We start from the raw sequence: 144,179 nt of genomic DNA, 5'->3' as shown, positions 1-144,179 counted from the left end.
TTCACACTATATTGGTAAGTGAAACAAAAGGTAACTAAATAGACATAGTTTTACACACATTTAGAATGTTTCATATACATATATATTTATATGTATCTCCAAAAGGATATATGCCCAAATGTATACTGCAGTAACTAGTAATTCTTATTTTCCTTTTCTAATGTTTCTATAATGAATAAGTATTATTTATGTAATTTTTTTCTTTTAAGTTTTAAAAATATTCCTTATAGAGCTTTCTGATTTTAAAATACTGGTGAGTAGTTAAATAATACTAACCTGTGAAAAACAAAGGCATGAGAATCTCAACTCTTTTCTCCAGCATTATATTTACCACCAAGAGACCCCCCTGGAACCCCTACAGCTGACATGTAGCAAGCTATAAAGAACTGAATGCAGCACTATTACAAAACAAGCTCAGGAAACCCAAGGTATCTATTCTGATTTTGTGTCCTAAGATGTACGGGGTTATAAAACATACTGGCTCAGATTACAAACTAAGCATGACAAGTCCGTCTGGTACAATCCAACAAATGAATTTACATGGAATGAGAAATTTACACATTTCATTTCCCAGGGTAGAATGAATTACAGAGGCAAAGAACTCAATAGGGTTAAGCCCTTTTCTACCACTCTGCTATATGCTTCTGAATTATGCATTTCTTACATGATTTCCTTATTACTATATTAAAACAAAACTAGTATTTTTAAAGGTGAATAGGAGGAGCAGTGAGAAAGAGTATATTTTAACAGTGTCAAACTTTTTGTATATTTTTCAGGTGTACTTGGAGATGCAAGACCTCCCCTTTCTCTCTTTCCCTCCCTCCGTCCCTCAGAAGATCATTATAGCTGATAACAATGGTTTTTCTCTCCTGGGTAGTGTAGATGACACATTTTTCCTGTAGCTTGTCTTCCTGTAATGTGCAGGAATTCCTGCACTTTCTGGGTGCCCTTCCTGTTAACTTACATTTCAGATTTCCTCAAAAGGCATTCTACTGCTTTAATATTTGAAAAATGTCAGCTCAACCCCAGACAGCTAATATAAACAAGCTGAAAAGCATACCACCTAAAGTTACTACTGTGGAAAACAAAATTTCTTTTTAAGAAATTCTTTCTCGGAATCTCACTGTTGGTAAGGCTGGAAAGAAATAACCCAGTCCTTCCAGCTCCCAGGGAGTCTGTAATTCTTTTGCCTCTGCTGTGCCTTAAATTAGAGGTCTGTAAAACCGAATTATAGTGATCTAGAAGGTTCGTAAAGGTTCTTGAATTGAACATGTTGTTAAATTCTTCAATACTATGAGATTGTATCTACCTTTCACTTTTCCTCCCATTTTATTTGGTCAGAGTATTAAACAAGAAGTTTGGTACTGCAAAAAGTGTTCTGGCCATTTGAGAATAGCATAGCTGAATTAGGCCAATTCCACATTTAAAGTCCAGGCCAAGGCTCCTTTGCCATTTCTAAAATGATCACCCACTTCTTTCTACCAATAAATTTTCTTTTGGACAAAAACCCCATGTTCGTACCAGATGCACTTTTTAAACAGATTCCAATTAAGAAAACTCATCTGGGTCATTGGGAATTGATCTGAAGGACTACCAGTATCTGATCCTTTATAGGCACATCCATATGTGAAGAGTGCTGTCCTAAAATTTCCTTTAGCTTCCCAACTGGAAAACGTTCTCAATTGAGAGGGAGCTACCTTAAGAATGACCCCAAAAGTATGCAAAAAGGAGAATGATTTAGTTTAGATCCTAAGGTCCAAATATAAGATCATAGTAAACCATACCTTCTTCAGTACACTTTCCTGACTGTCCCCCAAATAGAAAGATCGCTTCAATCTCTAGATTCCAATAGCACCATTTCTCTTCGATACCTATCCTGTTAACTTGAATTATAATGATTTCCATACATACTTGCTTACCCCAACCAGAAGGTAAGTTCCCTGAAGGAAAGGACTTCATTTTAAATATTTTGTGTGTCACCCAAATCTCTTATGCCCACACACACACACATATTTATATATGCACATATATACACACACATATATGTATGTAAACATACATATCATAATATATGTATACATACATTAAACTGAATTAAATGAATGAGCAAATGTTTCCCAAATACAAAGTAACTAGATGCCATCTCTTTAATCCACCAAAGCACGGACTGCCTCTTGTAAACTGCTACTTTTCTGCTCAATTAGATTTTAGGTTTTCCCTATTAAAGGAACGTTTCTACTTCATAATGCCAATTTCTAAGTTCTTCAACACTATTAACTTTTCAGATTTTCATTCTCCCCTAATACTCGAAGAAAAGCAGAGTCCTACTGTGAATTCTTGAAAATATAACTTCCTTCTTGGGTTGCTGAGATATTATGACTCCCATCAGGTAAAATTAAAAAGTGGTACAACTACTCCAAAAAAAAAAAAAAAGCAGCAAAAAGCTTATTAGACACTTTAATTTCACCAGGTCTTACTCAGATAGTGGCACAGGTCGCCTAATTCACTAGTACGTAACTCATCTCTTCATTCCATACATTCTCATACCGCATGTGCTTTCTCTATGGTAAAGAAGGAATTGTCCTGAAACAAGTGACTTAGGGTCCCACAGGCATCTGACAGCACTCCCTCAGTTCTCTTATGCCATGTCAGGAGTTTTTTTAATCCCCTCCCCAGGATGACATTAAGCCTGCAAAATACAACTGTGTTTCAAAAATTAAGAAAAAGAAAAAAGAAAAAAAAAACCATAAAGAAAACAACCATAATCCTGAACTTCTGACCTAGTATAGCCGACTAAATATATGCAATTATGCACTTAAAAGATTTCATTATGGTTGTCAATGAAACAGTGCAGTCTCCTCACATTGTTGTAATGCTTAAAAGTACTGTTTCCCCCCTCAATATTTTCCCCCCCGAGATGCAAAGCATCTCTCAAATGGGCAGACATAAAACATTAGGTCCTCACTGCTGCTTCTAAATACTGTGAGCCAATAAGGAATTGGCGTAAAGTGCAAAATCTCCGAAGAGCAAGACTTCTTGTCTGCTTTTTTGTAATATGGTCTTATTCACCCTTCACCTTTACTTCCTTTAAAAATCAAAAGTTGCCTAATGTTCAAAGTGATATCAATGGAAATTTAGCTAAATACCGGCGCTGCAACGGTTTATTCCCAAAAGAATATAAGATTACATTAATCTCCTAGTAGTTTAACTCAAGTTTTACCTTTCATCTTCACCTACATACTTTCAGAAAGTTTGTATTCCTGTTGCACACAAAATTACTTATAATACGTGTGCATACTAAAGAATTTTACAATTATATAAAGCATTGCATATTTAGACGCTACCAACCTGCTCTATCTCTCCTGACTGTGCAAAAGGCAAAAAGAGCTCAGTAATCCTAGCAGAAGAATGCAAATAACGTCAATGCACAGCTGAACTGCAAGCCCTGCCTTACAGGAACTCTCTGTGTCTGCAAAAAAAGACACATACTAAACAGGAAATGCAACTGAGCTGTGGAAAACCTCAAACTTAAAAATGCAATCGCCAGGCGAAAATTGCATCCATGCATTCATAAATGCATGCACAACCCTTTGCATTTTTGCAGGTAATGCAAATAGGCTCTTACCTTTCGACTGAGACATTTTCCCCTTTCCTTTGATGGGGGAGGGGAGCACAAAAGACTTTGCCTTGCTTCTCTTCTGTAGCTAGTTTTGCAACAAAGATGCAAGCTGCAGGCGTGCAATCTTCATGCAAGTGGAGTTTCTCTTGACCGATGCAGCAGATAGACTTTCAGGGAATCAAGATGGAAATGCACACCTTGCAAAACAGACTGGAAAGTGATTTTTTCCCCAGTTGCAACGTTAGGGAAGGCTGTGCTGCAGCTACATGATGGGCCAGGGCTGGCAGCTAAAAGCTCCAAACTTGGAACTGAGTATCTTAGTGCGCAGACGTCCTTCCTGCGAAGAGCGCGGGGGCCGCTGGGTAATGTAGTTCCTTGCGGAGGCTACGCGGCTCAGATTTAAGGAAACGTGGTCGCCCGGGTCGCCGAGCGAGTTGGCTGGGTGCAACAAAGATTGAACCCAAATGAACAAGTCAGGTACACACTCAGTAGTAAGTGACAGGCGCAAAACAGCAAAGCCAAGGGGAGGGGGCAATTTTGTTCTCGCAAAGCCCCTAAAACAACAGCTGAAGAACATTAGGTTAGCTAAAGAAGCCTTGGCTCGCCTAGAAGGTCTGTTTGGGTGTTTAGTGTGTTGATTTTGCAGCTCAGCACCTGTTGTACTGTTCCTGCATGTAGACGTTTTACCCTCACTTCTCCATTTTTTAAAAACACTTTTCTCTCATGCAGAATTTGTTGGCGATTTGGCTGGGCTGGAGGCAAAGTTACCTTTGCGCTGCAGAGAAGATGCAAAGTTGTATTTATTAAAAAACGACCCAGGTCAGTTATTTTGAAGGAACCTGAAATTCAGTACGGGGTAGGTGTGAGGCCTGGAGATTGGGGACTTCTCGTTTCTTACAGGGTTACAGAGGAAGTTCTGCTTTTTATATGTCAAAGCTAACTTTTTGAGAATTAAGGTATTTAGATGCTTTTGCTCACCTAGGGGGGAGGAGATGCCCAGGCCTAGGGGAGAAAGTGGGTGGTAATCGTACGTGTACAAAATCAAATATCTTGAATTTGTTCCATAAAATTAACAGGTATTTGTTGAGCGCCCAGGATGTGCCAGGCACGTTTCTAGGGCCTTGAGTTGTTTATTTGTCCAGTATGTACTGCTCACAGCTAGGGGGTGGGCGGCATCATGGTGGAGAACAGCATCACTCCTTTCACAAGGAAGCCAGAGATGCATAGAGTAATTCTGAGCAAGAAATGGAGAGGAGTGAGCAGGGCATGGGCGGAAGTGAGCTAAGACTTCTACTTCACTGAGTAGACAGACTCACAAATGTTCTTGTAAGGTAGAGAGGGAGAAATTGAGGAATTCAGGGCAGTGTGAGCAAAGCACAGTAGCAGGAGTAAGGACAGCCTTTTCAGGGTACCCTAAGGATACCATGTTGCCTTGTATGCAGCAGTGTTGGAGGGTGGGGCAAACATACAGGTGAGGACTCCATAGGGTCTTAAAAGGCAGGCTAGGGGTTTGGACTTTATTCCCCTGGGAATTGGGAAGTGGTGAAAGGATTTTGAAAAGGGGTGTAACCTATCAAAGCATTGTTGAAAGTAAATTTGCCCTCAGGGATCAAGGTGGGTTGGAACTCGGAGAGGCTAGAGATAGGTCTGGTCAGCATTGAAAGACAAAAAGAAGCACTTGAAAGATTTGGCTAGATTTGGTGCCTGCTAATGAAAACCATTGGAATTTTATTAAGAAATCTAGGAAGCCAGGGCTATCTGAGTAATGGATGAATCAGACGAAAGAAGGCCACCATGTTTCAGCTGCAAATCAGCAAATCAACTCTTAAATATGTAATAGGTCACGATACTAACATTAATTTACTTAAGTTGATCCCCCTTACTGACACTGGGAATTAATCAAGGCAACCTCATGTCCATATTAGCTTCTGCCCCTAAAAGGAAGGCATTTCTATCCCATGAACACAGGTACAAGGACTTTCTACCTCTTTTTTTTTTTTTTTTTGAGACAGAATCTTGTTCTCACTCTGTTGCTTGGGCTGGAGTACAGTGGCATCAGCCTAACTCACAGCAACCTCAAATTCCTGGGCTCAAGCGATCCTCCTGCCTCCACCTCCCAGAGTGCTAGGATTACAGGCGTGAGCCACCACGCCTGGCCTTCTACATTTCTTTGGCTGTCCTTCTGGTCTACTCCATGTTGTTCCTTCCTCCCTGGCTTGTGCATGCAAGCTCAGAGCCTCCTTGAACCAGCATTTTTTTTTCTAAGTCTCATTTAACCAGGAGACATGTGTGGAGATCCGTTTCAATGCATCTAGCTCACTTTCCCAGTCATTGATGGAGCACCTGCTATGTGCCAGGCCCTGGGCATAGCTACTGAAGCTTCATATAGACTGGCTTAGCCCAAGCAGGGCCTGAACAGCCGCCCAGAGCTTGCTTCTATTTGCATGTTGTGTGGTCAGCTGCATTGCTCTTAAATAGCCCCAGACTCCCTCTATATGGAAGAATTCTGAGAGCTGTGAAACTTGGCTGGTGCATTTTGCTACTGTCATTAGTGCTTGTACTTTCTCTGCATAGGCATGCACAGTCCACAGTTGGCAAATGGATTATGTTCTGAAAGTCAATCTGTAATTCATTTTCCCACAGAAACAACAATATGTTCAATAGCTAATACACACATACAAGCACACACACATACACGAAACACCTTTAATCCATAGATTCGCTGAATCATATTTTTAAAATTAGCAAAACGTAGCATTTGTTTTCTTTCTGGGAAAAATATATATCCTAAATTTCAAGTAGGAAATTAGGATGACAGGAAACTCAACCTCTCTATGAAGTCTTAGCTTCTAGAAGAGAAAGTTCTTCTTCCTGCCTTGGTGTTCAAAGGTTTCCTCCTCCCACATTCCTGGGTGGAGGAAGAGGCTGTGCCTCTTTCTTGCCTTTGTGGCATCATTGGCCCTAGGTGGAAAAATCCCTCCCCTCATGGTATAAGAAGGCAAGAGTGAACTCTGGCACAACTGTTCTTTTATATTCACGTCAAGTGTTTATCTTGAAGCAGGGTGTGGTGGCTCACTCCTGTAATCCCAGCACTTTGGGAGGCTGAGGCGGGAGGATCACTTAAGGCCAGGAGTTTGAGGCTGCAATGAACTATGGTGACACCACTGCACTCTAGCCAGGATGACAGAGTGACACCATATCTCAAAAGGAAAAAAAAAGTGTTTCTTTTGAGGTGGCCTGTGCTTCGGCTTTGAATCCCCATCTTTGTAATTTCCTGGATTTCAGGTATTTCTAAAATGCAAGTCTGATGTATTTTCCTCTCAGCTTCTAATTATCCTCAAGATCAATGCCCAACTCTGTAGCATGGTTCCTCAAGAGCTGGGCCCTGCCTTCTCTCCAGCTTCATTTCTCACCATATGTTGACAAGATAGCCAGGAGAACTCAGGTTTTCTCCCTCCTTGCTTCTAGATACATGCTCCATCTGCCTTGTAAGTCTTTTCCATTCTCTACCTGGCTGGTTCTGATTTGTCCTTGAAGACTCGGTTGGCATTTCCTTTGGGCTGTCCTCTGTAACATATCACCCTAGATTCCAATGATGGAGTTAATACCAGGTGAAACCAGAGCACCTGGGAAAAGCCTTGTGCTGTCAGGTTAGAGGTGTAAGATTCTTGGAGGAAGGTCCCCTAGGTTAGGTAGCATTAGGTTAGGTCATACTGGCTTTTTGAATGGATTATTCTTGAGGTATATGTGGGATGGGGGAGGTGGTGGGAGTAGAGTGTCACATATATTCCATAGACCAAGAACAGTACCTGTGACCTAATATCTAAATAGCAGTGATTCTCAAATGGGGGCAATTTTACTTCCCAAGGTACATTTGGCAATGTCTGGAGACATTTTTGGTTGTCAGAATGGGGGAAGAGAGGGTGATACTGGCATCGAATGGGTAGAGACCAGGCCTGCTGGTCTATGCTATAGTGCACAGGAAGCCCTCCACAACAAGGAATTATCTGGTCCAAATGTCAATAGTGCTGAGTTTGAGAAACTCTGCTGTATACTATGAAAAGTTACTGAACACTCTATTTTTAAGTTAATTCAAAGCAAATGAGATATAGTGGTGTAACTATTTTGACATGAGAAAAACACTAGGATCTAGGAGATTTGGATTCTAGTCCTGGCGGTAGAAAAAGTTGGCTGTGTCTCCTAAGGCAAGTTGCTTTACCTTTCTGGGCCTGTTTGTTCCACTGTAAAATAAGGAGCTCAGACTAAGGCCCCTTCCAGTTCTAGCATTCTATGGCTCTAAACTCAACTCACATGTCTGATTAAAACCACTAATGATTTAAAGAAAGAAGAGAATTGTAATCACACATTCTATTTTTTACACTGGCTAAAACATCTTCCTGATCCCTTGCTTTGGCAAGACATGGATAGCTATCATAATAACATCGCTTAAGGGATGAGACAAGAAATACTCATATTACCATTTGAAATAATGCCTTCCAGGTAGCAGTACTAATCTGCACATGACATTTATGAATGTTTTCCAACAGTGTCTATTAGATGTCAGAAACAAGGGAAAGGAAAGCACCAAAGTTAAAGCTACGAGTTCGAGTGTGAATGCCTACTTTTCTAGATTGTAGAAAATTGTGGTATGTATAAGTATGTTATTCATTTAGGGGACTGCATGGGTAAGTCGTGGTTGTACTATATCTTTAAATACAAGTCTTTTAACTGCATTAAAGGATCATGATGAACTATAATTGCTAGGAGAAATTTTAGAAATCCCAATATAGATTCAGCTTAGCTTTTGGTGCCCTCCCCTTAACTGGCTATGCCTGTTTAGCCTTATATCCCACTCATCCACTATAGGATTCTTTTGTTTAAGCAATCTCATCAAAACAGGATTATGTATTTTACTAAGCCGTGAATTTACATGGCACCACTGCTATATGTTAACTCATACTATTGTTCTATGTCTTAGATTTTTTCTGGCCTCCAGTCTTTGTTTTCTAAATTCCATACTTCATTTAAAGTTAAAGGTCTTCTCTTCCATGAAGATGTCCTTGATCACATCCCTCCGTTCCAAAAAGAGCATCCCCACCCTTTAAACTCTGATGGCATCTGTTGGTTCTTATGGGTCATATATCTAACACTATCTCTCAATAACATTGCTGAAGTACAAACCTTGCCTCTTCTGCAACATGGTGTGTTGGGGTCTCACTCTTGCTCAGGCTGGTCTTCAACTCCTGACCTCAAGCAATCTTCCTGCCTCGGCCTCCCAGAGTGCTAGGATTACAGGCATGAGCCACTGAGCCTGGCCAAAAGAAAAATTTCTAATTAATTATGGTGTCTGATTAAAAACATTTTGGCTAATACTCCTATTAATATTCTAGATTTTCAAATTACTGTCAACAAGCCTTTATAATCAACAGTGCCTGACATATCTTATGGAAATGCCAACAATCTGTCTAGAGACCTCATTGGATTACATTCCCATTGAATAAAAAATGTATAAACTGAATGTTCATCATTTCTGAGCAATTAAGGAGCCATTTAGAGCTTCAGTGTGATTCTGTTTCAACCTTTTCCCCAAAACCATATTGAGTCTTGGACAGGCATGTTACCATCAACCAACTGACAAAAAGATGTAAGTTCTAGGAAAGTAAGAATAGAAATTATTTCAGCCTAGCATTAACCTTATAAGGGTGTCAGTGTATTATCTGTGTGGTATGTTAAAAGCATTGGTGAGTAGTGAACTCCAAATTATTAGATTGAGCAATACAGGGCACAAAAAAGATTTCAAATCCTGTTAAGAGAGAAAAATAGAATGGCATCTAATCTAACATGCAGCATATACTTTTCCTCTTCCTTTCACCCTAATCAATAAATCTCTCTCTCTCTTTCCATATACAGTTACCCCTCAGTATCCTTGGGGGATTGGTTCCAGGACCTCCCTTGTAAACCAAAATCCATGGATGCTCAAGTCCCTGATATAAAATAGTGCAGTATTAGCATATAACCTATGCACATCCTCCCATATATTTTAAATCATCTCTAGATTACTTATAACACCTAATATAATGTAAATGCTATGTAAATAGTTATTATACTGTATTGTTTAGGGCAGAGGTCCCCAAGCTTTTTGGCACCAGGCACCAGTTTCATGGAAGACAATTTTTCCATGGATCAGAGGCCACACCTCCTGCAGTGTGGCTGGGTTGCTAAGAGGCCACAGACTGGTACCAGTTCATGGGCCGGAGGTTGGGGACCACAGGTTTAGGGAACAATGACAAGAAAAAAAAGTCTCTACATGTTCATACAGATGTCATTTTTTTTTTCAAATATTTTTCATCTACAGTTAGTTGAATCCATGGATATGGAGAGCCAACTGTATAAATATGGAAACATACATACACATATACACATACTACATATTAATATATACACATACACACATATATATGTGTATGTTTTTCTCTTTCATACAACACTCATTTTCTGCCTGGCTCTGGTCCTGCCCTGTCTAGCTTTACAAAATCTGAAGAAATCAGAGCTTAATTGAAAGCCAAACAAATGGTTGTGCTCTCTATGTGAGGTTCAAGTTACACCCAAATTTGGAACTCATTTGTAACACACCTAATTAATTCCATATTTAATTAATTGCTGGCTTATATTATACAGGGTGATTTAAAAGGAATTGCACATTGACCACCCCGACCCCTAGTTCCTCGCTTTACAACTTCTTCCAGAGAGGATACCTCCTAAACCTCATGTTTATACTGTACCTTCTTTTTCAGCCTTAAGAATTGAAGAATCTCATCATGGCTGCTATTTCAGTTTTCAAAGGTAATATGCCACAGAGAGATCACAGGTGACTGATGCATGCCCAAGTGACATGGGGGGTGCATATCGAACATTTATTAAATTACAGAGAAAGCTGGGAGAATTCCTTTACAATGGAGGATCTCAAATTGCGGCCCTTGCTCCAAATCCACCAGCTGGCTGTTATTACAAATAAAGTTTTATTGGAATACAGCTATGCCTGTTCATTTATGTATTGGCTATGGATGCTGTTGGAGTACAACATAGTTCAGTGTTTGTAACAGATAGTGTCTGCCCCCCAAAATCTAAAATACTTACTATCTGGCCCTTTACAGAATATGTATGTAGAACCTGCACTACAACTTGGTCTTGACTACATGTTTTTATAAACCTCACTTACTGATTAATGCATTTCCAAAAGTGTTCAATTCTTTTGGAATCACTGTACTTGAACTAACTGTTTCTAATACTAAAGTCATAATGCCACAATTAAACTGTAAAATCCTTGAGGATACCTTATAGACCCTGGAGATTAGATTTTGTGAAGCACAACATTGAGTGTATAGCAAGCCTGTGATAAATATTTCCAGATAGATTAATTAAATTGAGCATTTATCATAAGAATAAATTGTATAACATAATAAAAAATTATCTTTCAATTTTCCTTGAGTATATCTGAGTTTGAACTTATTTTACTTTTCCTAGCTATCTCTCAGGATGTTCAGGTCCTAGTATGTTTAAGTAGTAGGTCTATGTACTTAGAAAAGGATTAGGAAAAATCAAAATATGAAATAAGCTTGAGTAACACCAGCTATAAAAGACATTCACAAATCTGCTTTTTATCCCAGGGATCAAAAGAAAAAAAAAAAGGGGGAGAAACACATCAGTTTATTGTATCTCATTTTAAAAAGTAATAAGACTTTTTTAATTAAGACCTGTAGTTGGGATAGGTACAGTATGGGTTATAAAAATGAAAAAGTATGATTCCTGGTCTGAGAAGCTTAAAATCCTATGAGTAATGTCAGTAACATTTTTTGTAATATTTTTCAGTTTACAGGCTCTGTCCACACACACTGTATCATTTTATCCTGACAATGACACTGTGAAATGCATTGTTCCAACATCCCAGTTTGTCATCATCGCCTCATGTTGTTGCTTTCCTTTTATAAGGTGGAAAAACATGCTACAAATGTAAAAACTTGTCTTCTGATTCCTAGAGTCTTTATCCAATCTAGTCTTAAGCTCGATAATTTCTGATTCCTAGAGTCTTTATCCAATCTAGTCTTAAGCTCGATAATTTCTAATAAGCACCCTAGAAATGTGCTTTTTTCAGGCTAAGAGTAATCTAGTAACATTTTGCCTCATTTTATTTTAGTTACTAATGGGACAAGCTCAGACCAGTACTTATAAAATCCATAATAAATCTGTATATCTCCTTTACACTCTGAACCTTGGCCAATACACTGTACTATTTGAGGATGAGTTAGAAACACTGATATAGGACAAAGTGTTGTGCCCTTCAGGGCACCTTGATCTGTTTACATTGATATTAATAGATGGTTCTGGGCTGCAGTCACAGACCTGAATAATTCAGGTCATAGTGAACTGCTGAACTTTTTTAAGAACTATAAAATATTCTGGGAAATTTTTTAAGTAGATGACATATGCAAGTTATAGAAAAAGTTTAAAAGTCCACAGAAAATTAAGAAGTTGTCTGAATTCCAGTGCAGAAATAGTCAACATAATAAATAAATGTGTTTCTAAATTGCTCCATTTGGATGAGTGTCCAAAGAGATGTTTCATAATGAGCAACATACAGAAGGTCAGTAGAAAATAATCCTGATTTTTCATACTTACTCTCTTGAGATTGGTAGACTAATAATTATATTTGTGGGCCAAAGTCAAAGAAATAATGTGTTCTATATGTTTTTAATTAATATATCACATAATTGAATAGTACTTTATAAGTGTTATATAGTTATATGTTATTATAAAGTATCTATTTGAGAATATAATGAACATCTAAGGGGAATTTTATAGATTGGGCTTCCTACCATCCAAAAAGGTTATGGTTAACCTCTTTATGGTGCAATGGCATGAGCTACATACTCCACACTTGTTCATGACTCCGTATCCTACAGTAAAAAGAGTAAAACCAGAGATGTTCGGTTGTTCTCTCCTGCCACTGGAATTCTTTGGAAGTCTGTCCTAGAACTCTTTCCAGCAACCTTACTTTACTGACAGATGAAAAATGAAGAGAATCTAGAAACTCTGCATGTTTGCTAAAAACAACTGGAGATTTCTATTTTATAGGTCCTTATTTATCCTCTTGTTTCTGTTTTTTTAACCTAAATAAATATCAAAATGAATTTATTAAACATTTTTGGGGCATGTTGCCATATCGGATGCTACTATATATAAAGAAACTGTGTGGAGTATGGTAACACCATCTGGCACTGTGAATAAATTTTGGAATGCTTGTGGAAATTTCAAAGAAAAATGTAGGAAATTTTGTGCATAATTTTCTTAAATTTATTTCCGTGAAATCCAGGATTCAGGAAGCTCATTATACAGGTTTTTAGTAGACATTTGGATGATTTTTAAAAAATACTCAGTCTTTTATGAAAAAATATAATGCCTGGCTTTTAACTTTTAATAACTCATTAAATTTTTTGAATAACAGGAGCTTCTTTTGTTTTGTTTTGTTTTTTTTTCTGAGACAGAGTCTCGCTCTGTTGCCCGGGCTAGAGTGAGTGCCATGGCGTCAGCCTAGCTTACAGCAACCTCAAACTCCTGGGCTTAAGCGATCCTACTGCCTCAGCCTCCCGAGTAGCTGGGACTACAGGCATGCGCCACCATGCCCGGCTAATTTTTTCTATATAGATTTTTAGCTGTCCAAATCATTTCTTTCTATTTTTAGTAGAGACGGGATCTCACTCTTGCTCAGGCTGGTCTCGAAGTCCTGACCTTGAGCGATCCACCCACCTCGGCCTCCCAGAGTGCTAGGATTACAGGCATGAGCCACCACTCCTGGCCTTAACAGGAGCTTCTAATAGTAGTTATTTAAAATATGCTATGTAAAAAAAAACTTTAAAGGATTTATGAACATCATAATACAGGCATACCTCAGAGATATTGTGGGTTTGGTACCAGGCCACTACAATAAAGCAAATATTGCAATGAAGTGAGTCACACAAACTTTTTGGTTTGTGTGCATATAAAAGTTATATTTATGCTAAAGTCTATTAAGTGTACACATTATGTCTAAAAAAGTATATACTTTAACTTAAAAATACTGTACTGCTAAAAAAATGGAAATGATCATCTGAGCCCTTAGTGAATTCTAATGTTTTTGCCGGTGGAGGGTCTTGCCTCATTGTTGATGGCTGCTGGCTGGTCAAGTGGTGGTTGCTGAAGGTTGGGAGAACTGTGGCAATTTCTTAAAATAAGATAAGAATGAAGTTTGCCATATCAGTTGACTCTTTCCTTCATGAAATATTTCTCTACAGCATGGGATGCTGTTTGATAACATTTTACCAATGGTAAAACTTCTTTCAAAATTGGAGTCAGTCCTCTCAAGCCCTGCTGCTGCTTTACCGACTAAGTTTATGTGATATTCTAAATCCTTTGTTGTCATTTCAACATTGTTCACAGCGTCTTCACCAGGAGTAGACTTTATCTCAAGAAACCACTCCCTTTATTCATCCATAAGAAGCTCCTCCTCATCCATGCAAGTTTCATCATGAGATTGCAGCAATTCAGTCACATCTTCAGGCTCTACTTCTAATTCTAGTTTTCTTGCTGTTTCAACATCATCTGCAGTTATTTACTCTACTGAAGTCTTGAACCTGTCAGAGTCATCCAAGAGGTTTGGAATCAACTGCTTTTAAACTCCTCTAATGTCGATATTTTGACCTCTTTCCGTGAATCATGGATGTTTTTAATGGCATCTAGAATGGTGAATCTTTTCCAGAAGTTTTTCAATTCACTTTACCCAGATCCATCAGAGGAATCACTACCTGTGGCAGCCATTGCCTTACAAAATGTATTTCTTAAGTGATAAGACTTGAAGCCAGGCGTGATGGCATGCACCCATAGCCCTAACTACTCAGAAGCCTGAGGCAGGAGGATCGCTTGAGCTTGGGAGTTTGAGGATGCAGTGAGCTGTGGTCATACCACTGCATTCCAGCCTGGTCAACAGAGCAAGACTTTGTCTCAAAAAAAAAAAAAAAAAAAAGATACAATAACAAGACTTAGAAGTCAAAATTACTCCTCCATCCATGGGCTACAGAGTGGATGTTGTGTTAGCTGGTGCCAGGGGGACAACATTCATCTCCTTATACATTGCCATCAGAGGTCTTAGCAGGTGCATTGTCAGCAAGCAATACTATTTTAAAAGGAATCTTTTTTTTTTTTAGAGCAGTAGTTCTCAACAGTGGGCTTAAAATAATCAATAAACCATGATGTAGGCCGGGCGTGGTGGCTCACGCCTGTAATCCTAGCACTCTGGGAGGCTGGGATGGGAGGATAGCTTGAGCTCAGGAGTTTGAGACCAGCCTGAGCAATAGCGAGACCCTGTCTCTATTAAATAAAAAAATAATACTAATTAATATATTAAAAAATAAATATAAAAGAAAAGAAACCATGATGTAAACAGATGTACTAGCATCTGGTCTTTGTTCTTCTATTTATAGCTCATAGGCGGAGTAGATTTAGCATTATTCTTAAGGGCTCTAGGATTTTCAGAATGGTAATTGAGCATTGGCTTCAACTTAAGTCACCAGCTGTATTAGCCCCTAACAAGAGAGTACTTTGAGGCTTTGAAGTCAGGCATTGACTGACTTATCTATGAAATTCTTAGAATGTTTTGTCTACATTGAAAATCTGTTGTTTTAGTGTGGCAAACTTCATCAGTTTTCTTAGCTAGATCTTATGGATAACTTGCTGCAGCTTCTACATCAGTACTTGATGTTTCACCTTGCTCCTTTATGTTACCGAGTTGGCTTCTTTCCTTAAACTTGCTGAACAAACCTTTGCTACCTTCACATTTTTCCTCTGCAACTTCCTCACCTTTCTTAGCCTTCATAGAATTGAAGAGAATTAGGGCCTTGCTCTAGGTTCAGGTTTAGCTTAAGGGAATGTTGTGGCTGGTTTGATCTTCTGTCTAGACCACTCAAACTTTCTCTGTATCAGCAGTAAGGGTGTTTCACTTTCATATCATTTGTGTGTTTGCTGGAGTAGCACTTTTAATTTCCTTCTAGAACTTTTCCTTTGCATTCACAACTTGGCTGTTTGGCTCAAGAGGCCTTGTTTTGTCTGTCTCAATGTTTGATATGCCTTCTTCACTAAACTTAATCATCTCTGGCTTTTGATTTAAAGCGAGAGATGTGTGACTTCTTTTCACTTGAACACTTAGAGGTCTTTGTAGGGTTATTAGTTGGCCAAGTCTCAATATTGTTGTGACTCAGGGAATAGGATGGCCCAAGGTGAAAGACAGACATGAGGAACAGCTGGTCAGTGAAGCAGTCAGAACACACATAACATTTATTCATTAAGTTCATTGTCTTATGTGGATATGGTTTGTGGTGCCCCAGAACAATTACAATAGTGACATCAAACATGACAGATCACCATAACAGATATAATATTAATGAAAAAGTTTGAAATATTGTGAGAATTACCAATATTACCATAATGTGACACAGAGACATGCAGTGAGCACATGCTGTTGGAAAAATGGCACTGATAGACTTACATGATGCAGGGTTGCCACAAACCTTCAATTTGTAATAAACACAGTATCAGTGAACTGCACAACAGTGAACCACAATAAAAGGAGGTATACCTGTATTCACTCTTACCCCTTTGTAATGAGGTAGCGTGGCAAACCAAAGTGCTTTCCAGTTTGAGGCTAGGGAAACTGAACTATGTCATGTCTACAATATATGTTTGATTCTTTCTTTTTTTTTTGAGAGAGAGATGGGGTCTCATTTTGTCACCCAGGCTGAAGGATAGTGACACAATCATAGCTTACTGAAGCCTCAAACTTTTGGGTTCGTGTCATCCTCTTGTCTCAGCCTTCCAAGTAGCTAGGACTAGAGGTGCGTCCCATCACACCCAACTAAATTTTTTATTTTTTTTAGAGATGGGGTCTTGCTATGTTGCCCAGGCTGGTCTTGAACTCCTGGCCTCAAGTGATCCTCCCACCTTGGCCTCTCAAGGTGCTGTATGTTTGATTCTTACAGAATCAAGAAAGGAAGCAGAGTACTACTAATTTTAGGCTCCAGTTTTATGTTTTGAAGAATTTGGTAGAGATAGTAAAGTGTCAAATACTGAGAATATACCCTTGGAAGATGCTGTTTTCCTGTACCACATTCCATAGAAGCAGGTAGATTCACACTACTCCAGCACTTGCTTCCATAACCAATTTTGATTTCCATTATCTTCTTCCAGTTGTTCACGGGTGTAATTTGACTATGCTATACCTGTATAGTTTGGCCATAGTTGGGAGGAGATTGAAGCACAGGGTCTAGAGCCAGACTGCCTGGGTTGGAATTCCAACTCCCTAATGGCTAGTTCTGTGACCAGTGAAGGGCAGGGAACCTGCAGCCTTAAGGCCACATGTGGACTTCTAGGTCCTCAAGTGCAGCCTTTTGAGTAAATCCAAATTTTACAGAACAAATCCTTTTATTAAAAGCAGTGCAGCAAAAAAAGATGAAGCTTTTCTTTGCCTCCTTTGCTGCTTAAAAAAGAACAATCTTGAAATCAGAAGGTCACAGTTTCCCCTCCCTGGCCTGGCTACCTCATGGGGTGCTTGAGAACATTAAGTGAATGAATACACTTAAAGCACTAAGAAGAGTGCCTGGTATATATGTGCCCAAGGACTGTGAGCTATGGAGGCTTTTTGTTATTATTATTGCTATTAAATTTCCAGGCATTGGCTTCTTTCTTGAGAAAGCTGTGACATTAGAGGAATGTTACCACCGACATGAGGAAATATGAATAGAAATGCTTAATCTAATGGAAGGGAAAGGAAGAAGTAATATTTTTTTTTGTTGTGGCAAATAAAAACACTGTTGGATGCTTATTAAAAGGAAATGAAGGCCATCTGGAGAAAACAATTCCATTCCACAGTATGGGATGGATTTAAAGGACAGCTGAAAAGCCAGGGCGTAAATTATATAGGCCTTTGGCCATATAATGGTATGGATTAACAAAGTGAACAGCAGGGGGCGCAGTGGTGGTTAATGAGAGGTGGAGAGAGTTGTCCAGCGTCAATGATCAGTGTTTATGACATGGTTTTACTTGTTAAAGAAGTCTACTGACGACATTATTTTGGTTCTTTCCAATCACTTGAGTGCATTAGGACTTTAATAGTCTACATCCGTCCATTTTGTTTATCTCTGTATTTCTTACATTCATTACCTTTGTATTCATTTTTTCCTTGTAGCCGTTACTAATGGTTAATGAATAAATAGTAGAGGGATTTAAGCATGTATTGGGGGTATTTTATTATTATTTAAAATAGAGAAGTTCTTAGTAAAGATTTATTGAGTCTATGTTTAAAATAATAATTGTTTAATACCTATCCAAAAGACCCACATTATTTTTTTTTTTGTAATTAGACAGGGGTAAGAGGAAAGAACCAGAAAACAAAAGGAAAATTAGATAATCTTTTTTAGCTGAAATATTTTACTTTCCATCTTAATGAGTTAAAAGACATACACAGAAAATAAGTATTCTTCCTTTTTCAATGTTAAAAGAAGACTAGATGTGAAAATTATCCTGTATGACAAAAGTATAGATAGAATTATATTGGAGTTTTAATGTAGTCAAAAAAATTTAAAGTCCAACCTATAGGTACCATGTACTATTGCTTTCTTTCCATAATATTATTGCCATTTTCTGTAATAATGATTATTACAGATTCTAAAGCTAAATTTTTGACTTGACTAAAGATATATGCATTTAATCTTTTAATTTTTTTTTTTTTTTTATTTCAGCTCATCATGGGGGTACATAAGTTCAGGTCATATACATTGTCCATGTCCCGCCCATCCCCCCGAGTCAGAGTCCCAAGCGCGTCCGTTCTCATTCTCCAGACAGTGCGCCTGGCACTCATCATGTAGTCATACCTCCATCCCCTCACCCCTAATCTTTTAATTTAATTTAATCTTTAATTTAACTTTAATAAACTATTTTAGGAATTCGTGATCAATGCTAGTTCTGAGTAGACAATAAGTGAAGAAAATATTTTTTAAGATTTCATTATCACAGTGGCTGAGATTCCTTCAAAGAAAAAAAGTTTCTGCAGCAAGAACTGAGCAAATATCTACCAGTGTGCCTTCCAAAAAATGGATTGAGCCTTGTGTCTTAAAAACAGCACTTTAAAAATAAGTCATGAGGGGGATGAAGAGCTGAGAAGTAACCTTCCTCTCTTGTGGATGATATTCCAGTTTTCTCTTTAATCAATTTTGTATAATGCTTTGGAAGGAGAATAACAAGTAATATGAAATTATTTTTCAAGATGCTATATGTACACACTCTTAGTTCTATTTCTGTATTCCTTGGAACAGACAGTTTATGTGATGCGCTTGTTATACTCCAAGAACAAAGACCAATTTCCCTGAAGGTTATGAGCACTCTTGAATTTTACAAATGCAAAAAAGAAATTTATTTCATGTTGTCACATTTAGATAATGAAATGTGCTAGATTTACAGAGTCCCCATGATGAGTCTCAGGAAGTATGCCCACTGTGTCTATTAATTTTATTCTGAGATTCAGAAAGTGGATGTAGGCAGCTCTTAACAAGCATTGACAAGTAGTAATTAACAGTGAGTGCTGGGGAAGATGGAGGGCAGAAAGAATTTGGGCATCTGCTTCTGAACACGAGTATCTTTCATTCTTAGAAAAACAGGTATTCAATTGATCTGTTTATGATCTTTGGTCTAGGTTTCAGGATTGGAACATGAATCTGTGAGTGACTGAAGTGAACCACCTGTTTTATTCAAATGGAACTGAAGAAAAGGTCGAGTAAGGACAATGTAGTAATTCTTTTGGCATCTCATAGCCATTTTGCTTGTTTTGTTTTACTTTGGGGAGATGTGTAAGGCTGAGAGTAGAAATGCTTTACATGTTGGCCCTCATATAATTCTACCATGATCATAGCATGCTGTTCCAGCAGACAGTAGCAAAGTAGGAGATTCCAAAGTTCAAACATAGCCCTGTATCCTTTGCCCCTTTGTTTGTCCCTTGAAGGTTTAGATGGTGGTGTTTGCTCTTTAATTGTACTGGTGGTGGTGTTCCATAGAACTATTTCCCTCCCAACATATGTAGAAACAGTGTTCATGTTTAAAATGTTCAGAGCTACCTGTCAAATAATCAAATGCAGAAATCCATATATTGCCAAGAAGCACAGATATTTTATAGCCTTCCTTCTTTTTCATGAAATCTAACCTGAATGAACAGAACACAAAGATTGGTTGATTACTCTCTCTACAAATTTCCCCTTGAAGTTCCCCATTTTTGGGGGCACATTCCTGCCTAAACTTGTTTCTATCACATTCCACACACAGGGCAGAGTTCTGCATGTGTAAACACTCTACCCTTGCCCTGTACCATGTTATGTAACGACCATAAATGCTCTCATGTGCTTCAGTATAAACTATGCTGAGGAAGGGAAAAGTGCAAAATGCCTGGATATAATTTCTACCAAAAAGAAAACCTTGTGGGCACCCTCTGAGTATTTAGGCATAGGCAGAAAGACATTTTTGCTCATTTTACTAAAGCTTGTGACCAGGTAATAAGATCACAGAGGAAGAAGATCAAGGCAGGAAAGAGTTTGAGTTTATGAACGTTTGTCTATTAGTCCTGAATGCAGAAAATTAAGGCTGGTTTTAAAGATTTTAATAAAGTGCTTTATTAGCTAATAGTTGGCATGCCACTCTCAGATTCCACCTGTGAAGAGCCCAACATGCTCAGTCAGGCATATCCAACTGTTGGAGTTGTCTCCTTCAATGACTAATTTTGATTAGGAAAAAAAAAAGGAGGGGAGAATAAAAATGCAAGGACTGAAACTGAGACTTTTAAAAGAGTGCTTTAAAGTTAGCAAGTGTGAAGTTTTAGTTATTACTTCACAGATAGTGCAAACAGATGAAAGAGAAAAGGATAGCTGCAGAGATCTGGCAGTCAGCCTCTTGAGTTCTGCCACTATTTTTAATGGTGTCTTCACTCATTCATTTATTCACTCATTTGCTCACTCATTCATTTAATCTGCTTTGGTAGGAAGGTGGAGCGTGGCGATAAGAATGAGTTTGGGCATCTCACTTGATGATCTTCTTCCTGAGTTTACTTATCTGTTATGGATAGGAAGAATCTTGATTGTAAAATCAATTTCAGATAGTTGTCTTTAGATGGGTGGTGATCATGACAATCACTTTTCTTGAACTCCTGACCTTGAGCAATCCTCCCGCCTCGGCCTCCCAGAGTGCTAGGATTACAGGCGTGAGCCACCACGCCCGGCCTTCACTTTTCTTAAAGTTGCATTCTAACCTCCTTTTTTCATACATACTTTGGAAATCCAAGACGCTATTAGCACCCATGATGTTGTAGCTTAACTGAGCTTTCAGTTAAAAAAAAAAAAAAAAAAAGATAGCTGGTGCAAAATAAAACCATACCAATTAGGATAGCCACTATTAAAAAAAACAGAAAATAACAAGTGTTAGTGAAGATATAGAGCAATTGGGTCTTTTTTCTACTGTTGGGGAGAATGTAAAAGGGTGTAGCCATTATAGGAAACAGTGTGAAGTTTCCTCCAAGGAACCAAGGTTAAAAATAGAATCACCATGTGATCCAGCAATCCCACTTCTGGATGTGTATCTAAAAGAACTGAAAACAAGATCTGGAAGAGATATTTGCACACCATATTTGTTGCCCCATTATTCATAATAGCCAAGAGGTGGAAGCAAACTAAATATTCACCTACAGATAAATGGATGAAGAATATGGTATATACATACAGTGGAATATTATTCAGCCTTAAAAAGGAATGAAATCCTGTCACATGTCTCAACATGGATGAACCCTGAGAACATTACGTTAAGTGAAATAAACCAGTCACACAAAGACGAATACTGCATGATTCCACTTACATAAGATATCTAAATACAGAAACTCGGGTGTGGTAGGAGGGAAAAAAAACAAAAATAATAAAAAAAAAAAGATAAGTACTCAAATTTGTAGAAATAGAAAGTAGAATTGTTGTTTCTGGGGACTAGATGTAGGAGATAAAAGGGACTTTTATTGTTCAGTAGGTGTAGAGTTTCAGTTCTGCAACATGAAAAACTTCTCGAGATCTATTGTACAACAATATACATATATTATAGTTTACACTATTGTACTGTAAACATAAAAATGGGTAAGGTGGTAAACTTTATGTTATGTGATTTGTACCACAATAAAAAGGAAAGAAAGGATAGCTGTGGAGTGAGTGAGCGTCCCAGTAAAACCCCAGTTGTCATCTTAAGGCTAATTAGCTCTATAAATGTTTTTAAATGTATAATTGCTAATCAATACTTTGCTAGATTTATGAATGTATGCCTCTTTTTGGTAAATGGCCTCATATTTTTTTGGAAGTAGGCTGGGTAGAAATGATCAATGAATGAAGAATAAGCATCCTCATAATTTCTCTATTCAATTACAGTGATCTCCATCTCAATTCATTTCAGCAAACCTAGCCTTCTCATTCTCTTTCCTAGCTCTCAGGCAGAGTTGCTCAGCCTCAGCGTTACTGACACTTTGTACCAGATAGTTCTTTGCATCCCTGGCCTGCCTGGCCTCTATCTGCTGGATGCCAGTAGCAGCCCTTGAGTTGTGACAACCAAAAATGTCTTCAGATATTGCCAAATATCTTGTTGGGGGCAAAATCATCCTCAAGTGAGAACCACAGCTCTAGGGTGAAGACGTTTTCTACGATAGTCCCAGTTTACATGTGTTTTCCCAAGTGTATACAACATCCCTTGTCATTCTCATCATCATCATAATTTGACAATGAATTAAGTGGTCACCCACCATATCTCAGTAAATAGCAACTCCATGCTTCCAGTTGCTCCAGCTAAAACTTAGAGACATTCCTAACTCCTCTCATTCTCTCATACTCCCATTTAACCATTAGCAAACCCTGTTGAAACTACCTTTAAACTGTATTCAGCACTTCTCTCCATGTTGCCTGATCTTACACTGATCCAAGCAACCTTTTCTTACCCAGAAGAATATATTTCCCTCTTTAGACTGTTCTCAAACAGCTGCCAAGGTTATTATGTTTAATAAGTCATTAGGATCATACCACTCCTCTGGTCAAAACTCTCCAATGCCTTCCCATTCCACTCAGAATAAAAACCAAAATTATTACAGTATCCTAAAAGTAGCCTTACAGGGCTCACTGTTCTAGTCACACTGGCATCTTTGCTATCCCTTGAAAATGTGGCATGCTTCCATTTCAGGGCTTTCCTCTGCCTACAACCTCTCCCTCCCATATAGCTTGCTCCCTCAGTTTTCAAGTGTCTTCTAATGTCAGCTTCACAGTGAGGCTTTCTTTGACCACCCTATTTAAAATTGCACCCTCTACTCTCCTCCCCTATTTCTTTTTTACCGTAGCCCTCACCACCATCTGACATACTAAAATTTTACTCATTCATTTATTTACTTACTTGCTTATTTATTGTATGTCTCTGAATTATTTAGTAGTATGCAAATTCCATAACGGCAGGATTTTTCAGTATATTATTCACTGTGTTATACTCAGTGCTTATAGCAGTTCCTAGAAAACACATAGTAGCAACTCAGTAAATGCTTATTGAGTTTTTCTTTGCATCAATAATGAATTTATGGAATACTTACTGTCTTCTAGACACTAGGCTAGATATTGAGTGTACAAAAGTGAGTGCAATATGGCCTGTGCCTTCAAAGACCTTATGATCTAGCCAAGGACACAAGCTTGTGAATAAATAAGTGCAGTATAGTAAAATGCATGCCATAAAGACACGAATGCATGGTGGTAGAACAGAGGAATAGAAGAGATTGTGAAGCTCAAAGGCTTGCACTGCATTGAGGAGAAAGTGGAGGATGTGAAAGGATGCCACTTCAGGTGCCTTTTCTTGCCACCTATTAACTGCACAGTTGCTGCAATGCAAATGTAAATGGCAATGTAAATCCATGTTCCAGTGGCTCATCATCTTGTGCACCCACACCTGCGGTGTGGAATTCAAACACTTCAGCATGGTATGTTAGACTTGTCATAATCTGGCTTCATGTCCAGATTTGTCCATTGCCCTTCTCCTCCAAAGAACTTTTCCCTCTAACTAGACCAGTGGGAACAAGATATGTTTTCAACACTTCCAGCTTTTCCTTGCTCCTGGAATGCCTCCCCGCCAAATAGTCTATCTGACATGGTGCAAGGTTTAGCTGAAATGGAATAACTTCTGTTAAAGCCTTCCTTGATGTCACCTTCCATCTGGGTGAATTATCACACAAAAGGCCAGAGGCAGCTTGTGATGGTTCATTTTATGCATAAACTTGAGTGGGCTAAAAGATGCCCAGATATCTGGTAAATATTATTTCTGGATGTATCTCTGAGAGTATTTCCAGAGGAGATTAGCATTTGAATTGGTAGACTGAGTAAAGAATATCTGTCCTCAGCAATGTGAGCGGGCACTATGCAATCCCTTGAATAGAACAGAAAGGGGAAGGAAGAGAGAATTTGTTCTCTGCTTGAGCTGGGACATCAGTACTCCTGGTTCTCAGGCCTTTGGGCTTTGGCAAGAACTATACTACTAGCTTTTCTAGGCCTTTAGTTTGCAGATGGCAGATTGTGGGACTTCTCAGACTCCATAATTGCATGAGCCAATCCCTCATAATAAATTTCTTTCTACATATCTGTACATTTAGCCCATTGGTTCTGTTTCTCTGGAGAACCCTGACCAATATACAACTGCATCAGATGACTTGGAAATGTGTGCATTTCTAAAAAGAATGAGCCTACTAATAAGGCTCAAAAAGTGGTCCAAAGAACAAATACCGTCAAGGAAGACTGTGTGTGAACTTTGAGTAATTGTAGTCTGAGATCCACATTGCTAAAGTAAAGAAGTGACAAACCTGTGATAGATCCCTGTAAAACAAGGAGACAGGACAGTCCCTGAGCCTGGACAATGAGAGAAGAGGAAGAGGGGTACCAGATCAAAACATTTTCTTTATCTGCCTAAAGTTTAACCTGAGAAAGATTGGAATTCAGTTCTGGACCATACTTTGCTTATGACTACATATTAATTGTATTTGTTATGTATATGTTTAAATTAAATGTGTAGTAAACTATATAAAGTTTTATGATTTATAACTATTAATCTCTATTATCATGATAAAGGTTAGGGTTGAAAATGCCCATTCAAGTATTTTTAAACATAAATACCACCAGATAGACCAATGTGATGGTTACAATCAAGGCTCAAGTGACCAGAGTCAGGTCAATTGAATCAGCAGCATACTTTATAGAATAGTATCTCTATGTGACTTACTACTCTTGGAATATTTATTCAAAAATTAATAATTCAGTACTCAATTGAATTCAACTGATACTCAGTAATTGAAGGCCTAGAAGTCAGGCACTGTACTAATCTTACCACATTCTCAAGAACCCTCTGAAATAAATTATATTAATATTTTCTACACTAATGGAGCTGTAGGTTTAGAGAGGTTTAAGTACTTTTATTAGTCAGCGCATGAAGGACTCAAGATCTGAACCCAGTTTTTTCCAAAGTCAAAGCTCATTCTTAATTTCTAAGCACTTCTGTCTCTGTGCTATGTGTCTAGATAATTTCCTTTCAGAGGCAGTCACATCTGAATCGAGGATAATCTTTTGCACTAAATTTATGCATATTTTAATGGCAATTTATGTATCATGAATTGTGATTAGTCACGGAAATTATCTAGTCAATTTGTAATTGTTATACCTTAAACTCATTGAGATTAATAAATTAACTAATAATAAAATAATGTTGATAGCTTGGGCAGGTGTACTGCAGGCTTGATATTTAATTACATAATGTACCCTTGCGAAAAACAGAACAGTTGTAAGACCAGTGTCAGCAATTTGTGAAGGAAGATTCCAAGAAGCAGCTCACAAGACTGAAAATTCCCCTGGATGTTACAGATTTCATTTTAAGTGAAAATGCAAAGCAATTAAATTTTTTAAACTGAATTCCTTAATTATATACAATTTCTCTGCTTATTTATTTTTTATTTAAAAGTTAAGAACCTTGATTTCTTGCAACTGTGCGAAAGTATTAATGAAAATGGAAAAATACTGGAAGATGATAGGCAAAGGAAAATATTTTTAGTCTAAGGAAATAGAAATAGGATGAATTTTTCCATTTTTAAAAAATTTTTATTTCATTTTCGTGGTTTCCATTTTTAAAAGAAACAGGTGTAAAATAAGTAAAACTGTTCTGAGATAATGTGATATATTTAATATGCATATATATTTAATGCATAAAAGAACATAGTGAGTTATATTCTAATTTACTATTTATGAGATGTTATACAAGTTATTATATACACATAAAATATATTTCTATGTAGAAATTAAAAATCATAATTAGAAATTTGAAGTCTGAGATAATATATTTAAAATGCTTTCCCCTAACTCTTTTATTAATTTTAAAATAGGCATTTTCTAGCCTGTTTTAGGTAGGACCATAATTTAGATGTGTCTTGGGTTATACTTATGCCAAAAGCAAACTTGTTTTTAGTCCCACCATCATAGCATTCTTTATTTTTTTTGCCCCCTTGCAACACCACCACCCCTTCTCTCATTACAAACCCTGTTCAACCCACTTTTTAACTTGGGTCTTCAATGCTTTTACCTTTTAGGAATCTCCCCATTCCTAACCAAGAAGAAAAACTGAGGAAGAGGAGGGGAAGAGGGAGGGAGAGGAGGGAGACAGACAGAGGAAGGGAAAGACCACAAATCCATGAATTACTTCTATAGCAAAACTCGGTTACAAGTTTTCCCAATCCTCTCTACCTTCAGTATGATCCATTGAGGGAAACCTGTTGTGGGTTGAATTGTGTCTCCCAAAAGATGTATTCAAATCCTAACATTTGGTGTCTTTGAATGTGACCTTATTCGGAAATAGAGTCTTTGTAGGTGTAATCAACTTAAGGCAAGATCATGCTGGAGGAGGTGGGCCTTAATCCAATGACCAGTGTTCTTTTAAGATGACAGAAATTTGGGCACACAAAAGACACACAGAGAATGCCATGTGACAATGGAGGCAGAAATTATAGTGATGCATCTATAAGCCAAAGCATGCCAAGCGTTGCTGGCGGCCACCAGAAAATAGAAGAGGGAAGAAATGTGTTATCTGATAATCCTGGTAGGTAACAGGAGGACCCTCAAGTCACCAACAGGTGTTCACTGAAGAAAGCAGCCCAAACCATGAAGGATTCTGCTGTATCCCCTTTCCATGTGTATGCATGAGGCCATGATAGGATAAGTTCTAATAATGTGTAAAGGAACTTGAGGAATCCAACCTACATAAAACTAGTGCAGATCCAGGGATCTCTGAACTCTTTCTGGTCAGAGGAACCAAAGAAGGGGCTCAGGACAACCAGAGTCTCTAGAGAGGGAGGAGGGAATCGCAGAAAGGAGAGAATGAGAGAGAAAGGATTCCCAAAGTCTGTACAGACACTCTGGCAAGTCTCTGGCTCTCCATGAACAGAACAAGCTGAGGATCTCAGTCTGAACTGAGATCTGAGGTGCCACACACACAGGTTTAGTTGAGTCGAACCAAGTTAACGGCCTACTAAAATATAAATATCAGCACTCTGGAGGAAAATAGCAGAATCCATAATGTCCAGGATACGATGCAAAATTACTCTATATTTATAATAGCAAAACCTAACAAGAAACATCTAAAGCTTACATAAGAAAAACTATAAAACATTTCTGGAAGACACATTTAAATTTGAATAAATGTAAATATCCATGTTCTTAGGAATATTCAACATCATAAAGAACATTTCCCTTCCTTAATTTATAAATGTAATGCAATCTCAATAAAAATTCTATTGTGTTTTCTTCTGGAAGTAGACGTATGGCTTGTAAAATGCATTTGGGAGAATTAAGCAAGAAGACAAAGGAAAGCAATGGGAAGAGGTCACATTGCCAAATATTACAATGTACTTCAAAGTAGTGATTCTCAACTGGGGGCTATTTTGCCACCCAGGGGACATTCAGCAGTGTTTGGAGACATTTTTGGTTGTCATAGCCAGGGGTGAGAGTAGAGGTAGAGATAGGGGGCACTATTGGATTTAGTGGGTAGAGGCCAGGGATCATGCTAAACATCTTACATTGCACAGAACAGCCCCCAGCAACAAAGAATTATCTGCTCCAAAATGTCAACAGCACTGAGGATGAGAATCTAGATTCTAGGCTCTAAAGCTTCTCTAATTAAACCTTCTTGGTATTGGTACGTAAGTAGACAGGCCAGTGGAACAGAATAGAAAATCCAGGATTAGATCCAGTTGTATGTTTAATTTAGTATACAATAACTGCACATTGCAAATTAGTAGGGGAAAGATTGACTTTTAAACATAGAATATAGTGCTGTGTGGACAGCCATATTTTAAAAAGTTAGAAGTTGGCCCCATTCCTTAAACCATACTTGAGGATAAATTAAAAATAGATCAGGTATTTAAATGCAAAAAAAGGAACATAATATTCATACAGAAACTTTTATTCAACTTATATGGACAACTTTGTAAATTCCTACGAATAATAACCATCTCCATGTCAAGAAATAGAACATTGCTCTCACCACAGAAGCCTTTCCCCCAGGAGTACTTTCCTGATTACAACCTCTTCTCTGTTTCCATAGGTATTCACTATCCTGATATTCTGACTTTTATGGAAATCTCTTCCTTGGTTTTCTTTATTCTTAAGAATCTAAAGAGAACTGTTGACAGTTCTTAAGCTCTTTTCTGTATTTTTCATATTTTTCTCTCTCTGTGCTGAAATTCCAATTACTTCAATCTTCCCGTTAACTAATTCTTCTACTTTGTTTTATCTATTTCCTAACATATCTGCTGAGTTTTTAACATCAGCTATAACATTTTTCATTTTGAGACATTCTATTTGGTTCTTTTTAAAATCTGCAAGGCCATTCTTTTAGTTTCCTGCTGCCTGCAAATATTTCCAATCAATTTATTGCTATTTATTACTTTAAACTCATTCAGAATATTTGTTCTATAATCTGTATCTGGTAATTTGTGAGGCTGTTTCTCCATCTCTGTTTCTGCTGGTTCTCATTCATGTTGCCTTGTTACCTTGTGTCTTGGTTATTGTTGATGGAGTGCTGGTCATTGACCTTAAAAAACCCTGTGGGGATTCTCCAATGCCTACAATGATGGTGGCCTCTTCCTAAGAGATTTGTCATTGTTTTGTGCAAATACTTGAATGTGCTACCAGTTGACTACCACCTCAAACCAAGTTCAAGGCTTGGGATTCCCTGGCCCATCTCAGCTATGCTGCATATCTGAAGATCTGTTAGGCTGTGACTTATGTTGTCCAGTACAGTAGTTTTATCCATATCCCATTTTCTTTTCTTCCATGCGAAGGCAACCCTAAGGTTGGAGTATTGGGTAGGTCAATTGTAACTTAACTCTACCCTAAGAGTATATCCTTTGTGAATCCTGGTTAATATAGGGAGGGAGAGTTCTTCCTAAGACACACTACTTTAGATATGCTTTGATCTTGACTTCTTCCTCTCTATCCCTCTACTTAAGGCCTTGGGCTGAAGCCCAGCTCTAACATAAAACTTGGCTGCTAAATTTTTTTTTTTTTTTTTTTGAGACAGAGTCTTACTCTGTTGCCCGGGCTAGAGTGCTGTGGCATCAGCCTAGCTCACAGTAACCTCAAACTCCTGGGCTCAAGCGATCCTCCTGCCTCAGCCTCCCAGGTAGCTGGGACTATGAGCATGCACCACCATGCCTGGCTAATTTTTTTCTATTTTTAGTTGTTTGGCTAATATCTTTCTATTTTTTATAGTAGAGACAGGGTCTCGCTCTTGCGCAGGCCGGTCTCAAACTCCTAAGCTCAAGTAATCCTCCCGCCTCAGCCTCCCAGAGTGCTAGGATTACAGGCATGAGCCACCATGCCCGACCTAAATTTTTTTTAAATAAAAAATATATAAAAATTCAGAGAAGAAAATCAACTTTATTGCCATCATCTACAATGAACTACTGTTTATATCCTCTCATATTTGTTTTGCTATTTTTTAAAATTATGCATGCTCTTTTGAAGTAATTTATATAAGAAATGTAAAAATATGAACACTTAAATACTTGTGTTGTCAACATTAAACACCATTCTAGCACCACTAATCCATATGCAACTCTTTTTGCATACATATGAATAAAAGATTGGTGATGGATGGAATGACAGAAAGAGAGAAAGATAAAAATACTTTTGTAAAAGTGATAACTATAAATGGTAGTGCAACTAAAATGTTAAATTTTCTTGAATTTAGTATAAGAAAAATAAAAGGAAGTGAAATTGAGGAAATTGTTGAACTTCATCTGTCTCTTTACCACAAAAGAACTCATTTAGCAAAATGTCTGTAAGGTTAATTACAAAAAAAAAAAAAAAGGTACAGTAGCCTGAGCAACACAATGATATCCTGTCTTTATGAAAAATAAAAAAAAAATTAGCCAGGCACAGTGGCATGTGCTTAGTCCCAGCTACTTGGGAGGTTGAGGCAGGAGGATCGCTTCAGCCCAGGAGTTTGAGGCTGCAGTGAGCTGATTACGCCACTGTGTTCCAGTCTGGGTGACAAAGTGAGATCCTGTCTCAAAAAATAAAAATAAAAGAAGGCACAGGTATAAACATTAAAAACATTGATATTGGAGTTATTATGTGTTTTAAAAAATATCGCATGCTTCAGTTGTAGACTGTCTTCTGTGAAAGACTGGAATGGTCTTCCTTCTGCCTTCCCTGTTTTGAGTTACACCATTTTTGCATTATCCAGGTTACTGCGTTTACATTCACTTCTTTGACTACAATTCTCATTTGCTCTATGTTCGGATGAATTCAAAGTTAACACAGTACTTTCACTTCTTGCTTGTTTCTGAATTCTTTTTTTCGACATGAATTTTGTTGTCAAGCATTCAGAAAGGCTCATGGGGACTAATTCCCTAAGTAATCTCATGCTATTAATAGAATGACATAGTAACTGCAGTAGAATATTCCTGGAAACACCTTCTTTCCATAAGAGCTTTGTAGGTTAATAATTTTCAAACTTCCATTTGTATAGAAATTTTCTGGGGACTTGCTCAAAATGTAGATTCAGTAGGTCTGGGATTGGGTCTGAGATTCTGTATTACTTTTTGTTTTAGAGACAGGGCCTAGCTCTGTCACCCAGGCTAGAGTGCAATGGCACCATCATAGCTTACTGCAGCCTGGGCTCAAGGGATCCTCCTACCTCAGCCTCCCAAGTAGCTGGGACTACAGACGCGCACCACTGTGAGATTCTGCATTTCTAACAAGCTTCCAGGTAATGTCCATGCTACTGATCTGTGGACCCCACTTTGAGTAGCATGTTTGTGTACTTTGCTTCATCATCTTTGGACCCTGAATGGTGCTCTAGAGAAGCCTAACACCAGCTTTATTTCTCCCCTCTTCGAGGTGATATGCTTTTTTCTGCCTGGATGTCTGGAGAATTCTTCTGTCATTGAGATTCAGTCATCACATTGGGTTTGAGCATTCCCTATCAGACTTTCCTGGAAAAAAACTGTGTTCTTTTAAATTTAGAGATGAAGTTTCTTTCTATATTTACAGGATATTCTCTTGAATTCTATTTTTAAATACATCTTCTGTACCATCCAGTGGGGTCTCTATTTCAGGGAGAGAAATTTTTATTTATTTATTCATTTAAGAGATGGGCATCTCACTAGGTTATCCAACCTGATCTTGAGCTCCTGCCTCAAGTGATCCTCCAGCATCAGCTTCCTGATTAACTGGGACTACAGGTGCTTATGCCACCATGCCTGGCAAAAAATTATTTTTATTGGATTATCCTGGTCTGTGTTCTGGATCTCTTGGCTTCATCTATTGCTTTATTCTCTTTGTATTCCTTTTTTTTTTTTTTCTTTTGAGAGAGAGTCTCTCTCTTTTGCCTGGGCTATCATGTCGTGACATCATCAAGCTCACTGCAACCTCAAATTCCTGGGCTCACACGATCCTCCTGCCTCAGCCTCCCAAAGTGCTAGGAGTATAGATGTGAGCCACCACATCCAGCCTATTCTCTTTGTACTCTTTATATGCATTCACTCGCATTATCCAAAACCTTTCCTCTATGTCAGTAATTCAATTCTTAATAGTATCTATTCTGTTAATTGTTATTTCTAATTTTTTATTTAGTTGTGTAATTATGTAGTTTTGAACTTTTTGATATTTTTCTTTAGGTGAATATTATCTTTTTTTATTCCATTCTTGATCTATGATTCCTCTAAGGTGGTGCTGTCCCTCTTTCATGCTATATTCCCTCTTTCCCCCATAGGATACTTACAAGGTTACCAAGCCAATGCTTTTGCTAAGATTTGAGTGGCTTTGTCTGGACTTTGTGTTTGCTCTGCTATAGTATAGGAGACATCCTGACTCTTTTTCCACAGTACGTGATATCTGTTTATCCACCTTTTGTGTCATTTCCCTCCATTTGCATGGCCTTGGAACCTTTATCCATCAGAGAGAGTGAGCCTCCTTGTTCATTTCTCTATATCACCTTCTCACCCCCAACAATAGTTTTTACTAGTCATCAGTATGAGAAAAAAAAAAAAAGTAAGTGAGCCAGCTCAGTTTGATTGCCTATAGATTTGAAAGAGCATTTTTTTCAACATGGTTTTTGGCAGTAGGGGGTGGAGTGGGAGAGGTCTAGGAGAAGGATTTACAGCCAAGTACTTCTCTGTTTCCCTCTACAGACACTTCCCTTTCTTTCTTTGTTGACTCTTTCACTGTTTGATTGCAGTTGCTCATGTTTTTTTCTTCTTGGTGATCCTTTTAAAATGTAAGGCAGGTGATATCACTTCATTGTGTAAAATTCTCCAGTGGCCCCCCCATCTCTTTGAGAGTGAAAGTCAAAGACTTTATACCCCTTTACCTCCTCAACCTTGTCCACTTCTCTGCCCTAGCTCACTGCGCTGTGGCCGGCTGCCCTCCTTGTTATTACTCAAAGATATTACTCAAAGACCCCTGCCTCAGGGTCTTTGACCTGGAACATTCTCCCCTCCCCCAGACCCACCCTGCATCTTGGGGCTTGCTTCTTCTCCCCTTTAAAGTCTTTGCTCAAACACCACTTTCCTCAGCGACCTCCTCTGACGGAGCTATTTAAAACTGCAGCCCTCAACCTTTCTCTGCTTGTTGTTGTTATTTTTCTCCATAGCACCTATCACTTCTAAAACACCACGTCATTTATGTCTTCATTTCATTTCCTGTCTGCCTCTCCTGCTCCGCTCCCTGCTCCCTCCCAAGGTAAGCTTCAGGAGCACAGAGAATTTTCTGGCAAAAATAGTTATCTGGCACATAGTTAGTATTTCATATATGTTGGTTGAATTTATTTGTTTGTTTGTTTATTTTGCTCATCATGATGTTAAGGAGAGAAATTCCTTGAGGACATTTCTATTGGAACCTTCTCCCTTCTTGCTTAATCTCAACAGCCCATTTAATGTACGTTGATAAAGCCCAGTCTTGTTCCTAGAAAACCTGTTCCAGTGTGCAGTAAGCTGTAATCAAGAGTCCTTCTATTAATCCAAACTGTATCGTTAACCTTAGCCAGCTCGATTTCTTTGTTCAGTGGAGTAATATAGAAATGCACACATAAAGAAAATATCCTTCACTTCTCTGTATTGCAAGCTCCGTTTTGGTGGTGAAGATAGATTGGGAGGTTAATAAAAAGGGGGAAAAAAGGGCAATTGGAACTTTATTTTGACTCCCTTACTGTGACTCTTTTATTTGCCCTTTCATCTTATATTTTCCCCCATGGTGACAAGAGCCATATCATTAGTTAATCTTCAGGAAATGGGCAATTTCTGCAAGTTACAGAACTGTGAGCCGTGAGAAGGTGGTTTCCTTCAAACTCCACAACTTGTTTTTCTTGAGCCTCTGCATCAAGAGGCACTTCAGGTAGTAACTAAATCTCCGCTAGCCCCTTCATGGATTCCAGAAGTTTTTGGTAAGTGACATATTAATATTGAACATTTATACCACAATATATGTAGTTTAATGATACATAAATCCTTCATTCAAGTCTATCATAATCTTAACTTCAAAACATCTCAGCTATATTCATTATGTTATTATGAATTCTTCCCAGTTAGCTGTGAAGAAGAGTCTTGCCAACTTGGTCAATAGACTAAATATGAATAATAATTATCACAATTATGTCTCAGGCATTGTGCCAAGTGATTAACATGCTACATCTTATTTCATCCTTACAGTAATCTAATGATTTAGGTAAATTAAAATGAACATATATAAATATTAATATAAAATACAAATATAAAATGTCTAAGATTTTATTTACTTATTAATTAATGAGGAAACCAAAAAAATGTTAGAATTGAGTCACAGGGAAATTCAAAGAACTACATATGTATAGGCAATTAAGAATGCTGAAACTAATTTGCAAATAAATGTAAAACAAGCTAATAATCCAGAGGCAATGATCAATTGTATCTCAGTGAGCACAATTTGCATTTCTATAGATAAGAATCATTTGTATTACTATCAGTATTTTATATTGTACAAAGTAATAAAATATTAATAGCTCAAAGACAATGAAGGATGCACATAACTGAAAAGGTTGTTTTAGACAGGACACCTAGTATTCTGTTCATTTCCAAGTCCTTCACTGTTATTCCAACTTTATAGATTTTTAGGACTCAATACACAGAAATAAAAGATTAGATTAATATATATATAAGATCTTTAATTTTTGGAAAACAAAAGATGAACTTTAAATAAAGCAAATAATCTCAGAATATTTGAGAAATAATCTCAGAATATCTGAGAAATAAGCTCAGAGCTCAACAAAATATTACAGATCAGTCTTCACATTTTATAGATGGAAGAATCTGAGGTTAAATAATTTGCCTATAAAGCTTACTGCTGGCAGGGGCAAGAAGAGAACAGAGAAACTCAGGCTTTCTCCAAGAGTATTATTAAAATAAACAGAAACAAAAAATGAAATAGATGTTTGTTGAACAAATGAATGATTTCAATTGAATTGTATCAAGATACTTCTGGCAAACCTTAAGTTCCCTATCCTTATTTATGAACAGGATGGAAGGTACAGATGGAATGGTGTATCCCAGTTTGAAACTATCATACTCTAAAGGGAGGTACTTGACTCAGAAACATAGTCGTTACATTTGCCAAGACCTGGACTTAATAACTATGAAACTTTGAATATGGGCTGGCCCAGCTCTACTCTGAGAGCACTGCTGTGAAGGCCACATTTTTTGGAGACCACCTAGGCAGAGGTAGGATGATCTACCTGGTGATTTATGATACCTGAAAGCAATATGGTTGATAGCTTTATATGGATTAGATGCTCAAAATTATCTTGGGATCATAAGTTTCCTATCAAGCCAGGGCCATCACCAACACCTCCCAAAAAACACAGCAATGGCTTACCCAGGTGCATTGGCTCTTTTCAGTTACCACCATGGGTTGACCATGGGCCATAGAGGAACTCATTGCACTGTAGAGGCTAACAAGCAAATGTAGCCACATGGCTGCTCTCTTCCAACCAAACACACTAGGCAATCAGTTCCCTTGGCTCTCAGCTTTGGGAGCTCGTGGTATCTGGCTCCAGCACATCCTGACAAACACTCTTACAACTACCTACAGAGGGCAGTGCTATTCTAGGCTATGCCAAAACATGGTTCTCGTATAGCTAAGTCCTTGTTCCTAACTGAACTATTGAGTAGTTTGTGCTCTCTGCTCTGGACGTGCTTTGATACTTGAATGCACAGGTGGGACAGGAAACCTGTCTGTTTTTCAATAAATTAGACTCTTAGTTTCACAGCATAGTTTACCTTCCATAGTGGAGGATGGCATGACCAAGTATAAAATGTAATTTCTATGCAAAGTGTTGAAATTAATTTCAGGCATTATTTATAAATTATTCTTGTGTTGATAGGATATGAAATAATAACCTACCAAATCAAAAATTTTAGAAAAAATTCAGCAGGAAGAGTTATGTATGTATAGAAGAAGTGTGGGCATGTGTTAATACAACTGTTTATACAGCAGTCATGTGGTTTATGGAATCCAGATAAAAGTCAAATGATGGATTTCTCCAAAGATTTTACATTTGCTATGTGAAATTAATATATAATGGGGTAAGCTAGGATGCATCTAATGGCAATTAATATATATTTTATTCTATATATCTATAACATGTAATATATATATTGAAATTATTATGCAGCTTGTATTAAACTAGTTTGGATCTAATGTGTTATCTAAAGTTGTATATAGTTTTAAAAAACAAGTTTGTTTAGCCCTTCTACTATATTTGTTTGTTTTCCAATTGAGAATTTTATTGGCTTGCCACTTATAGAGTCTACACTTTGAATATACTATTATCACATTCAGTGCTCCCAACTGCACAATAATAATATCTATAATAATGTACATTTTAAAGATAAGGATATTGAATAGTAAGTTACCTGCCCTTGGTAACATAGCCACAAAGTGGTAGAACTAGAATTAAAATCCAGGAGTTTGTAGAACACACCCTCTTAACCATTTTGTTAAAACTAGATAAAACTTGAATGGATACATATATTTAATGTGCATTTCTTATTAAAACCAATTTATTATGTTTATTGAAAAAATAATTTTCCCAACTGAAAACCTTTCGTAAGGTATAAGATCTTATCTCCTGTAAAGAACACCTCTGTTCTATTAGGTTGTGTTTCCTTTTTTTTTCCTTTTCCTTTTTTCTTTTTGAGACAAGAGTCTCACTCTGTCGCCCAGGCTGAAGTACAGTGCCGTCATCATAGCTCACTGCAACCTCAAACTCCTGGGCTCAATTGATCCTCCTGCCTCAGCCTCTGAGTAGCTAGGACTACAGGTGTGTGCCACCACACCCAGCTAATTTTTCTATTTTTTGTAGAGATGGGGTCTTGCTCTTGCTCAGGCTGGTCTCAAACTCCTGGCCTCAAGTGATCCTCCTGCCTTGGCCTCCCAAAGTGCTAGGATTACAGGTGGGAGCCACTGCACCCGGCCCACCCTACATTTTAAAATATATTTAATAACATAATCATTTTCCTGTGGTTAAAGAAACATAAAAACACTTTGTTGTATAATTTTCTGTCTATGTTGTATCACAACATACACAACTATTAATAATTTCTGAACATTATATTTGTTTTTCTATTTTCATTTTTTTTTTTTTTTGAGACAGGGTCTTACTCTGTTGCCCAGGCTAGAGTGCCATGGCATCAGCTTAGCTCACAGCAACCTCCTGGGCTCAAGCAATTGATTCTTCTGCCTCAGCCTCCCAAGTAGCTGAGACTACAGGCATGTGCCACTGCATCACCACGTCCAGCTAATTTTTCTATTTTCAGTAGATATGGGGGTCTTGCTCTTGCTCAGGCTGGTCTTGAACTCCTGACCTCAAGCGATCTTCCCACCTTGGCCTCCAGAGTGCTAGGATTACAGGCGTGAGCCCCTGTGCCCAGCCTGTTTTTCTAGTTTAAATTGCAAATAAAGAGTATGATGAGTATATATAAACTCACATCTAAGACTACATTACAGTTACTGACCCTTACTCCCCTCTCCGTCTTATACCCGGTACACAGAATAGACTGCTAGAAGTTGAATTACTAGTTCTAAGGGTATGTACATTGCTGAATTGTTTGTTCCTCCTAATTCATATACTGGAGACCTAATCCCCAATGTGACTTTATCTAGAGGTAGGATCATTAGGAGGTGAGGTCACAAGGGTGGGACCCTAATCCAGCAGGACTGTGATCTTACAAGATTATAAGAAGAGGAAGATATTTCTCTCTCGCCCCTGTGCCCCCGCCCTGTGAAAACACAGCAAGAAGGCAACCCCCTAACAAGCCAGAAAGAGAGACTTCGGAAATGAAATCAGCTAGCACCTTAATCTTGGACTTACAGAGCTGTGAGAAATAAATTTCTGTTGTTTGAGCCACTTAGCCTATGGTATTTTATTATGAGAGCAGAAGCAGACTAATAAAACCATTTTTAAAATTATCAACACATGCTGATATATTACTTTACAGAAGGATGTTACCAATAACACTACTTTAGCAGTATGTAAGACATCCTATTGCCCTGTACCCTCACCAACATTTAAAAAAAATTCTTTAACTTTGTTCTGAGATAGATATATCCTAAAAGTTTTTAAAAGTTCATTCTTTTAAAATTTTGTTTCATCAAAATATTCTTAGCTTTCATGGCACTGCCCCCTGAATGTTCCACGATATTTTGAAGTTCCCAGTGTAGCAGTATTTCATAGCGAGAAATGTGTCCACTCAAGAATCCCAAAACAAAACAAATAAAAACGTAAGAAAATTTAAAACTTTCCAGAATTTTATCATCTCCATTTTTATATTCATGGAAAGGAAAAACTGAGAATTAACAACTTGAGATGATTCCAAGGCTATGTAATAACAGGATCAGCAATCAAAGACTATGATATAGCCTCTCCAATTTAAAACATTCACCTGTTTTGGACAGAAAGATGCCATTTTTGTTACAAAATAGTAATACAGAAAAATTGCCATAGAAACAGAAAATATACTCTACCTTAGTAACTTTAAATAAGGCCCTCACTAGCAGAATACTCTCCTTTTCCTGTAAGCACCCTAAATTCTTATACGTTTCATGGATATTCTCTCTCCTTCAGCTGGCAATAGAAACAAATGACCTTTCTATATTAAGTGACTAAGAGATAGGCTGAAGTTAAGAACTAAATTTCACTTCCCCATCTAGTTTTATACTAAGAACATTGTACTATGTTCTTCCACAAAATGCAAATATTTGTAGCATAAATTAGTTTACTATTAAATAGTAACAAATTTGCCAATTAATGCCACTGACAATTATCTTCAGGACAAATTCACCATGTTGTGACTTTATGTCTGACTCACTTTTCCATTCTTACTCCATTCTTAACTCATCTGTTCCATTCAGTATTACTTTACAGTACATCGTGGACTGTTTTCCTAACTGGGCCCTGAGTTGGCACCCAGTGCAAAGAGATGAAAATATCTTTCACGTCATTCTGTCTTGCCTCATAACATTCTCAAACTGTTTTCCGCATTTTAACATTTCAAGGGCAGTTCTTTCCTACTGGGTCTTCTTAAAGGGGTGTCCACAGAGTTGATAATAGAACAAAGAGAAAATTAAATTCACCTATGTTGACCAAGCAGGCAAACAAAGGATATTTCTAAAGTCAATCTTAATGGACATTTGTTTTGTTTTACTGAAAACCCGTCCTCAACGCAGAAAGTTTTGCTTATGGGCTTTGAGTTTGCATCTTAATGTTATTTTTATAGCATCAATGTTGGTTTTCATCTACCATAAATAGAAAAAAAAAGCCACCACAAAAACAAACCACTGAGTTGAGGAATTGGAATGATAATTTAAGCAAAATGATGAGTGGGTAGGGTATGGAATAAAAATGTCAGCTCTTCATATAGAAAAATGTTCTATTTCAGAAAAAAAAATTACCTCTGTGGTTCAAGAAAAAAGTCACTTCAGTGATACCTTTTCTATTCAATATAGAAGTGCAGGTATAACAATTCTAATTATTCTTAAATGTCTAATCTAGGCTGGAAATTGTACAGAAAAATGTAATTAAATGTGTATAATTTACTTGGAATGAAATTAGGTTCAAATTTAATTCTTCCTCTGTGTCCATTGTAGTGTGGAAAATGTGTTTTTTAAAGTCTTATAGAAGAAGGATATTTCCTTATATTAAAATCAAATAAAACTGAATGTGTGCTGAAAAATAATATACTTTCAATGGAGACTTTCAGAAAAGACTTGTGTGTAATTTAAAGAACATTTTGATTCCCATATAAAATTAGATGGTGTTTCTCTTCTTTCTGTTGACCAAAATGTAGACCCTGTGATAAATGGAATCAGAGGATACCATAGGAGAGCGATGGCAATTCCAGGTCACTACACTTCAGCCATGATCTAGAGAAGTGAACGTATGGTATTTCCCCTCAAAGGGAACCTTCTCTAATAATAGACAAATGTGACATAAAAATACTAACTCAGCTTATCAAGACTGTCCAAAATAATATGTATCTTGACAAATTTTAGACAAATTAGGCATTATGAAGCCCGATCTAAAAGAAAAATAACAGTATTGTGTGATTACTTTGTGTCAGGCTATATGCTAAGTGTGTGACTTGTATTACTTCATTTAGTTCTCCTAACAGCCCTATGAAATACTTACTAATAGTATCATTCTACAGATGAAGAAACTGAAACATGTTAGTTTGTTTTCCCAAGGTTACACAGCCAAGAGGTGTTGGAACTATGATTTGCATCTGCATCTTAAAAGCCAATTTAGTGTTTCTGACCCTGTGCAACGTCCTCTAGGATAACACAGTAAGTAAGCATTCTTGTGATAGAGGAGTTAGAATGTTTCTTTGGCTACTATATTATTAAAATGTTATGACATTTTATAAACAAACTGGATACAAATCAATTTTTAGCATTCCCTGTAAAGCAGCATTAAGGTATAAATTTGATATTTTGAAACCAGTACATACTTAAGTTTTCATCATGCTTGATTTGATAACTGAAAAATCCTGGTAAGTGGCCTCAGTTTCCCTAAAGTAGCTATGAATGAAGCGGCCTAGGCCTCTCATTGTCTTTGAGCTGTTTTACAGCTTTGCAAGTTGTGAAAAAGTTGGGGTGAGACAGATTATTTTCATCTGTAGAAATGCAAATGAATTTTGTTCAGAGGAATACATCTGATCATTGCCCTGTGCATACTGACCAATTTTACACCCATCTGTAAATTTACTTCAGCTTTCCTGACTGTGTGTGTGTGTGCGCTGTTTGAATTCTCCTTTGAACCGGTCATGACTCCTTACTAATTCCCCGTTATTTAAAGAGCTAAGTAAAAACATTTACCATATGTTTATTTTGTATTTGTGTACGACTCATGATTTCACCAATTAAAAAAAAAATCTCCTTTAACTCTTCTTTTATTCCTTTCACTCTTCTTTTATTCCTTTCTTCCATTTGGACACCTATTACAGAGGTTGACAAACCACAGTCCAGGGGCCAAATCCAGCCCCAATCTGTTTTTGTATAGCCCACTGGCTAAGAATAATGTGTACATTTTTAGTGGTTAAAGAAAAAAAAAAAAAAGAAAAACAATATTTTGTGGCACGTGAAAATGATACAAAATTCAAAACTTTAGTGTCTGTAAATAAAGCTTAATTGGAACGCAGCCATGCTCATTAGTTTACATGTTGTCGAGGGCTGTTTTACTGTTCAAACGGCAGGGTTGAGTGGTTGCTACAGAGATCAGGTCTAATCTTCATATCCTTTGCTTCCTCTCTTTTCATCTATATATTTTAACTCTTTCCTAGATCCCCGCCTCCCCTCATCCCCATCAGACTCCCACTGACTGAGAGCATTCTGAAGACAACTTAGTTCTCTGAGCACAGGAGAATCCTTGAGGACCTCCTTAGGTCTGAAGGCACAGGAGGGGCTGCCCACTATAGCTGCTGTTTTTTTCCCCTCGTTTGTCTTCTCTCCCACAGAGCAATCTCTTCTTGACTCTTTCTCTGCTCACCCTCTCCCTCCTCCCTAATCCAGCCTAGTAGTATGACAAAAAATTATATTCAATTTTTTCAATTCCATTATTATATATTATATCTTGAATTATATCAATTTTTAAAGTGTGGAAATTTGTTTTCTTTCTTGTTATATGTCTATCTAAGATCCTCAGTTTTGCCTCTTGGCCTGCAGAGTCTAAAATATATTATCTCTAGCCCTTTGGAGAAAATGTTTGCCTCACCCCCACCCCTTCTATAAAGGAAAGGTACAATTCTACTCCCTGGGTGTATAGCAGGAACCAAGAAAGTAGTTCCTGCCCTTAGAGAACTTGTATGCTTACAAGAGAGACTAAAAATAAGCAAATTGATAATTATACATGTGTAGGAGGCTATCCTTGTTCTTAGAAAATACTGACCACAACATTTAGGGGGTAAAAGGTTATAATGTATGAAACTTAGTCTCAAACGGTTCAGAAAACAAAAACTCTGTGTGTGTGTGTGTGTGTGTGTGTGTCTGTGTGTGTGTGTCTACAAGATTTAAAGAGGGAAAAGGTGTTACCCAAGAATTCTGTGGTCAGCTACATTATGATTCATGTGTTAAGGTAAAAGAATGACTTTTATGCACACAAGGACTTAGGAAGTACATCACTCTTTTGCTATTGCTAAAAAAAAAACAAAACTATTTGAAAACAAAAGCAAATGTAATACTCCAAAAATTCTATGTAGAAAAATAATAGAATTCATAAATAAACCCAATTTTTTTTCATTAAAAATCACTAACAAGTTAGATAAACAACTTGTTGGCTGAATCAGGATTAAAGGAATAAATGGATGTGACCAGTGATTCAAAGACATTTAAATAACTCCTGTAAAGTGCCAGCCTTGAACACTTTCAATGGTAGATTCTTTTAAAATTTCAGGAAAGAAAATACGGCTAGCTGTCACTGAAGATTTGTAATTTCCCATCCATAATATGGAACTATTGCTGGGAAGTGGCTGCACAGCTAACATTGACACTTCTCTGGCATCAAGGTAGAGCCACATAGCCATTTCTCATAAAGGAAATGTAGGCCTAAGTGATGAATGTCACTTCAGGGTCTGGACAATTAAGAAGAGGGCCTTTTGTTCCTTAATACTTTCTCAACCTTTCTGTCCCCAACTGGATGACAATGCCCAGTGTATCCTTTTGAATTGCTATGTGAGTACGAAATATTAAATAAATATCACTCATATTTGACCTATTGTACATCTTTGGGTCAATTTGTGTATTTGATCTATTAGTTTATCCTAAGTGATATACTACGCAAGTGTATCCAGAGAGGATTATAATGTTCCTTTATTTTTATTCATACTTTTTCTCTTTCTTGGTTTTTAAAGAATGAATGTAACCCATTTTAACACCACCACCACCAAACAAGAAAGATAAAAAATTATTTAAAAAATAAAAATTTTCAAAAATAAGTCTACACAAAAAGGTAATCAGTCCAACTTAGAAAACTACCCCATCTTCTTAGAATATGACACAAAAATATGCCAAAATAATAATGGGATGACTTAAAAATATTTGGCAATCTAGGAACCAGAAATGTACAAATGCGACCTTATTTTTTTAAAAAAGTTAAAGTTTCCAATTTAATAAGAGCCCTTCTGAGTCAGCCTTTAGGCTGAAGTGGGAATATAGAGAAATTAAAAGGAACAGGCCTGGCCTCGTGACACAGTTATGACATTGGTTATGTTTATATTTCCTATCCTATCCCTCCCCTAGCATGTGGGTAAGTTTGTATTTCTGTTCCCTCTTGGCATCAAATGCTTTCATAAAGTCCTCTGTCACTCTAAAATTCTACCTATGTTAATACCTTATTTTGCATGTTTAAGTATCCTCCTAAGGAAATGTGCTCTATCATGTCCCTTTCCTTGAGATTTGGGTCATAAAACAACTGCTATAAAGTAACATAAGCCACATTCTACCAAGTATTAATAACATAATATTAAGAAATTGGTCTCAAATCTGGCTAAGTATCAGAATCATGTGGAAACCCTTGTAAACCTTGTATAGATTTCCAAGTTCCATAACCCAAAGATTCTTTTACAGATCTTTGACCTGTTCTGACAATCAATAATAACAAATATACAAATAAAAGCTTCTCAGATGATCCTTCTGCCCAGCTAGATGTAGGATCTACTGACATAATACTCTGTTTTATGGTTGGCTATCTACATGGATATCACTTCACTATCATTTCAGTTTTTTTGAGGTCAGGGCCTATGTTTTCTAATTTTGCATCCTCTAGTAGAGTGCCTCATCCATATCATAGTAAGAATTCAATGACTATTTGTGGAATTCAGTTAAATAATGGCTGAAATTTCTTGCCAGTTATAGGCATATCATTATACCTTTTTTTCTATATAGTAACAGAAGTATTATCTTATGATTTTCATAGTCATGGATATTATAAATATTCTTATTTATATTAATAGTATATAAAGTAACTTTTCTCTCAGATATGTAAAAGGATTAGGCATGAAAGCACCAAATGGAAAGAAAAATAAACACTACAAGAAATACTAACAGAAAATATAATTGACTTTTTGAGAGCTTCGGGAATCGGTGGTGATTTTTTAAGCTTAGAAGACCTGGATCAAGAAAGATAAATATGTGCTTCTCATATTATTTCTCCTCATTTCCAGGGCCTTTTGGCAGACATTGCTAATAGATGAAGGCACTCTTTTTCATCAAAGTGGGACATAGCTTTAGAATACTTCTTAACCCAGTATTCCATATAGCCAATAAGGAATTATGTGAGGAGCAATGTGAATGAACAATCAGTTGTCCTTCCTTGAAATAAAAGAAAAAAGTAGTCAAGTTTGATTAATTTAAAATGTTATTTCTTAATTTTTTTTAGTCCTTTCTTGCTTTCCATTTGAGTGATTTTTTTCTACATTTACAAGTTATATATCTGTACTTTTTAGAAGTATAGTAGTGGGAAATTACTGTGATTTCCAAGGGGCTAGCCTAGACAGGCCCACAGACCAAAGTAAGATGCTGAAATCATAATGTTTATTAAATCAATTTAAAGCATACAGAAGGAAGCAAGGAGAAAGAGACAGTAGGTTAATAACATAGTTAGGAAGGGTGCAATTGATATGTTAGGATCAAATTACCTGAATTCTGTATTACAAATTGTTCATATGTCCTCTCTCCTATTCTTCAAAGTATCAACTTTTCTCACTAACATTGTGGTTTATAAGGACCCAAGTTGAGGATGAGCAAAGAAGGATCCACAGATGGAAGGTGCCTAGAGCCAATTCATATTTTCCCTACCAGAAAGACTCAGGGACTAGTATGCCTGGCTTTAGTTATAACTCAACACTGATACCTTGTTGGGCACCCATGGATTTTATCCAAATGTCTAGAGCAGAGGACACATGGGACTAAAGTAGGTCCTCGTAAATATCTGGTGCCTCATGTGTCTCATGAATATATAGTGCTTACCTAGACCTTCCATCCCTTTCTGTCTCTATGTTCAGTACACATGTGCTCTGCTTACTTTATCAGTTTCTAACTCTAACATATCCATGCATCTCGTTTCTTTCTTTCTTTCATTTTCTAGTTCCTGAATTGAATATTCTTGAATAATGCACCAAATACACATGACAGGTGATAATTTTTGAAATTTTTAACATCCATACTTGATTTCACAGGATCCAAAATTAATCAGTAAGTGTAGCCTCCTCTCAAAAAATGGAATTTAGAAACAGAGCGTATTCAAACCTGACTTCCTCTTCTTTCATGTTACAGCATTTTAATTTTCTTGGTTATTATATATTATTCATACGTTAATACTAAGTTTTTCAAACATTTTATTCAGTTTCTTTGTTCAGTATGTCTTCTTACATCTTGCTTCTTCCTTTTGGATCTAATTTTCTTCTTAATGCAGTACATGTGTCAGTAGTTCTTTCAGCCTAGGTCTGTGAGTGGTAAACTCTATTGGTCTTTGTTTGAAAATATGTTTATTCATCCTTACTTTGACAGTTTAGCTGAGAATAGAATTTCCATAGCCCTTTAAAATTTTTATTTCAATCTTTATTTTTATCAGTGGGATTTCTCTTTTCAATCTTATTTTTGTATCCTTATAGGTGTGTCTCTTTTTCTCACTTTGCTCTTATGGCTTTTTCATTATTTTTGGTACTCTTCAATTTTAACTAGAAATGTCCAGATATTGGTTTATTTTAAAAAATTTATCCTGTTAAGGAATAACTGTATTCTTCCATGAGTCATGTCTTTCTTTATATGTGAGGAATTCTCTGCCATTTTCTCTTTGAATAGTGCTTCCCCTCCATTTTATTTCTTTTTGGAATTTCTATTAGATATGTGTTGGAACTTCTTATTATATCCTTAAGGATGTAATATAACTTCACTTTATATTCTCTATTGTTTTAATCCTCTGTGCTATACTGTGGATAATTTCCTCAGATTTATTTTCCAATTTAATAATCATCTCTTCCACTGTATCTAGTCCATTTAACCCATCTGTTGAGTTTTTTTTTTTATTTTCAATTAGAATATAAGCTCTATGATAGTAGGGATTTGTATGTCTTATTCACTATGTTATCTCCAGCACCTAGAACAATGCAAGAGCTTTGTGGACGTTCAACAAATATTTGTCCAAAGTATTAATGAATCAATAAATTCCTATTCTTTTTCAAAGATTTCTATTTTTTATCTTATCTTGTTCTTTCACTTGGTTTTTATTTTCCTTCTTTTATGTTTTTAATCATTTTATGGATTTTTCTTTGGTCATCACTTTCAGGTTGGTTTATTAACTCAAGTTGTTTGGGCACAGGTTTTTCTATTTGTTGTGTTCTTACTCTGCCTTGTGGTGGAATTGTTCCCTTGTGTGGTATGCAAATTTTATTGAGAGCTTATCTTTAGTAATGGTTGTTTATTCTGTGGGATTCTTTTGTGTCCTGAGCTGTGCAAGTGTCCTTAACAAGGATCTTTATATTTCCTTCTGTGGGGGCCTGGCAGTTTCTCTGTTTCTAAGCTTAGGATTCTATTTTCAAATCATAATGTTAAATTGGAAATAGACTGCAACAACCAATTTTCATGGGGACCATTACTCCCACCCCTACCCAACCCAGACTACTGAATTAGAAGATACGCTTCTTAGGCCTCAAAAAGTGAAAATCTCTTTAGAATTCTAGTTTATACAGGCATGTTAGTTCTATCTCCTCATAAGTGGCTTTAGGATTATGTCTTATGGTTCTAAATGAGGTTAAAACCTCAGCTCCTGACTCTTACTACTGTGACTTTGAATTTGTTTTTCATTTCTGGTATCTGAGGCCTTTGCGTTCTCTATCTTAGGCTCAGCTTTATATTTTAAAATACTTACATTCTATTCATTATTTCTGTATATTTGGAGGAAGCAGGAGTCTTATGCCATGATTGTCATTTCTAGGCAGAAAGATGATTTGGTTCCACAGGTCTTGCTAGCAAATTTCATCCAAGAGACTATTACTAAGAATCAACATCTCATTTTTGATTCTTAGAGTTTTTGGCAACAGTCTTATGGATATTACTATTAAAATTAATTCATCAAATAATATTGTGCTAAATATTTTAGGCTATATAGATGAGTAAGATAGTCTCTGTACTCAAGAGGCAAACATTATATGATACAGAGGTTAAGAAAGGTTTATAAATAATCATAAGACAGAAAGTCTTCAAGTGCTATAGAGATGCATATAGCTCTTTAGAATAATGCATGTTATATTTATTATTAAATAAATTACTAAGCTTGTTAAAAGAGTGACAAGGGAATCAGAAGAAGGCATTTTGTAATAGTACTAAGAGGAAAAACTTCATGATAGTGGTACCAGTTGAAATGTGCCTTGAAAAATGATTGGGATTTCTAAAAGTAATAATGGAAAGGGGAGGGAGTGGCTTTTCCAAGTAGAGGGAAAAGCATTAGCTTAGACAAGGTGCTGGGAGAGTGAAGGGCATCCAATAGGGAACAAGTAGTTCAATTTTCCAGACTGGGATGTTAGAATGATGACAGTATCATCAGAAAGTAAAAATAATGAAAATAAAACATGGGGTGGGAGAGTGGTATAAGGTGGGCAGGAATTTAAAGGTAATTTAATTTTACATTTCTTACTGTCATATTTATCCAAAGAGGAAGTATGATGTTGAGTTAATTTTTTAAGGATAAATTTCAGAATCAGGATCACTTAAAATTTAGATTGGGCAGTTTTTTCTTCTTAATGGCCTCTGATTGGTTAGTTTCACTGGTTTCCAGGAAGGTAAACTGAATCAGCATTTTTGTCTCTCAGGCATACAAGTACCATCTAGTGGCAAAAGAAGGCAACCACACGAATGTAATTCTCTACATAGAAAACATTTACTTGTTTATTTTTTCACTTGTTAATTTATATTATGATTAGCTAATAATAGTGGGCCATGTTCTGCCTGGATAGGAAAATGAACTAGTCTAAAACAGTAACATTGCTTGATTATTGGATTAAGAGAATATGAGATCAGATTAAAATGGCTTATGGATAAAGAGCTTATTAAATATGAGGTATTTGAGAATTTTACATCAGGAAGTTAACACCAAATTATATTTTGGCAATAAAACTTAAATCAGGATCTGAGTTTTTAGAGAGAGTTGAGAAAAGCAAAGTCAGTGTACATGAGAAAAAGGCTGAAATACTGAAGGTAACAGTATTCTGGAATGTTCTCTTCTTCCCCTTCGCTTAACTCTTACTTAGCCTTCAGATCTTAATTTAGATATGACTTCCTCTGGACAACATTCCTTGACAACCCAAGTCTGTATCAGATGACTAACCAATGTCCTCTTACAGACCACTGTCCCGTGATGATACTGACCACACTTCATTGTCACTTTCCATTTAATAGCCCTCACTACAGTGTATACTCCTGAACAGCTGGTACCATGTCTGTTTCATCCACTGTTCTATCTCAAATGCTCAGGATAGTACCTGACGTGTAATAGGCACTTCACAAATATTTACAGAATGAGTGACATATTAATGAAGAAAGTACCTGTGATGGAAATGTGCAAGTTAAAATATTAAAAGTTAATGTCAACAAAGCTTAAGTAAGAAAAGAAAAATATTTTCAGAAAATTAGTGGGAAAAACATTTTTCTTTACTGTATATTGATTCTTTATATGATGTCTATTTATTTGTAACTTCTGGTGCTTTATATTATAGTTTTCAAAGTACTTAACTTCTTTCTGCCTTGGTGGAGGAAATATAATAGTACATAGCTCATGTGTCATTATAGAGATTAAATAAAAGACTACACATAAAGCATACAGAACAGTGTATGGTATATATTATGTCTTATGTGTCTAACAGTTTGATTTTATTATTTCTCATATTTCATCTCATAAACTTTTTGAAGCAACCCAGAGAGTCTAAGTAGGCAGCTATTTTATAATCTTATTTTCCAAATTAGGAAACTAGTGATTATGGAAGATAACTATGAGTAATATGTGATTATGGAGTCACCTCAGTTACTAAGTTTCTGAATCCACACTAGCTAAGTAATCATTCATTGTCCTTTCTATGGCATCATGTTGCTTGCTTAGAGGGAGAGAAGAAATGACGTTTAGATGCTAAATAATCACAGTGCTACAATGCAGAGAATGAAAATAAATCATAAGGAGTCTATTAGTTTTCTATTGCTGCTGTAGTAAATTGCCACAACCTTAGTGATTTATGATAACCCAAATTTATTATCTTACCATTATGTAAGTTAGAAGTCCAACACACTGGTCTCTCTGGGATAAAGTCAGGCTGTTGGCAGGGCTCTGTTCCTTTTTGGAAGCTCTAGGGGAGGGTCTGTTTCCTTCACTTTTCCAGCTTCTAGAGGCTACCTGCATTACTTCCTCCATCTTCATAGCCAGCAAGGGTGGGTTGAGTTCTTCTCACATCACATCACTCTGGCGGCATCTTCTGCCCCTCTCTTCCACTTTTAAGGACCTTTGTGATTACATTGGGTCCAGTGAGACAATCAAGGATAATCTCTTTATTTTAAGGTTAGCTAACTAGTAAACTTAATTCAATCTGCCATCTTAATTCCATTTTTCCACATCCTTAACATATTCATAGGTTCCGGGGATTAGGATGAGGACATCTTTGGAGGGGTCATTATTAGTGAATTCTAAGGGAATAGTGGCCAGGGAATGAAAGGAAAGAGGCAGGTGGGGCCTGCATTTTCAAATGGAAGTGTCAGGGGTGCAGGCTAACCCTCATATTGATCTTGGCAGACACTAAAATCTCTGGATGTACTTTGCATGGCTAATCTAGAATCTATATTACTTTGGACTTGTGCAGTTTTATTTTTCAACTTGAATGTAGAACTTTTAACATGTTTCTGCTAAATTTTATCTTTTAGGTTTCAGTTCAGAGTTTAAATTGTTAAAATAATTTCGTTTTCTGGTTCTGTCTTCAATCATATGTTCTGTGCTATGTAGTTTTTGTTTCATCCACTGATTTAACCAGAATGATTTATATGTCTTCACTGTTGTCATTTATGAAAAAATATGAACAAAAGTCTGCATATAATTATCCAACTAACTTTGAGTTTACTTAATTATATCAGGCTCTTATTTTAGGGTCTTATCCACAAGGTATCATGAAAGACTGAGTTAAATGCTTTGCTGAAATTAATTTATATTATGGCTACAAAATTCCATCTTAACTCTAAGATCAGATAAAAAAGAAGTATGGTATGTATGACTTGTCTTATTTGAGTTAGTTTGGTTCTGAGTGACCACCAAACTCTTTAATACATTTAATTATATACTTTGAAATTTTATTTTTCTGTTCTACAGTTTTCAGTGTCTACCATTTCATCATTTTTAAAAAGATGATCTATCATCTTTTTCAGTTTTTACAGTTTCTCAGAACTTACCAGCAATGGGTCTTAGGTAACCTGAAAATAGCTGTGGGATGTAATTTGAGCCTCGAAACATGAACTTCTTTGAAACAGACAGGTGTTCTCTTACAGCCTCCTCACCTATCTCAAGTTTCAGTTCTCTTCCTATGTTGTTTCACCTCTGTCAATTTAAAGTCCATTTTCTTTACTGAAGAGGGAAAGAAAACACAAATTCAGTCAAGACTATCTTTAATCTTTACATCCTTTAGGTAAATTGCAAGCTTTGTGTTTATAAGAACCTACAAAAGCTTATTTCGCTCTGCCCTCTAAAACATTCTCTACTCTAATTAAACCAATTTCCCCATCTTCTCCTCTTGATGTTACTAGGTAACTCAGCTCTCAATGATTTTTCTATCCCACTTTATAATTAGCACCATATAATTTAACAGTGAAACTAATATTATCTTACCTTGTTTGATGCTTTTTAATTATTTTTTGTCTTTCAGAATAATTGTTGATTTCTTTACCTTTCTTTTTGGTTCACCTGGAAAGTTGGGGTTCTTGTTAAGCAAGAATACTGGGCATGTGGTAAGTACTCGTTGGTTTGTTGAATTTTAAATATCAAATTTGGCTGTACATTCTTCAAATGTCAATTTTCTTAACTAATTTTCCTATTTGGAGACAAAAAGTATAAAATACTTGAAATTTTTTTGTTGTAATATAAACATAATATTAGTAGCAGCAATAAAAATCAAACAAACTAAAACTACCTTCAGAAATCATTTCCTTCTCCAACCTCTCTCATGGAACCCTCCACCAATCATTAATTCATCATTTCCTAAGCTATTTAATAAGAATTTCAGCCACATTTGATATGTTCTACTGGTAAAGATGCTTTATTCCCTGTCTACTTTGTCAGCCAAAGCTGCATTTCTTTATTTGTCTTGCCTCATTCTAAACAAAGGTACCAATCTGAAATTCTTTGAAATTATACCTAATTTGAACCCTGAATTTAGAAACCACATTACTTCTCCTGGCACCTTTTTTAGCTTTCTAGAAATGTTAAATGTTTAAAAACAATAATAATAGTGTCTAATAATAATATTTAAAAATGGCCATGTAATTTTAAATGTATTTATAATCATGCAAACTAATGTACTAATTTGACATGGGGAAAATTTGCTGTGACAATTTAGTAATTTTGCTCTTAATTTTGGCAAAAATAGAATAGGAAAATCCATTAAATAAGCTTCAGTGTCTAGCAAATAAAAGAGTAGCACAAGAAGAATGGTATTTAGGGTAGCAAGCCTAATTCTCTTTCTCTACATTAAATACTGTCAAAATTCCAATTCACTGTTAATTTTGTACAGCTAGGCAACTTGTTAAATCTCAGTCTGCAACTCCTTTGATCTTTGTATTCCCATCTGATTTATTTGTCTAAGAAATTTATTAATGAGATGTGGGGATTTGGGTTGCCACCATGGCAACCCAGCAGTATGGCTTGTTTCTATTTCCTAGATACAAAAGCTCAGAAAGGAACATCTTCCCTGCAGCTGCTTATTTAGTACTGGGCGGGATCTGGTAACTACGGAAATTTGTATTGAGATTATGTGGCTAAATTGTTTACAAGGTACGAACAGTCTGATAAATAGCCTGCTCAAAGAGACAGTAAAATATGTCATAGCCCATATATTAATTCGTAGCAATCTTTTTATTGAAAGGTCTTATTTAGTATTCTGTTATTGCCACAACTATATTACCATCATAATTTTTTCATTCATCCTATAAGAAGAATTTGACATCTTCACTTTCCATGACTAGATAGATTTTGTTGAATGAGTGGTGATATTTTGTGGAGATGATGATAACATTTGCATACTCTTTCTTGTACATGCGTTTTCTCCTTGGTAGCATTATCAACATTTACTGTATACTATGATGCAAAAGACCTGGAAATTTAAATTGGTATAAAAGAAAAAGCTCTTAACTTCAGACTACTTACAGTTTAATTGAAGAGATAGTAAAATAAATAAAATGATGTGAACGAGATGGTAGCATGTGTGCAGTTAAGAGGGGAGTGAGATCATTTTGTCTGGAGTGATGAGAGTTTTAGAGAAGAATTGGGCTTTGGTCATGTCGTTTTGAAGCAACAGTAGAAGTGTAAGCCAGACAATGAATGACAGAGAACGTTATGAGGAAAAAAATTCAGAAAACACATCGTTAGGTTTCAGTCAGAAACAGTAGGTTCTTGGCGTGCTCATGGCCGAAGAATGACCAGACACGCCAAAGTTAGGCAAGCACGAAAAACAATGAGGTTTATGGAGGAGAGAAAGGTAGGTTTATAGGGCAAGAGCAAGATAAAGGCTTACAGAGCATGGTACATACGCCACAGATGATGACCGGACCCACCATCCCAGCAGGAACAGCAAGAAGGACAGAAAGCCCGCGCTCGGCTAAGGCGTGTGCCTTATTTTATAATGCCTTGATAAGGACTGCCCTCGTGGTTCAGAGGTCACCATAGCACCACTTTGATTGGACGGTTGGGAGTCACATGACCTGAGCCTTAACTACACATGTGGGTTCTAGGTCACTTTTTGAACTTTATGATAACCATAGAGCTTGACCTCTGGGCTAAGAGAGTCCTCTGCATTCTTTTGCCGCTGGCGCACCCAGTTTTGATTGGCCGATTCATAGGGTGTTCCCTCCTCCTCCAGGTATGGAGAATTAGAGTGAGGCAGGACCAAGATGGGGGCAATAGCTCCCACTTTCGTCCCTAGGAGACCCAGAAGTGCTCACTATCTACCTAACAAAATGCCTAGAACAGTTGTAGGAATGAGTAGACTTCTGAAGTTAAAGCAGGTTAAGGGTACTAGTGAGAAATGCCTTTGGAGCATGGGGGTGAAAGTATAGTTCAGTAACATTTTTGCCAGGTTTATCTTTGACCTACATTTCTTTACTAGGCTACTGAGAATCCAGTCTTCTAAATTTGTAACTAAAATGTTTTAGATGTTTGAAAAAGAGAGAAAACATATCATGAATAGTTTCCATTAGCTGCCTTCTTTAGTGTTCTGTTGCGGTACCTGGACATTCTTGTTCCTCCTCTCCCCGACTCCCACTGCCCCGCTCCCACTGCCAGATCTTTTAATCATCATGGATTCTGATGATCCTCTTTGACTTTCCTATTTAATTCATATTCAGTAAGAAAAGTAAAACTTGATTCCTTGATTTTGTGTGTGTTTAGAATTTAAAAAGCAGAGTGATCGTTGGGGAGATTTGGTTTAAATTTGAGAAGCAGAAAAAAGAAAGACAAGTTAAAAGAACTACATGATGTACACAGTATTGGCAGAATTTTTTCTTAAAAAAAATTCTTTGTGCAAGGAGATGTGACTATACAGAAATCTGGAGAGGAAAATATTTAATGTTAGTATTGTGAGCTTTTCTTTCCCCCACAATAACTTTTGACCACTATTTAGGTCACTTTGCGTGACCTAGAACACATTGTATTTTTAGCGAAACAAGTGCGGTAAACAATCTCCCACAGATGCCATATGTCTAAGGCCGTTTGAAAAATTCAAGATCTGCCACATTCCTAGACTTTGATGAGGACACTTCAGGAACTGCAAGCATCCTCAGTGTGCAGACGGCCTAGGCCGGTGAGAACTGGTGAGGTGAAGCTGGGGAGGACTAGGCAGCAGTTATGGAAATGGGCACACAGCAATCCAGACACTGCGGAGGGGCTCGAAACGCCGTCTTGGAGAGGCCCATCCAATGCCAGCAAACGGATAAAGGATTCTTAAAACTAGAAATGGCTAGGGAGGCACATGAGGAGCCGGCTGCGGGCTTAAGGTCACCTGCTAGAAGGCGGCAAGGCTGCGACTCAAACCCAAGTCCCTGACTTCAAGCCCGTTGTTTTGCCCGTGCGTCACGGCTAGGATAGGGTGGCGGCGAGATCTCCACAGACGAGGCAGATCCAAGTCGCCGCAGGCTCTGGGGATGAGTCTCGAGGCTCGGTTCCAGTGGCCCTGGGGACTGGCAGGCGCAGGTGGACCCTAGCCACGGTGAGTCAGCGCTCGCCCCGCCCCCAGGTGCGCTCCCCTTCCGGGCGCGCGGCGCGCCCTGCGTACGCCGGGGCGCGCGAGGCCGAGCGGCGGGAGCGCGCGCGTACGCGGGACTGCGTGCCCGAGGAGCCTCGCCCTCAGGTGGGTTAGGCACGAGGCGGGGTGCGGCCTTGGCGCCGCGTGCTCCCCTCATAGGCGCGCTGCCGGTCCTGCCTGCGCCAGCGCGCGGGGCCGAGCGACGGGGGCGCGCTAGCGCGCGGGGCCGCGCCCTCACCCATTTCCAAGCTTCGTCACTCTCAGGGTGTCCGCTGACCGAGCGAGTCCGGGCCTGACGACTCTGCGGCTCCGGCCCTGAGGTGAGGAGGGCGTCGCGGGGAGAGACGCTTGAGGCCCGCTTGGGGCAAGCGGGTCCTGGTGGACTGAGGGGTCGAGGGGCAGCGACTGGAGGCGTCGGCGGAGGGGCTGGCGGGCGAGGTTGCGGCGGGGACGGAAGCGGAGTCGGGGTCTGAGGTGTGGGGTGCGGCGGGCTCGGCAGGGGGCGGAGGCGGCGAGCTGAGGGGACCGAGCAAACCCCTCGTTTGTCCGAGGAAGCGCGGTTTGCCCGCGTGGGGGCTGCGGGGGGTGGACGGCGGGGCTCGGGGCGAGGGCGCCACGGGGAACCGCGGGGACCGGGTCCTGCCGGGGGACAGTGCGACGCTGCAGTTGGTCGGACGTGATCAATTCCATCCTCAGAGCAACGTTAGAGAGAGAACGAAAAAAGAATGTGGTTGAAGTAAATTTCCCTCTGAACAGCCGGATAATTAGCACTTGCTGTTCCTTGGCAGGGGGGGTGGGGGGGTTGGTGCTGCTCATCATCGCGTGTGTTAACAGGAGTTTGGGTGAGAAGAAAGTGCGCACATCGCTTGGCACGATTCGGGGGGGAGATACCCTGCTTCCTAGAACACGCGGAAAAGCTCCCGGCGTGGGAATAGTCCAGCGGGGGGGAAAGCTAGGTAGGCTTGAGCCGATAATAGCTGAAGGAGACTTTCTCCAGGGCTCCCTAGGCTTATGTGTATGTTTTAGATAAATAAATCTGAAAATAATAAAGATAACTACGTTTAGTTTCTATCGAGCTGCGTTCTGAAGGAATCTAAGGGGGAAAAAGTATTTGTTGGACTCTAGCTGTGCGCCAGGTTCAATCGTATCTCGTTTAATTCTGAGAGCAAGTCTGTGAGATTGGAGGTGTTATTCTAGTTGGGCAGATGTGGAAAATGGGCCTCACAGAGGTTAGGTAACTTACTAAGGTCACACCTAGTAAAAAAGTGCAGCTGAGATTTTAACCCAGGGATGCTGGGCTCTAATTCTGGTGCTTTATCCACTATGTTTTGTGTTTGCCCACAGAGCACTATTATATATATTTTTAGGGGAAGAGTGCATAGGAGAGAACATTTTTAGGGCAGTTAGGGTTTTGGGGGTATTTGTATTAAAATCAAACTAAAGAGGCACTCATTTTTCAATATGTGCTGTTTAAGTGTATTTCCCTTCAAATGGGGTTTAGTGTAGAGAAATCTTACATTGATTGTAAGAGCAAATTTGTTAATACATGTTCATTGGGTATCTTTTACATTCCAGATATTTATACTGTGTGCCAAGAGTACCAAGGTGAATACAATTTATAATCTCCGTTCTGGAGTTTGATTGAGAGGGTCACTGTATAAAAGAATTTTGTAACATTCCATGAAATCATATCTTTACTAGTATGTGAATTAGTTGGATTAAAAATAGTTTTAAGCACAAACTTCTAGAAACATATATGAGAAAGTTTATTGGATAACTTGTGGTTTGTGTGCCATTGCATTGTTTTCTCCTTCAGCAAGAAATACTGTCATAAAACTTAGGTTAAGTTATATTGATAATTAGTATTTTGTTTTAGTGACCAGCTTCAGTAAATTTTAAAACAATAGAGAAGACAAGAGCATTTACTATTTGTGAGGTAAAAGGGATATTTTATAGTGCTTTTATTTTATTGATTGAGAAGCCAATAATGTAGCTGGGCCAGAATTTTTCATGTGCCAGATATGTTCTTAATCTCTCCTTCCAAAAAAATAAACCTCAATTTAAAAGTATAGCTAATACCAAATTCCATTTAAGTTTTTGTGGTTCAGAGTTCTAATGAAAACTATCTTCAGTTTAAGCTGAAATGGCACATTGTTGAAATGTATAATGTTACTTTAGGCACAGATGTAGGTAGAGGGATGGAAAGAATAGTGGCAGATTTTGGAAGTTTCTTCTGATTGCTTCAGTTTTTTCAGTGAAATAGGAATCAAGGTCACAATCTGAGGGTGGTACTACAGATGGGAGTTTTGGAGGTTTGGGATTGGGAGAGGAAATGGACTAGTGAAATATGTGATTGCCAGGAAATTAAACAATTACAATTAGGTGTGAAAAAGTGCAGTAGAGGAAATATATGGGTGCACAAAATAAGGGTGTCTAATTTTGCATACCAGATATTTCATTTTCTTTTTTCATTTTTTTTTCTTTTTCTAAATTTATTTTATTTTTTTATTTCAGCATATTATGGTGGGACAAATGTTTAGGTTACATATATTGCCTTTGCCCCACCCGAGTCAAAGCTTCAAGCGTGTCTATCTCCCAGACGGTGTGCACCGCATCCATTAGGTGTGGGTATACTCATCCCCTCATCCCCCATCCCATCTACCCGACACCTGATGAATGTTGCTACTATAAGTGCACTTAAGTGTTGATCAGTTAATACCAATTTGATGGTGAGTACATGTGTTGCTTGTTTTTCCATTCTTGTGATACTTCACTTAGTAGAATGGGCTCCAGCTGTATCTAGGATAATACAAGAGATGCTATATCACCCTTGTTTTTTGTGGCTGAGTAGAACTCCATGATATACATATACCACATTTTTTTAATCCACTCATGTATTGATGGGCACTTGGGTTGTTTCCACATCTTTGCAATTGTGAATTGTGCTGCTGTAAACATTCTACTGCAGATGTCTTTTTTATAGAATGTCTTTTTTTCCTTTGGGTAGATGCTCGGTAATGGGATTGCTGGATCAAATGATAATTCTACTTGTAGCTCTTTGAGGTATCTCCATATTACTGTCCACAGAGGTTGCACTATTTTGCAGTCCCACCAGGAATGTATGGATCTCTCCGCATCCATGCCAACATTTATTGTTTTGGGACTTTTTGATAAAGGCCATTCTCCCTGGAGTTAAGTGATATCTCACTGTGGCTTTGATTTGCATTTCCCTGATGATTAGAGATGTTGAGCATTTTTTCATGTTTGTTGGCCTTTAGTCTGTCTTCTTTTGAAAAGTTTCTGTTCATGCCCTTTGTCCACTTTTGGTAGGGTTGTTTGATATTTTCTTGTTGATTTTCCTCAGTTCTAAATAGATACTAGTTATTAGCCCTTTGTTAGAGGTGTAGCCTGTGAATATTTTCTCCCATTCTCTAGGTTGTTTGTTTGCTCTTGTGATAAGTTTTCTTGGCTGTGCAGGAGCTTTTTAATTTGATCAGGTCCCATTTATTTATTTTTGTTGTTGCTGTGATTGCCTTTGGGGTCTTCTTCGTAAATTCTTTGCCTAGGCCAATGTCTATAAAAGTTTTACCAACATTTTCTTCTAGAATTCTTACAATTTCATGTGTTAGGCTTAAGTGTGTTATCTACCATGAGTTGATTTTTGTGAGAGGTGAAAGGTGTGGATCCTGTTTCAGTCTTCTACATATGGCTATCCAATTTTCCCAGCACCAATTATTGAATAAGGATTCTTTTCCCCCAGTGTATGTTTTTGTCTGCTTTGTCAAAGATTAGATGGCTATATGAGGATAGTTTTATATCTGAGTTCTCAGTTCTGTTCCATTGGTCTATGTCTCTGTTATTGTGCCAGTACCATACTGTTTTAGTTACTATAGCCTTGTAGTATAGCTTGAAGACTGGTCAATTGATGCCTCCCAATTTGTCCTTTTTGCTTAAGATGGCTTTTGCTGTATGGGGTCTTCTCTGGTTCCACACGAAGCACAGAATTGTTTTTTCTAGATCTGCAAAAAATGATGTGGGTATTTTAATAGGGATTGCATTGACTCTGTAAAATCACTCTGGGTAGTATAGACATTTTAACAATGTTGATTCTGCTGACCCATGAACATGGTATGGTTTCTCACCTGTTTATGTCCTCTGCTATTTCCTTCCTCAGTGTTTGGTAGTTCTAGCAAACCAACCCCAAACCCAGCAGAAGAAAAGAAATAACAAAGATCAGAGCAGAACTAAATAAAATCGATAACATACCAGGTATTTCATAATCCATTTCCAGGGCCTGCCTTTACAGTGTCATCTAGAATATACATCAGCACTCCTTGCCCCAATTCACTTTGCCCTATACCTCTGCCTTTACATAAGTCAAGCCCTTTTAGGAGTCTAGCTTTTCCATTTTCTTTCTGCCTAGAAATTCCATTCCACTCTTTCCCCCAATTGCACTTATCACATTATACTAAATTTTATCTGTATGCAAAGGTGTTAACAGTGCCTAACTTTTTTTCTGCTGCATAATATTTGTTGCATAAATCCTTCAGTAAATGTTAAGTGAATATTCCACATTTCTCACTTCCTCTTCTTCTTCCTTTTTAAGCCTGTTTCTGTAAAGAGCTAGATAGTAAATATTTTAGGTTTTGCAGACCGTGTGGTCGGTCTGTCAATAACTTAACTCTGCCATTATAGCATGAAAGTAGTCATAGACAATATGTAAATGAACGAGCATGGCTGTATTCCAGTAACACTTTATTTATAGACACTGAAATTTGAATTTCATGTAATTTTACATGTCACAAGATTATTCTTTGATATTTTTCTTTTTCGATTATTTAAAAATGTAGAAACACTGTTAGCTCATGAGCTGTGCAAAACATGTGGTTGGCTGGATTTAGCCCCCACCTCCTCCAGTGTAGTTTTCAGACCCTTGATCTTTAAGGACTCTCAGGAAGCCTTGATAAAGGAACCTGTGGTAAGATGAAATTGGTTATAATATTACCATTGGTTGTAGAGAAGCAAAGATAAATAAAAAGATCTTTTTTTCATCAAGGATCTCATGGTCAGGTTCAATATTAAGACATATAAATAATGACACGGTGTGGTTACTGCAATTACAGTTGTATTTATTGGGTATAGAGGTAGAACAAAGGAGTGGTAATCAGTTCTGAGTCAACCTTAACAATGAGATTTACTGAGTTTATTTGGGCACAAAAGTTTGAGGATAGCCACCCGGGGGAAAACAGGCTCCAAAAAGATGGGGTCAGTGCTTTAAAATGGAGAGATTTGATGGTTGTTTATAGGCAAGGTCTGGGGAAGTTTAACAGGGTTACATCGTTTTCCATAGAAGGTTAGTGCATAATGACAGCAATTTATTGGTTATAGGCAGTGTTTCTTTTTTGGGAAGTATATATTTAACATTCCACATTAAGGATATAATAATCAAGGGGTCTTTTGTCCTAGGTGCCATCTGATCTGAGCTGGGAACAAGAAAATAAGAAAGTTAATCTATTACAAAAGGCATGTTTTAAATTTATAATTCCATGTTTATAATGTTGGCCACAACATTATGATAATTCCTTGTCTGTACTTTAGTGTTTTTCACCATTTGTGAAGAAACGTTAAAACAAGTTAAATGGTAGTATGCTGAGTTTTTTTTTTCTTTTAAAGATGGCTGTTTAAGACTTAACGATGGGAACCCCTGTGATCATGCTCAGTGTTGTGGAGAACCAAGAGGGCCTCTAACTGTAACAGTGTCATGGTTGTGATTTTTTTTTAAATAAAATTCCAAATGTTTATAACCAGAAAAAAAAAAAAAAAAAAAGAGGTCAAGCTCCAGTGACTCAGTCTCCAAAGTTAACCTTCCTCAGGCCCTAACAACTTTTAGAAGCCCCAAATAGACAGCCTATTTGTTTTCTTTCACATCTGCTTTGGTGGACTAGAAGTGACCTCTAACAGTCATCTTTTGGAGGTAGGGAACATATTTTCGGCTAAGAGCCTTTCTGGGAATCTTTCAAGAATTCTAAGAAGGTGACTGACTACATCTCTTAGCAGGATGGCTCTAAACATCAAAATGGCTCAATTTCTTTATTTAATAGGATATAATCTTAATTCATTCCCTACAGAAATAAACATGGATTTGTTTTTTTTAATTAGGTCTATATGTAAAAATAAATTTAAAATTTTCAAGGTTATTTTACCTGTTACATAATATAAGGGATTATTTATTCCACTGATACTTAGTACCTCCTCAGTGCTATGCACTGAGTTGTTTTACTAACTAAAAATATTTGAAGGAGATAATGGTAACATTAGATAAGTGATCGATTTTTCTTTTTGGGAGATTACAGGCTTTTCTAAGAAAAGCACTGCTTTTAACAAAGGCAATAACTGTAGTAATAGGAATGCCTTAGATTTTAAAAATACTGTATAGTTTCCAAATTTATTATTTTAAATAAACTCATAAATTCCAAATAATTTTTCTCTAAAGGTTAGGTCCATTTTTTATTCCTTTTAGAAATGTGACACTTGGAATGTAGTAATCAGTATTTTTAAATAAATTAATAAGTGAATTTTTGATATTGAATTTTAGATTATGTAGCTCCTGGTCTTTATTTTAAGTCAATTATTAATACATTAGAAAAGGAAGATGGGCTTCAGTGGGCTTTCAATTTTCTTATGATTCATTAGTTTAGTATAAATTATTTTATCTAGGAAATTGTCTAGGAAAGTTAAAAACTTGATTAAACTTTTAGATTTGTTAGGTATTTAAAAATTACCTAATTATTATTTAAAGCTCTACAACAAACTTAACGTGTTTCTCAGGTATGCTGTGGGACAATGGAAAGAATTTAAAAAATTTTTTTTATCATTTTGTATGCTTATTTCTTTGTGCCATTGTTCTTTAGCAGTTACGAATTGGCTTCGTTAAAGAGTTTTTAAAATATTGCATTGGCGAGATATAGAGTTGGGGCTCTATCAACTCTACCATAGTCTTGTATTAACTCCACACCACTAGGGAGTGAACTGGATATTGTCTGTAGAATTCTTTTCCCACTTACAGCTGATAGTAAACTTGGGGCAGGCCAAGCATCTTTTACTGCCTTTTCTGTTTATTTCATTTCATTTCATTTGATTTTTTGTTTTGTTTCTAGGAGATATAGGGGTCTTGTTTTGTCATCCAAGCTGGAGTGTAGCGGTGTGATCATAGCTCACTGCAGCCTCCAACTCCTGGTCTTAAAGCAATCTTCCTGCCACCACACCTGGCTAATTTTTAAAACTTTTTTGTGGAAATGGTGTCATGCTATGTTATCCAGGCTGGTCTTGAACTCCTGGGCTCAAGCGATCATCCTACCTTGGTGTCTCAAAGCATTGGGACTACAGGCATGAGCCACCACACCCAACTCTATTTGTTCTTTTGAATACCACCACATAAGCATATACAGTTTGGGATTTATAGAAAGAGAAAATTTAGAGCTCTGTGCTAAATATGGTTTGTTTAATGGTCCAAGAAAAGACATCCAAGATATTTAATCCTTCACAGATGTCTCCTTTCTGGCTATACCTCATTTACAAATTTGCAGCCCTGTTTTTGGATATACACTCCTGTTAGAAGTACTACTTTCATGTCACCTATGATGTGTGGATCTCCACTTTTCTTTCAGGAAACCTAATTCCCTTACCCACAGGAGTTAGTCTCATCTCAAGATACTATCCCTTTATCTTTGGGTGAGTTCTTCAGTATAGAATAGCACTATCCACGCACATTCTTTCTCCATCCCAATTTCTCCACCCCTCAATCCCTGGTAGGACAGTCATTGTTGTCCTTTGGCATTCTAAATCCTGCAGAAGACTGGAGGATGGTGTGAGAAGAGGGGCCTTTGTGACTGCCCTACCAAGAAGAGTTGTAGGCACCCCTTTTTTATATTATACTTTTTCCTTCTGTCTTCTCCCCAAAGGAAAAATATTAATTGCCAGAGACAATGTGTTCTCAACACCTGAAGAGGAAGCAAAATATTTTTCCAAGCACCCCATAATTTGCAAGGAATCTTTACAGTGGAGTTAGTATTATATTATTATGCAGAGCAGTCCTTGCTTGATTTGTTCCCTTTAGCCCTTTTCAAATTGTCCCTGCTTTGACACTGTGGGCTGGAGGGTTGGAGGGTACAGGTGACTGAGGAGGGCGTATGTTCATTGTTGAGTCTGTTTGCAAAGACCTGACTACAGCTTTGAAGTCACTGTCTAAGATGAACATTGAACTTTAAAGGTTTATGAAGAACCAGTGTTAAGAATGTTTCATTCTTCTTCAACTTTAACATTTTCACATGATTAGACTAGAGCTTATGAATGTAGAAAACATCAAATTGTTGAGGTCAGTCATAACACTGATTCATCTGTATAACTTTTCATTTGTCTTTATTTTTCTACACATGGAGTCTTGAACTCAATTCTCTTGCCTTAGCCTCCCAAGTAGCTGGGACTATAGGCATGTGCTCATCTGTGTAATCTGATAATAGATTTTATACTTTCTTTTCCGGTTTTTTTTCTCTTTCTACTTTTGCCATACATTGTGGGGAATTTGCTTGACTCAGTCTTCATCTAGGTCACTAATTTGGCCCCAGTGCGGTGGCTCACACCTGTAATCCTAGGACTTTGGAAGGCCGAGGTGGGAGGATTGTTTGAGAAATCTGAGACCAGCCTGAGCAACATAGTGAGACCCCATCTGTACAACAAATAGAAAAATTTGCTGAATGTGATGGTACACATCTGTATTCCTGGCTAATCGGAGTCTGAGGCAGGAGGATTGCTTGAACCCTGGAGTTTGAGGTTACAGTGAGCTATGATGACACCTCTGCACTCTAGCCTGGGCAACAGAGCAAGACCCTGTCTCAAAAAAAAAAAAAACAAAAAAATCGCTAATTTGTCTTTAGATGGCATTTACCCTATGCCTTTATGTTTTTATTTCTATCAGTCTATTATTTCATTTCCAAGTTCTCTAATTATCTTTTTCGTAATTGTGTTGTTCTTGTTTTGAGAATATGATGTATTCTGTATTATTCCTTTGGGGATATTAGTTATACTTTTGCACACAGTAATGATCAACAGGTATAATTATTTGCCATGTACCAGGTATCATTTTCAGCTTTATATGTATTAATTCTTTTAGTCATTCTAACTACCCAAAGAGGTGGGTACTATTATTACTCATTTTCAGATGACAAAACTTAGGCACAGATAAGTTAAATAACTTGTCCAAGGTCTCAAAGCTAATATGTGGCAGAGATAGAATTCATGTTTAGTTGTTTTGGCTTCACAGGTCACACTCTTAAGCAATGTATTCTTCTACTTCAGGCATTAGTAGTTCTTGTGTTTATTGATTTTGGTGCTTTTGTTATGTTGGTTAAGTTGCTTTTGGTTGTAAGAAATAGAAGCTAATAGGGAAGCCAATAAGGCATTTCACATACTCCAAAGAAGAAAAATCAAGTTTTGAGCATAGTAGGTATACTTTAGAAGAAAGCTTAGTAGCAAGAATGTATGAACTTTCTTAAATGTTGTCGTTAATGTAACTGAGTATCCATGACCTCCATCCAGTCTCTGGGTATCTTAGTTAAAAATTCCATAGTGCCAGGAGAAAATTTAATTGTTAAAACTCAAGAGTAGTGGGGAAGGTGGTGGTGATGGTAATGGTTTGTGTATGTGTTGGGGTGGCATGTGGGGAGTAGAGTTTAGTTCTGCTTTAAAAAACTCTGACTAGCCGTAGAGTATGAGGAGAAGGGCAGGTTCACGGACTTCAGACAAGGCCAGTAGAGACTCAATCTTGAGTTCAGAGAGCAGTTCTTAAAGAAGGGAAAATATTGTGAGTCCATCAGCTGAGGGGACTGTTACTTATAAATGAAGAATTAAGCATCCAGCATTCAATTTGAATTAATAATTTAGTAGTATCTACCAAAACAATGTGTTTTTGCAGTTACCTTGAACATGTTTGTGCTATGTTGGTTAGTGTTTCTATGTTTGTCTTGTAGCAAATCATCCTTCAATGAGTATAGCTTTTCCTTCCTTTTCTTTCCTTTTTTTTTTTTTTTTTTCCTGGCCTAGAGGTGCTTATCAATTCTTTACCAAATGTGATATAATATTAATGAGGCTGTTGGAAGAATTTATTTCAATGTATCCTCCACTTTGACTGCTTTTGTTTTGCTATTTTTAATTCACTCATTTAATATTTTTATATTATATCTCATTGTTTAATTAGTAATTTATTGCTTTTTAACTATAATAATACATATTAATTGGAAAATAGAAAAAAGCACAAAGAAAGTAAAAGTCATGTATAACCCTGTTGCTAATTAAAAAAAAAATCTTTCTAGTCTTCTCATCTTTCTTCTGCACATTTAGAGGATGATCATTTTAACTAAACTTTAATTATATATGTTTACTTTTTTGGAGAAGATGAACTGCCTCTGAAAAGTTGTCTGCTTTCTTTACCTTGGTGGAGATGGTCAGCCAGCTTAAAACAGATTGTCCTTGTTCTAGAGGGGAGTCCTATCAGTGGCATCCATTAGGTAGGTTTATATAAAACAAGGCAGCACCAATTGCTCTGGAAGAAGGTTTAACAGTATCTTTTTTTTTATCTCCTCCAAGCTACTCTCTCAATACCTCTTAGTATGCAGAGATCCTACATTACTGGAGTGAGCGCATTTGAATAGGAATGGCAGAGATTGCAGTTGAGACCCTAGCCACTTTTTTGAGATCAGATCTTTTTGAAGAATTTGTCTATGGGCAAAAAGGGTTCCAAGGGACTTCAAAAGGTAAACATACCCTGGAAGAGGGATACTGGGCATTTGATAGGTACAATGATTTAGATTATACAGTTTAATTTTTCAAAATAACTTGAGATCAAATTCATTTGCATCACTCCAAAGCAAAACCTGTTATCATTTAAGCAGTTTCTTCTCATTCTCTTCTCCCTCCAGCCTTTGGCAACCACGAATCTGCTTTCTATCTCTGTGGATTTACCTATTCTAGAAATTTTATGTAAATGATATCATACAATATTTACCTTTTGTGTCTGACTTCTTTCACTTAGCGTAATGTTTTGGAGGTTATCCATATTGTAGCATATAACAGTACTTCATTTCTTTGTATGACTGAATAATTGTGTGTATATACCAAAATTTGTTTATCCATTCATCTGTTGAGTATTTGGGCTGTTTCTACTTTTTGGCTATTAAGAGTAGTGCTACTGTGAACATGTGTGAACATGTACATAGTTGAGTCCCTATTTTCATTTCTTTTGGGTATATACCTACAAGTGGAATTGTGAGGTCATGTGATAATTATACATTTAACTTTTTGAGAAACCACAAACTGTTTTCCTCAGCATCTGAACCATTTTGCTTTACCACAAGCAGTGTATGAGTATTCCAGTTTCTCCACAGAGTTTCTTATGAGAAATCTGCTCTCATGCAAATCATTATTCTCCTGTAAATAATGCATCATTATTCTCTGACTGCTTTCAAGATTTTTTATTGTGTTTGATTTCAGCAGTTTAATTATGATCTGTAGGGGCATGGATTTTCTTTTTGGAATTCAGCAAACTTCTTGAAACCTGTAGGTTTATATCTCTTGCTAAATTTGAGAAGTTTTCAGTTATTAAGTCTTTAAATATTTTTTAACATTAACACTCTTTCTCTTTTCTTTCTTTAAGTCTGATAATATGAAAGTTAGTTATTATACTTCTCTCAATTGCTTTTAATTTTTTAAAAAGTCTTTTTTCTCTGATTTTGAGATTGGATAAGGTCTATTGATCAATCTTCAAGTTCACTCTTTTTATTGTTTCCATTTTGCTTCTGAGCCCACTGAGATTTTTTTCTTTTTAATTTTTTATGAAAGCAGGGGAGTGAGGAGAGTGGTTCCATTTCCTTTTTTTTTTTTTGAGACAGAGTTTCAGTCTATGGCCCTGGGTAAAGTGCAGTGGCATCAGCCCAGCTCACAGCAGCCTCAAACTACTGGGCTCAAGTGATCCTCCTGCCTCAGCCTCCTGAGTAGCTGGGACTACAGGTGCATGCACCATGCCTGGCTAATTTTTCCATTTTTAGTAGAGACAGGGTCTCAGTCTTGCTCAGTCTGGTCTCTAACACTTTGTCTCAAGCAATCCTCCTGCCTTGGCCTTCCAGAGTGCTAGGATTATAGGCGACAGACATGGTGCCCGGTCTACTGAATGAGTTTTATTTGTTTGTTACTGTGTTTTTCTATTTTAAAATTTCCATTTGGTTCTACTTTATGTCTTGTTTCTTTGCTGAGATTTTCTATTTTTTGTTTCTATTTTGCTTTCAAGAGTACTTACTATTGCTTGCTGAAGAATTTTTATTTTTTTATTTTTTTTGAGACAGAGTCTTGCTCTGTTACCCGGGCTAGAGTGCCGTGGTGTCAGCCTAGCTCACAGCAACCTCAAACTCCCGGCTCAAGCAATCCTTCTGCCTCAGCCTCCTGAGTAGCTGGGACTACAGGCATGTGCCACCATGCCTTGCTAATTTTTTCTATATATATTTTTAGTTGTCCAGATAATTTCTTTCTATTTTTAGTAGAGACGGGGTCTCGCTGTTGCTCAGGCTGGTCTCGAACTCCTCTGACCTTGAGCGATCCTCCCGCCTCGGCCTCCCAGAGTGCTGAGATTACAGGTGTGAGCCGCCGCACCTGGCCAAGAATTTTTAAATAGTTGCTTTAAAATCTTTGTCAGATAATTCCAAAATATTTGTCATTTCAGCATTGGCATCATTGATTTTGTTTTCTTAGTAGAGTTGATATTTTCTACATGTTTCATTTGCTAAGTAATTTGGATTGTATGAGACTTTGAGATTTGTTTTAATTTTATGGAAAATTTTGATATTTTCTTTTTGCAGGTTGTTAGCCTGGTTGGGTTCAGGTTGAACATTTCTACACACATTCTTTGAACTGTAGTTTTAATTTTATTTTTCAAAAGCCTTTGCAGTGTAGTTTGGATCTGTCCTGTGTGTGCCACCCAGTCACCAGTCTGGATCTGGGCAGGGGTCTATATGTTAATTCAGTTCCTCAGTTCTTTGTTACACAGAAAGGATTAGATCCATGTATGCCCACCTTGGGAGTTAGTACAGGAGTTAATAAGAAACTTTTTGATGTGCATTCCCAAGCTGTTCTTTTTATGTGATCTCTCTGCTACTTTCTGTTTGCCTGTGGCTGCTTTCTGTAGCCCACAGCCAGAAAGCTAGGGTTTATTTGCTCCCTTATGCCACATACTCCTGCAACTGCAAACCACCACATACATCCAGGGCTCAGTGGCAGGAGGTAGAGAAGAAAAGCAGTGAGGACTGGCCCCACCCCTCTTGGAACCATAGCTCTATTGAATGGAGAGGAAGGTTCTCCTGCGTTGGAATTTTGGCTGTACTACTTTAATTACTGTAGTCTGGTGCTGCCACCATAGGATTGCGTGTGGATGGGGACATAAGAGAATTCAGAAAAGAAAAAAAAGATTTGTTATTTCTACATTGTCCCTGATCAGTAAGACTGCCCTTTCCAATTCCACAATCCAGAACTAGAGAGCTTCTTCTGGAGCTCCCTCTGTGGCCAGTTAGGGGGATACCAAAGAAGAAAAAGCTGTAAACTCACTGCTGGTTTGGCAGTATTTCAAAGTCAGGTCTTTCTCACCTGTTTCACATGCTGCTATTTACTTTTCAGAGTCCTCAAATTGCTGCTCCATGCATTCTGTACAGGTAGGTGAGACAGCTTGATGTGTGTTTAATTCCATTTTAACTGGGACTGAAACATGACTATTTGTTTTTGTCATTAAAAATGATGTGCGTTTTATGCTGCGGTCCCCAAATTTTTTGACACCATGGACCGGTTTCATGGAAGACAATTTTTCTACGGACCACAGGCCGGGTGGAAGGTGGGAAGAGGGGGAGGAGGCGGCGGAGTTCAGGCAGTGATGCTGGTGATGGGGAATATAGACGAAGCTGCTCTCGCTTGCCTACCGCTCACCTCCTGCTGTGAGTAGGCCCGGTTCCTATGCTTCATGGAAGACAATTTTTCCACTGGGGGTTAGGGGGTGGAGAGGTGGGGCTCAGGTGGTGATGCGCGGCCCAGTTCCTAACAGGCCACGGATCAGTACCCTGCTGCAGCTCTGGGATGGGGACCACTGCTTTACTATGTGATTCTTCCAGGCTTGTTTGCTTGGTGTTTTTTCTCCCCTCCTTTAATAGGCTGATACAGAAAACATGGCCAGTGCAATTAGGGAGGTGGGAGTTTGGAGACAGACCAGAACACTCCTAGTAAAGAATTACCTCATTAAATGCAGAACTAAAAAAAGTAGTGCTCAGGTAAGTTAAATGACTCTGTCTTATGCTTTGTTGCAGTTTATTTTGCTTTGACCTGTTCTGTCTTTAAGAGATGATTTATTTTGCTGAATATATTTTTATTTTAATTTTATTGCTTTTGCTCTCTTTAATTTGCCTGTAAAGTAAAAACTTGTTGCGTTAGTCACAAAAGAAAACTGAATTATTTGATGCTTTCTAAATGTTAAAAATTTTAATAATGATTCCTGCATTTTGTTAATTTCTAACATCAGTGCTTAATTTTGAACCTTTAGTCATGCATTTCCTGTTTCATGAACTGACATTCTACAATAACTTTGTGGAACATTATTCTCAATTTAATTTCCTACAACCTCCCATTTTATGGATTCTGGGTTGAGTTGTCCAAGATTACTAAAATTATATTACAGATTTGTATCCACAGCATACATTACTTTTTTTTTTTAAGGCTGGTCAAGCATGCATTACTTTTAAAGGTAAAAAAACTCTGGCTAACCAGCTAGTAATAATTTTAAAGGATGAAAATACATTGTTCATCTTCATGATTTTGGTAGTATAAATTTAGGTATAATTAAAGTATGATTTCTAATTCAGGACTGAATAAAGATATTATTATAGTGATTTCTATAGGGATGTTTGATAAGTTTAAATAAAATTATATGAATAAATTTACATTTTATATCAATAATTTAAGATGTTTAAATATTACCTGTTATATTATTTTAAGTTATTATGTGACTTGATTCTTAAAACATTTCAGTAAAACTGAATGCAATGGAAAAATTATCTAATATGCCTGTTGGGTTTGGTAAGATGCTCAACACAATAATTCTTTTGGGGTAGAATTGCTTTTACTTTTTGTATATTAGAAAAGATAACGGATTTTCTAATCTTTTTTCTTACTATTATGTTATTTTCATAGAAATCTTGATGATTTTTGCTGCAATTGTTATGCTTTGTAATCACTTTGTTTCTCTTATTATAGGAAATTCTTTTTCCATTATTTTTTTTATTTTGGTTAATACTAATTAGCATGATGCATCCAAATAAGAAATATGAAGAAGTGCCTGATATAGAACTTAATCCTATGGACAAATTTATCCTCTCTAACCTAATTCTTGGATATACTCCAGTGACTAATATAACAAGCAGCATCATGCAGAAAGTGTCTACTGAGCACCTTGCTGATGGTATTGTGAGCTTATATACCTATTCTGTCTATAACACAAAGCCTGTTCAATATTGATCAGCTTGCTTTACTGAGTAAATAGTCTTAACACTTATAGATGTGCTCCTCCACCAAAGTATAGTTTTAATTTTAATTATAGTGTAATTAAAATCATTTAATTCTGCCTTATGTTTCTTGTGAGACATTATATTCTTGGTGATAGGAAGCATATTTTATGTATTTTCATACTTTATATTGAATTCTTAAACTATTTATAGAATAGCGTAAGTATATTTGTGCAGGATAAAAGATTTGATATAGTATTTCATTTTGATTCTGACTGTCATGTAATAATTGAGAAGCTAGAAATACATGGTCAAGATTATAGAGCAGTAATCTTTTCAGCTTGCCCTACCTGTTTATGGAGGTATATGGTATAAACTGAAGTAGTACCTAAGTTTGGAGACTTTGACCATGGCAAAGTCCCTAAGTTTTTTTTTCTCAGTCTATACTTCTCAGAAAGAAATGGACTAGAAAACAGTGTAAGAATGAGGTGCCAGTGAGCTGAGCCTAAAGTGGCTGTGAGAGAACCTAAAGCAAGAACTGGAGAAAGCACCTGAAATGTTTATACTATCAATGATTAAACAATGAAATGCTGAATTGTAGAAAATATCACATTAGCATGTTGGTTTATGTCATATAAGGTAGTTGTGATTGACTTCTATTATATATCATCACATTATTGGATAGTACATCACTGAATGGAAGATGTTAGTTATGCAGTCAGAAGCCAAATAACTTTTCCCCCGATCGATTTCTTTCTCAGCTTATTTCTATTTAATATTTTTATCAGACACATATGGGTATATTATATGTTTGTTGGTCCATCATGTTAAACACAAGTAGCATGGGTTGCTGTAAGACTTTAGTGTGCTTGCTCAAAAAACTGATCAGAAATGTTAAGAATGAAATTCATTGGTAATTCTGAGTAGGAGGAAAGGGTATAAAGAAATGCAAGTCAATGTGTATTAACTTAGATACCAAAATAGTAGGAATACATTAATATATAGTTTTTTTTAAAGTTCTGTCTTTTTAACAATAGAACTATCTGAAAATGGGTTGTACAGGATAGAGACATACATGATAACATGACTGGTAGGATGTCAAATTAGCACCCTCTTTATTCAGGTCAATCCTAGAGTTCCATGTCCACCTTAAAGGTCTGGAAAATCATGTTAACAAGTAATACTTCATAATTTACAAAGAATTTTCATGTTTGTTACTTCACTTTGTCTTCACAACAACACAGTTGTGGTCAGTTAGGTATTATGGATGAGGACACTAAAGTTTGGAGAGTTAAATTGCTTACCTGTTCACACAGCTAATGAATGATGAAGTTAAGTGCTAATCCTATGTTCTTTCCATTTCACCGGATGTTCTGAAGCTTTTGTAGTGAAGATTAGTTGCTTGTAAACAAAACTGCTATAAAATATTTAAAAATTGGTCTTATCTGATGTGAAAGAGTGATTACAGTATTTTCAGCATATACCTTCTAAGAAAGGAAATCAATACTGGATTTAAATGACAATTTTTATTCAAGGAAGGGTTGTGTCATAGTTACTAAAATATGTACTTAGTTTCTGAGAAGGATTAAGGAATTTTCTTCATAAGAAGAAATATTTAAAAATAAAATATCCATTTATTATGAAGTTATTTGTTATACTTTAAGATAGTAAATAAACCACATTACTTACCATTTTTATAATTTCATTACTGCCTGAAATCTTAGTTTAAATTTGAGAGTCTGTCTGCAAGTAAGCCTACTGGTCAGTGGACTTTAAAGAAACAAGATTATATCAAAACTATTCAGTATTTAAATTTAGTACAATTCATTGAAGTTTTGAGAAATAGCAGTCTCTTGATGAAATACGGGTTTTGCATACTGTTTCATACTATATCATTTCCATAACTAAGTATTACACTGACACATAATTTCTGTAATCAAATGACATCTGAGTAGTCTGTAAAATTGTACTATTCTTTTATTATGTGTTATTTAGTATTATTTTCTTGGAAGAGCTGTCTTCATTTTTTAAGAAGTTAGGGAATAAAACAAAAGTGCTTATAAAATATTTCATTCATCAAAAATAATGGTAACTTTGACCTACTTTGTTATAGTAAGCTATTTTAATTTGTGAATTAACTATATTGTTAAAATATTTTGCAGTCGTAATTACTGAAGAATATACAAATGAAAAAGAAATGCTAGCATCCAGTCGTTCTAAGTCCAGCGACTTTGTAGGTGTGGTTTTCAAAGACTTCATGTCCTACGAACTCCGTTTTTTCCCTGATATGATTCCAGTATCTTCTATTTATATGGATTCAAGAGGTAAACAGCCCTAAATAATCATTGAAGATCAATTAAATGCATATCTTTGCTGCTTGCAGTTCATGTGCAAAATTTGATGCAGTCCAACATTGGCATTTTAAAATTTACTTAATTGTTCAGATAGGAAAACTGTCTAGTATAGCATAAAAATATTTATGTTTAGACAAATATCTATCTATATATACATAATATAAAATATATAATATCCATTTTAATTTTAATACATTTATATATTACTTATGATAGCATAAAGCAAAATTGTATTTTGAATTAAATGATTTTCTAAATCTATACATTTTTTCCATGTAATTGTTTTTGCTTATGGTATGGTACAAACCTTTAAAATCTCAAAGTCTTTCACTAATAAACTTCTTTAGTTTTACATTTGAAACATAGAAAGCAGCCTTTAGTTGTTTAAACCTGTGAAGAGATATTATCAGCCACAAACATTTATTGAACATTGTTTAAGTCACTATGTCAAGTACTGAATTTGTGACTTGATTCCAGATAGCCCTTACTGAAAATTCTTTTTTCTGTTTGCTTACGTTTGACTTTTACTTGCACATGGAAGTGGTTTGAAGCTAAGTCACTGTAGAATGACTTACCTTAAACAGAAATGGAACTTTCTATGTTTATAATTAATTTTTCTCCTTACATTTTTATGTATTTACTATTCAGGATTCTAACACATGTAACCATTTTATTTCCGAATTTGAAATAAACAATCAGGAATCTTATAGATATTATTTGCCTTTGAAGGGCAATAGCTTATTTTCTTTTGTCCTGTAGAGACCGATTGATTCCATGACTTTGGTAGCCCTTCATATGTTATCTTTAGAAGAATGCACTTGCATGTTTTATAAAATCTTAAGTCTCACTTTTTTCTCCCCATAGCTGGCTGTTCAAAGTCATGTGAGGCTGCTCAGTACTGGTCCTCAGGGTTCACAGTTTTACAAGCATCCATAGATGCTGCCATTATACAGGTAAGTAGGATAAAGGAAGAAAAACAAAAACCCAAACAATATTTTAATAATTGTTTCCTAATTCTTTACAGTAAGATTTGGTTTGACTGCTATCACATGTGCAGAATACATCAAAATATTTATGTTATTAAATATGAAATGTCTGATTTCAAAGCAAAAGTTTAGTTTATTATATCTCAAACAAGAAGCAGTACAATTAATCAAAGTATGTGCATAAACCATCAACACAGTTTTGCCATCTTAACGGTAGCTTGTTTATGCCAGTAGCGAAGAAACGTGGAGAGAGAGTGGCAATGAAATTACAAAAGGTGTTTTCCACAGCTTGTTGAGAATTAAATATTTTTCCTTGCAAGAAGTGGTCCAAAGCCAGGAAGTAGTGGTGGTCAGTTGGTCCAAGGTCTGGTGAATATGGTGGATGACAGAGAGTTTTGAAGTCCAGGCTCTAGTTTGAGCAGTGTTGTTTGTGTGACATGTGGTTGAGTTTTGTCTTTCAAGAGGTTTGGCCTGTCTCTATTGACCAATCTCAGCTGCTTAATCAATCACAAACATCCTCATTTCATCCAGTTGGTTGCAGTAGACATTTGCTGTAACTGACTGATAAAGTTTCATGAAGCTATAGTGGATAATACCAGCGCTGGACCACCAAAGAGACACCATTAGTTTTTTTGATGAATAGTTGGTTTTGGACCAAGTGTTTCAGCACTTCATCTTTATCCAGCCATTGTGCTGAATGTTTGTGATTTTCAAAAAGAATCCATTTTCATCACTGGTAACAATACAGTGTAGAAATGGTTTGCCTTTATGTTCTGACAGCAAAAAAGGCAAGCTTTGAGATAATTTCTCTTCAAACTCTTGTTTAATTCATGTGGTACCCATCCATCTAACTTCTTTACCTTGCCCATTTGTTTCAAAATGGTTCAGTGTTGTTGGAATAGTAATGTCAAACCTTGCTGCTACTTCACACATAGACTGAGATGAATCTGCTTCCACTATAGCTTTCAGCTCATCGTTATCCACCTTGGTCTTAGGTCGCCCATGTGGTTCATTTTCAAGATTAAAATTACCAAAACGGAACTTCTCCAACTACGTACTGTGTGTTCATTAGTCACACCCTTCTCAAAAACTTTGTTGGTATTTCGAGCTGTCGGTGCTGCATTTGTTCCATGACAGAACTAATATTAAAAAATAACATGAATTTTTTACTTATCCAGGTTCCACAAAAATTGCTGTAAAAAAATTGGAAAGATAATCACAAGCCAAACAATGCATTTGAAAGAATGAGGATGTACCTTCACAATAAAAATAAAACAAGAAGTGTCAAAGTGAAATGTCAGAGGTATCAACTGTCAAACTTAATACTTAAGGAAATCAGACATTTCATACTTAATAGCCTAAATACGTAACTTATTATTACAACTCCTTTAAGAAAGAAGATAACCAAGAAGTCTTATTTTTTTATTTAATATCATGAAATTTATTTTTAAAAAATCCTACTTTTGTGTCTGAACTAGATACCAGTAAGATCAAGTTTCCTTAGTTAGAATTCAAACTATTCAGATTAAGCATATGTTATTCCTCCAATGTTCTATATGTATATGCCTTCTTTTTTTCTATTTGCTTTTTCTGATTGCAATTTACTTTGCTACAAAATATTGTAATTTCAAAAATGTATAACAACAATGTTTTCTACTGAACTATATATGTTTAGACTATGTATGAGCAGTGATAGAACTGGAATCAAGACCTGAATAGGAGTCCCATCTCTTTTAGTTGTTAGACTGCTATATAGTAAAATGACTGCAATAATAATACTTCTCTTGGCAGCATTGTTGTAAGAACCAAAACATATAATGCATGTAGAATTGTACAAACTCTTGCAACGTAGTGTAAATGTAGTAAGGATATGTAATATTACACAAATTTAATAGTATAGAAGTTTAAGGTAAAGATAGTGAAATATGAGACATATCACATTGATGATTTTATAGCACTTACTTGTGTTTTGGCCAAAGATTTTAGCCATCCACTACCCAGACCATAGTTGGGTGAATAGGCAGGACAGATCTCATTTTAGACATTTAATTGAATGTTAGAAATGTCATATGGCTTAAATAGTTTCATTATTTTGTCTATGTGTGCTGCATGTACAGATTTCAAAGCAATAGGACATGATACTTAAAAGAACATTTTTGAAACAGAGGAATGATGGCACTAATAATCATTCCTAAATTCCTCAATTTTGAAGATGTATACTTTTTAAGATGCATATAATTATCAGCTTAAGATGATAATTGTGCAATTTTATTTTCTTTGACAAATTATTTAATCAAATTTGTATACTCACCAACTTTAAACTTTATTGTATGCTTTCGGAGTGAATTAAATGCAGTATTCTACTCTATCTTGATGTGGAGGTCACTCACTTTATTTCAAGTGTGTAGCTTTTTGAAGATTATGTTTATACTAGGTTATTCACTATATTTGGGGTACAATTGTCACATTTTATTAGGGGCTACTATGAGAACTAAATTAATTTAATGTGTTTACATTTTCTAATTATAGTTGAAGACCAATGTTTCTCTTTGGAAGGAGCTGGAGTCAACTAAAGCTGTTATTATGGGAGAAACTGCTGTTGTAGAAATAGATACCTTTCCCCGAGGAGTAATTTTAATATACCTAGTTATAGCATTTTCACCTTTTGGGTACTTTTTGGCAATTCATATCGTAGCAGAAAAAGAAAAAAAATTAAAAGAATTTTTAAAGATAATGGGACTTCATGACACTGCCTTTTGGTATGTTATTAAAAATTTATTACTTAGTATAATTAAAAGTTATATTAAATATGCAAGTTTTCAGAATTATAATTTTGATATTTACCCAGATTAATGAGGTGCTGCTTCTGTTTTCTTACAATGATTGCCTTTGTCTTAGAATTTGAGACTAGTCAAGAAGCTTCCACAACTTATTGGTTTGCTTTAACATAAGGGAAGAAGAATTGGAAAGCTTATATTGACAATACATGTTTACATTTTATTTCACATTTTGTTTGAATCCATGAGACATGCTCCATGTATTTCATTGTGTATTTCGGAGTACAGAAAATATGAAATCCTGAAAAGTTAGAAATTGTTTGGTATAGTCCTCTCCTAATATTATAGCATATACATGATATTAAAATTTTAGTTAAAATAATTCAAGTCCGTATGTACAATATGTGGACTTTTTTTTATGGAAAGTTTTAGTTATTTGGGTGAATTAAGATAAAGAAAATGCAAATAATTTATAGAGAAACAAATTTTAAAAACGTGTTCACACAAAACTCAGCATTTTAATGCAATCGTAATTTCATAGAAGTATACATTTTTATAAATAATTCTGAGTGTGTTTTCCTTACTCTTTCCACTATGTAATAGAAAATTTGTTTTAAGCTCATTTTTGGGTAAGGTTAATACTGTGCATGTGAGTTGCTATTGTCTATTTTATAAAATTTTATTACAGTTAGCTCATTGTAACAATTATAACACTTTACATTATGGGTTTATTGTATATAACATATTTTCTTTGCTTGCTTTTCTTTTTTCTGCTATTTTAGAAGTGATTGGTTTTTAAGATGCCCTGGGTTATTAAAGTATTTTGTGGGGAAACAGTAGCTAGATGAAATTAGTCAAATCATTCTCTCAGTGCCTCAGTTTTGCCTCTGTAAAAGGATGGATTCAATTTTGGTGATTTTGCTACCTTTTAGCCTTAACTCAGTGATTTTATGACATCATGCATTAAATCATGAGCTACTAACTTGAGAAAAATAAATATATAATAAAACTAATACTGTAGCAATTCCATTGAACTATGATTTGAAGAGAAATCTTGAGTAAAAGTAATGAATTCATTGTTGATCTTGTTGATCTCACATTGTGTAAATGTAGTAATTATGTCATTGATTAGTGAAATAGCTTTTATTGTTTACAGTTACAAAAGCTATCAGAGGTTTAATTATAACACATACCATAAAGAAAATTACTATATTGATTCATTAAATTCTTGTATTTTAAGAAAATCTGAGGTATTGTGTACTGTTGAATTTTGATACTATTAGATTTAAATTAATCATGAAGGGCAGGGCATGGTAGCTCACTCCTATAATCTCAGTGCTTTGGGAGGCCAAAGTGGGAGGATTGCTTGAGTCCAGGAGTTCAAGACCAGCCTGGGCAACATAGGGAAACCCCATCTTTGCAAAAAAAGAAAAATCACGTGGGCATAGTGGTATGCACCTGCAGTCCTATATTCTTGGGAGGCTGAGATAGGAGGATTGAGCTCAGGAGTTTGAGGCTGCAGTGAGCTATGATCACACCACTGCACTCCAGCCTGGGCAACAGAACTAGACACTGTCGGTAAAAAAAATAAATAAATAAATAATCATGAATTGCTATTAATTTCCATAGCTCTTTTGATTCTTCGGAGAATATTTTATCTCTACATCAGATTACACTTTTACCTATAACTTAACCAGTGCTGTATTTTAATTACTTAAAAGAGTATTAATTTTCAGTATATGAGCATACACAGAAATGAGTACACTGACTGAATTTTAAGGATAAAATGGCTAAAATAAATATGAAATTTTGTTTAAAATGATTTTTTAACTGTTAAAGCCTATGCATTTGACCATAAATGTATTTGTATTCTTATTTTAGGCTTTCCTGGGTTCTTCTGTATACAAGTTTGATTTTTCTTATGTCCCTTCTTATGGCAGTCATTGCAACAGTTTCTTTGTTATTCCCTCAGAGTAGCAGCATTGTGATATTTCTACTTTTTTTCCTGTATGGATTGTCATCTGTAAGTATTTTAACTTGACATGGAAATAAAGAACTTTCAAAATATTTGATAATACAGAAAAATCTTTTTCTTTGGTTTACTTATAGTAACAGATTGTTACTTGGTTATTGATAAATGACTTAGTTAGTAAATGATATAGCATTATTGTACCTCCACAGTTTTAAGAAAGTTACAAAATAGTCTCAGGTTTAGATTTAATTTTTTTCCACATGATGTATTTCACATACAATTCCTCTGAATCTATCTGTTATTATCTTTATATAACCATATATGTAATTAAGATTGTCTAGGACTAGATGGTTTTCCTTTGTCTTCATGAAATCCTGACAGTTTCAAGTTAATTTATGCAATAGGATGATGATTTTTAAAGATATGTCTTTGTAAATATAGCTCTTTAGCAGTCTTGATATTCATTTGGCATACTGGCTGAATACTTGGGTTTCAGTGACCAGTCTTTGTTTTAAGAGGTTCCAGCTTCCATTCTGTTTGGTTTATGTGCCCATCCTCTATCAGTTCTTAAATATTTTGACTATCACCTGTGTTCTTTTTAATGGTAAATTACAAATAACTCTCATAGTTCCAAGTATAATTGCCCGTTTTTTTAAACTGGCTTTCTATTTTATCAACACATTAAGTTTAAAAGATTGGTCTGGTATTCAGAAGTTTATGAATTTATTGTTTTGTTCACGTATTTTACACATCTAACTACAGAAACACATGGTTGTATATGGCTTCTGTAGTGTAGAGTTGGTCATGCTCAACCTTTGATATACATATAAAATGCAGTATTTAATAATTGTTTAAAATTTTACATGTATTTCACTATATGAAAATAAAATACTATTTAGAAATTATAGTTGTATTTTAATTAATATATTTTCCAGTGAAAATAGCTTGTTCTTTCATAAACAAAATTTAATTTTGTTTTCATACCAGTGTATATGAACAATACATTAACCTTAATATTTATGTTTTATAGGTATTTTTTGCCTTAATGCTGACACCTCTTTTCAAAAAATCAAAGCATGTGGGAATAGTTGAATTTTTTGTCACTGTGGCTTTTGGATTTATTGGCCTTTTGATAGTCCTCATGGAAAGTTTCCCCAAATCATTAGTATGGCTTTTTACTCCTTTCTGTCAATGTACATTTTTGATTGGTATTGCACAGGTAAGTAACATATTAATCTTGCATTCACTACATTTTTTCTTGATTTGCAAAATATTATTTTAAAAGTTTAACATGAGAAAAAATGATTTTCGAGTACTGGAGTACATTTTTTATCTAGTTTTATTTATATTTTCTTCAATTTTACATTTTCAGTTAAATGTTCTGTTTATAAGTTCTTTACTTTTTATTTTAGTATATTTTGGTAATCTGTTTCACTGCAAAAGCTCAGTTTGTTAGAGCAGCATTCCCCAACTTTTTTGGCACCAGAGACTGGGTTTCATGGAAGACAGTTTTTCCATGGACTGGGGGGTGGTGGGGATGGTTTTGGGACAATTCAAGCTCATTAGGTTTATTACGTTTGTAGTTGCTTCCCAGTGCTAGCATCACGGCCTCAGCTCCACCTCCACCTCAGATCATCAGGCATTAGATTCCCATAAGGAGCATTCAACCTAGATCCCTCAAGCAACCCAGAAGCCTTGCGTGCGCGGTTTACAGTAGAGTTTGTGCTCCTTTGAGACTCTAATGCTGCTGCTGATCTGGTAAGAGGCAGAGCTCAGGTTTTGATGTGAGCTATGGTGAGTGGCTGTAAATACAGATGAAGCCTCTCTTGCTGGCTTGCCTGCTGCTCACCTCCTGCTGTACAGCCTTCTTCCTAACAAGCCAGGGACCTGTACAAGCCTGGGGATTGGGGACAGCAGTGTTATAGTCATTGGTTTAAATGTCAGGTAATACTGATTGCTCTATGGCTTGGTTACATTGCTACCATTTGTAAATTTATCTCAAAAGAATGCCTGGCAGAAAGTTGTGTGTGGAGCAGAACAAATACAGTGAGTGTAGTAGTGAAATAAGTAAGCCTGGTAAATTTTATAGGCCTAGGCTTCATAGAACTGTCATTTATCTAAATAATATTTGGATTTATAAATTTGATTTTTAATAGTCCTTACAGGAGTAGTCAGGTTCTAAGTGAAAAAAATCTTATGAGAAACTGCTTTATGTAATAGAACATAAATTTGATTAATGTACAAAGAAAAAACATAATTACTAAATATAAGAGATTACTCATGTTGGTTGGGTAGAACATTGACTTAAGAAATTTAATTAAGATAGGATATTTATTACCTTTGAGTGAAACATTTTAATTACTTGAGACCTAAGAGCTATTGTTACACATTTAGAGAGTCCACTGGGCCACCTTTCTCTTAGGAAGTCTGTAGAATTATAGATTCATAGGTTTTTTTTATTAGTGGAAGGGCCTTTCATTGTCATTTACTTCATTTTGCAGATCAGGGGACTGAAATCCAGACTAATGTAATTAAATTTTATTCACTTAATGGCAGGGCTGGGACCTAAATGAGGCTTCAGCCTCTCATACATTTCTCTTCTACTCTATTCCATATATTTATTATGAATACTTTAACAATTGTGTTAATTAATCAAAACACCTTTTCCCTTTTCAATATTGGAAAGATACTGTAATTTTGTACTCTAATACTTAATTTGTTTGATTTCCAAATGGACCATAACCTTTTTGTTTACATTACTTACTATTAACATCATGCTTTAATTTTATTTCATTTGATAATCATTGCTTTAGAATTAAGTACCCCTAGAGTGGATGTATCCTAGCTGAAGCACAGCATTAAAAACATGATTGAAAGGAATTGTGATAAACTTATATTTGGGTAAAGTCTTTATTGTTTTCCTTATAAATTTATGTTACTGATTTGGTAAACTGTATAAATCTGTTAAAAGACCTGGTTTGGTACTGTTTATTACTCTGGATATAATGAATAATTCTAAGTAGTGTTAGCTTTTGTTTGTTTGTATCATTTTTACATAATAAAGTTGATGTTTCTATTTTTCAGGTCATGCATTTAGAAGATTTTAATGAAGGTGCTTTATTTTCAAATTTGACTGAAGGCCCATATCCTCTAATTATTACTCTTACCATGCTAGTACTTAATAGCATATTCTATGTTCTCTTGGCTGTCTATCTTGATCAAATCATTCCAGGTATGTGGGTATTTATTACATTTTACTTTAAAGATTTTTAGGTTTTTTTGACCACCTAGGGTCAACTTAATTTATTTTTCTAGCCAGAGCACCCTAAATCATATTCATTGTTACAGCTTTTAATTTGATTTGAAATAAGTATATTTTGTACCTTACGCCTTAGTCACTAGTGAACATAAGTATCTGGTGTAAAACGAGAGCAGATTTTTTTTTTTAATTTCAGTAGATACAGAGGGTATAAGTTTTTTTGTTACATGGATGAATGGTATAATGCTGAAGTCAGGACTTTTGGTACACCCATCACAAGAATACTGTACATTGTACCCAGTAGGTAGATTTTTATCCCTCATCCCCCTCCCACACTCCACCCTTCTTGGTTTTCAATGTCCATTACACTGCTTTATGACCATATATACCCCTCATTTAGCTCCCACTTGTAAGTGAGAACATGGGGTATTTGTTTTCCCATTCCTGATATTCCTTAGGGTAATGGTCTCCAGTTCGTCCAACTTGCTGCAAAAGACATTTCATTTCTTTTTATGGCTATGTGTACACACACACACACACACACACACACCACATTTTCTTTATCCATTCCTCAGTTGATGGACACTTAGGTTGATTCCATGTCTTTGCAATTGTGAATCATGCTGCAATAAACATTTGGGTGGAGAGCAGTTTGTTTTGAAATCCTTAAGTCTCTAGCTGACTTTCTTAACTTGCTCCTTCTCATGTCAATCGTTTTTAACTAAAGTATCTTATTTTATCCTCTAAAGTCCAAAATTACAAAGTAATGTTGTAACTTCTATCATTCCCCTCATCTCCTGTCCTGCATCTATAGCCAGTATAGCCAGTTCCTTCAGATTCAATAGTAACATTAAATATCCAACACTTTTTCTGTCCCCCTGAGTTCTTCATCACTCTTATCTATATTCTGTAACTGTACTGTCTTACATGGTAACTATTACCCATATGTAGCTTTTTTAATTAAATTAACTAAAATTAAATAAATTGACAATTCATTTCCTCAGTAGCACAAGCCCCATTCCAAGTGCTCAGTGGCCACATGTGGCTGTTAGTTATCAAGTTGCACAGTACAGATGCAGAACATTTTCATCATTGCAGAAAATTGTATTGTGTAACACTAGTCTAGACCATTGTGGTATCTTTCATCTAGTTACCAACCTCAAGACTTTCTAAGCACTTCACCACTTTTTTAATCACATTTATTACCTGCTCAGAAACCTTGCTGGGCATATTCTGGTGAATTAAATGGAAACTCTTTATATATTAATGTCTTCCATAGTACTTTTATATATGTAATCTTTTATCCTCCTCATCCTCATTATTATACTTGATATCCATCTATACAGTCTTTTTTTACCTATTTAACTTTATGTGCAGTGCATCAGATTATTTTTAGCTACTCTTAACAGAAAACCTTTCTAATTGGCTTACACAAGGAGAAATTCACTGTCTCACTTAAAAGGAAGTCCAGAGATAAGATGGATTCCAAGTTGGTTGACCTGCTCAACTATGTCATCAGGGACCCACTTTCTCTATGTTTTTGCCACCTTTGTTTCAGTCTGGCAGATTTGCTTTCCTCAGGGCTGCAAGCAATAACTGGGTGTTATGCTGCTTTGTTCATGTCCAATGGAAGAGAACGGGTGAACATCTTCCTCCAGCTAAGCCCTTCACTTCTGTCTGGTTGATTACATACTTGCTGCTGGAGCAATAAGTCACCAGAGGAATGCTGAGTACTGATTAAATCAATTGGAATCTTCTCTGTGGTTGAGATGAGATCCCTTTGTTTTTTTGTTTGTTTGTTTGTTTTTGTTTTTTTGAGACAGAGTCTCGCTCTGTTGCCCGGGCTAGCGTGCGTGCTGTGGCATCAGCCTAGCTCACAGCAATCTCAAATTCCTGGGCTTAAACGATCCCACTGCCTCAGCCTCCCGAGTAGCGAGGAGTACAGGCATGCACCACCATGCCCGGCTAATTTTTTCTATATATATTTTTAGTTGGCCAGATAATTTCTTTCTATTTTTAGTAGAGACGGGGTCTCTCTCTTGCTCAGGCTGGTCTCGAACTCCTGACCTCGAGCGATCCACCCACCTCTGCCTCCCAGAGTGCTGAGATTACAGGTGTAAGCCACCGCACCCGGCTGAAATCCCTTTGAAACATATGGCCAACCTAAAAGAACAGTAGATATTTTTAAAAAGTGAGGGGTATAGGTTTTCTGGGGGAAAGGGGAAAAATGGAACATGCTATGTGGGCAGTTATTACTGTCCACCATTTCTAAGTCTCATATTTCTGTCCTGTTGCTGTGTTGCTCTCTTGATTCTGTAAAGTCTTCTCAATAAACTGTAGCCACTTTTCTAAATACTACCTATGTTCAAAGACCGTCTAAGATGGCACCCATTTAAGCCTCAGCTCATTCAGCCTGCATTATATTCTAGTCATTTGGTATATACTTGTACCCATAAAGATATAAGTTTCTTTAGCACAGAAAATGTGTTTTACTCACCTTTATATCCCCATGAACTCTCAGCAGCTCTGACGTTATCGACTAGAATTATTTGTCAATAAAACTTTGATTTTTTTCACATAATGTTGATTTAATACTTTATACCTAAACTTTATTTATTATTTTTAAATGACAAAAGATTATTAATTGGTGTACAACATGATCTTTGGAAATATGTATACATTGTGGAATGATATGTACACTTTAGATGTAGGTTGTCATGTGTGCACACATGTAGGTTGTCATGTGTTTCAAATACTGCCTTTATGATTTAAAAACTGAGATAACTCAGTTTCTTAATGTTTATTTTTCAGGGGAATTTGGCTTACGGAGATCATCTTTATATTTTCTGAAGCCATCATATTGGTCAAAGAGCAAAAGAAATTATACGGAGTTATCAGAGGGCAATGTTAATGGGAATATTAGTTTTAATGAAGTTGTTGAGCCTGTTTCTTCAGAATTTGTAGGAAAAGAAGCCATAAGGTATGATTCAGTCTTCGGCTATTTAGGTATAAGAACTGCTGATGGAACCTACCACATTTAACTTCTGTACTTTAAAGATGTATGTAAGTCTGGTGCCTTAGGTTTCATAGGCACTTCATGATTTTAAAACATGGTGTTAATAAGGGTTACTTTTATGTTCTTATTTTCTTTGCAACCATTTAGAATAAAGTTGTTGCTAGGTTTGAAATTTTATGTTGCAGTGGAAATTTTTAAAAGTGATAGTACCCAGTGTTTATATAATTAATCTTAAAGCTTTTCCCATTTTGTAGATCAAAACAGAACAAATATTCTGTAGTTTTATTCATGCTGTATTATCTCATATAACATATTAAATTGTCCTCTGTTAATTTCATAGAACTTTAGGATTTTGTGACATAATAATGTCTCTTTAATTTTTAAGAATCACAGAAATTAATTACTGTTCCTTGCTAGATGTGTTAATACCAAATTTTAAAAAATAAATGAGGAGGAAGAAAAAAATTTAAAAAATGAAGTGTGTTTTTTAAATTTAAGAAAAACATATAAAAGCAAAGAGTCAAAATACTTAAGATGTATGTAATCAGTGGGCCATTGATCTTCTTTCTCAAGGGTAAAATTTAAACTAATTAACTCATTAATTTCTTTAAAAAAGTAAAAAAATTTAAGGTGGAATTGAGACAATCATTTCACTATATTTATAGATGATTTGAAATGTGTGCTGACTTGAAATGGCACCTGGTTTGTATCACCGATCACTGATGTAACAAGTATTTGATTAATCAGATGAAAAGAAATCTATAAATTGCTTGAATCAAATGCTTCTTTATACATATATTTACTATATATATAATATATATAGGCAGGATCTTGCTCTGTTGCCTAGGTTCTGGTGTGGGGTGGCATGATTGTAGCTCTCTGTAACCTTGAACTCCTGGGCTCAAGCAATCCTCACACCTCCCGAGTCGTTAGACTATACATACACACCACCACACCTGGCCAACTTCACTTATTTTTAGATGTTGGCTTGGCATGAAAAATAAATGAATGAATGGCACTCAAAATGGAGAGGAATACAGTTCTCTTGTAGCTTCTTGCACAGGCCCACCTATTCATGGATTTTTTTCAATGAATATATGGGAAAATTTTTTGGAGGTGTGCAACAATTTGAAAAAATTTGCAGATGAAATATGTAGCTTAGAAATGTCAAAAAAATTAAAAGGTTAGGTATGTCATGTATGCATAAAATATATGTAGATGTGAGTCTATTTTATCATTTATTACCATAAAATATACACGTATCTGTTATAGAAAGTTAAACTTTATCAAAACTTACACACACACATACCATCACTTACCATACACAGTGCCATTTGCAGTCAAGAGAAATGTAAACAAACATGAAGATGCAGTATTAAATCATAGCTGCATAAAATTAACTATAGTATATACTGTATTACTATGATAATTTCGTAGCCACCTCCTATTGCAGTAAGCTCAAATGTTGCAAGTATCTGCCTAAACACCGTGTGTCACTGTTTGTCTCCTTGAGAGCAGTTCATGTCTCCAGTAAATTGCATATCACAATAGAAAGTAATCTCTCTCGTGGTTTTTGTATATTTTTTATCATGTTTAGTGTAGTACCGTAAACCTTGAGTAACACCACGGGATCTATAGGAAGTGCGACTTAGTGATGCTGGAAGTGCTCCCAAAGAGCAAAGTCATGGCATTAAAAGAAAAAGTTGAATTGTCTGATACGTAGCATAGATTAAGGTCTGCAGCTGTGGTTTCGCACCATGTCATACAATTTATCTTGTGAACAGATGATGTAAACTTATAGTATCAATAAATATAATACAGTACTGTAAATATACTTTCCTTACGGTTTTCTTAACATTTTATTTTTCTAGCTTACTTTATTGTAAGAATATAGTATTAATATATAACATAAAAAATATGTGTTAATTGACTGCTTATGTTATTGGTAAAGCTTCCAGTCCAACAGTAGGCTATTAGTAGTTTAGTTTTGGGGGAGTCAAAAGTTATATATGGATTTTTGACTGTGTGAGGGGTTGATATCCCTAACCCCTGAGTTCAAGGGTCAACTGTGTAGTTATTGTCAACTTTCTTTGATTTTTTGTTTTAGTAGGAAGTTACTTTATTATTATTCTTATTAAATATGACAGCTTTGATCAAAAATATTATACATGTAAACACATACTTCTAAATTGCTTTAAATACTTAAAAATAGAAAACTGTTTTACAGAATCAGTGGTATTCAGAAGACATACAGAAAGAAAGGTGAAAATGTGGAAGCTTTGAGAAGTAAGTAGCTTCCCTAATATTTAGTCCATAGTATGAAAGTACAAATGACAAAACAGTTTGCATAGTTTGTGGAAAATTTAAACTTCTCTGCCATAATTTTCTGTCTTGCTTTTAGAGATCCTTTTATTTATTTAAATGATTAATATTTGTAATAAAACTAACATTAAAGTTGTGAGAGCAAAAAGTGATATTTACTAAGGTGACAAACAATTATTCAAACAAGTCTATGTCCTTTTTCATTTTCTTATTATGTATGTGTGTATGTGTTAGTTGCGTTTTTAAACTTCTCTTGGCCTAACATAGGGTTTCTTAACCTCAGCACTACTGACATTTTGGTCTTGATAATTCTTTGTTGTGAAGAACCGTCCTGAGAATTATAGAACATTTAGCAGTGTGTTGTATCAGTGTTCTCCAGAGTTAATAGAATACACACATACACACACACACACAGAACAAATGTGAGAGTAAGGTTGGAGGGGTGGGAGAAGTTTATTTTAAGGAACTGCTTCATGAGACTGGAGCCTGGTAAGTCCAAAAATGTATAGGGCAATTTGGAAACTCAAGCAGAGTTGAAGTTGCAATCTTGAGTCCAAATTTCATAGACAGCTCAATAGGCTGGAAACTCATGCAGGAATCTATGTTACATTCTTGAATCAGAACTCTTCCTCTAAGAAATCTAAGTTTTCTTGTTAAGGCCTTCAACTGATTGGATGAGGTTTACCATTATTATCAAGGGTGCTCTGCTTCAAGTCAACTGATTATAAAAGTTATTGACATCTACAGCAACACCTACACTAGTATTTGTTTTTGTATTTTTTGTTTTGTTTTTTTTTTTTTTTTTTGAGACAGAGTGTTGCTTTGTTGCCCTGCCTAGAGTGAGTGCCGTGGCGTCAGCCTAGCTCACAGCAACCTCAAATTCCTGGGCTTAAGCTATCCTACTGCCTCAGCCTCCCGAGTAGCTGGGACTACAGGCATGCACCACCACGCCCGGCTAATTTTTTTATATATATATTTTAGTTGGCCAGATAATTTCTTTCTATTTTTAGTAAAGACGGGGTCTCGCTGTTGCTCAGGCTGGTCTCGAACTCCTGACCTCGAGCGATCCACCCACCTTGGCCTCCCAGAGTGCTAGGATTACAGGCGTGGGCCACCACGCCCGGCCTTACACTAGTATTTGACCAAATGACTAGGCACCGTAGCCTGGCCAGGTTGACCTATAAAATTAACCATCACAAGAAGCATTTCTGGCTTCAACCCGTTAGGTGCCCATAGTAACCACTCTCCCCCAGTTGTGACAACCAAAAATGTATCCAGGCCTTGCCAAATGTCTGTTGAGGAGCAAATTAGGTAAGTAAGTAGGGTATAGTGGTATATTATTAATAATATGGTTTTAATTTACATTTGGCCAATAACTAACGTTGATCACTTTTTCATATGATTATTGACATTTGGATGTTTTCTTTTGTGAAAGGATGACAGGATACAAAATAAATATACAAAAATCAATTATATTTCTATATGTTACCAACAAGTAATCAGAAATTAAAATTAAAAATATCATTTATTATGGCATCGAAAAACATTATATGCGTGATAGGGATAAGACCACCAGGGTTTAGGGGCCCCATTTCTGAGGCCGCCTACTGAGAAAGGGGAGGGAAGGAGTTCAACCTGGTGTTTTTAAGAATTGGAGCCTGGCATCCCTTCTCCTGGCCTGACATTTTGCAGTCTTCCTCTACAGCTATGGGTGGCTTTCATGTCTAGCTGCTCCTCGGCTTTTTAGGCATGAGGCCCCTCAGGCTTTAAGGTGGGAGTCTGCTTTGCTGTACTCCCAGATCGCTTGAATGTCCCCTAACTAGGCAGTTAACTTCTGCGCTTATCTCCGGCTCCTGCTCAGGCAGCATTCCTTCACCTCCTCTCCTCCCATGGCCTCAGAAATGGGGACCCTAAGCCCTGGTGGTCTTATCCCCATCATATACTTACAGGTAAATCAGACAAAAGTTGTAAAAGACTTATTTCCTGAAAAGTACAAAACATTGCTAAGAGAAATTAAAGAAGACTTTAATTAAATAAGTGGAGAGAAAAACCATGTTCATGGGCCAGAAAACTCAGTGTTTAGATGTGAGTTCTACCCAAATTTCAGTAGATTCAAACTCAACCAAAATTCTATTAGGCTTTTTTTGTTGTAGATTTTGACAAATCAATTCTAATATTTATATAAAAATGCAAGCGACCTAGAATAGTCCAAACAACTTTGAAAAAGAACAACAAAGTTGTAGGAGTAGCGTTACCTGTTTTAAGACTTCATATGAATGCTATAGTAATCCAGACAGTGTAGTTTTGGCATAAAAACAACAGAAAAATAGATCAGTGAAATAGAGGAGAGAGTATAGAAATAGACATATATGGTTAACTGATTTTCAACACAGATGGAAAAATTTACTAAAGTATAGACTTTTTAACAAATGTTGTTGAAACAGTTACATATCCATATTGTGTAAACAAAACAAAAACCATAAAAAAATGAACTTTGGTCTATCCTAGGTACCATATACAAAAATTAACAGAAAATATATCATACACCTAATTGTAAAACCAAACACAATAAAACTTCAAGAATAAAAAATAGGAGAAATCTTGTAAGACCTTGAGTTAGACAAAAGTTTTTTAGATACGCCACCAGAAGCACAAATCATAAAATAACTAATTGATAAATTGGACCATCAAAATTAAAAAATCTGCTTGTTGTAAGACGACACTGTTAAAGAAATAAAAGAAAAAACAAACCTACATACCTGGAGGAAATATTTGTAAATCAAGTGTCTAGTACAGGACTTGTGTCCAGAATATATAAAAATGTCTCAAAACTAAATAATAAGAAAACAACCCAGTTAATTAATAAATGGACAGAATATTTGAACATACTTTTTGCCAAAGAAGGAAAAAGTGTAGTGAATAAGCACGTGAAAAAATGTCCAACATCATTACTCAATAGGGCCATGCAAATTAAGACCACAGTCAGATATCACTACTTATTAAAATGATTGAAATTAAGAAGACTGATCATACCATATATTGGTGAGCATGTGGAAGAATGAGAACTCTCAAACTGCTGGAGAGAATGTAAAATGGTACAACTGCTTTGGAAAATAGCTTGGCAGTTTGTCAAAAAGTTAAACATATACCTGCTATGCGATCTAGCCATTTCACTTCTAGGTATTTAGCCAAGAGAAATGAAAGCCTAAGTCCGTACAAATACTTATACATAAGTGTTCATTGCAAATTTATTTGTAATAACTGAAACTGGAAACAGCCCAAATGTCTATCAGCAGATGAATGGATAAACCAAATGGTACAGCCATACAATGGAATGCTATTCAGCAGTAAAAAGGAATGGACTATTAATACATGCTATAGCATGGGTGAATCTCAAATTATTTTAAGTAAAAGATGCCAGACATAAAGGGTACATACTATATAATCTTGTATAACATTATAGAAAAACTATATTGAAAGAAAACAGATCAGTGGTTGCCTGGAGATGGGCAGAGGTGGGTGGTAAGAGGCAGGAGGAAGAAATTTTAAAAGGGCACCAGGAATTTTCTATTTTAAAGGTTATGTTCATTATCTTGATAGTGGTGATGATTTTACAGTTGTATATACATGTTAAAACTTACTAAATTACTTACATACATACAGTTTATTGTAAACCATACCTCAATAATGCTGTTTAATAAAATTAAGAAAATTAAGTGGTTATATATGTTATCTTTTAGCTTCTGACTTCTATTCTTTTCCACTGGTCTATTTATCCTTGTTCCTACATTGTTTTAACTGCTCCAGTTTTATAATTAGTTTTGGTAACTTTAAATTTTGTATTTTGGGCTCTTTATATTCCCTTGTAAATGTTAGAATCAGCTTGTCAATTTCCACCATAATATCTGTTTTGGTGAGTTGTTTATTTTCAAGGAAGTTGTCCATTTCATTTAAATTGCCAAAATTAGTTGTAATTTGTAATTGTTTTGATAGGTCTTGCAGAGTGTTTATTAATTTCATTACTCTTTAGGAATCAACTTTTTGCTATGTTGATTTTTGTCTATTAGAATTTGCTTTGCATTTTACTGATTTATATATTACTATTTTTGTTATTTCTGTATTACTGCTTTCTTTGGGTTTAATTTGTCCTAATTCTTCTAGCTTCTTGATATGGAATCAGTTACCTATTTCTGCATTATAAACCACCCTAAAGCTTAATAACTGAAGGCAACTATTTTACTATGCCTAAGGAGTCTCTGGTTTGGCTGGAGAGTTCTTAAGTCACCTTGTGGAGTATCGGAGTGGTGGTTTAGTATGGCCTCACATAGTCGGCTGTTAACAGGCTAATTCCTGTAGTGGGCTGTGGGTGGGGTTGTTTACCTGTGTTCTACATGATCTTTCATCCTCCAATAGGCTAACTGAACCAGAAACAATTCAGTATTTTTCATTATGTCATTTTTCTTTCTCCCTCTATTAACTTCTTAGTTATACATGTCTTTTATAATAGTAATTACTTGTTATACATCTTTGACTGATTATTGACTTATAAATTAGTGCTTTACTATTCCCCAGATAAGGAATGCCAGGACCTTAATTTTTATCCCTGTTGCAACTCATATACTATTGTTTTCATGTATTTTAATCCTACATGTATTTTAAACCAAAGATAATATTGTTTTTAAAAGTTCCTTCTGATTTACCCCAGTATATTTGACATTTCATTTATCTTCATTACTTCCTGCGTCTGATCTTCCACGTAGGATAATTTTCCGTCTGCATGAAGATCTTTTAGTGCTTTCTTTAATGCAGATCAATGATATATTCTCTCAAGTTTTTTTTTTTTTTTGAAAATATTTTTTCTCCACCTTTAGTGCTTTTTTTTTTTTTTGAGACAGAGTCTCACTGTATTGCCCGGGCTAGAGTGCCGTTACGTCAGCCTAGCTCACAGCAATCTCAAACTCCTGGGCTCAAGCAATCCTCCTGCCTCAGCCTCCCAAGTAGCTGGGACTACAGGGATGCGCCACCGTGCCCGGCTAATTTTTTTCTGTATATATTTTTAGTTGTCCATATAATTTCTTTGTATTTTTAGTAGAGATAGGGTCTCGCTCTTGCTCAGGCTAGTCTCGAACTCCTGAGCTCAAACGATCCACCCGCCTCGACCTCCCAGAGTGGTAGGATTACAGGCGTGAGCCACTGTGCCCGGCTTCACCTTTAGTTTTGAAGGATATTTCTGTGAATTTATAATTTTAATTTTGGCAGTTTCTTTCAGGACTGTAAAATTCTATTGTCTTCTTGTTTCCATTGTTTAGACTGCAGAGAGCTATCAGCTTTATTACTACTCTGTTGTTGGTACTGTTTATAACCTTTTCCATAACTGTTTTTCAAGATCTTTCTGTTTGTTTTTAGGGTTTTTTTTTTGCAATTTTACTACAGTGTACTTCAGGAGTTTTTTGTTTGCTTTTGCATTTATTCTGCTTTGGTTGTGTAGTGCTTCTTGAATCTGTGGCTTGATGCCTTTCTTCTGTTTTAAAAAATCTTCAGCCATTTCTTTTCCACTATTGCTTCTGTCCTATTTTCTCTTTTCTCTTACTTTAGGATTATTATCACTGTATGTAACAACTTTTCATTTTATCCCATTTATTTTTTATTCTCTAATCTAAATTGCTTATTCTTTTGTCTCTGCACTATTGTCTAGATTTTTTTTTTCTGACTTTTCTTATCATTCACTAACTTTTTTCTTTATTTAGGTCTAATAAGTAAGCTAAACTGTCTTTTGAAATCTTATTAGGTCATTAAGTATGGAATGTCCTGTTTCCTTAAGTACTAAGTTTGACAGTTGATATCTCTGACATTTCACTTCGACACTTCTTGTTTTTTGTTTTTGTTTTTTTATTTTGAAGGTACATCCTCATTCTTTCAAATGCATGTTTTGGCTTATGATTATCTTTCAGATGTTTTTTAAGAGCAATTTTTGTGGAACCATGAATAAGTAAAAAATTAGTGTTATTTTTCAATATGAGTTCCATCATGGAACCAATGCAGTGCAGACAGCTAGAAATATCAGTGAAGTGTTTGGGAAGGATGTGGCTAATGAATGCATAGTATGTTGATGGTTTGAGAAGTTCTGTTCCAGTGATTTTAATCTTGAAAATCAGCCATGTGGGCGACCTGAGACCAAGGTGGATAATGATGAGCTGAAAGCTATAGTGGAAGTGAATCCATCTGAACATACATGTGAATTAGCAGCAAGGTTTGATATTACTATTCCAACAGTATTGGACCACTTGAAACAAATTGGCAAGGTAAAGAAGTGGATAAATGGGTACTGCATGAATTAAGCAAGCATCAGAAGAGAAACCATTTTGAAGCTTGCCTTTCTTTGCTGTCATGACATAAAGGCAAACCATTTCTACACTGTATTGCTATGTGTGATGAAAAATGGATTCTTTTTGACAATCGCAAGTGTTCGGCACAATGGTTAGATAATGATGATGTGCCGAAACACAGTCCAAAACTGAATATTCATCAAAAAAAGCTAATGGTGTCTGTTTGGTTGTCCAGTACTAGTATTATCCACTACATCTTCATGAAACCTGATCAATCGATTACAGCAGATGTCTACTAGAACCAATTGGATGAAATGATGAGGATGCTTGTGATTAGCCAAGATTGGTCGATAGAGACAGTGCAATCCTCTTGCAAGACCACATGTTGCAAAACACAATGCTGCTCAAACTGCGAAGCAGGACTTGGAAACACTGTCATCCACCATCTTCACAAGACCTTGCAACAAGTGACTACCACTTCTTTCAGGCTTTGGACAACTTCATGCAAGGAAAAATATTCAATTCTCAACAAGCTGTGGAAAACGTCTTTCACGATTTCATTGCTACTTGCTCTCCAGGATTCTTTGCTGCTGACATAAACCAGCTCCCGTTAAAATGGCAAAACTGTGTTGATGGTTTAGGCACATACTTTGATTAATTGCATTGCTTCTTGGTTGAGGTATAATAAACGAAACTTTTGATTCAAAATTGGGCATTTTATATTTGATGACCTAATAACTTACTGTTCAAGTTTTTGTCTTTTCATTTGGTTTTTCATAGTTTCTAGTTGTTTGCCGGCTTTCATTTGTGAACAGGATAGCATAGTTATTTTAAAAGCTTTGTTGCAAGATGCCAATATCTGCATCTCCTATAGGTCTCTTTCTGTTGTCAGTTTTTTCTTTTGGTTTTTGGCCTCGTCTTGCCTTCTCCCGAGTTTGCTTTTAATTTTCTGTGAAGTAACTATTGTACCTAAAAAGGATGCTTTACTAAGCTGTGTAAGTTCAGAGACACAAATTACGTATGTGTGTATCTGTGTATGCAGTTTATCAGTGTTTCACTTTTTGCTTCTCTGAGATAATTATATTCATGGTCTTCCCTTGGGTTTCTTGCTGCATTCTCAGTTCTTACATTATACCTTTAGGATACTATGTGTTTTTGCTTGCCATTTCCCTTCCTTCTTTTAACTTGCATTACAGGCCTTGGGATGTGAGACTTTTTCCGTTTTGTTTTATATTTTAGCCTTCTTAGCCTAGAGGCTTGACTAATTCATTTCTGCATCATCATTTCAGACCCCTATCTCCTGTCCTCCTTCTTTCACTTATACATACATAGGGTGATATTTCTGCATTAAACTGAACCTTTCAGGCCATTTCGATACTATTAGTTAATTTCTAGTTTTTTTGCCAGTATATTTAAAGTGCCTGTAAATAATACCTTTGGGAACAAATTTTTATTTATTTTAATTGTCTTGGGAATTCTCAAAAGTCAGTACACAGAAAACTCCCAAATATTTTGTGTACCCCCTAAATCTTACTGTATGAACAAATAGTTTATTTTTATTTACTTTCATACCATTCATGCCATTGACCTTAACAAGTAAGCTAAACATGTTATCAAATATGCTGGTAACTTTAAATATGTCTATAAATTTTTGGCCTTCAAGATTGCACAAGTATTATGAATTACCTTGCATATCTGAATAGAAATAAAAATCACATTTAAGTCTTCTTTTCTCCTGAACTAGATTTGTCATTTGACATATATGAGGGTCAGATTACTGCATTACTTGGCCATAGTGGAACAGGAAAGAGTACATTGATGAATATTCTTTGTGGACTATGCCCACCTTCTGATGGTGAGTTTTCTGACTTCAATAAAAAATCTCCCACTTCATTTTGTTAGTGTTATTAACCAAAGTATCACAATATGATTGTTTATCCATTAAATGTGCACTGAATGATGTTTGTCAGTGACTTGGGACCTACTTTTGTATCTGTAAAGGTGTTTTATCTTTTTCTGGACTACACACATTTGGTTTTTACTAGAAAATAAAAATGATTCCATCATGTTTAATAAAGTAAAAAGGACCTAATTTTGTACATGTTTCCACCCCATATTTATGTCTGTGTGTGTATTTGTGTATACATATATATGTTGTATACGTGTGTGTTTCTTCTTCATTTATAAGGAAACAAAAATCAGTAACTTAATTGAAATATAAATCAGACCTATAGACTATTTTAGGTTGAGAAAACAAATACAGATTTCTAAATGTGCAGCAGTAGTAAAAAACTTTATGATAAATGTCCATACTTATTTCCTAAAATAGAATTTTAAGAGCAGTACCTCAAAAGTATAGTTCTGTTATGTGATTGTTCTATGGGTGAGAATTCAATGTAGCAGCCCCATATTTTCACAATTACCAAATACAATGGCAGTACAGTTAATACTTTACTTTACAAAAGGCCCAGTTTTTTGTTTTGTTTTGTTTTGAGACAGTCTTGCTCTGTCGCCCGGGCTAGAGAGCTGTGGCGTCAGCCTAGCTCACAGCAACCTCAAGTTATCCTCCTGCCTTGGCCTCCCAGAATACTAGGAATACAGGCATGAGCCACCACGGCTGGCCCAAAAGGGCCAAATTGTATTGAATCTGCATTTCAACCTTTTAAATGTAGTTTAACTTTTAAAATTAGTTTGATTTTGTTTTTAATTCTGTCACTGTTTGGTGGTCATAATATCTTTCATTTTTACAAGAATTCATGATTTTTGTTACAATCCTCCATACATTATCACACTGATCTAACAGTTCTTAAGTGGGATATATTAGTATTCAGTTTATAAAAGAAAAGCTGGAATTCAAAGAGATTAAGTAATTTGCCCAAGATCACACAGCTAGCTAGTATAAAACTATGTCTGGAAGATTGTTACTGGAATATAAATATAAATAATGCACCAATGGATATTTATGTTTAATATTAAGCCAGTTTCTTGTTCTTCCCACTGTGTAATATGACCTGGAAGTGAAGGAAAATGAGACCAAAATATAAGTGAAATATGAATATGAAAATGAGGATGTGTTGTATCTTTTAAATTTATGTTGATTCTTATAAAGGTTATTAGGATACTTTAAAACATATACATTTTAAAATAATATACTTAATATATATTTAAGTACATATTTTGCTTTTAGGATTTGCATCAATATATGGCCACAGAGTTTCAGAAATAGATGAAATGTTTGAAGCAAGAAAAATGATTGGCATTTGTCCACAGTTAGATATACACTTTGATGTTTTGACAGTAGAAGAAAATTTGTCAATTTTGGCTTCAATCAAAGGAATACCAGCCAACAATGTAATACAAGAAGTATGTTATTCATATAGAAATCTTTACTTTTATTTCCTGTAAATTAAAAACCTTCTGAAATAACTTGTGCAATAAAAATATGATTGAAAATCTAAATATAATAGCTGTCCTGAGCCAGTAAACACAAAGTCATTACAAAGAATTAGAATTTGGACTAAATGTTTTAGCACATGCAAAATAGTTTTTGTTTCACTGGAATGATACTCACCTCTCTCCTCCCCTTCCCCTTCTCTCATCTCTTCATTCCTTTCTCTTACCCCATCCCTGCTCCATCCCTCACTATTCCTGTCTTCCTCCAACCACATACACTCAGAGCCTTCATCATAGTCCCTTATTCCTTCCCCATTACTCAGGAAGGCACAAAAGTAAAACAGACCTTTCCCTCAAGAATCTTGTTATCTGTTATTTTCAAAATTATATATAAATATATGTCAAAATTAAGTTCCATACTAAAGAACATTTTTAAATTTGATGTTAAAAGTACTTAAAAACATATTACTTAAATGCTTAAAATACTTAAAAAGTAATATTGATAATTATATAAATGGTATGATTTTTAAAATAACATTGTTTACACTTTACTTTTACAGGTGCAGAAGGTTTTACTAGATTTAGACATGCAGGCTATCAAAGATAACCAAGCTAACAAATTAAGTGGTGGTCAAAAAAGAAAGCTGTCTTTAGGAATTGCTGTTCTTGGGAATCCGAAGGTAAATAAATACTAGTTTTACAGATGAAATCACTTTAAATTATGTTGAATAAAAAAAGCAGGTTGTAGAAAGATATAATACATTGTGTAAAGTTTAAACATACATAAAATACTATGTGTTGTCATGGATGTAATCATATTAACAAGATTTTAAAACTGCTATCAGAAAGATATATAACATCTCTCTGATACTGGTTACCTTTAGGGAGGGAAATGGAAGATATGGACTTAGTTATGTCTGCCATGTTTTATTTCTTTAAAAAATGATCTGAAGGGAATATGGCTAAAAAAACATTGGTTAAATTTGAATGGTGGCTTTAACAGTATTGTTTCATTGTTCTCTATGGTTATTTTTAATATTTGTAATAAGTTCATAATAAAAGTTTAAAAATAGAACAAAATCAGAGGAATCGTTCAATTTGTCACTGTCCTGCTGCTTTGATTTTGTATGTGTTTGTTTTGTGCTGTTGTCTGCCCTGTAGAAACAGAGAAACAATTGATGCACTGCTTTGCACAGTGCAAGAAAGCTGCCAGGTATGTACATGCAACTAGGATGATTACTCATTGATCGCCACCATCCGGCCATGTTCCCCCTTGCTGCTTGGCGATGACCCTGGATTCTGGCCTTACGTTAATTAATTTACCTCCCAGTCTCCCACCACCATGTGTTTAAAATTAAAAATAGTCTTGAACAAGTTGCTTCCCTTGAATTAATATAGAACATCTCTAAAAAGCAATTGCTACATCTACAAATTTAATTGCTAAGGATGCGAGCAATGTGTTTTCTTGTTTATTTTATTTATCTGATTGTTATTATATATTATAAATGTTAGTCTTAGGATTAAACGTAGGAACATATTCACATGCCAAACTCATAATTTTTGAAATTTACATGAACTTAAATATGAATGAAAAGCTCAGATCAAATATATTTCTGATTGACAATAACAGCTTGAAATGGGGAAACTTTTTAGTGTTCACGTATATTTTAAAGATTTTAGTTTTTCTGAGGATTCCCTGCCTTCCCCCACCCCTTTTTACACAGGTACTACTGCTAGATGAACCAACAGCTGGAATGGACCCCTGTTCTCGCCATATTGTTTGGAATCTTTTAAAATACAGAAAAGCCAATCGGGTGACGGTGTTCAGTACTCATTTCATGGATGAAGCTGACATTCTTGCTGGTGAGATTTTTGCTTTATTTTTGAAGAATTAAGGTCAAAGGGAAGGTGGACATAGAGATGCTAAATCCTGAGGAATAAGTGGAGAAACTGTGTTACCTAATGTTGCATATTCATCACAAAAAAGTTTAAAATTTTCAAAATTATATGTTTTTATGTTGGGTATTTCTAAAACCCCTCCCCCCCCCAAATTTAGTGATTTTCTAGGAAAACTCATAGAACTCAGCATATAGTCATACTCATGGCTATGATTTATTACAGCAAAAGGATACAAGGAAAAATTAGCAAAGGGAAAAGATACATGAGGCAAAATCTAAAGGAACCACAAGCTTCCAAGAGTCCTCTCCCGGTGAAGTCCGACAGGATGTGCTTAATTTCTTTAGCATTGAATTGTAACAACATGTGTAAAATGTCTACCAGGCAAGGTTATCAGAGACTCAGTGTGTAAGATTCTTATTAAGTGCTGGTCATACGCACCCTCTGTCTAGCACATATCAAAATTCTAGACTCCCAGAAGGAAAGCAAGTGTTCAGCATAAACCTCATTGTTTGTATAGTTTCGGCATAGTGAGCCACTCTCAATTTGTTTAGAGAATAGTGGGAACCCTCCCAAAATCCAAGTTCCCCAATATCAGCCTAGGGCCAACCTTTTAAGTAGGCCTAAGGATAGCAGTCTCAGACCTGCTGTGTTAATTTTATACACTTACACACATATAAAGAATCCAAGTTTAAGTCAACACATGATATTTAATAGAGTCAGACTGCTTAGGTACAGTTCCTAGCTTTCTTATATAATAGATATATGAAACATGTAAGCAATGTATTTTCTTACTACCTCAGTATTTGCATCTGAAAAATAGGTGATGATAATCTAGCACCCTCATCATAAGGTTGTTGGTGACTCTTAATGAGATCATAACATGGGTGTCCCTCATGATTATCCATAAAATATAAATGCCAATTATTAATGCTGTTATTAACTTAGAAATTGAATTGTAAATCTCTATTTACAGATAGGAAAGCTGTCATATCACAAGGAATGTTGAAATGTGTTGGTTCTTCAATTTTCCTCAAGAGTAAATGGGGGATTGGCTATCGCCTGAGGTATCATTCATTCTTTTTTTTTTTTTTTTTTTGAGACAAGGTCTTGTTCTGTTGCCCAGGTTAGAGTGCGGTGGCATCAGCATAGCTCAGTGCAACCTCAAACTCCTGACTCAAGCAAGCCTCCTGCCTCAGCCTCCCAAGTAGCTGGGATTATATGCACATGCCATCATGCCCAGCTGATTTTTCTGTTTCTTGTAGAAATGGGGTCCCGCTCTTGTTCAGGCTGGTCTTGAACTCCTGGCCTCAAGCAATCCTCCTGCTTCAGCCTCCCAAAGTGCTAGCATTACAGCATGAGCCAACATGCCTGGCCCATTGTTCATTCTTTAATGACTTTATTCTTTATTATACTCTTGATCTACTGTTGTTGTTTTTGGGGTTTGCCATAGTGTACTTTGTGACCATATTTTATGGCGCTAAATTTAATGTAAAGCCTTTGTAATTTACTTTTGGTTGTTTATCGAATAATCATTAACAAATTGGTTTTTGGTATTCTTTAGCATGTACATAGATAAATATTGTGCCACAGAATCTCTTTCTTCGCTGGTTAAGCAACACATACCAGGAGCTACTTTATTACAACAGAATGACCAACAACTTGTATATAGTTTGCCTTTCAAGGACATGGACAAATTTTCAGGTATTACTTATGTTAAGTTTGTTGGGTTTTGAACCAGAATCTTTTATTGGGAATAGGTTTTCTTGATTTTCTTTTTGTTTACTTCTCTACACGGTGTAGTATTTCCATGCTCCCAGGTGGCCAGAGTTAATGTGCTGATTTTCTAACAAATTATATGGTAAACCCTTGAATTGTTTTCATTGAGGCATTATTGTTTTAACTTTTTAATGAAGAACTCAAACTCAAGTCTCCTCCTTCTGTTTAGGAATTGCTTAATAGCCAAAAGGATATTACTGATGTAGGTATGTAGCATAGAATTTTTGTAGCATTTATCTCATAATTAGAAAAAATATTTTCTGTAGTAGCTTAATTGGCTTCTTTCAAAAAAAAATGACTAAAGTACGTGTGCCAACTTAATGCACTCTGCCGGTCATTCTGTCTACCTATACCTACCTATCTCCCATTTTTAATAACATTTATATAGTACTTATTTTTTGCCAGGTGCTGATCTGTGCCTTTTGCAATTATTAGTTTATTTCATTATCCCAATATTTCAACACATACCTGAGATTAACACTATTATTGCTTCTATTTTATAAATGAGGAAATTGAGGCATAGAAAGATGTAGGAAACTTGCCCAAGGTGATAGGTAGAAAGTGGTGGACCCAAGTTTTGAACCCAGGCAGATTGGTTCTAGACCTCATGTTTTTCACCACCATACTTTGTTGCCTTTCATATTTCTTTGATAAACTGTCATAATATTTCATGGGATTTCAAAGTGTGTTCTGGAAACTTAGGGGGGTGAACTCTAAGACTTCTTGAGGAGTTCATGAAGTCAGCACTTTTTCCTGATAATACTGGGATAGAATTTGCCTTTTTGACCATCAGAGTTTTGTGATTTTATACTGTTTTCCAGAGATTGCATGACATGTTCTATCACAACAGATTGAATGCAGGAACAAATACAAGAACCCATCTGTCCTCTGTTAAGACACCTAGACATTAGAGATTTGCAGAAATATGAAATAAAACAATGTCTTCTTCTCATTGACTTTTTTATTTTAAAAAATAAGTTTTTAAAAATTGATGTTAACATAATAGATTTATTTTTGTTATCTTAAGAATATTTAAATGGTTTCTGTGCATTTTCTAGTATATATTTTTCTTTGACTTTTTAACATAGTAACATTCTCAGTTTTAATTTCAAGTACTATAAATGTTTCTAATTGTCTATTTATGATATAATAAATATCTAATGTATTTCCATAAATAAAATTCCTCTGAGTTCCATAGCAGTTTATGAGAATGTTAAAAGTATCCTGAGACCAAAGAACCACTGTGCTAGCAGAATAAATTTGGCCGTATCCTATTTTTAAAGGATATTTTACAATAATTCATGACAGGATGCTTAACTATACAGCATTCTTTTATTTTTTTCTTTTAGGTTTGTTTTCTGCTCTAGACAGGCATTCAAATTTGGGTGTTATTTCTTATGGTGTATCCATGACAACTTTGGAAGATGTATTCTTAAAGCTAGAAGTTGAAGCAGAAATTGACCAAGCAGGTAAAAACAGAACTAACAAAACATCTTAGGCAATAAACCAGACAGAGGGTGAATAAGACAAATAATTATATTCCAGGAATTTGTCCATTTCCTCAATGTTTTCGAGTTGATGTGCATAGAGATTTTTATAGTATTCAGAGATGATATTTTGTATTTCCGTGGTAACAGTTGTAATATCTTCTTTTTCATTTCTGATTGAGCTTATTAGGGTCTTTTCTTTTCCATATCTGGTTAATCTAGCAAGAAGCCTGTCAATTTTGTTTATCTTTTCAAAGAACTAACTTTTTGCTTTATTAATCTTCTGTGTAATTCTTTGGAATCAATTTCATTTAGTTCTACTCTGACTTTAGTTATTTCTTTTCTTCTGATGGGTTTAGGATTGGTTTGTTCTTCCTTTTCTAATTCCTTGAGATGATTCATTAGATAAAGGGCTGATAACCAGAATCTACAAAGAAATCAAGCAAAGCAGCAAGAAAAAAATCAAACAACCCCATTAAGAAGTGGGCAAAAGACATGAATGGAAACTTTTCAAAAGAAGATAGACTGATGACCAAAAAACATATGAAAAAATGCTCAATATCTCTAATCATCAGGGAAATGCAAATCAAAACCGCAAAGAGGTATCACCTAACTCCAATGAGAATGGCTTTTACAAAAAAATCCCAAAACAACAAATGCTGGTATGGATGTAGAGAGATAGGAACACTTAGATACTGTTGGTGGACTGCAAACTAGTACAACCTCTATGGAAAGTAGTATGGAGATACCTCAAAGAACTAAAAGTAGACCTAGCATTTGATCCAGCAATCCTACTATGGGGTATTTACCCAAAGGAAAAAGGGACATTTTATAAAAAAGATACCTGCACCTGAATGATTATAGTAGCACAATTCACAATTGCAGAGATGTGGAAACAACCCAAGTGCCCATCAATACATGAGTGGATTAATAAAATGTGGTATATGTATCCCATGGAGTACTTCTCAGCCTTAAAAAATGGTGAACTCTAATACCTCTTGTATTAACCTGGCTGGAACTGGAGACCATTCTTCTAAGCGAAGTATCACAAGAGTGAAAAAACAAACACCACATGTACTCACCATTAAATTGGAACTATTAATAATCAGACAACATGTATGTGCACATATGGAAGTAAAACTCATTGGAAATCAAGCAGGTGGGAGGGGGGATAAGGAAAAAAAAGGAAAAGAAAAAGAATAATTCCTGTGCTTTTAGCTTGAGAACTGAGAATGGGATTGCCGTTTCCTGAGAATGGGGAAGTGAAAGGTTTATGGAAAGAAGGAATCCAGGCATGAATTTTGGCTATATTGTGTTTGAGGTGCATCTGGAGCTAAGTGAACGTTAGGGCTGAAAATGAGAATTTGAAGTTACTCATCAATAAATAGTGGTATGGAATTGGGTGAAATCACTTAGTTAAAGAGTGTAGATAAAAGTAGAGGGTGAGTGGTGGAGAAGGAGCAAAAAAGGCCTGACCAAGAAGGAGTAATTATTGCTTATTCTTTTTTCACAAGAAAATAGAAGTGCAAAAGCCTAGAAAAATGGTGTTTCAGGAAAGAGGAAGTGGTCAGTTATTTGTTGATTGCTGTGAAGGATAAAATGAAAACAGAAAAGATAGTTTTGGTATCATATAAGACAGTAAGGGATTTGATAGTGTGGAAGACAATGGTGATCGTGACAAGAGCAATCTCGATGATGTGGTAAGGAGCAAAGCTGGATCTGTGTAGTTGAAGGTGAGAATGTGAATCGAGGAAGCTTTCCTTTCTTTCTTTTTTTTTTTTTTTGAGACAGAGTCTCACTCTGTTGCCCGGTCTAGAGTGAGTGCTGTGGCGTCAGCCTAGCTCACAGCAACCTCAAACTCCTGGGCTTAAGCGATCGTACTGCCTCAGCCTCCCGAGTAGCTGGGACTACAGGCATGCGCCACCATGCCCGGCTAATTTTTTCTGTATATATTTTAGTTGGCCAGATAATTTCTTTCTATTTTTAGTAGAGACGGGGTCTCGCTGTTGCTCAGGCTGGTCTCGAACTCCTGACCTCGAGCGATCCACCCGCCTCGGCCTCCAAGAGTGCTAGGATTACAGGCGTGAGCCACCGCGCCCGGCCGAGGAAGCTTTTCTTAATAGTTGAAGGTTAGCAAAATGATTGTGATGGTAGGTCAGGAGCATGAAGGAAATGGGGATGTTAACTCATGGTTTTTAAGAGTTGAGGTTCTGAAAATATATGTTTTGCAGGAATGATGGCTGATGATTAAAATCATTGTGAGACCAAAGTCAAGAGTAAGCTGAATATTCCATCATGAAATAAACTTCTGTCATGCTAAACTAAATCGGAAACTTTATAAAAAATTATTACTAGAATTTTATTTATTATTCATGGTTTTGGTAGTCAAATTTAAAAGGATTGGCCTTGTTGTATGGAAACAGTAATTTGTCAGAATTGCAAACTCTAAGATTTCTCCTATGGAATACATTTATGATACCAGATCCTCATTTTTAAATGTGGTCCATGGAGAAGCAGTGTATTTTGGGGTTCTTCATTTTTCTCCTGTTATTATGTCTGGATCAAAGACGATTTATCTGAAAAGTGACTGTCTGTGATTTTGTGGTTTTTCTTTCTTTTAAAATTTTGAAGTGATGAAGCTGGCATTCTGCTTTTAATTCACCCCCACAAATTGTGGAAGAATCTGAAATAAAACTTTTTATTGAAAGTCTTCATGGAATTAAATAACTAAAAATGAAATAAAGCCTTCAGAAATTTGTTTTGTTTAATATTATGAGTGCTAGTATGTGTATTGGGCCAAAAGTTATAGTGTTCTTTCTAATGTTGTCTAACTGGTACACTCTCTTTAATATTTGCATTAATAGTCAATGTCTGTCTATATCTACAGTTCTGAATGTCTGTTTTTGATTTTAAAATGAAGTCATCAATTGTGTAGCATTTTATTCTTATCATTAAATAAATATACATTTGTACTTTAATTGGTAGAATTTCAACATAAAATACATAAAGAAATTTTTATTCCCAATATATTTAGAATGTTTAACTGTAATTGAAAATGTGTGTTAAATATTAAAAGTAATTTGAACAACATACCTTATTCACATCACCAAGGTTGCTGTGTCCTTTAAGTGTTATGTTAATAATCTATATGATCACACTACCAGTGATCCTGCACAACTTCAGGAATGCCAGGAAATGATATTGAAATAGGCACTTGGCTCTTAACTCTTCCACAGACTACAGATGAAGTTGAAGGGCAGATTTTGGCTAAAAATTAAGCTTGAAGCTAAATTTTAATAGAGAAACCAAGTGAAGCCAGGAGAGGTCTCTCAGACATGGAGATGAAAGAGAAGTTAAGTGTTTGATGAAAATATGATGCTAGGTTGTAGTCACAGAGGAAAAGTTCACATAGAAGTTGAATATTACACAGTTGTGGAGATAACAAGATCTTAAATATGGGCATGCATCAGGACATTTTTGGACTAGAGGAGCTATACAGTATGTCCCTTTTGCGTCTGGCTTCTTTTACTCAATATTGTGTTTGTGAGGTTTAACCATATTGTTACATGTAGCTACACAGTTGTTTGTTCATTTCTATTATTTTATACTATTATAGGCATATTTCACAACTATTCACCTGTTGTAGACATTTGGGTTCTTTCCAGTTTATGAGTATTCTGGGTAGGGCTCTTCTAAGAATATTCTTATGTATGTGTTTAGGTTAACCCTATATGTATACCTTTGTTGGGTTTGTACCTAATGGGGATTTCCTGGGTCATAAAGTTATGCATATGCTAAGCTTTAATAGGTACTGCCAAAATATCAGAGTTTCGTTTGTTCTGCATAATCACCAAAACATGTGCTTCTTTAAAATTTACATGCTTCAGAAAGATTTTCATCTTAGTAAAGGAATATACTAAAATTTTCTTTTTGTTTTACTTTGTTTTGGCAAATTAGATTATAGTGTATTTACTCAGCAGCCACCAGATGAAGAAATGGATTCAAAATCTTTTGATGAAATGGAGCAGAGCTTACTTATTCTTTCTGAAACCCAGGCTTCTCTAGTGAGCACCATGAGCCTTTGGAAACAGCAGATGTATACAATAGCAAAGTTTCATTTACTTACTTTGAAACGTGAAAGTAAATCGGTGAGATCCGTGTAAGTATAATCATCACTCTTCTGCCTGATGAATTTTTTAAGGATACAAATTGGATTTATCATCTTAATTTTTAAAATGTGGACATCTGTAAATAATCTATATTGTTTTGAAAGATTGCAACTATAATTTCAGTGTCAGAGAAAAAAATTATGCTTATGATAATCTCATCCCTTAGAGCCTTACTCTTTTAAACTAGCATTTATTTTCTCATCTACAAAATGAGGAAGTGACGAATGATATTCTCTAATTATATAATTTAAATTTTATTTTGCATTTATATTTTTTCAGTATTTTTGCATCTTATGTTTATAACCACTTTTTATAAATAGCAGGAAAAGGAAATTTTATCCTTATTTATCAGATGAAGAAACTGAAATATAAAGGAGGCTATATATTAATAGCTAGTAGGTCTGGGATAAGAATGACATCCTTTTAAGATAGCTTTAGCCCCTCTGAGTAAGGTTTCCCTAGGGTGCTAGGCATTGAATTATTTGGAAATAACCATTAACTACTTTCACATACATAAAACTATCTTGTTAGATCCAAAATGGTAGTAGTAGGAATAAAACTTAAGAATAAGAATGTTGTTGTATATTTGAAATACGCTAAATTTATTTGCTCTTTTGACCAAATTTATTTGTTATCAAACAAATGCCAATCAAATATCTGATTTATTCCTGTGTAAGCATTACTGAAAAAAATGTTTATTTAAATCAGCATGTTTAGCTTTATTTAATTGAACATCACTCTCATAAAATACTCCCTGAAAAACAAAGTATCTTAGTCAGCTTGGAGTGCCATAACAAAATACCATAGACTGGGAGGCTTAAACAGTGGAAATTTATTTTCTCACAGTTCTGCTGGCCAAAGGGCTGAGATCCGAATACCAGTATGGTGAAGGCTGTTTTCCTGGCTTGTAGAAGCCCACCATCTTGCTGTGTGTTCACATGACCTTTTTGTTTGCACTCGTCTGCATTCTCTGGAATCTCTTTTTGTAAAGGCACTAATCTCATTATGAGGGCCCCACCATCCTGACCTTATCTAATCTAAATTGTCTTCCACAGGTCTTACCTCCAAATACTCCAGATATTGGGGGTTAGGGCTTTAACATACAAATCTGGAAGGGTACAAACATTCAGTCCATACAAAAAGTGTTCTGTGGTCAAATACATTTGGGAAATATTACATATTATATTCCTTATGTTAAGGAATCATTCATTAGCATATAAAACACATGAGAGATTGTACAGAAATTGTTTCAACTTTTTTTAACCTGGAGTTTCCAAATATTATTTAATCATGATTTTTTTTAACCTAAAATACATATTAACTTATTACGGAACTGGATTTCAATGCATTATGCTTTTGGAAATGCTGACTTACATATACTTGTAACAATTTAAGAATTATTTTTAAAAAAATATGGGGTACCTGAAAAATTATAAATTGCTAAATAAAGTGTAATGATCTAAGCTCTCCAGTGACTTGTTGTAACACTTATCACATATAATGTAGAGATATTTTGTCAGATAAGTAGCTGTCTTCCAGATAGAAGGGCACTGTAGTAGACTTGCTTTGCCTCCCTAGAGGAGACATGGCAGTTATAACATGATTAAATTGTGATTAGGATGAAATTTCAAAGATAATTATTCGAAGTTTTACTGTATTTCTATTTGTTTATATCTAAAATATTTTTGTTAATATATGAAAAGTAAATGGTTAAAATAGAGGCAGGGCAGGAAATATTTCCTTCAGGAGTATAGAGACAAATATTTAAGACATAATGTCTGGTTCTTTAACAGTTATAATCACATGTTTATATGCCCTGTGAAACTTTAAGAGTGACTTTGATCTAAAATATACTTTTATAACTTGTAATTTCGTCTTAAAATATTGGCTTTTTCTCCAATATTGTCATGAGATCATTTTGGGGAATAGAATTTCTATTTTTTTTTAAGATTTTTTTTCTTTTTTTGTTGGTTTTTTCAAAGATTATCTTTTAATGGGGTTTTAAATCTATACCAATGTGAAGGAAGATTTTTTAATACATTTACATAAAAATATACCTTGAACTCCTTTTTTTTTTCTTTTCAGGTTGCTTCTGCTTTTAATTTTTTTTGCAGTTCAGATTTTTATGTTTTTGGTGCATCACTCTTTTAAAAATGCTGTGGTTCCTGTCAAACTTGTTCCAGACTTGTATTTCCTAAAACCTGAAGATAAACCTCATAAATACAAAACAAGTCTGCTTCTTCAAAATTCTACTGGTGAGAGTGTGTGAAGGTCTGTGAATGAGTGTTGGGTGGGGTATGAGGTTGAGGGGTAGATACAGGTCAGAGATTTGGATTTTAGAAATATATTTAAGGTAAAGACATGGTTTGTATGAAATCTAAATTAAGTTAAATACTTATTGATGCCAAAGAATATATTACAGAAATGAAATTACAAAAATGAAATATATTGTTGTAAGTGTAAATGAAAGTTTTAAATATCCTAATTTATACTGTGCATATTCATAAAATTCCTTTTTTTAATAGCAACATTATTCTTAGCATGTTCTATCTCAAAGCTCATAAGTGAAATATACTTAAGTTGAAAAATCCTTTTTAGAAGAGTTACAGTATATAATATTTATGCAGTTACATATCTACATAGAAATGTTTAATCTTTCAAAGACAATCTGAAGAATTAGTTAAAACTAGGAAAAATAAGCATTAGATATAAATATCTATAATCAAGTACATTAGATTTGTAATTGATATTTTTGGATATTCTATTGACATTCTTACTACATAATTTTCAAATATGGAAAAAATTTTTTCAAAACATATGCACTTGACCAAAGCTCAAAAATAAAAAAACTGACATAGGAATCTGACTTTCAAGGTATTAAAACCTAGTATGAAATTTTATTCATACATGATCAGTTGTTCATACAACATTCCCCATTTAAATAGATAACTTGTAGTCCTAAGGTTCTTGAAGACAAAATCAAGATTAGCTAACTCTGGCAAATTTACAACAAAACAAAAGATTTAGCTTAACTTAATCTTGCTGAAATACATTAGAAAGTTGCATTTTATATAACCTTTTCTATGATCACAAACTCTTTGGGATTTAACACTTCCTAACACTTCACCTATATTCTAGTATTTTTCCTCTTTGATTCGCTATTAACTAAAGCGCTTTGCCTAGTGTTAAAATAATAAGCATGGTGTTAGGGATGATTATAAATTAAAATTCACTATTAAAATCTGGTGCTTAATATCTTACATATATATGTACATATGGTACATATAGAATATTCATTAGTATGTTCTTTCTGGGGAAGATGCCGTTAGTGATAGAAAATTACTCTTGAATAGAAAATGTTACGTTTTTCAAATTTTTCTTTCATTAGAATTCTTGTTTTTGGTTTTATGTTGCTAAAATGTAATACTGCATGGAACCTTATACTGTGATAATTGTGACTTTTTTTATGTGTCTGGGGGAATTGTACGTGTATCTCAAATCTTTCTGTTTTGGGTTCATTCTCACTGAACTGCAGAAATTCTAGTATTTTCAAAGTTTGTCTCTTTCATTATGCTTTTATATTCTTAAGAGTTGCTTGCTTATATATTCCATATTTCCTAGCCTTGTTGCTGGTCCATAATAAAACCACTGTTCCTTCAGTAATCACTAGCCTCTGTGTGTATGTATACATTGGGTAGTATCTTACCATTCTTGCAGAGATGCCACAGGTGATATGATTCTTTCAGTTATAATATAGCTCTCTTCTCTGAATACATAGCCACTCTGGCAGGCTAGAGATAAGAGATCAGTAGTAGTAAAATCTAGGGAGTGATGTTACCACACCTTGTCCTATACCCTTCTGAGCTCAACAGGTTATCTTGTTACCCAAAATTGTCAAATAGATTTTAGTCTCACTATTTAACTGAATTTTATATATTATAGCTTAGTTTTCAATGTGCATAAATAGTTGTAGCAGCAGTAGCAGCTAAAATTTGCACAATTGCTATGTGCCAGGTTCTGTCCTAAACCCTGTGTATATACTCATTTAATTCTCATGACCACTCTATGAGGCAGATCTACTTATTTTCCCCATTTTACAAAAGAGGAAACTGAGGTCTTAGAGCATCTAGGTAACTTGGTTGCAGGACAAATAGTCTAAGTGGTACAACTTGGATATGAAACCAGGCTGACTGGCTCTAGAGCCAATGTTTTTAATCACGTTTTAGCTAATGAGAACAAGATACTTCTCTAAAAATAAAGTGATCTTCCCAATGTTATTAAAAACCTATGTTTGTTTCTCATTTAAATTAATTCTTTATTATTTGCTTATTTTCTAACACCAGACTCGGATATCAGTGATCTTATTAGCTTTTTCACAAACTGGAACATTATGGTGACAATGTTTAATGACAGTGACTATGTATCTGCTGCTCCCCATAGTGCAGCTTTAAATGTGATGCAATTAGAAAAGGTAAGACTGATGCATGTGAATGAACACTCATTTGAAAGTTAAAGTTACAAAAAATTGAAATATTTCTTCTAAAATTAGTCATTTGCTGATTTGACCTCATTAGTTAGAAATTAGATTTTACTTTTGGAAATAGCTAGCTATGTTTATTTATGATATATTCTATGTCTTGATGGATGACCAATATATTATAGAAAGCTACAGGGAATCTAATTTTTATATTATGTACTCGTTTAAAATATCAAAATATGTGCACATTCCAAACCAGATTGTCTTTATCTGTCATTGAATATTATTTCTATGATTTGTTGAGGCAGCTTTTCGGTACAGTTAATGAGAATTAACCTAATTGATGAGGAAAGCTTGATAATAGTAATAATATATCTATGTATATTTATGTATAGTATGTAATAAATCTCCTTTTTTTATTGTAGGACTATGTTTTTACAGCAGTTTTCAACAGTACTATGGTCTATTCTTTACCTGTATTGATGAATATAATTAGTAACTACTATCTTTATCATTTAAATGTGACTGAAACCATCCAGATCTGGAGTACCCCATTCTTTCAAGTAAGTAAATGTAGATATAGATAAAACTTCATATGCATATCATAGATGTAGTAACTATTAAAAGCCAATCAATAGTAAACAAAATCTGTGGAAATTAATTTTGTGAGGTTTTCTAGTCTTCTTAAAACTTGAGTGGGGATAATTTACATCAAGGTGTTTAGGATTCCCCAGTATTAGTTTGCTTCAGAATTAAGGAGGTTCTTTTTTTGGTACATATATTTTAAAGCATAAGTATTTTTAATAGTAATCATAAAAGAAAAATTAAAATATTTTTAAACAACAAAGATCTTTCTCAGATATTATCATTGCATAGGCTCCTTGGTACACATGCTAATTGCTTTTCAGATACATTATTGTTTTTTATTAATAAATAGAGTAGCTTAATTTATATGCCAGATAAGAAAATGGAAGTACAATGATTTGCTCAGAATCAAATAGCTGTTTAATAAGTGGTAGAGCTGGTAGTGTAATCTACTATAATCTGTTATTTTTCCACTGGTTCTTTCAGAAACTGTGCCTAGGATAGATATTCTAATGTGTTCTTTCTGAGGTTTTGGTATTCTTTTAGGATGTACTAAGATGATATAAAATGGTTCTCAGTTCCATTTTTTATTCTGTGGTTGTTTTTCAGGAAATTACTGACATAGTTTTTAAAATTGAGCTATATTTTCAAACAGCTTTGCTTGGAATCATTGTTACTGCAATGCCACCTTACTTTGCCATGGAAAATGCAGAGAATCATAAGGTAATGACTCAGTTAAAAAAAATTACAGATATGGTTTGCTAATAATAAATGTCATATAGAAAATAACCTATTTGCACGATGCAAGTCTTAGTAAAATTATTTTAGGAATAAGTAAATGGAGTATAAATGCATTTATTATAATTTTTATTATAATAGTGATAAATAGTATTTATTTCTTGAGACTTGGTACATGCTTTAAAAATAAATCCTCTAATCCTTACAACATTATGAGGTAAGTTTTGTATTACCCACTTTATAGATTGGGAAATTGAATATGGGAGTGTTCCTGTGTTCATACAAGTTCCCCAGGTTGACTCATCTTGTTTTAATGGTGGATCTGGGAACTGACTAATCTTTATTAATATATTCTTAACTGGCACAGTAACCTGCCTCTCCCATTTAACCTTTAATAGAGTGTATTGAATGGTAAAGACACCATTGGTAGCTGAAAAAGAAATATAGATGAAAAATGATTGTTATCCGTAGGGCCTTGGAAAAATTGCTAAGTATTAATATACAGAGGTTCTTTGGTATTCTTTCACTTTCTTTTCTGAACCTGTCTTTTTATTGTCCTACAGGCCCATAGTGATCTTGTACAGTCTTTTGGCTGTTCAAAGCCTTCTACTTTTCCACTCTGTGGAAATTATATCTTACTCCTCTAATCAACATTCTTATCCTCTCCATGGATGATCTTAATTCAGTGAAAACAAGTTTGTCTAAGTTTGTTTACAGAGTGTGCTGACTAAAGAGCTTCATTATATTTAATAAATTTTAATAAAAATAAATTCAAATTCCAACAAAAATTTTATTGTAAATAAATTTGTTTAGTATAAAAGTAACTCGAGTCTCAGTATTTTAAAATAATATTCATTTTTTATAGTGATTTAGAAAATATAGAAAAGTATAAAGAAAATAAAAATTTGTAATCCCCCCACCACTCAAAGATAAAACTTACTGGACGTTTATGTTTTTTCTTTTTTGTTTCACCTTCAGTGTTTGTTTTGTTTCTTTGTTTTTTTGTTTTTTCTGAGACAGGCTCTCTCTTTGTCACCCCAGCTAGAGTGCAGTGGTGTCATCATAGCTTACTGCAACCTCTAACTCCTGAGCTCAAGCAGTTCTTCTGCCTCAACTGAGTAGCTGGGACTATGGGTGCACGCAACCATGCCTGGCTAATTATTATATTTTTTGTAGATACGGGGTCTCGCTCTTCTTCAGGCTGGTCTCCAACTTCCTCACCTCAAGCACTCCTCCCACCTAGGCCTCCCAAAATGCTAGGATTACAGGCATGAGATGAGCCACCATGCTTGGCCTTCAGTGTTTTTTATTAAACTTTTTTATTTTTGAGACAGGATCTGGCTCCGTCACCCTTGGAGTGCAATGGCATCATCGTAGCTCACTGCAACCTCAAAGTCCTGAATTCAAGCGACCCTTCTGCTAGGATATTATAGGTGTGAGCCACCATGCCTGGCCTTTTATAATAATTAAAGTTTTTATTTTGAGATAATTGTGGATTCATACTCAGTTGTAAGAAATGATAGATCCTGTGTCTTCTTTACCAATTTTATCCCAATAATAGCGTCTTATAAAATTATAAAAAAATCACGAGAATATTGGCATTGATTGTTTCAGTCAAGGTACAGAACATTTCCATCACTAAAAGATCCCTTCCATTGTGTTTTATAGCCATTTCTCTTTGTGACCTCTAGCAACCACTAATCTTTTCTCCATTTCTGTAATTTTGATACTTCAAAAATGTACAAATAGAGTCACATTTATACATTTTCTCCATATATAAATGGAGAAAACTCCAAAAATGGAGTTTTCTTTTGGGATTGACTTTTTTCATGAAGCAGAATTCCTTGGAAATTCATCCAATTTCTATGTATCAATAGGCCATTCCTTTTTATTGCTGAGTAATAGACCATGGTAAAGATGTACCACAGTTTGTTTAACCATTTGCCTGATGAAGAACATCTGGATTGTTTCAGTTTTTGATATTGTAAATTGCTGTGAACATTGGCATACAGATTTTTGTGTGAACATAAGTTTTAATTCCTCTTGGTTAAATGCCAAAGAGTGCAATTGTTGAATTGTATTGTGTTTAATTTTAGAAGAAATTGCCAAATTATTGGCAATAATTTGAAATCCCATTTTATATTCCTACCAGCAATGTATGATGACAAAAGCTTGAATTATCCAAAATAATTGTATTTGATTTGGATTGTTTTTATACTTATATTCAAATTTACTATGTCAGATGTACCTGTAACTCATTAAAGATAAAACTTGCCCATTTTTTTGATTTACCCTCTTCTGCTTAACTAATCCCTTATCTCACTCTACGACCAACTCTTTCATATAATTTATATATATAATTAATGTATGTATATATATATACATTTTATCTATATTTTATAGGTAACAAAAATCAACTGAATAAAATTGTTAGGTATTTGGAAGTGATAGTTTTAAAATTTCAAATTAAATTGTGAGAGCATGAGGTAGGAAAACTATGATCATTTAAGTTTACTATTAATAATACATGAAAATGCTATTTATTTGTGGTAAAAATAATGCCTTTTATTTATGTACTACCCCTGTGTACATGAAAGGCTTTCAAATGGATTGTCTATGTATAAAGTTTCACACTTAAAATGAAAGCCCTATGTAAATCCAGAGGGTACTGAGCAATTTGTTAGTATTTTCATGAAAGTTTAATTTTTAAAAGTGAGAATCTTTTTTTCTGTTAAACATATCTTTCCATCTATTTTCACAGATTTTCAAAAAAGCAGCAATATTTTGGCTACTCACTGTTTGCACAGCTATAACCCTCGTGACACCTTTCACTTTATTTCAGTCTTAACGTTTCTTACACATACACATTTCTGCTTTACAGGTTTTTGCCTTGTTGCTTATGTTCCATCAGTTATTCTGTTCACTTATATTGCTACTGTACTCTGATTCTTAAAAATTTGGTTGAAATTGTTACATCTTGGAAATAATGAGCCCATCAGGGAATTTATATTTAGTATGAGGAGGACTTTTTTTTTTTTTTTTATTGCAACTCTTCATGGGGGTATAAAACCTCAGGTTACATACATTGTCCGTGTCCCGCCCATCCCCCTGATATTACCTATAGGCCTGGAATGTGACCTTTTTTGTTTAGTTGATACGTTATGAATGTATAGGTAAGTCAAAAATAGTAAAACTAACATTTATTTAGTACACTGTAATTAAAAACAGCAAACACATTGAAAAAAAAGAAATCTACAATAATTTACTAGTTTTTTATTTGTATATAAATGTCTAAAATTTTAATCAAATTTAATCAAAAATTTTTTTCCTTTTTTTTTTAGATCAAAGCTTATACACAACTTAAACTTTCAGGTCTTTTGCCATCTGCGTATTGGATTGGACAAGCTATAGTTGATATCCCCTTATTTTTTGTTGTTCTTATTTTGATGTTAGGAAGCTTATTTGCTTTTCATTATGGATTATATTTTTATGCTGTAAAGTTCCTTGCTGTGGTAAGTTAGCATCAGTTGTACTCATGCTATTTATAGATAAAATATTATTTTAAAAAACTGTAAGCCTGGCAAATGGTTGAATAATTTGGTTATTAATTTTTTTAAAGAAAATAGAGCAAGTATCTATTGTATATAATATATGTAATCACTTCAATTTATACCACTATGTATAATTTTGTAAAACAATAGATTACTACTATTTCACAATAATTTCTTGAAACAGATTATTTTTCACGTAGACTGCCTACTTGTGTGTAATCAGGAATACTTAAACGTATTCCTTCCTTAAAATGTCTTTCTTGGTGGTTCTTATGCCTGAACATAATTTCACAAAGAATAAGCTCTTATTCCATAATTTAAAATATCGCTTAAAATACCAAGGAAGAATTGGATTCACATTCATGTTCACATGTAAATGACTGACTAATAGACATTCTCATTGATGATTTTTATAGGAAAAAGAAAATAGAGCTAGGTGTGAGATATTAGTGCTGAATGTGGACTTATCAATTTTGCTAGAGATCATACTGACTTCATATATTAATTTCTACCATATATAATAATAAATGTTTTCCTGAAAACTACAAAATATATTAAGTGCTGTATATTAAAACAGTAGCTAATAGTTGAATGAGAGAGATAAAGTTGTAACCAGCTATACTTCCTGTTTATAACAAAATGAGAGATGGTATTTTACTTGGTATAACAAACGGTAAATAGTGTTCAGTTTAAATGACCGTATTAGTATTCATAAGTTAAAAGAATGACTATTATTCATTTAGTAGAAGTGTGGATAATAACCTTTCAAGTAACTGCAGTTTCAGTTTTTGGAATGATTTGTTGAGGAATAAAAGTTGAAGAATAATTATTCCTTAATATTTTAATATGACTAGTATTTCATATCATGTGTTGCTAGTTATTCATATTTTTACATAAACATACACATTTCTGATTTACAGGTTTTTTGCCTTATTGGTTATGTTCCATCAGTTATTCTGTTCACTTATATTGCCTCTTTCACCTTTAAGAAAATTTTAAATACCAGAGAATTTTGGTCATTTGTCTATTCTGTGGTAAGTCATATTTTTTATTATTTCAGCTTTTCATAGCTTATATAGAAATCATAAACTCTTCCTACTTATATTAAACAATGTTACATGTCTTTTTTAAGTGCAGAATTTAGATAGAGAGCTGGCAGCATTTTTTGCATGTATATTTGTCTTCTGCATCATCCATTCTATGCAGGGATGATATAGAAAGCATTTAACAACTAGTATGCAAGGATACCAGCTACAAACAACTGGTATCAGCGTACTGATGCTGCCTGGCTAAGTATCATCTCTAGTTCCCTGTTTTATAATATTAGAGGATTGAAAACATAGTTAATGCTGAGACACTAACTTACAAGTAAGTTTGTGTGAAATTTTGAAACACTTTGTCACTGGTTTTCTAATTTTTTTTTTTTCCTCTAGACGGCGTTGGCTTGCATTGCAATCACCGAAATAACTTTCTTTATGGGATACACAGTTACAACTATTCTCCATTATACCTTTTGTATAGTCATTCCAATCTATCCACTTCTAGGTTGCCTGATTTCTTTCGTAAAGGTAGTTCTGTTAGATATTTTTATATTTTAAAAGCATAAATGCTGCCTAATCTTTGAGATCTTAGTTCCTGTATTGAAAATAGTAAAATGTGTTAGATTAATTACTTCTGCTTTATTTAAATATTATTAATGTGGCAATTAAAAATTTGGTGTGATCTTCTCAAGCATGTTTTTAAACTATAAATTCTCAAAAGAGGAGGATTATGTCCCTTACATGTTCTTTGATGATGTACATAATTAGAAGTGTGGTATGGTTTCAGTCAGTATTTGTTTTTAGGAGTTTTTCAAGGATTAAATAATGTATTGCACTATAAAGGGATGAGAGAAAATAAAGTGTAAGAGATTTTTTTCCAGAAAAAGACAGATTCATTTTCTTAAGCCTGGCTAATTGAAAAAAAATTTCATGTGATTAGAAAAAAAAATTGTTATGAATTCCTGATTTAAGATGGCTGATTAATTCTACTCACTAACTGCTCTACCCCCTACCCCCTTTTTTGGCTTCAGTTTAATTTGTTTAATTTATATCAACCCTCTTAGAAATATTTTGGGGCAGGGAAGATTTAAGTATAAAATATAGATTATTAATATGAGTAGGAAACTTATTTATAAGAAAATCCTGTTTGAACAAAGTATACTTTTTCATTTTAATCCAGATATTTTACATATCACAGCATATACATTTTCAAATTTGTCTTAGATTTCTTGGAAGAATACACGAAAAAATGAGGACACCTACAATCCATGGGATAGGGATAAGCTTTTGATGGCTGTTATATCGGTAAGAAGTAGCAAAAGGTGTCGTGAATTAGCATGTTACCTTAAGAATAGTTTGGCTGTATGTTTTTAACTCTGTTTAGTTTTTTTCTGATTGTGTAAAAAAGAAAGTGCATGAAAAGTCAAGCGTATTAGTTAATGCTCACTAATCTGCATTTCAGTGGTAGTACCTTTCATTTACTGAATATGTCCACTTTAATATACTTAGCCTTTTTACATATTATTAATTTCATTTAATTATAATTTTGGCTTCCTTAGAAGCAAAAACAAGCTTTTGTATTTGATTATATCTTATGAAGCTGACAATAAATGAACATTACAGAGGTAGAAAATTATGTGAAGGATTTGCTAAAAAATAATTTTACCGTGATTTGTACTAAAATTCATTTTTAATTATCTTTATGAAAGCATAAAAAAGTTGTGATTAATTTTCTTGGTAATGGTAAGGAACTTCATGCCAACTTGATTCTGTTGGCAAAGGAGAAAAAATGATTTAGTTATGAGCTGTTATATGTTCTTCTTTTTAGCCTTATCTGCAGTGCATACTGTGGATTTTCCTCTTACAGTACTATGAGAGAAAATATGGAGGCAGATCAATAAGACAGGATCCGTTTTTCAGGTCAGTTCATTTCTTTTAAGTTTTAATGTTTTTTTGTAAGTATATTTTCACAATTGTGCAACCGTTACCATAATATAATTTTAGAACATTTCCAACATTCCAAAAAGAAGCTTTGTGCCAATTAACAGTCATTTTCCTATTCCACTTTCCAGCTCTATGTAACCACTAATTTACTTTCTGTCTCCATCAGATTTGCCTATTCTGAACATTTCATGTTAACTAAAATTAGACAATGTATAGTCTTTTTTTGGGGGGGAGGGGGTCTGGCTTCCTTTACTCAGCATAATTTTTTCCCCTTTTTCTTATATTTATTTTGCAAAATTAACATTAATGCACACAGTGAGAATTGACGTTTATGTACTTCCCATTATGCTTACTGCATGCCCAGTGTTTTAAAGATTTATGTAATACATTTTAAAACATTTTAGAGAAAGAAACAATGGAAATACACTTTGAAAAACTCAAGGCCCCCCCCCAAAAAAAAACCACTGATTCTTTTAAGTGCCTTAAGTATATTTATTAATAACTTTTATATTTTCACTATAGTTGACATGTTAATGTTGGAATATCATCAGATTTGTCAGAAAATGTTTTAAAAGTTGTTGAGATTTGGACAGTATAATTGGCATCCAGCATATGGTTTTACATTTAGCATAATGTATGGAAGGTTCATCATGTTGTAGCATGTAGCAGTACTTCGTTACCTTTGTCTTGCTGAGTAATATTACATTGTATGTATATACTATACTTTATATCTTTATCAATGAGTTGCTCTCACTTTTGGCTGTTATGAGTAATGTTGCTAAGAACATTTGTGTACAAGTGTTTATGTGGACATATATTTTCATTTCTTTTGGGTGAGTACCTAGAAATGGGATTGCTGGGTCATATGGTAACTCTGGGTTTAACCTTTTGAGAAATTGCCAGGCTGTTTTTCAAAGTAAGTGGTAGTACCATTTTACATTCATGCTAGGAATTCTTGAGGGTTTTGTTTTTTCCACATCCTTGCCAATATTTGTTATTGTTTGTCTTTTTTATTTAGCCATTCTAGTAGGTGTGAAATGGTTTCTCAGGTGGCTTTGATTTGCATTTCCCTAATGATTCATGATGTTGAGCACATTTTCATGTGCTTATTGTACATTTTTAAATCAACTTAACAATAACCCACAACCCTTGGACCAACTATATTGTCCATTTTTAGATCTTCTTTTGAGAAATGTCTGTTCAAATCCTTTGCACATTAAAAAATTGGGTTCATATTATTGAGTTGTAAGAGTTCTTTGTATATTCTGGAGACAAGTCCCTTATCAGATATATGATTTGCAAATATTTTCTTCATGTCTGTGTATTTTGTTTTTACAGGTTATTTTAAGTTTAAGGAAGAATTATTTGTTGAACTATAGGTGTTGGTACTAAATTAGTTTGGAATTTCTTTTTATATTTCTCACATCTTTTTTAATTTATTTTCTGAGTATTAACATACTATAGAAAATTGGAAAGTATAGGTAAATGTATAATGGTTATTTATTAACTGCTAGATGTTCCTCCACCCATTGAGGACTTTACCGTCTGGCTCTTCTTTCTTCTCATTGCCCTTATTTCTACTGTCAACTTGGGGAAGATTTCAGCATCTACATAGATAACGTTTTTAACACCCTTTAACCCCTCAGTTTCTGATTTTCTTCAAGCCAGTGACTTTTGCCTCTACTCCATTTACTTGCATTAGACTCCACTTCATCTGTTTGCTTCAGAGCCATGCTACCGCTGCTCTTAACTTCCATCTGTAAAATCTTAAACTTCAATGTCCAACTCTTACCAAGAACTTTTCATCTTTCTGCCTCTATTATTATTCCTATTAGACTTTTCCTCCTATGGTTCATATACTTGAGTTTTTCGTATCCTTCCAAATATATCAGCGAATCGCTGTTTTTACTTTTCCCTCTATCCAGCCTTGCTCACATGATTCAACACTTTAATCCCGTTTCAACATCCTCAGCTTTTATATTTCTTTGACCTGTCCACTAAAAATTATAGTTATTGATGAATCTAATTATATGCTAGAAAAAATAACAGTGCCATTTGATAGTACTACACATTTATGTCATATAAATTCATCTCTGTTTTAATACTGTTGGGTAACCTATGACATTTTCCCAGTTAGTACCTTCTTATGTTTCTTTTCAATATTTATCCCCAGCTTTCTTTGTACTCCTCAAATTCCTCAAGTCACTTCACCTCACTTCTTATTTTTCAGTACATGATCTTGCAATCTATCACTGAAAACAGAAGCAATTAATTATTATAAATTATAAATGCCCATGTCTTCTTTCATTTTTGCCTTTTCCTAGTCCCAGAGGAAGCATGGCCCTTTCTGTTATCCAAGTCTTTATTTATTCTATATATTTAAAAATATTGTTCAATTTTCTTTTCTCTCTCTTTATTTTTCCCTTCCGGATCTTGATATATAGGGTGTTTTGGGTATTTTGGTGGGGAGAAGGGAGGAGCACCTTTCTCCCATGTATAAAAGAACTAACTATTAAATCTCATTTGAACATGAATCCATCTCTAGCTCATATTCCATTATCTCTTTTTCCTTTTATAGCCAAAAACCTTCCATCTTTAGTTACTCACCTCTCATTCACTCCTTAATGCCCTACAATCTGGTTTTTGCCCTTACCTCTCCATTGAAAATTACTTGCAGTGAGATAACTAATAATTATTTTGTCTTTGCCTTGTTTAGTAGGCTCAGCTTATTTAATTAATCTTCATGCAGCCTTTAATATGATTAACTTTTTCCTCCTTGTAATTTTTTCCTATTCCTTTGTTTTCCATAATGTCATCTCCTTTTTGCCTCTTTAGCCCTCTTACTATTACTTTAAAATTGCCTTTGCAATTACTTCTTCCTCTGCCTGTCTTTAAAAATGGTGTTCCTTTGGGTTCTGACTTCAGCCCTCTGTATCTACTCTTTCTGGACAATTCATTTATACCCAGGTTATAAATTCTTCGAGGACATGGTTCATGTTTTTTCATCTTTCTTTCTGTGGAATACCTGACACATACAGTCATAAAAAATATTATTGAATAAATGAATGAATTTAGATAATAGCATCCAAATGCTGTCAATCATTGAAAAATATCACTTGTAATTCCACCTTTCAGAGAAAATCCTGGATGTCACGTTGGTGTATTTTTTCAGTCTTTTCTTTATATAGTACCTGAATTTCTTACTATTTTAATTATTTGAAAATCTGTTACCTTTGTATGTTTAGGACTCTTTCAACAAAGTCCAAAAAAAGGAAATTTCTAGAACCACCAAACAATGAGGATGAAGATGAAGATGTCAAAGCTGAAAGGCTAAAGGTCAAAGAGCTGATCAGTTGCCAGTGTTGTGAGGAGGTAATTTAGTCTTTGTGGTTAAGTCATATCAAATGTGAAGTGGTCAGTTCCCATTGTATGGCAATTGATCTGGAAAATATTTTTCTTTGTATATGAATCAATCTGAAAAAAATGTTTCTTCGAAAAAATATTTTTGTCTACTTACTTTTGAATAAGCCAGGATTTCAGTTATAAATGGATATGTATTTGTGCAGTATCCCCCTTATTAGCAAATATAGTTCTTATGATATGGACATGAGGTATGTACAGCCTGTCATTTCATTATAGGTATTTGTTTTATAACTTTCTTTTTAAATCCAACTTCCCTTATTAGAAACCATCCATTATGGTCAGCAGTTTGCATAAAGAATATGATGACAAGAAAGATTTTCTTCTTTCAAGAAAAGTAAAGAAAGTGGCAACTAAATACATCTCTTTCTGTGTGAAAAAAGGCTGGTATTTAATTATTTTTTTCTTAACTTTTCCAGAAGAGTAATTTCTACTTTTAGTTTGATTTGAATGTAATAGTTTTTTTTTGTTTTTTTTTTTTTCAATTCCTTTAGGAGAGATTTTGGGACTATTGGGTCCAAATGGTGCAGGCAAAAGCACAATTATTAATATTCTGGTTGGTGATATTGAACCAACTTCAGGCCAGGTATGATACATAAGAGTGTGAGATATGTTGAATATGATTTACATTTTTAATTAAGATAAATTTTTAATGACAAATGGGATTTTGGCATTCAGTTTTTATGGTTTTAGTATTCTTAGCTTGGTCAAATTATGATCTTTTTGGTTATCTGCAAAAATAATGTATATGGTGAAATTTTCATACACACATGCAGACACACACATATATGGTATTTCTGCTTTTGTAATTCTTAATGCATGGGTGATTTGTCCACCAACTTTTTTTTTGGAAACAGAGTTGTCACTCTGTTGCCCAGGCTAGAGTGCCATGGTGTTAGCCTAGCTCAAACTCCTAGGCTTAAGCAATCATTCTGCCTCAGCCTCCCAAGTAGCTGGGACTACAGGCATGTGCCACCATGCCCGGCTAATTTTTTGTTTATATTTTTAGTTGTCCAGCTAATTTCTTTCTATTTTTAGTAGAAATGGGGTCTCGCTCTTGCTAAGGCTGGTCTTGAACTCTGGACTTCGAGCGATTCTCCCCCCTCAGCCTCCCAGAGTGGTAGGATTACAGGTGTGAGCCACTGTGCCTGGCCTGTCCACCAACTTAATGGAAGACAATTGTATTAACTTCAGGATATATGGGAGCTAGTCTTTATTTTACACTGCCATCAGTTAGTCTTTCATTATAAGCATGTCACTCACCATTTTGTGGAAACTTCACAAAACTGCCCTGATCCCATTTCCTGCTTCTCTCTCCCTTGCTTACGGCACACCAGCCACACTGACTCATTGCCTTCCTGGTGTGCTAGGCATACTCTTTTCTTTGAGTTTTTGCCCAAGATGATTCCTTTGTTTGGTGATACCTTTCCCTAGAAATTCAAATGACTCACTAGATTCACGTAACTCTTTGGCTCAAATACCAGCTTCTAATGAGTTCCCCTGATGATTCTAGTTAAACTTGCAGCTTGCTTTCTCACTCAACCCTGCATTATAATTACTCTTTCTGTACATGTCACTGCATTCTAAGATACCTATCATCAAAAAGGGTAAAAAAATCTGACCTGATAATAAATACTTTAGGAAAGGGTTTGGATTAATCCACTTGCTACTTCCTTAACATGTAAATTAAGCAAAAATAGTAAAAATTGGTTTGTATTTCTATAGGTATTTCTAGGAGATTATTCTTCAGAGGCAACTGAAGATGATGATTCCATTAAGTGTATGGGTTACTGTCCTCAGATAAACCCGCTGTGGCCAGATATTACATTGCAGGAACATTTTGAAATTTATGGAGCTGTGAAAGGAATGACTGCGAGTGACTTGAAAGAAGTCGTAAGCCGGTAAAATAATTGTCTTTACATCCCATTTGTTATTTGGGTGAAAGGTTTACATTTTGTATTTTAAAAATTTCATAACAAGCATTTTTGTACACCATAACTTTTATAGATGGTATCACTTTTTCATATATTCTTACATCCTGAGCAAGAATCATACCTGTAGACCAATTGCATATATTCTTTAAAAAATTATGATAGCTATAAAAAGCCAGTTTTTATCATTCTGATTACAGAAGAATGTACCTATAAATGTCATGAAACTTACTTTGATTTAAAGTGAACCATTTTATCAAGATATTAATTTGTTTAAAATGATGTAAATTGGAGATTTTTGTTCTTACCTGATTATAATAAGCTTCAACTGAGTAACTGTCCTAGAAAAAAAACAATGTCAGTGATCACAACACAATTTATATTTGTATTTATGTATATCATAGTACACTCATTTTGTATTGTCCATTTTGCAGAATAACAAATGCACTTGATTTAAAAGAATATCTTCAGAAAACTATAAAGAAACTACCTGCAGGAATCAAGCGAAAGGTACTTTCATTAAACAAATACATTTACATTTCATTGATAGCTTAGTGCCTGATATTGTCTTGATAGAAGTCTTCATAACGAAGACTTATTAATCCCTCTCTCCTCCTTTTCTTTATATCTAGTTGTGTTTTGCTCTGAGTATGCTGGGGAATCCTCAGATTACTCTGCTAGATGAACCGTCTACAGGTATGGATCCGAAAGCCAAACAGCACATGTGGTGAGTATGACACTCATGACACATTACATTATATCATACGTTAGAAGAAAGGAATGGTTTCTTTTATTATAATCATTTTATATTAGTTATATGTACAACCTGATTTAAAATCCTATACAAAGGATAAAAGAGTAATTAAAAATTAAATATTTAGTTGTCTAGAGATTTTCTTTTAAAACTTTATCATATTGTATGTGAAGTGTTCATAATATTTTATATATTCCAGAACAGAAATAAAGATATGGGTAATTCTTACAATAAAGAGTCCTGCTGTCTAAATAGTTTTTTAAAGGTTTTTTCCTAGTCATTTAACATATAAATTACCTTTCTCGTCATAATGTCTTAAATTTGTGTTAGAACTCTTTCTGGTACAGTCATGGGTCACCCAATGACAAAGGTATGTTCTGAGGAATGCATCAGTGGATTCCGTTGTTGAGCAAACATCAGAGAGTATACTTAAAAAAACCTAGATGGTCTAGCCTAGTACATACCTAGCCTATATGGTATAGCCTATTGCTCCTTGGCTTCGAACCTGTACAGCATGTTACTATACTGAATACTGTAGGCAGTTGTATCACAATGGTAAGTATTTGTGTATTTAAACCTAAAAAAGGTACAGTAAAAATATAGTATTATAATCTTTTGGGACCACCATTGTATATGTAGTCCATTGTTGACTGAAATGTCATTATGGTGCATGACTGTAATTTAAAGTACTTATTAGTTGAACAATTCTTTGAGCCTTGATTTCTGTGTCTATAAAGTATAAGGTTTGGTTTGGATGCATGTCAAAGTTTCCTTATGATTCTATGACTATTTTTGTTATAACATGAAAAGATAATCAATTTTTGTATTTCATTATTTATCATAATTTTAACCTACATAAACATTTGAAATCATGGAATTTCTTTCCATTTGACAAGCTTTCAAAACTAAGGGAAAATAAATTAGAATAGAAAATCATAGTTGGGCAGGATATAATAACCACAGCCATTGGTATTTAGTAAGTTTTAATTAACCAGATTAACCAGATAGTTGGATTTTTAAAAACCCAATATTTTCATTAACAAACATGTTTTCATTTTCCTCTCTTTTTATTTTATTTATGATCTATAGGAGAGCAATTCGAACGGCATTTAAAAATAAAAAGCGGGCTGCTATTCTAACCACTCATTATATGGAGGAGGCAGAGGCTGTCTGTGACCGAGTGGCTATCATGGTGTCTGGACAGTTAAGGTAAATGTCTAAATAGCATGCCATTTAGGGAAGGAGATTGGTAGTAGATTTCAAATATCATCATTTCAAAAACTTATACATATTAAATGTTAAAAAAAATTTTTTTTGAGTTTTTGAATCAGTTAGCTTTCTATAGAATTACGTGCAAATATGTTAAGTTTTTCTAACATGTGTCTGGCTACTTTGAATTTGGAATTGACTTAATATTTCAGTAACTTGGAATATTATTTTTAGGTATGATACTTGTTATTTTAAAAAATTGTTAGGCATTAGGTATTGGATTATAAAACAAAGTATAAAATAAATGTATGCATTAATACTTAAAGAAATGATTAAATAAATAAATGTGGGAGAAGAGATAAATCTTCCTTACAAAACAATCCAAATAATATGTGTAGATATTATCCCCTCCAGGAGGGGAAGCTTAATCTCCCACCACCCAAGTTTGGGCTGGACTTCACTAATCTCTTCTAAAGAATAGAGTACAGAAAGGAAAATAATAAACTTTATAGTTGAGAAACCTGACAAATACTATTAATACCTTAACTAAGCAATGTTGTATAAATATCACGTACTACCTGATATGATGTGATGAGAAGGGTACTTCAGCTGTCTGGTATTCTCTCCAAAATCTGTAACCCAAGTCTAATGAGAAAAACATCAGACTAATCCAAATCAAGGGACATTCTACCAAAACGTCTGACTAGTACTTCTCAAAACCATCAAAGTCATGAAAAAGAAGGAAAGAGTAAGAAACTATTACCTACCATTGGAGACCAAGGCATGACAACTAAGTGCAATGTGGTATATAGATCCTGGAACAGAAAATGAATACCAGTGGAAAACTGGTGAAATACAAATAAAGTCTGGAGTTTAGTTTTTCTTTTTTTTGGGGGGGGAGGCGGGCAGAGTGTCACTCTGTTGCCCAGGCTAGAGTGCTGTGGTGTCAGCCTAGCTCACAGCAACCTCAAACTCCTGGGCTCAAGCTATCCTCCTGCCGCAGCCTCCCCAGTAGCGGAGACTACAGACGCTTGCCACCATGCCTGGCTATTTTTTTTGTTTCTATTTTTAGTTGCCCAAATAATTTTTTTCTATTTTTAGTAGAGACAAGGTCTTGCCCTTGCTCAGGCTGTGATCCTCCCGCCTCAGCCTTCCAGAATGCTAGGATTACAGATGTGAGCCACTGCTCCTTGCCAATTTCTCACTTTTGACAAATGTATCATGGTAATAGAAGATGAGAATATTAGGAAAACTGAAACTGGATGAGGAGTGTGTGGGAATACTGTGTTATCTTTGCAGCCCTTTTTGTAAATGTAAGAGTATATTTTTAAAAAATGTTAGAGATTTAAGTGAGAAATTATTCTTTGAAACTATCAAGTCATTTTTTATCTGAGCTTTCTTTTGACAATTCAGATGCATTGGGACAGTACAACATCTAAAGAGTAAATTTGGAAAGGGCTACTTTTTGGAAATTAAATTAAAGGACTGGATAGAAAACCTAGAAATAGACCGCCTTCAAAGAGAAATTCAGTATATTTTCCCAAATGCGAGCCGCCAAGAGAGGTAAACTCTTTTAAAATGTATTTGTATTTCTTTATAGAGCAATAATCGTAAAAGTTTATTATATTAAAGATTAAGAGAAAAATTATTTTTTCATTCATATACATATATATCTTAAAATATCTATATTATCACCAATACTGGACTAATGAAGTCTGATGGCTGGAGTTTTATATCTGCCTTAGTGTTTGATCTTTCAGTATTCAGTAGTATTTAAGCTTTTTAAAGTTCTTATTTAGTAGTAATGATAGAGTTATTTCATTGTGCATGGAAATATTTTATCATTTCAAATAATTTTTATTCAAACATCAAAACAAATTATTAATTTAATTTTGAACTTTAGCTTTAGAACACAGTAATTTTTTAGTTTTTTTATATTTTATCTTTTTTTTTCAGTTTTTCTTCTATTTTGGCCTATAAAATTCCTAAGGAAGATGTTCAGTCCCTTTCACAATCTTTTTCTAAGCTGGAAGAAGGTAAGTGTTTGGAAAACATGTTATGGTAGCTCTTGGTTATGAAATAATTTTATTTAAGAAGTTTAAAACTGTGGCTCAGTTCATATAAACTATGGTAAATAAGATATTAGTCTAAGGTAACAATAAATACTAACGCTGTAGGGATTTTATAGATTAGCTGTTTTATAGTGTAAACCTTTACAGTCTGTAGTGGGCATTGACACAGTTTATCAAATTGCATCTATGAGAAAAGTCAGTTTAATTATCTCTCTGCAGTTCAGTCCAGCAGCAGGAGCATTGAGTTTCTTGAATCCTTATTTCATTATGGGCTATAGAAGTAGCAACACTGTTAAGACTCTAGTGGCAGCAGGAGAGAGAATTCTTAGTGCAGGATGGTGGCCATTCCCCAGAGTTTTAAGGAAGCTTATTGAATCTTGACATTTTAAAATAAATGGTAGGTAGGATAAATATATATGCTGTGACAGTAGAGAAAGGTAAGTCCCTGAATGGGTCAAATGTTCATATACAGGTTATTTTATGGCACTTATAAACTGTGAAACAACCTGTATTTATATATAAGGTTTATTATTAATAATACTTTTCAAAATAACTATAGGATTTTTATGATCATTCTTTATGTGAATATTAAATATAGAAAGATTTCTTGATACTCCACACAGCCTCATCACAGCTATTGGTTAATGTTTTTTATGGGGTTTTTTGAGCTAAGAGCACTAATTAATTATTTTGTGCCTGTAATACATGTGTTCACATAGTCAAGTAAAGTTTCTGCTTTCCTTGTGATTTCTTTATGATTAAAGAGAACACCTGAAGTAATTAGGGAGAATTAAAGGAATGAGATTTAATGTTAGATTAGATTACAAAAGAATCTGAAATTACTAGAAAAGTTTCTGGAGATTATGACCAATATCTAGAATCTAGTTCAAGAGGCAAAAGTAGGCTACAGTGAAGTTGGAGGATGGGAGATAGAGAGCAGGGATCAAAAGAAAACATGAAAGAAAAGAATAACAAGGAAAAAAGTTAGAGGAGGGGAAGGAGGAGATAATTAGAAAAGGTAAAATAAGACAAGTAACATTAAACAGTGCTTAGGGCTGTAAGAAGAACTGTGTATGTGGGGAAGAGAAAGGAAGTAAGATGGGAAAAGTAACATGTTTTGGCAGCTTCAAATGAGTTGATTACAGAGAAAAAAAAACAGATTGTTAGCCACCTTAGTAGTTATGATCATTTTATTTAAAAAAAATGAATAAGTAAAATACTTTTTTTATATTTTAATAGCTAAACATACTTTTGCCATTGAAGAATATAGCTTTTCTCAAGCAACATTGGAACAGGTACTATAAAGTTAAATTTTTTAAAATTATTTTATAAAAGAAAAGATCTAATTTTAGTTATTTAAGTTTATATTGGAGAGTGGGAGAGGTTGTAAACCAGAGACAAATTGTTACAGAATAATCTTGAATTTTGTAAAATTTTAAACAACTTTAGGTTCATTTGTTAATTTTGTTTTTATACTTTTATTTTTAAAATTAATATTTTAATTGACAAATCATTTGTATACATTTATAGGGTACAATGTGATCTTTTGATACATGTTTATAATACACAATGATTAAATCAAGCTAATTGCCATTTGCTTATTTTGAATAGCTCAGCCTTTTCAGTTTGGTAAAGAAACTGAGTCATGATAGTGGTATTTCATATTAGCATATCTGAAATTACATTGTTTAAATATGAGTCATTATTTAAAAACATAATCTATTAATTCTCCAAAATAGAATCTCTTTGCATATAATTAATAGATATAACTTATTTGAATATTATTATCAGTAAATCTTTTAATACTTATTAATGTAGATAAGATACAGCTTATACCATTTCTGATTTAGTTAAAAGTTCTTTGAGATAACTGAGAGACAGAATACCATGTTCATTTATTTCCTTGTGTCTAGGTTTTTGTAGAACTCACTAAAGAACAGGAGGAAGAAGATAATACTTGTGGAACTTTAAACAGCACACTTTGGTGGGAAAGAACACAAGAAGACAGAGTAGTGTTTTGAATTTGTATTGTTCAGTTTTCCCATTGAACTCATTTCTTCTTCTTTTATTTTAACTTTGGTTTAAAAGTTTACTATTTGAATGGTAACTGGAGAACCATGAAAGCACTTGGGAATTTTTTAACCTTCTTAATTGAAATGCTGTGGTTGTGTTTTTGCTTTTCTTTAAATAAAATTTATGTATAATTAAGGGGACCTGCATGTTTGTATTTGAAATATACTGAACTGTAGTCTGTATGTCATCTTTACCTTTCAAAAACAGTGCTTTTGAGTTTATGATTTAAAGGAATAGTAATAGAATAATTTTGTTTTGAGTAGTTATCTTTATTATTAAAAGTTTATACCATCTTGTTATATAAGTAATGTCCCAATATAAATAACAAACTAATAACGAAACTAGTACATAGAAAAGAGACATAAAGCAATGTGAAAGTTTCTTGCTTCTCCTTTTCTGTTTCTAAAAGAAACTTTGAATGGAAGTTGTCATCCTTAAAAGCTCAAATGTCAACACTAGAAAATCTCAATGTAGAGGTTTGAGAGCAGTGACATCTAGGTGGCAATCATCAATCATAAATGAAATGATACCTTGTTCTATTTATTAGGTGACTTTAGACATAGGTAAATTAGATACATGAAGTTATATTTCTTTCACTTAGAGTAAAATTCAGAGGCATTTTAATTATTATAATTAAAGGAAGACTGTATATAGAATCTTATTATTTAATAGTCTGATTCTTTGACTGTTTGTGGCTAGAATGACAGAAATATCTAGAGGGGGAGGAATTAAGATATACCTTCTCCCCTACCAGTCATGGAAGATATAAATTTTTTGTCATCTTCCTTGCAAAGTGTACATTTAATTTTATTCTTGAGTAAAATAATTTGGGTAATTATTTTTATCGGTAAACTTTATTATTTGAATCTCTTTTCCTCTATAGAGTTTTAAGTTGATCAGCGTATAGATTTATTTAGTAACTCACCATGTACTCACTTTGAAACATGGTGGGATATAAATAAACTCTTTCAGGGGTTAAATTAAGAATCAAAATTGGAATGTACATAATTCACTTTAATAAGAACCAGAATTTCACTGTGACAAGAGTTCAGAGTATGTTTAATATAATCTTAGAAATAATTCCTTGTAGAACCCATGTATGGCCTATAGGTATAATACAGTATAAGTAATACTAGTTGACATTATATTTCAACCAAATGAGTACAAGTATTAGCTTTGCAAAACAAAAATATTGGGAATGTGATTATTGCATTGCAGAGACTTAAAAACAACAGCAACAGCAAAAAGATTTGGTACAGAGTTACTTTAACCAAACCCTTTTAATGAAGTTATGAATTCTTTAATGTAGCCAAAACACAATGAACTTTTAGCTCTGATGTGATTTTAGGCTCTAGCAGCTGATTTAGAACAGTGTTCCTTTCTCAGTATAAGGTATAATACTGATATTTCCCCCATTGCTCTGGCAATTGCTATACACTGTCCTAAAGATAACTGTTTAACTAGCTAAGAGGTCTTCTAACTAATCTAAATGAGCCATTTTACAAGTCCCTGCTTGGATTTTATAACCAAGAGCTAAGTTATTTCTCCTTGTAAGATTTAGTTGGCAAGTAGCTGGCTTTATGATACCAAATTATAATTTCAGGTTCTTTACCCGAGAATCTCACTTTTATACCTTTACATTTACTGCATGATGAATATAATAAAGACACATTTGAAAGAACATCTTTACCTTTATAGATAGATTAATAAATAGCACATTTTATTTTCTAAGTAAATCATTGCTAAATGGTGCCGTAAATTTAAAAAGATATCTTTAGTATCTGATATTCATAGACATGCCTAGGAGCCACTCTTTTGGGATGTGTTTTTGTAACTATGTGTAACCTTGAACACTTAATATAAGCAACAAAACTGTACCTATAGTTTACTAGAACAGTCACTAAAAAAGGTAGTTTTTTTTTAACCTGACCATCCTAAGAAAGATGTATTATCTTAAAATAGAACATGACTAACATAGAAAATTACCTGCTTTTACATGTAGATTTGGTCATTTTCACTTTACATTTGTGAATGTGTAATCGGTGCAAAGTAAACTTTTTTCCTGCAAAGTTAAAGTTGAGATTATGCTGACTGATCATAATCATGTTCTTATCTATTGTGTTCATTTGGTTACTTTACTATTATTGTATATGAACACATGATCTTGTAAACATTTTTTAAAAGGCATTCAAATTAATTTTTTAAATTTTATACTCAAAGTGAATATATTTTGGTCATCAATTAAATTATTCATAGAACTGTTCCTTTTTTCACAGCAACAAAATCTTTCTGACTCAGAAGAGATATAATTTAACTAATACTTAAGAAAGCAAGGGTAAGTGAGCTGGGAAGCAAAGGAGACAGAAAGTCAAATATGAAGATTTTTTACAGTGTACAGTTCATATTTTTGAACATATATCACTTTATTTTAAACTCTCTTAAATTATTAATCTCAAAACTTTTAATAAATGCATATATTAGGTAAAAGTTGGCTCAACAGCATTGCCTATCTTATATTTTTCATCTGTGATCGAATTTTATTAATAGAAGTAGAGTAAAGGCCGGGCTTTACTTGGTGACTATATGGTTACTGACTAATAAGACAAAGTTCAGCAGTTAGAAACCAATCAGTTGGTAACAATGAAAAAACATTATGATGACTGTACTTTACATTTTACTTTGTGAGCTCTTAATTTTTTTCCCAGTATATTCACAGTATGAGGCTTTTGCTTTTCTTTAAAAGCATTTTTTCTTTTAAATTGGCACAAATTATCTTGTCAGTATTTTGGTTTTAATCATTAAAGCACTTTTAGAGTAATTTAATTCAACAAACATTTTAGTGACTATGTTTCGAGGAATGGATTCTTTGGATAAAAGGATAACTGTCAGTTTTGGCCCTCTAAGAGTTTGCAATCTCGTAGAAGGAAGATAGATCCTTATATAGCTAGCTGCAATATGACAGATGCTTTGCTAGTAGTACCTATAGCGTTTCATAGGAGCACAAATAATTCTACTTAGGGTAAGTGTTATGTTTTTTATTGTTGTTATGTTTGTCACTCAACATTTGATTCTGATTGTGCTCTGAATTTGTTAAAATATCATACTGTATTTTCATGTAACATAAAAATAGTCATTAATTTTTTAAAAATAGAAATGCTTATCCTTAATGTATTTTTAATATTGGTAACTTTGAATTTTTCATTTTCTTTCTTGATATAGCATAGTAGATAAAATGAAAGAATTTATTCTCAGGTGAATAATTTTTATATCAGCTATTCTTATACAGTAAAAGTTTCCTTATTTTTATTTATATTGTGTTATATGTAAGAAGTTCTTAATGCTGCCCTTTAAGAAAAATAAATATGATTATATTAGTAATAAGCTATGAGTTGAAAATTTAAGACAGATCTTTCATTTTGTATATTGAAATGGATTCTTTGTTATTTAATATTGATAATTGAATGAGTGGCTCATTAAAAATGAAGCAAAAATATGGCAATAAAATTACTAGTAATTATTTTTTTAAGTATCTGAGGGAAGTCTTCAAGTGCAGAAGGAACTTTGATAGTTACTTCGTATTTTAATTCATATTCAAATTTTAAACTTAGGTATATTTATAGATCGTTTTTATCTCAAGTGTATTTTGTGTAAATATAAAGTGGTAACTTTCACTTACACTTTATTACATATAACACATTAAATTATTCCCAAATATTTAACACTGTTTACATATTTTTCAGTTTCCTTAGAATTTTTTTAACAAATTTGATTCAAACACTTAGGCAGTATTTTAAATTTAACTAACCAAGTGCCTAAACAACTCTTGCAAATCAAATAAATTAATTGCCTTTTTAAATTAAACAAATCAAGTTCTCAAGAATTTCAATCATCTTAAAAATAAACAGCATACACAAAACTACCTTATTATAAGACATGCTACCACACTTGTATAAATACAGTCATGCGCTGCATAACAATGTTTTGGTTATCGATGGGCCACATATGCAATGGTGGTCCTGTGAGATTATGTTAATAATACCATATTTTTACTGTATTATGCGTAGGTACACAAATACCATTGTGTTACAGTTGCCTGTAGTATTCAGTATAGTAATATGCTATACATGTTTGTAGCCTAGGAGCAATAGATTATACCGTATAGCTTAGATGTGTAGTAGGCTACACCATCTACCGTCTGTCAAAGTTTGTGTAAATGTACTCTATGATGTTCAGACAATGATACAAAATCCCCTAATGATGCATTGCTCAGAATGAATCCATGTTGTTGAGCAACACATGTACAAGATTCTTGCATAAATACAGTATCAATACAGTAATTATTTTCTCCATGTCTACATATATACCTTCCCATTGTTACACGTTTGCTAATAAGAGGATTGTCTCAGGCTACCAAAGTTTACCTCTTTGTAACAAGACCAAGAGATGGGTGCTAATTAAGTTGCAGGTTTTTGCAACCCAGTATTTTCCCGGAAAACAAGATACCACTTAAGTCTTATTGTTCCATTTCATCTAAACTTATGATAATAGAAACATTCCAAGTTCTGTGTTATGACTAAAGTGTAATGTTAATTAATTAAAATGAATCCCTCACCTGGGTTGCAATTTTACCTCCCTTTCTTTTTCTTAATTCTTATAAGTGTCATTAACCACAATATTATTATGGTCATTTTACTGACAGAATGATACCATTATTGTTTTAGATCACCTTTTCTAATTACTATTCATTAACATATCTTTATCATGTAATTGTGGGAAAAAGTATTGAGTGCTAGGTCTCTTGTTTATGTATTGACTGGTAATTTCTTTGGCCAAATTATACTATTCATAATATTATGTAATTATTATATAGTTGATATTTGCTTTCACTACATTCAAATTCTCACACATCAATGCATGTGAAATCAAATTTGTGATTGAGATCAAAATTATTCTTGGTTAAGCTTTAAAAGTTGGTAAGATACACTAAATTCTAGTGTCATATCTGTTAATTTTTAAAGATATTTGTTTTAATTCTTTTTTTTTTAAATGCTTTTGGAGAATTCTTTTTTTTTAATAACTTTAATTTTTATTTCAGCATATTGTGGGGGTACAAAAGTTTAGGTTACGTATATTGCCCTTGCCTCCCCGCCCGAATCAGAGCTTCTTCAAGTGTGTCCATCCCCTAGACGGTACGCATCGCACTCATTATGTATGTATATAATGCCCCCCCCCACATCTGCCCAACACCAGATTAATGTTATTCCTAAATGTGCTCTTAGGTGATGATCAGTGAAACCAATTTGATGGTGAGTACATGTGGTGCTTATTTTTCCATTCTTGGGATACTTCACTTTGTAGAATGGGTTCCAGCTCTATCCAGGAAAATACAAGAGGTGCTATATCACCACTGTTTCTTATAGCTGAGTAGTACTCCATGGTATACATATACCACATTTTATTAATCCACTCATGTATTGATGGGCACTTGGGTTGTTTCCACATCTTTGCAGTTGTGAATTGTGCTGCTATGAACATTCGGGTGCAGATGTCTTTTTTATAGAATGTCTTTTGTTCTTTAGGATGTTTTAATTCTTTAATAAATAGGTAATACTTGCAGCATAGTTCAAAATTTAGAAGTAGTCAAGAGTAAAAAGTACTGTCATTTGCTCTTCTGCTAAGAGAATAACTTTTCCTACAAAGCCACAAATGAAAGGTCTTTAGATATATGTAGATAACAGCCATTATTTGGGTTAAAGAAATAGAACCAAAAAGGATGACTCTAAGCACCAAGTATGTAGGCTTTAGAATTTACCTTCACCAAATCAAGGCACTAGATAGTTTTTTAGAGCCATGCATGATAGTTCCCAAAGTCTTTAAGGTTCAAACAAAGACTGCTTTTCATTATTATTTGTATATTCACAAATATTTGTTTTGAGTCAAGTGTTGTTCCAAGCACAAGAGACATTGAAATAGATAAAAATCTCTGCCCTCGTTGAGCTTTTATTATAAGAGAGCAAGACAAACCACTTGCTTAAATAAAATATATAATGTGTTAAATTGGTGGGGAGAGGGGAGACACGGAGTCTTGGAGTGGTGAGGCCACACAGAGAAGGTGAGCTGGTACAGCAAGTACAAAGGCCCTGAGGCAGACTATGAGTTGCATGGTTCAGACAGAAACTGGATCAATGAGGCTTGAGCTAACTGATCAAGGGGGATACTAGTAGAAGATGGATTAGAGAGTTACCAAAGAGATCCTTATGGACATTTTATGGATTTTCAGTGAGATCAGAAGTCACTGGAGGGTTCTGTGAGTCATTAGACATTTTCGAACAGAAAGAATTTAGTTGCTGTGTTGAAGATAAATGGATACTCAAAGAATACTGAAAACAAAATAAATAAATAAATGGGATGCGAGGGGGTGGAGTAAGGGAGACCTGTTAGGAGGCCAATGCTATTTATTAAGCGAGAGATGATGGGTGGTAAGAAGTATAGAGAAGGTAGAGGTATGGGATGTGGGAGAGAGTCAGTGACTCCATAGTTTTTTCAGTTTTGTTTTGTCTAAGCTACTGGAAGAGTAGAAATTATTATCTGACCCTATCTTCTATTAATATAATCAAGTGGAAAAAAAAACACCGAAAGTTCAGGTTTGAGGATGTAGCAGAAAGATCAGGAATTCAATTTTGGACTTGTTAAGTTTGAGATATTCATCAGATATACAAGTGGAGATGTTCAGTAGGCAAAGGAAATAAACATTGAAAGCAATGTTAGTTTTGGAGCCCATTCATAAGCTGAGAGTCAAGGAGTAGAGTAAAAAGTGCAACAAGGTTCTAGCCATAGTGAAACATAGGTAACATTAATTGAGGTACATGCCAGAAGGCAGGGGTCTTACCCAGAGTAAGTCAATTCTGAGAACAGAACCCAGTGTACCAAAGCATTAGCTGCTGAAGAACTGAAAAGAAGGAAATTGTAAAGTACACAGGACCAGATGGCTTCCTTGAGAAAGCACTGCTAGAAAAGAGGAAAACAACTTTAAAAGGTAAGCCATCTCTTGGAGGCTTGATAATGTAGAGATATAAAGCAGGCAACTGAAGAGTTCTAGAGAAACAAGTTAGTATCACAGAGTCAGAAGATAGACCACCAAAATCCCTGTATATGGTACTATTTAGTAAAAAAAAAAAAAAAAAATGAATTTTACTGTACAGACAGAAAAGTGCTCTAGTTTGGAAACTGAGTTAGCCACTCCAAATCCTCTACTTCTCTACTCTAGTTCCATAGAATGGCCCATTGTTCCAGGTTCTAGTGGATACTGTAATGAACCGTCTATATACCCCTTCAGGAATAAAGAACTTGCTTCTCCAGCTCTTGAGAGTTTTACCAGAAAACAGGACTCAGTTTTCAACTTCTTAGGGCAGCCTTAGGAAGCTAATACATGCCCCATTCTAGGATTTGCTCCAATAACAAGGGTTAAATAATAAAATATCTTGGCCAGAGTTGTGCTGGTCTTGCTAAAGGAAGAAAGGGACTTTACCACGTAAAAGCTACAGGACCTAACCATGTCTGCCTACAATAGCTAGGAGAATATACACGGGACTGGATTCTCAGGGTGCTTGATCAAGTGGAACAGAATGTAAAGTTGGATAAGAGTTTATGCAGGAGTACTCTTCTGGCTTACAGGATTTTTAACAGCCTGCGGTGTGAACATATTGTTAATACGGTTTCCAGAAACATGCAGAAAGCAATGGCCCACACAATGCCATGTATAAATGTTGAAAAGCCATGGTACGTGATGGAAAAAAGAATGATATGACTCAGCAAATCAGGCATGCTTGAGTGGATTTACTATATGAGGCTGAAAAACAGTAGATGACTAAATTCAAAGCAACAAGGAATGTAGTGAGGGGCATACCCACATCACTCCAAAGTTAGTGGTGGCTGTCCTATGAGCTGATGATAAGTAATGCCATTATAGCACTGGGCTCATGGAAAGCAATGAGTATGATAAAATCCTGAATAATAGAGATTATGTGGCAGAGCTTAATTACCAGAAACCAGGTGGACATAATTATTGTAAAACAGAACTGCAGAACTCTTGGCACATAACAGCTCTGTCCAAACCCCTGCACTGAGAGACTTGACCCAACTTTAGCATGATTTCTAGCAGCATAAGGTCATGTCCCTAGGATGACCACCACTACTTCTCCCCGCCCCCCACCCCATTATAAAGCCTATCTGAGAAAGCTCAATGTTATTAGAAAAATTCACTATTCTAACCAACACCTGATAGGCTCCTGACCTCTTTTTCTTAGAGCATTTACTAAAAAGGGCTTATAAATATGTGTCTCTTGCAACTAAAACCTTCTCTCTCAAGGCCCCGAGGGCCATTCCTTTTAAATGTAGTCATAAAGAAGGGTAAGGCCTCTGTCTCCCAGTCTCTGTGGAAGGATAGAGTCCTAATTTTGATAGTTGTCAGCTGGCACAGCTGGCCTAATCACATTTACACTGACCAACACTTTGTACTTTTTTACTTCTCTAACTCAGCTGAGCCCCTGCAATCCCCCTTCCCTTATTCTCCCTTTAAAACACCCAAATCACCTCTTCAAAAATCAGAAGGGAACTCAGCTCTTTTCCCTAATGTTAGTAGTTACCAAATAAAATCTCTTTTGACTGCCTTAACGTCAGACCATGTTCATTTATGACAACAGCTATGACAGTGAGCCACAGTTATGGAGATACTTAATAGATCACTGCATTTCTAGGGGCCATGTGAGTGGGACATCAAGGGGGTAGTACTCAATCTTTACAGTCAAATCAGTGATGGATGATCAGGAGGTTGAGGGGAATTGCCTCAACAAAAAGATCATGATCCATATCCCGTTTTTGGATCTGAGGCAAGTTTTTGTACCTACAACCCATTCAAAGTTGGGTCCTAGGAGGAACCCAGCAACATCATGGCAAGTATATATGGTATCTATTCGCCCAGATCTCCTCCAAAGGAATAATTTTTTTCCCGTTCTTAAGAGACAGGTTCTTACTGTGTTGCCCAGGCTGGAGTGCAGTGACACAGTCATAGCTCACTGCAGCCTCAAACTCCAGGACTCAAGTGACCGCAGCCTCCTGAGTACTGGGACTACAGATGTGCACCACCATGCCTCGCTAATTTTTTTTTTTTTTTTTTCATTTTTTAGAAACAGGTCTTGCTATGTTGCCCAATCTGGTCTTGAACAGGAATCTATAAGCTTTAACTCAGACAACTGTACCCTGGAGAAGGGAGAATGCCCGAACATTTCAAGGTCTGTTTGACACAGAAATCCAAAGCATCGTCATGGTCCCTCTATCAGAGTGGGGGCCATTTGGGGTCCAGGTAATAATTAAAATCCTAGCCTCAGTCTAGTTCATAGTGAGTCCATTGGTCTGTAGACTCCTCTGGTGTTCATGTTTCTAGTCTGTGAATTTGTAATGGAATAGATATACATGGGAGTTGGCACAACTGCCACATTGTTTTTCCTTGGCCTATGAAGTAATAACTATCAAAGTGAATATATTAGTTTTCTAGGGCTACTGTAACAAAGTACCACAAATTGAGTAGCTTAAAACAACAGAAATTTGTTCTCTTCCAGTTGTGGAGGCCAAAAGTTCAAATTCAAGGTGTTGTCTGGGTTGGTTCCTTCATGGGGACTCAGAGGGAGAATCCTTTCCATGCCTTTTTCCTAGCTTCTGGCAGTGCTGGAAATCCTTGATGTGCCTTACCTTGTAGGTGCTTAACTCTAGTCTGTCACAGGGTCATCTTCCCAGTGAATTTGTCATGTGTCTTCTCAAGTGGCCAGTCATTTTGGATTTACAGCCCACTCTACCTCAGTACGACTTCATCTTATTGCATCTGCAAAGACCCTATTTCCAAATAAGGTCACACATTCTGAGGTTCCAGGAAGGACATGAATTTTGAGGAGACTATTCAACCCAGTACAATGGGAAACCTGCCCTCCACTCAGCCAGGATAGAAAATAAAACAGTTTATTTTGGGAGAGGGGATGAGGAGGTAATGGAAAAAATTGGTGTTACTATTAAAGACCTAAAGATGCAAATGAGGGGTGGTCTTTAAAAAGGCATGGTGCTACCGAAGGAGTATATCAAAATCTAATCCAAATAACATTCTACTGGAGAATAATTATGTTTTACCACCTCCCCTTTACTGTTCAAAATATACTATATTGCTCTTTAGGAAATCTGTTTTGCACCAAAATAATTTAAGACTATTTAATGCAGGGTATCTTAACCTAGATACTATTAACATTTTGAATTGAATACTTTTTTGTTGTGAGGGGATGTCCTGTTGAATACTTTTTTGTTGTGAGGGGATGTCCTGTGCATTGCAGGATATTTGAAGCATCTTTAGCCTCTTTCCACTAGATGCCAGTAACTCCCCACCCCAACCTAGTGACAGCCAAACATGTCTCCAGACTTTGCCAATATGTCTTGGGGCAGGGGGGAGACAAAATTACCCTCATTTGAAAATACTGAATTAATGCATAGATTTAGGTTGAAAATAGATTCAGTTCATTTACGCAAAGATGTCAGTGGCAAAGTTATCTTTAACACTTTTCTGTAGTGTTTCCATACACAGGTAATGTTTCATACTCTGTGCTCAAAGGGAGTTAAGTTCTTAACTCTAGTTTACTCAGATTGAGGTAGTAGAGAGGTATTTTCAACTTTAATTTTTAATAAATATATCCTATCAGTTTGATAGATACTATCTGCAAACTATTCTAAAGGTCTCTCTGTGTATATTTGAATGCTTCTCTTGTTTCAGAGCCATTTTGAATTAATCTTAGGTTATCTTTTGAATATTTTGTGATCTATCTTCTTGTAAAGTTATTTATCTGCTATTAAGTCATTTCTTAATGAGGTTCCTAGTTTGGAACTAGGCACTTTTTGGAGGGGGCTGCCCATCACTATTTACAAGCCTACGTTATGAATATTAGAAGTAGGTGTCCCAGATAAACATAAACTATCTGTAAACAGTGTAGCAGATCCACAAGTCTATGTAGGTTTGTTTACATTTTGAAATTCAAAGAAAGATCTTTTTAAAAAATCCTACTGGTACTATTTGACTTATGGCTATTAAAATCATTTTATTTATATATATATATATATATATATAGTTATTGTAAGATGCAAACCTAGGATCTTGGCCATCATGGACATTTCCATGCAGCTGAGAACACAAAAACTATATAGCAGACAACTGAGAAAAGAATCAAGAAGTGTATAGAAAGCCACTGGAAGTTTCTTGATCTTTTTTGTCTCATGGGTCAAAAAATTTATAACAAATTATAATTTAAATTCAGAGCTCTATGCTGGGAGACAGTGAATTTCACAGTGGAAATGTCACAATGACAAGGTTTTTTGTTGAAAAGTATTCAAAAGCATTTTAGCTCTAACTTTGTAATTAAGGTAATTTTTTTTTAGAATCTCAGTAACCATGAGACACACTTTCTAATCCTGCCAAGTGGAAGCAGCACAATGCAAGCTGCGGATGCCCACTGTGTCTAGTAGAGATGGGTGAAACCTCTTGACCACCAGATGGCAGCAGAGGGTTGCGCTGAAGGGGTACCTTCCTACTCCCAGAAAGCGGTGGAGTAAGGCTGCTTGAGCAGTGGCAGAGGCCGGCAAGGCACTCTTAAGAAGCCAGAGCTGAACTCTACTGAGCCAAAGTCACTCAAGTGCTATTTCATTTGGAAAATAATGAGGATGCAACAGGGTGCAAGAGGTCGAATGAAACAATAATAGGTATGAGCTAGAAGACAGGCTCAGCCATTCACCAAACTAAAGAAGGCAGAAAAGCCAGAGGTTAGAAAGGACAGGAATAGTGTGGTGGACAAAAGCATGCAGCTGGATTCTAAACCGCCAGTTTTAAATCCCTGCTTTGGTCCCTTTGAGGAGCCACAAAATTTGAAACTCCTTAGGCACTCTCTAAATGGCAGTCAGAAAATCCTGTTATCTCTTATTCTGAAAGTAAATTTTATTGGTAACTGGGATAACTGGGAGGAGGATGAACAGAGATTGTGAAATGAAACCTCTAGGAAAGGTAATTGTTGGGGTATCATCTTTGTTAAGAAAGGTAAAACCACAGGCTCAAATCTAATGTGTTACATCTCTCACTTCTTTTGCTTCAAATAGTAAAACCAGTGATACTCACATGCTTGAGAAAATTTAGTTTATTTTTCCCCCACAAATTATTACTTAACTTCATTGATAATGTCCATTGGGAGAAAGCATCAAGATGAGTAAAAAACAACACTGCCATTTTATTGGAATATTTTAAAAGTAAAACAATTCCCACTGTTAGACTTTATATAAGAACTCAATTTTAGAAATAGTAATTGCTAAAAGTAATAGTACTTGAAGGTTTACTTTGTGCAGGACATTATTCTCTTGCTCTGCACTTTTTATAGACTAGTGATTCACTGATCAGCAGCATCAAAATCAGCTGGCGAGAGTGATATTAGCAAGATGATGGAATAGGAGTAAACCCACTCATATTCTCCACAACAAGATTATGTACCATCTACAGACAATGGTCTCTCTGCAGGAGCCTTGGGATTCAAGTATAATTCTGTGAATCACCAGTAGAACCCCAGATCTAGAGTTGTTTTAAGAGTGCAGACCAGTACTAAGTGACTTATCTGCCAATCATGTTCCTGGCCCATGATTTTGGACTTCTAGCCTCTGGAACTGTGAGAGGATAAATTTCTGTTGTTTTAAGGTACCCAGTTTGTGGTACTTTGTTATAGAAGCCCTAGGAAACTAATACAATGGGAATTGGGGCAGTAAATGTGAGAAGGTGATCGAGTTTATAAGATAAGGTAGCTTAAGAAAAGTGACAGTGATAAGTATTTTCCCATATGTAATTGCTAGGCATGTCTGAAAAAAGATGGGAGAAGAGAAGAGATCATATTAGAAGTTAATAAAGAAGGATAACCAAGAGAACCAGAATTTAGATTAGGTAATAGAATTTGATTGAAGGATTGCGGAGTGGCATTGAGTTTAGAAAGGATTGGGTTAGTTTCCTCTGGGAAGTTAGGATAGAGACATGGAGGAAAGCTTCTGCCAAGTGGTCTCTCATTCTTCATTAATACAGTACATTTATCTGCTGAAAGCAAAACTACAGAAGTAGAGTCAAGGACTCAAGGAGAGTAAAGAAGAGTGTGAGGACAAGGAGGGCTGGGTTGGCATTATATAAAATGGGTGTTCATAAGTCCAAATCTAGAGAATTTTAGCACTCTGACCCTATAGCAGAACTGCACAATTGTCAATGTACCTGGGCTTAGAATGGAAAAGGTCCAAATTCTATTATAAATGTGGAACAGAGAGCTGAGGATTTTATGGAACATGTCCAAGATATGCAGACAATGAGTGACAGGTTTGCAACGTAGGTGTCAGGCTCCTAACTGTACCATATTGGAGATTGAAAACACTAAAATTATTGTCTTAGTCTATTTTTCACTGCTGTAACAGAATACCAGAGACTAGGTAATTTATAAAGAAAAAAAATATTTTTTACAGTTCTGAAGGCTGAGGACTCCAAGAGCATGGCACTGGCATCCGGTGAGGCACATTCCACTGCAGAAGCGCAAAAAGCAGAAGCAAACACACAAGAAAGAAAATTGAGCCCAACTCATACTTTTATCAAGAGCCTAACCCCAAGATAACAGCATTAATCCATTCACGAGGGTGACCTCTCATGACCTAATCCCTTCTTAAAAGCCCCACTTCTCAATACCATTACATTGGCAATTAAATTTTAACAGGAGTTTTAGAAGAGACATTCAAACCACAGAAATTATGGAAATAAAAAAGCCTTTAAATGTAGTTATTAAGAGCAGTGTATATTTGTATTATAGTATAATTTTAGTTGTTTTATCCACCCATTGAAATAAATATTAACACTAATGTCTGGGATTGGGGCCAGGTTAAAGATGTGGAATTTTCCACCTCGTGGACTTTTACTTTTGGTAATGATTTTGGCAGAAGAGGAAGAGAAATATCACTAACAATAAAGGAAAGAATATAATTAAAGTCAAAGGAACTATTAATTTCCATATTGCTAATGAAAATGGTAATCATTTGAATAGTCTCAGAGTCCTTTGCCCTTTCTCCATCCTTCACTTTTATGAATGGTTACTAACTTCTACATGCATACCAAGAAATGTATTAATTATAGTTAAAATCCTGTAATGAGATTTCCAGGGTTGATAAAAGGTAGTTATTTACCTTTCTGAGAATATCCAATTTAGTTGTAGCTGAAAAAGAAGGTAACACAATCATTAAACTTCTGTTAGCTAGTTTACACTATTAAACTTTTAAAATGGGTATTAGATATCATTGTTTTGGTTAGCATGATTTTTATAGTGTTCATTAGGAGTGAAGGTGCTTGGAGTCTAGACACTGTTCTGGACTTATCTGTTGGCTCTGCCTTTATTTAAGTATCTGTAAATAACTTCACTTTTAAGTCCCACCATTCAAATCTGTAGAATGTATATAAATATATTAATATGATAGTACCAATTTTATAGGTTTGCTTTTAGTAGCAAATGGAGGAATTCATTTTAAATCTTAGTATACTTTCTCACACATAGGAATCAGTCAGTACAAGGAACCATTTAACAGAAAGGCAGTTAAGTTTCTGGTAAAGTTTCTCATATGGATTATTCTAATTCCTCAGATAAGCTATCCTCA

The 144,179-nt window shown here is 35.2% G+C and overlaps 1 protein-coding gene and 1 long non-coding RNA gene across 6 annotated transcripts; one reads left to right on the top strand and one right to left on the bottom strand.

The window, feature by feature from the left end:
* Positions 1-49,153: 49,153 nt before the first annotated feature.
* Positions 49,154-50,729, bottom strand: LOC123650623. The gene is made up of 3 exons (XR_006739441.1): positions 50,708-50,729; positions 50,275-50,446; positions 49,154-49,340 (listed from the first exon to the last, which is right to left on the bottom strand). It is a non-coding gene; the product is annotated as an uncharacterized LOC123650623 (long non-coding RNA).
* A 49-nt stretch (positions 50,730-50,778) lies between these two features.
* ABCA5 (ATP binding cassette subfamily A member 5) lies at positions 50,779-129,583 on the top strand. 5 transcript variants are annotated; one of them, XM_045569524.1, is made up of 40 exons: positions 50,779-50,826; positions 68,046-68,080; positions 68,570-68,686; positions 69,666-69,870; positions 72,076-72,237; positions 73,132-73,220; positions 75,783-76,012; positions 77,912-78,053; positions 79,033-79,221; positions 81,087-81,234; positions 84,073-84,241; positions 86,505-86,563; positions 94,670-94,780; positions 96,113-96,288; positions 96,879-96,998; positions 98,043-98,181; positions 99,191-99,281; positions 99,779-99,918; positions 101,343-101,462; positions 105,438-105,639; positions 107,735-107,904; positions 109,993-110,120; positions 110,552-110,689; positions 111,321-111,434; positions 114,791-114,961; positions 115,921-116,034; positions 116,434-116,568; positions 117,265-117,345; positions 117,869-117,960; positions 121,230-121,356; positions 121,670-121,787; positions 121,899-121,990; positions 123,130-123,305; positions 123,770-123,845; positions 123,968-124,062; positions 125,179-125,298; positions 126,712-126,861; positions 127,255-127,334; positions 128,610-128,665; positions 129,284-129,583. In XM_045569524.1, exons 2-40 carry the CDS (start codon positions 68,066-68,068, stop codon positions 129,389-129,391), a joined length of 4,965 nt encoding a protein of 1,654 aa, XP_045425480.1. In that variant the 5' UTR covers positions 50,779-50,826; positions 68,046-68,065; the 3' UTR covers positions 129,392-129,583. The 5 variants fall into 5 exon arrangements, with proteins under 5 accessions (XP_045425480.1, XP_045425483.1, XP_045425479.1 ...); XM_045569523.1 differs by lacking the exon at positions 50,779-50,826 and adding an exon at positions 54,450-54,652; XM_045569526.1 differs by lacking the exons at positions 50,779-50,826; positions 68,046-68,080; positions 68,570-68,686; positions 69,666-69,870; positions 75,783-76,012 and having other exon boundaries at positions 72,156-72,237.
* Positions 129,584-144,179: the final 14,596 nt, after the last annotated feature.

Source organism: Lemur catta, chromosome 15, assembly GCF_020740605.2.
Source record: "Lemur catta isolate mLemCat1 chromosome 15, mLemCat1.pri, whole genome shotgun sequence".
In the NCBI taxonomy this organism is placed as follows: domain Eukaryota; kingdom Metazoa; phylum Chordata; class Mammalia; order Primates; family Lemuridae; genus Lemur; species Lemur catta.
Note: the sequence above shows the minus strand (reverse complement) of the source record. Positions and strands in the feature narration are given on the sequence as shown.

What these genes read in the sequence shown, in the direction of transcription:
- ABCA5 (XM_045569524.1), top strand. An exon ending in AGCAGAAATTGACCAAGCAG is followed by an intron (nt 101,463 to 105,437) that starts GTAAAAACAGAA and finishes TTGGCAAATTAG; the next exon opens with ATTATAGTGTATTTACTCAG. An exon ending in CTCTTTCTGTGTGAAAAAAG is followed by an intron (nt 121,788 to 121,898) that starts GCTGGTATTTAA and finishes CAATTCCTTTAG; the next exon opens with GAGAGATTTTGGGACTATTG.